Source organism: Corvus hawaiiensis, chromosome 6 (assembly GCF_020740725.1).
Source record: "Corvus hawaiiensis isolate bCorHaw1 chromosome 6, bCorHaw1.pri.cur, whole genome shotgun sequence".
Taxonomy (NCBI): Eukaryota; Metazoa; Chordata; class Aves; order Passeriformes; family Corvidae; genus Corvus; species Corvus hawaiiensis.
Genome location: NC_063218.1, coordinates 40,856,577 through 41,000,755, shown reverse-complemented (window position 1 = coordinate 41,000,755; position 144,179 = coordinate 40,856,577). Strand labels below are relative to the sequence as shown.

Genomic DNA, 144,179 nt, shown 5'->3' with positions numbered 1-144,179 from the left:
GAGCACATGGCACTTCATAAAGCCAGTGCTGAGCAACACAGCAGTGTCCTTCCCACTGTGCTCAGGGGAAATGCACCAGCATCAGCATTTCCCCCGAGCACATTTCCCCAAAGAAAATGCATCCAGACAGAGGTTTAGATATAAACCCCTTGTGTTTCTCAGTTCATGATCCCGTTTCTCATTTGTTGCTTCAGTGTGTGAATGCAGGAATGTCTCCTTTTCTTCCCAGAAATAACTCCAACTTAGAGCCTCAACAAATGCTAAGCAGGGCTCTGTGGCTCTGGCTGAATGATGCACTTCACTTGCTTGACCCAAAAGCAAACTGAGAACTGTGGATTCAACAGTACAGTGTAACACCACAATCACCTAGAGAAACATAGAAAACAGTGGGAATAAATGCTACACAAACAATGTACATAACAATGCACTTTAGGAAATGTTGAGGAATACATTCAGTGCCAGTAGCAGCATTGCTTCCCCTGAAAAATGAGCTTGGCAATTCTACCTGCTGTTAATAAAAGCAGACACTTCTCAACAGAATATACATTTTTAATATTGAATTAGTGACGACAGGGACTCCTTACCTACCTACTCACATATCAGGGAAAGGAGCAATAATGCTGTCCTCCTGCTTCTTCATTCTTAAGTTTTGAATTACACATACTCAATATCAAAATATTATGAGCCTCTTCTCCTACCTCCTCTAAATGTTATAATATCACTAACACAATATAAAATTGGTTATGTGTTTTTGAATCTAACCGATGGCACTGGTACACACAAGTATTATGACTAAACTTGGTGAGAGACCATAAAATAAAGAAAGATAATTTTATTTCAGTCAAAATTAATTTCACTCAGTCACTGTCCTTCTCTCATGGTTTTAACTTATGCATTCTTTTACAGTCATTCTTTCCTATCTATATATTCACAAGCACTGAGCAGCCCAGCCATGATGGACAAGGACAGTGGTTCTCAAGACCTCATAATGTCTTCCAGGACCTTCTTACACTGGAGATTATGGTCTAATGTTTGGATGTGCCTTTTAAACCTTTGGCTTAAGGGCTTTTAACATTAAGATTGATAATGACTGTGAAGCACTCTCTTCATATTATCCTACCTGTCTGATGATTTACTTGCTATCATTTTGTCTCCTTATCTGGGTGTTTTATAGTCCTAATTCTTTATCTTCCTGCCATGTTTTCTTTAGATGAGAATAGTCTAGCAAGAATACCTAAAGATGAGTCAGACATGTTTTCTAAAGGTCATATGAAAGGACCCTTGCAGAGAACAACACCCACCAGCTAATTAGACGTTGCTACAGCTCAGGACTAGCACATGACTCGGAAGAAGTCAGGCCTAAAAGGATCCTCCCACTGCATTTTCTAATTTGGCAGTAATTAGAAATGGCAGTCTTTATGCTGATGCAGTCCCCAAGCACTAGGGCCAGATGCACTGAACACTTGTAGCTCTGAGACCACCTGCCAGGGAAAACGTAGAAGTATCATTTGCTGAACATGGCAAGGGCACCTGCTTGGTAAGATGCTCTTCCTGCATAACAAATTCACAGTACCACATTCCCTAAAGCACTAAATAACATAATGAATGATCTAAAAATCTACTGTTAATTTTTCATGCAGATTGTCAAATTTGTGTGTGATTGTGCAAGTCTGTGAACGTTATGAGTAGGTGTGAAAAAACTAGAGCTGAGCCACAAGAACTGGAATGAACTGGGAATAAATCCATCTTAGCCCTAAGTGACAATATAAATACTTCTCCAGTCCCATATATGGTGAGAAGACACTAGATGCCATTTCCTCTCACAATCCACGCATTCTAGCAGATTTTATGAAGCACAGGAAGAGCCCTGCTGCCTACAATCTGTCAAATTCAACTATTTTGCTTAGGTCTCTTCCTACTTGCACCACAAAGAACTGCACATTTCAAACAAGCTGAGTCATCAAATGCTTTATGACCCAAACACATAAGCAGAAGGGTAGCTAAGAAAAATACAGAGACCAGAAAAAAAAATATACATTTCTGTCAGAATCAGACATTGAACCAGACACAGTGTTGGTGCAGAAGGCAGCACTCAAATAGCAGAAACTGCAAAGCGAAGGTTTCACCTGCAGGAAGTTATTGTCAGTTCTATTACCACATCAAAACCAACAGAAAGCCACACCAGAGATCAGCTGAGAGTGTCCTTTACAAGACAGGAACTATAAAAATACTAAATGCCCAGAAATGACTGATTTTTAGAAAGGTAGTAATGGTTTGATCTGGATCTGCCTTGATCTCATTCTATAGGAAGATAATGTAAGAAGACAAAAGGCTTTCAGACTGAAGAAGGGATCTGTTATATGAAAAAACATAAACAACCCAGCTTTTAAGTTGCAAAAAATTCCAAGTGACCACATCAGACAGAATGAAAATGAAACACTTTTCCAAACAAATCTCTCCTCTTCTTCACCGAGGAGACAGACCCTTGCTTGTAGGAACCACTTTTGAGAGCTCGGTGGCTTTCTGGATTGCACCAAACTTTGCCAGTCTCCTCTGATCCTAAGGAAGTTCATTTGGTTATCTCTGGGTCCTGCTTGTGCTCCTCAGGGTGGTCTCTGCCACTAAGAGCTGCAGCCTCCCAGGCTGCACTGTCCTCCTGCCAGACCTGGAACCTTCCCCCTGAAGCAGCACCCATCCCCTGCTGTCCTTTCCAAAGGCTCTCCTTTTCCAGCCACTTCATGTAGGGATACAGCATGCAACAGAGAACGTGCACACCAAACAAATACCATCTGTCACATTTGGGAATTTAATTTGTGTAGGCATTGACCTGAGACAAGCTCTGTAGGCAAGAACTGAACTACATGCAATCTCTCTGGCAGAGCTGAGAGGAACAGATGTAAATTTCCTTCCTCAAAGCCACTTCCTTCAGATCTAGCAGTAAACACAAGAACACATTTTCTGCAGTCCTTCTATTCTACAGTGGGGTGAACTATTTTTGGCACAAGCAAGTCCCATAGGCTTTGATGGAAGCAGTTGGGGCCAGATCTCCCCATCCCCTCTTACGTAGATGAAGTTATGCCACAATTACACTAAAAATATCAGTGTGTTCCACAATGATCACACGATGGAGACTATGGTATGTTGATCATGTAACAGGCACACATCTACTGGTGCACTGAGAGGCAACCAGTCTTCTCACCCAGCCAAATCTGCACCCATCACCTGGACTGCAGCTGGTAGGATGGCTGTCACATCACCCATCACTTGTGTGATGGGGATGGGAGGAGTAGAGAGAGCAAGGTTTCTCTTGTCTTCTGAGGTGCCCCTGAGGAGACTGGTGAGAAGAAGGCAGATGGATTGTTCTGGTATGAGAAATCTGGTCTGCAGCAGGGAAGCTTCTCACACTGCCCTGCAATGAGAATGAATGTGCTCTAGTTCAGTTTGAATTCTCTGTATCTTATTCAGTTACAACTGCTCCCCATCAAGTGATTAATTCAGTAGAGGTAGCAAAATGAGGGGAAAAAAGCCCAGCTGCACCAAATCACAAGAAATCCTGAAAAGAAAGTAAAAAAATCCTCCAGATTCAGGAGTCAAATTCATAGCCCTGGGCAAAAAACCTACTATGAATTTCCTGTGCCTAAGGAGTGAATGATGCTAACTTTTCTGGAGAGTTTGGATAAGGATGCCAGTTCTTTTTTTGGGAAAGTGTAGCTGGGATACACCTAAATAGTTCTTAAATCAGAAGACCAAACCTTTGGCACACTCTATTCAAGGCTGTGGGCCTACTTGAGTTTAACTGCTTTCAAATTCTAGTTGGCCAAATATTCTAATTCTATTCTATTCTCTGTATTTAAGGCTGCATGAGTTTAAATTTTTCTGTAGACAGAATTCCCCCTTTTGAAAGGGGGCACAAAAGATTTCATAGAGTAGAACTGAATTACAAAGGGATAGCAATTTCTATTATCTAATTTCTGCATGGGACCTGTCTTTTGCAAACAATCTGGGTATTTTCAAGTGAATTAAAGCTTTTTCAACAGCTACGGGCATCAGGATCTTCTCCCACTCTTTAAAAAAAAAAAAGAGTTTGCTGTAGCAAAATAAAAGGGCAGGTGAGAAGAATCGTGGAGGGAAACTCCACAAAGAGGATCACACCAAAATGTAACCCCAGTAGGGAAGCAAGGCCATTCAAAAATGTTGCTGGTAATGGTTCCAGCAAATGATCTGCAAGTCCAGAGAACTGAGGAAATTGCTGACAGTGTTGATTTCATGTTTCAAGAAAAATATATGGAAATATGCCAGTGATGTAGATGCAAAGAGGAACTGCAGCTTGAATCGAGAAGGAATCTTTGTTTCTGCTTCCTCCTAGAGACTCTGCAGAGACAGCTGTCTATGACACTACTTTGTTCCAATTACAAATGCTTTTGGTGACTTGTGTAGGAAAGCACAGGTTATAACTCTCCTCAGATCATTCTATATAGAATACTCAACAAGTCATCACATCTGTAAGTCAAAGATAATGAGGTCCAGACCTCTAACCAGTGGATTTTGAGTTCTCACTTTTGTCATTCTCAGTATTTTAAACTGCCATAAGATGCTCTGAGGAGTCTCATTAACTCTGCAGCAGAGAGGTTTCATCAGTTTTCTCTACTCAAATGTTTCTATTCAAAAGCCTGTTTATCACCTGACAATCACCACACAAATTAAACTGAGACCTGGATAGCTACAGCCTTTCCTGTTACACTAACAACCCTATCAACACCCAGGAGACAGACACGAGCTGCTAGTTTGCAAAAACATTCTGAAAACCAGCTACCGGAGATAAAGCTGCTTCCTCAAGCAAACTTTTTACCATGACAGCCAGATGATGATCCAGAGACAGTCTGCGCCTTGCAGCAGGGCTGAAGATGGCTGATTTTGATAGCCAGGCAAACAGCTCAAGAGTTACCTCTCTCTGGATTGTGTCCAGTTAGGATTAGTCAATAATTAGGAGAGACATAAGAAGACTCTTCCGTCAACAACAGAGCTTGGAAGAGCTAAGTTAATTCAAGAAGGGAACACAGTGCTTCTCTGGGAGGGAAATCAACATTTTTGTAGCATTTTACCGGAAACAACTCTGAAAAGCTGAGAAACAAGCACCGCTGAAACTTTCAAGGCTTTTAGGCTTTTTCTTCTTCCTTTGAAACGGAATATATTGTGATAAGACCAGTCACAGCAGAGGAGGTGTTTTACTAGGGTTCCTCTTCAAAACAGCATAGCTTTATTAACCATTTAAGAGATGAGAAAATTAGTAAGAGATATATCAGTTTTGATCATGATATGCTATGTGTCAATTTTGTAAGTAACTGCAATTTTCTATAACAAACTTTCTGACTGACTAAGCAGCTGTGAATATGGAGCCACAATACTCTACAGCAAACCAAGTGCCTCTTCTTTGAGAAACACATAATTGCCATGTCAGGTGACAAATGTGACACCTATATTGACATTACAGCCAGAAGTGGTACGAATGCCCCTGCAGCTAAGACTGCTTTTCTCTTGTTACCCTTTATATTGGCCAGGAAGCCAAGGAAAGTCTAAGACACTGTACTTCTGGCAATGAAAAATTACAGACTCATTTAGCAATTTCTTAAAACTCCAGTGAATTTTCAGTACAGAAATCAGGCAGGTGGCTTGGCTATCCAGTTCTCATTAATCTGCCCCCTGGCACTCTGAGAGAATTTTGTTTTACTATGCTTTATATGCTTTATTAAAGGCATTCAAGAAATATTGAATGCATAATTTTTCACTGAAGGACATTCATGTTGCAGTCCCTAGACATGGGCTAATTATTTTTTTCCTTGAATACTTTTTAAATAATATCTGGCTCCAATAATGAAAGAGTAATATTTTGTCATCACTCAGACTCATGATGTTGGAACTTCTGGATCTTTAGAGTGTTGAACTTTTGATGGGATACCCTTCCTTCTCGGACCAGGGTAAAAGAGCAGAGGAGGCTGCTGCTCTGCTAAGTTCTTTATTTCATAGTCTCATAGCTGTCTTCAAGGCAGGGTTCAAAGGGGGTTACATGATAAAGCCAAGCAACAGCAGCAGGCAAAAACAGCTTCTTCTATATGCTCTATATGCTCCATATACTCTGTACTCTGTATACTATACACTATACACTCTACACTCTATATTTTTTCCTACAGAAGTGTGGATTATATTTTTTAACTGACCAATAAGATTAACACACAATTTTAGTTTTTCTTTTCTTAACCTATCCTGGTCTAATTCTAATAGTTGTAAATCTTACACAAGTGTTACACAGGTATTACACACATTTGTATATAGTTTCTAGCAGCTCTTGTTGTTTATGTGAACACTCTATCTAAAAAATGTGAGCAGTATAGTTCTATCTATATTTTGTCTAAAGTAAAGAATTCTGTGAAAAGGTAACACTGCTGCAGCAAGAACTGTGTTTAAGGTATCTGCTAAAGCTTTTTAATGTTTAGGGCACTTAGCATCTATTTCTACTGAAAGTTAAAAAATCTGTATTTCTAATTCACTTTGGTGTGACTTCATGTATCTCAGCTTGTCCAAAGGTTTTAATTCAACCCCTGTGCTTTGGCTTCCCTCTGGTCCCGAGTCCAGAGGAGCTTTCACTCCAACATTACAGGACAAATACAACATAAACAACACATAAAATCTCACTTATTAATTTAAAAGAACCAACTCTCCTAAGCTATTATGCCTATGTTCATTCATCTGTCATTTCCAAAGTATTAATGAACAGGAAATGGGGTTGAAATACATACAAAAAGATAGCCCCCTCAATCAAAACTCCAGATAAAATATTCAAGGAAATGTTATTTTTTAAATTTCCACCACTGCTTCTTTATTAAACAGTTACATCACAATCTCAAACAAGTAAAATATGAGAGATAGGGAGAGCACTATGTCCCCAGTACATCCATGTGGGTGTGTTTGCTATTTCTAGCCCAGCTTTGGACTTTCACAAGTCTAATATAACAATCTATTTTTGGGGTTTTTCCATATCATTAATTGGGACCTGTTAGAAGAATTCTAATGGTATTGTTTAGAAATGTTCCACTCCCATGATTTTCCTTATTAGAACCATTGCCCTCTGCAGAATTATCGGTGTGATTCTAATTAGCTTCCAATGCCTTCAATTTAGAGAGAAGGAGAGGAAGGAAGGAGAGGAAGGAGAGGAAGGAGAGGAAGGAGAGGAAGGAGAGGAAGGAAGGAAGGAAGGAAGGAAGGAAGTAAGGAAGGAAGGAAGGAAGGCTGGATTTTATAAATTTAAAGATTAATAAAGCCTCAGCATAAAATGTCACTCTCATTTTCAAAATTAATTATATTTGATGTGGAGAAAGGAGTAATGTGAAGTCAAAGAAAGTGTGCCAATTCAAGTGACTACAGCACAAATGAAATGCCAGTTTAAAAGCCCTGACAAATTTCAATGTTTCAGAAAGGTCATTTATTTTTTTCTGCTAGTGCATGGGCAGTTTGCCTGACTTATGTAGTAGAGAAAAAAGCAGGCTATATTTTACAGTGTGAGAACCATATGATGAAAGGAATAACCATTTGGCACATCTGCCAAGAAGAAACACCAGAAGGAAACATTTTCATGATCTATTTCATATACTCCTTTGCAATTATATTTTTTTAACAGGTGAGCTCTAGGACGGAAGTGTTCTGTCAATTCACTGTAGATTAAAATCAATAAATCAAGTACACCAGAAATTCTCTTCTGCTTGCTTTGTAGATTCTAAGGAACTATATAGATACATCTGAGTCTTTGCTGCCTATCTCTCAAATACGTTTTGTTATTCTTCATAAAAAAAACTGTGAACATATTTTGTGCTTACTCAACAGAAGCATGTCAGTGTAGATCAAGACTGTCAGAAAGTTTATTGTGCAGAACTGTGTAATTTTAACCTCACAACAGCTAAATGAAACACTACATACCCTACCCATTCTGATGGCCCTTCAGGCCTGTGGGCAGAGATACTGTAGAAACCATCACAACTGAACCCCCTTCTGCCTTTCTTCTCCATACGCTTTATGATGAAAACTTTGAAGAATTAGTTTCTAGACAAATTTCTAGATCTTTCTACTTTTTCCCAGTGGGGTGTGGGGGGCAGGAAATCCATGAATTATTATTATTATTTAATATATAATCTGCGAACTGAGTCTGGTAAACATTTGTTTGTCTGACTTCCATTCTTCTAGACAATAAAAAGAAGTTCCATTAGATACTTACTTGCCAGTTCCTATTTTCCCATTACTGGTACTAATCTCTCAATCCTATCCAGTCTTGTAAAGAAGACACTACCGGTTGATAGATCTAAGCAAGCAGCAGCACTTAAAAAAAAAAACAAAACTGGAAGGCTTCCAAAACCTGGAAGGATTTGTTTGTCAAAGAGACATTTGAACTAAGTAACATTCAATCAACCACTCAGGAGAAATTTGTTTTGGAAATAAGAAGAATTTTAAAAATTCTGCAGAAACAACAGTTATTCAGACAGTGCTCACCCTTGTAGCTTCACAAAGTACAAAGAATTTGATACAGATGGATCTCCTTGAAGTTTGCCAGGCATTGTCTTGCTTTCCAGTGTTCAGATTGCATTATCAGACACAGCTTTCTCCCCACCCACATCTCCAATTATGTCCAGCATGTCTGTCTCAGCTCCATCATGTCAGTTTTTCTCCTTGATACAGGGAATATTTACCTTATCTGAACTTTCTTGAGAACCATGGCCAAGTGCTCTTTTATGTACAACCTGACAAGGTGCCCCGAAAACTCCACAGAAAAAGAGCTCTGAAAAATTTACACATTCCCCTGCTTTTAGATGGCTCAAAAATTTTTCATCTACAAATCCTGTAATTAGTTGATTTGACATAAAATTTAACTTTAGGTCTATATGTAACTTATAAATATTAATGTCCTCCAGCTCTCATGTAGGCAGCACTAAAAGCCCCAGAGAATACCTCCTTTCAGTATGACTCTGGTAAGAGTAGCCAGAAGATGTACTTGATTTCTGCCTGGTCAACTGATGTCATGTTGGACATGTATTTATTATGCACCCATGTGAACTACACAGAGGTCTCAAAATTACAGCTTGGGGGGTTGATACAGGCATTGTTTGCAAACAAGGTGAAGATTGAGGCACAAGGGTGTGTGAAGGGTGAAGGCTGCCTTGCCTGCAGAGACCATGAGATGGTGGAGTTCAGGATCCTGAGAGGAGAGATTGGAAAGAAGCAAGATCACAGCCCTGGACTTTTAAAAGGAAGTACACAGAAGGTGAAAACAGGGACACGTAGCCTGGAAGTAATAGAGAGACGCTGGCCCAAGCATGCAGAGACAGTTAGAAAAGCCCAAGTCCACTGGGTGCCGAACCCAGTGAAGTCTTTTACAAGTGTGTAAGTGGCAATAAATGTAGCAAATAAGTTTTGGGTCCAAAACTGTTTGATGTCTTCATTGTTGATCTGGATGATGGGGTAGAGTGCACTCTCAGCAAATTCGCTGATGACACAAACTGGGAGAAGTGGCTGATAAGCCAGAGGATTTTGCTGCTATTCATAGGGATCTCAACAGGGAAATGGCTGACAGGAATCCAATGGAGTCGGACAGAGGAAAGTGTCCAGTCCTGCACTGGAGGAGCAACAGCCCCATGCACCAGTACAGGTTATGCAGCTGGAAAACAGCTTTGCAGGAAAGGATCTGCATTTCCTGGTGGACAGACAGTTAACCATGAGACAGCAATGCCCCCTTGAAACTGAGAATGACAGTATCGAGATCTGCATTAGAGCTGTTTTTCCTACATTTTAAGATATATCTGATACTTGCTTAACAAGATCACAGCCCTGGTAGAACAGTCTATTGCTTACATTTTTAAGAAGAGAGGTAACAGAAAAAAAAATCAGAAAACAGAATAGTCAGAAGAAAAGAAAGGTAAGATGACACTACCTAATCCTTCCTTTGTTTCATATCAAGGTTCTATTTATTTTATTACATTGTGCAATTTCAAACTTTTTAAACTACATGACTCAGAAAGCATTTAAATTATGAACACTGCAAGGGAAAAGCTTTAGTAATAAAAACAGAATATCAGTGACTTTCAAAACAATTAACTTGAAAAGGTCAGAAATATTTTGGCACTACCCCACTATTATAGGTACTTAACAGAGCCTTTGTCTACAATACAGGCTGTTGGAATCAACATTGCTACTTTCTTCAATTCTCTCACTAGAAATTCCTAGTCTACTGCAGAAAAAAATCAGTTTTGTAACAAGAGCAGAGAAGATGCATCAGGTATATGTAGGTAATGACATTTATATTACTGCTGGTCATTCTACACTTCATTAAATTTCCACCTTTACGTGGTCTCAGATGGAAGAGGATCAATTCAGACATGGACAAAACAAACTGGCCTCTATTTTGCAGTTACTACAGATGTTTTACATCCTCCAAAATCTGAAAACAAAGCTGTTGCAGTCTAAATAACATAGATGAAAGTGACATTTGCTCAGAGGACAGCTATTTATTATGTCATGAATGCAAAAATCAGGGGGATTAAAAGACAAAATGTTAATATGATAATGCCCATCTCAAAAATGGCACATTAAAAGGCATCCAAGAAAAACTAAAATCAGAAGACTACCAAACCTTTCTTATCATATCACTCCAATACATGAAGAATTCCCTTCTCAAGCTTAGGATCTGTCCACATAACTGAAAAAAAAATCTGGGACTGTCCTATATCCAGAGAGTGAAAGAAAAACTGTATTTAATCATCATTTTAGCTCCCATCCAGGCATTAGGTACCTAATCTTATGTATTAGCTTTGATTACAAGACTCCTAGCATAGAAGAAGTGAAATATATTTATTTTTATTTTGAGGTATTTATGTGGAAAGGTTTATCTTCATTTCACATCAGAAGCAACCTTGCAAGCATCTTTGACACTTTAAGTGGAATATGCAGCAAAAAAATCCCTATTAATATCCCAAACAAAGCAGTTAAAAAGACATCCAGAAAAACAACTTAAATGAAAACCTGGCTTCACCCAGGATATTCCTGTTGAATTAATGAAGTCAGGCTTTCACCCATTTATACATCAGAAAATACAGTATCTGCATATGACAATGCCCAGGAATATCTTGTTTGTTATACAAGATTACATGAAATCTTGTGGGAATAACATGGGATTTTCATGTATAAATTACAAGTTCTGCAGAATGTAACTAGGCTGCTTTCCTCTGACATTTATGGGTGTCTCTGATAGCCTCAAGTGGAAGATATTGAGAAACACAGAGCAGAATGGTGCTAACACAATGTATATATATATGCTGATTATGTATGTATTGTGCACAATATTGTTATAATATATGCTGATAAAAAAAATTGATTATATTTTAAACCAGTAAGGATGACCAACAGGTAGAATATTAAATGGATTCTATTAAAAAAATTTCTTTCTTCAATTTCTATATATTATTTATTTCTTCCAGAGAAAGTAAATCTGGGCATTGTAACCACATCACTAGTACACTGCTGTTACAATTATACTGACTTGATGCATTTGGAATGTGAAAAAAAACCTGTCTTAAACTGGGTTTAATTTGAAATATACAAATCACTGTTGTATCAGCAGCAGTTTATAAAACTGACATCAAGGATGCTACCTAACAGTTGTTTATTTTTAAACAATCTCACATATTCAATTATTATACTCTCTAAGGCCAGAGCTTATGCCAAGCCTTTCTACATAGAAATATAATCCATACCTTTGATTTAATTTAGAAAGTAAATACAATCTGTTTAAAATTAGCAGGATTGATTTTCAGGGTTTGGGGTTTTTTTTTTGGTTGGTTGGTTGGTTTTGTTTGGGTTTGTTTTTTGACATGAACAATGCAAATAGATTACTTTTCTGAAAAGAACAGACTTAAAAATTTTTATTATGTGACAGTGCTAGCTAGAATCAAGCACAGGCAGAACCTGTGGAACCTTTATAGCACATAAATACATTTTGAGCTGCAAAGCTACTATAGTCCATGTGTTTATTCCTCTTGAGCTTCAAATCACAGATCTGTGCAGCCCTAGTAAAGCATATACTTGTGTTCTGACTCAAATTTATAGATCATTTTCCCAGACACTCTGAAAATGGACCTAGAGAATGATGAACATACCCTATTTTCTTCATCTGAAAGCTATACACACAGCTTTACCCCATGGCACACTAACATCCAAGTAACAGGATTATTCCAGAACTTGTAAGTCAGTTGTAACAAATGACTTGATGTTTCTCAGAGGCAGAGAATCAGCAACAGCTCTGCATTAACATCACTGCATTAATAAATAACAATTAAAACTCCAAAACAATTGCCCCTTGCTATCTTTGAGAATAAAAAAAACCTCTGATATAAATTGTATGACTAAAATCCCACTCAAGGATCTGTGCAAATTCTTAGGTCATTAGTGTACCCTGCATTCTTTGCATCTGCAGCCCCCCTGCTGCCCAGGTCCTTTCCTGTACAGCTCAGAGTTGGTTCAGTTACGCCTGACCAAGATGCAGAGAGCAGAGCAAACCCAGCTGAGCCAAGTGCAGCTGTGTTCAGCATGTGCAAGGCCTAATTGCACATCTCCTTGACTAACCAGACAACTTTCTTGCTTTAAATTACTAACTGCTTCAAGAAGAGGGTTTATTCCATTTACCTACTTGCAAATGTAATCATGTCGTACCTTCTACATGTTTCAGAATAAATGCAGAAAACACAGTCCCCAGAAAAGGAGAAAAATGTGCATCATTGGCATTTCTGCAGCTCGTGATTTTGCTTCTCACCAAAGTGCATTCCAAATGATTACCAAATCAGTGTCAGCACAGTATGCATTTTTTCATAATTTGCTGTTATTTACATTATGCATTATGCATTATTAACAAAACTTAAAATACCCCCATATTTGTCCCCTCAAACATAGTCTATTTTTAGGGCCATATTTCCTCCAAAGTTCACAATAGTGACTGAATTAAGACAATGTGGTGATATATTTTCAGGTCATTGTCATAAATTCTTTATCATTCACATTCTAAGCTACATAACAGAAAGAACTTCCACATCAATTATTCAGCCTTCATAGCATCTGTGTCAAAATTAGAGATAAATGTAAATTTGCCTTAATTAGTGGAGACAGTGTACTACACCAAGCCTCTCCATACATATGTTTGCTCTGCTTAGACTCCATCGGGTGTTTCACCAGTATCTTTCATTACTAGGGTGCCAAATATCATCCAGTAAGTAAATATGGGAACCCTGCATGATTTTTCCCACTGCTTTGCTTGCATTCTCTCTTTCATAAACATGAATATCAACAACAGAATTGAAGATTAGAGTGTCAGACATCATCACACACTGCTCCCTCCCAGTGACACCTACCTTCTGAGAATTCTCCACCCTTAGCAGTCAAGGTCTCAGTCTTCTTTGTTTTGCAGCTGTGGGTTAACAGGAAAAAATAAAATAATCTCTTTTCATGCAAGTATCTCATTGAACACACTTCAAAATAAGAAGCATAAAATTATTACCATATATATAACTGAGTTTACTTCTTAAAAATTTCCAAATACTGCACTTATTATTTACACTGACTAAATTTAAGATCCTGATTTTTTTTAATCTAATTACTCGCAGAAGTTTGTAATAATGGTTTATTATCACATCACAGCAGCAGCATGGACTTGTAGCCTTTATATTCAGTCATTTTGGCAACCTACAAAAATCTCTTTCTGAAATGCAAATGAAGTAAGCAAAGTAGTAATTTGGAACATGTTATAATTCAATGAGAATTTTGAAGTATTTACAAAAGACCTGTCTCCTGCTGCAGGTCTTTGAGCCTGAAGAACTTTAAAGGTTGGTGAAAACAGTAAGGTATTAAATTTTGAGGAAAAAACCTAACATACTACAAAAATCTAACATAATGGAAAATGCTAGGCAATTGAAAGAGATGGTTCATTATCAGTGCTCCTAATAATTATTCCACATTTCTTATTTTGTTTCTTTCATAACTAAATTAGTAGTTCACTGTTCATTTTTACTTTCTGCCTTATGAGGTCTATTCTTGCAGCCAAAAAAATTGGAAGTCCTTTAGAGGTCTTATCAAAATATATACCTTTTTAATTTCTAGCATACAATATAGGTAAAAAGAACTCAGGCTTTTCAATATACTTTAATATATAAGCTTTTGGTCATTATAACTGTCCAATAAAATTATCTATTCTGAAACTGGTATTGATGAAATTTATTTGAGATTTCTTTGAATGAGCTAAAATCTTTTAAAGCATTGATTTATTTTTGTTGCATGTGCATACAGAACCCTAAGCCAAGCTTCTAGATGTTCCTACAAGGGCAAAATAAACTTTTAAGAACCTATATTTGGTGAGCTCTTTGAACAAACATGGATATCAAACAAAGCCTTCCCTTTTCCCTTTAGTAATCTCAGATAATGCCATTACCACCATTTTTTAATATGTTGATCCTTTAGTCATCCATTGAAAATAGCAATTTCTCCGACTCATATTACAGGAAAAAACAAGTATACTGCAAGTTTTTCAAATTAAATTCCCAATGGCAGTTTAAATGACAATTCCTTAAACTGAAATGCATGCTAAAGAGCTCTCTGTTTCTTTTTACATGATCAGTTTAAGTTCTAGCTGAGAGCAGACAGGAAGAAGATAGTTAGTGCTGGAACATTGACTCTGACTCAAACAGCGAGATGAGTGCGTATGTTAATACCATTGAAGACGAAAAATTTGTGAAGTGGAAGGAAAGAAGCAGCTCCACAAGTCTATGTAGACAGTAGCTTTAGATAATGATCCAAGAATTTAGCATTTCTGGCTCAGGGAAGCAAAAAAAAATATGCAATGAGCAATGTCACAACTGCTTTAATCTCTTCCCTCAGATGCATTATGTTCAGTACACAAGGAAATTTAGGGCACTACCCCTGTGGTCAGGAGTATCAGTAAGCATAAAAAACACTGCACACCCCCAGCACGCTCGTCAGCTGCACCTTTCAGCTAAACTCAGAAGCAACCTAATGTGGAAGTATCTACAGTTAATGTGTGATCAAGCTACACAAACTGTAAAATCAATCTGGCTATATACAATTTCCTTGGTTGGCTGATGCCTTTCCAAGACTATGGATACAGACCGTAATTTTTACTACCTGACTACTTTTCAGGACTATATTGGGGACTGTGTTATGCAAGTCTTCATCAGCAACAATTTCTTCTAGGCCTGCTGCCATCAAAAAGAGCTTTAAAAGCAAGGCAGATCTCCTAAATGACCTTTTCTCTGAAACACAAGGGCTTACAGTGAGCTGCTGTGCTTACAGAGCAGGAGAAGCCACCACTAACCTTGTTCTCAACAGGTGTGCTATGATGATTCAGCAACTTTTCCAACCTATTTTTGAAAGACCTTTCAGATTGTTAAGGTCTTGCTTATACCTGCACAGACAGGCCTCAGTGTGTGTCCTTGGTAAAGGAGGATACTCTTTTTGCTTTAAAATATCTGGTAAGTTTCCTCCCCTCCAAGTCTTCTGCAGAATGAACAATCCCAGCTCATTCAGCATGGCAGATTTTTCAGTCCCCTAATCTTCTTCCTGGCCCTTCCCTGGACTCATTCCAAGTCCACATTTTTCCTGTACTGTTGAGCCCACAACTGAATACAAAACTTCAGATGCCCTCACCAGTGCTGAGCAGAGGGGAATAATCACTTTTCCTGACCTGCTGGCAATGCTTTCCTGATGAAGCCTAAGACAAATGTTATCATTTGTGCTGATTCATTCAGTTTATCATCCAGCAGGACCCCCATGTCTTTTTTTGCCAAGCTCTTTTTCAGCCACTTGGTTTCCAGTGCTGCTCTAGTGTGTGGGGTTGTTCCTGCCCGGGTGCAGAACTTGGCACTTCCCTCTGTTGAACTCCATCAGATTTCTGTCAGCCCATTCTCTGGCCTGTCAAGGTCCCTTTGAATATCGGAGTATAAAATTGAGGTGAACTCTGCCCCCATCATCCAAGTCTTCCAAGAATATGCTAAACAGCATTGGTCCTATCGGCTCCAGGGTACACCACCAGTGACTGGACTCCAGCTGGACTTTGTGCTGCTGATGAAAAACCTTTGAGCCAGCAGTACAGCTAATTTTCACTCCACCTCACTCTCCACCTCTCTAGTCATAACTTACTTTGTAAGTTTGACTTGAGAATGCATTTCAGACTCTGTCAAAAGCCTTACTAAGATCACGATAAACAATGTTCACATCTCTCATCCACTGAGCCCCCATCAACCTTGCAGGCTGTAAGGTTGAGCAAGAAATTCCTGTCATATCTGCATGCCAACTCCAAATCACCTTCTGTCTTTAATATGTTTAGAAATTGTTTCCCTGGTTATCAGCTCCATGGATTCCTAGGGACTGAGGCAAGGCTGGCCAGTTTGCAGCTTCCAAGATCCTCTTGTTTGAGAACAAGAATGACATTTGCCTTCTTCTAGCTCTTAGGAGTCTCCCCCAAACACAATGACTGCTCAAAACCAATTAAGAGTGACCTTGCAATGACATCAGCCAATTCCATCAGTGCTTGCTGTCAGGTCTGCTCATGGACTTACGTATTGCCAGTTTGTTTAAATCTTCCCTAAACTAACTCTCCTCCACCAAGGGTAAGTCTTCCTTGCCCCAAACTTTGCCACTGGTCTGAGAGACCAGTGAGAGATACCAGTCTCACTCAACACATTTCTATTTTAAATGCAAGAAGTGTGACTTTGTTGATCCTGTCAAAGATGACTGAAGATACCAGTACTCACAGTAGGTGCCTGAATTAGGCTTGGATGGGGACTTTGTTAATCCTGCTTTATGCCAGATCAGTCTGATTGATGAATACAATTATCAGAAACTGCAACACAGCCTCAGTGAACCTTCTGGAACACATTCACTGCAACACCATTTGAGTGGATCAGACTAAGGGAGGAAAATTGATTAGCACTTTCATTTCTTCTGGACTGAGGTTTTATGATCAGGAATTAAATCCTCGGTGTTTAATAGCGCAGAGAGAATTATCATGCTCAAATTATGTTACCTCAGTGGGCTCCCCACTTATGCTATGGAGAGGAGTATCACTAAAAGAAGAATCTTGTCCTTGTCAGGAATGTAACGTAGCAGTGCTTTGCAGAAGAGCTGTATGACTTAAATAAAATTAAATAAGTAATACAAAACTTGGGAAAAATAAAGAGCGTGTCAGAACTCAGGACCCTTCTGTGGCAAAGGGGAAAACAGGTTTTGCCTAAGGGAAAAAAACCCACCACAAAATTATTCCTTCTATAGGGTTTTCTGTCTTGCAGCAGAAATTGTTTTCATGCTCTAGGAATAATCATATTACTCAAATAGTTAGCATCCAAACAATTAGAAACAGGGATAATGGAGCATGCTGAGAAGATTTATCTTACAAGGATCCACCATCAAGGCGTAACAGGTCATAAATGACAGGTAGGAAACAAAAAGAAAACTTTTTATATATACCACCTTGTCCTTGGAAGAGTAACAGAAGAATGAAGCACAAACATAGCAAAAAAGTCTATTCTATTAAACATAAAACCTTCATTAAATATCCTTGAGTCCTCCCTAAGAATTTATTTTCTACAGAGACAGTTGTCACAAGGAAACAGACTTGAGAAACTTTCCAGTTTTCAAAGAGCACATTGACTTCAGATCTCTTCACAGGACCCAACTCTGCTTGTTAAATTCATCTGCTGTCATTTTTCTTTCAAGGACAAACAAAGCAAACAGTACCTCCTCCATGGCTATCATATGCTAATTAATCTATCATTTCTAGAATATAATAGCTTGTCAGCAGAAATTGTGAACTGACTTCAATAAGGTTCCCCATTCCAGATGATAAGTATCTTTAATTAGTATTTAAGCACTACTAGGTAGCCATTTTTGGATGGTTCAAACTGCTTTTATTAGGCTTGATAGCCATTAGGACTTTAAAAAGTGACATTAAACTTTGTCTTCAAGGCATATTCCCAAAAGAGCAACTAGCAAGTTCCTGCTGGCCATCCTAACAATAATTTTTTTAAAGTGCATCTACAATTAGGACTTCAGTGTTGTGTAGGTGTGTTGAATCTAGAGTTATACTGAATGGAGGTGTAATCAGGCTATGATTCACTTTACTGTGATTCAGTATGATTTCACTTTACTGTGGCTAGCTGCTGTTCCCCTCGCTGGTGTATTAAAACTATCTGAACTATGTTTGACTACAGTCCACTGCAGTACTGGCAAAAGACCACTGAGAAATTGATATACATGATTTTCCTACAGCCTTACATCTTCCAGCAGCTATGGACTAAGGCACTATTAAAGCAAAATTCAATTAATTTATAATTACCCAGCAATAATGATTATGTTTTCTTCTCTGAACATCTGGCATGAAATATTTTCATCCTCACTGAACATTAGTCAAACACCTGCTTCTCTGAGCTGTGATGCTGTGGGGAATCATTCTCCAACAGGGGTTTAATATGTGCTGAAATGGGAATGACTATCTGTGCCTTTAATTAACATGGAAAAATGTAATAATACAAAAATTGGCTAACACCTCTTGGAAGCTGAAACATAAACTAAAGTTCTCTTTCAAACTAAGTAGCTATTTTAAAATAAGGATCAAGACCAATCATAAGGGGGTTTTTTATCTGAAAGAGAGTGCACTATGAATAATCTTCAGGAGGGTTCAGAATTCCTCCTCCTCTTTGTCTTTGACACGTTTCATTTCCTATAAAATCAGGATCCAAGCACTTTAGAGTAGTTTAAGTGCTCATGCTTTGACTCGGCACATGCAATTCAATCTATGTTTCCCATTCTCAATCCTAGTATATAAATTCTACCTTGTTTTTAAAAGAAATTGTCAATTATTTGGATTTAAAATAGACAAAATGTACATGACCACATGTAGAAAAGAGTAATATTTTGTTTAACAAAAAACTTATTAAATGATTACTGCTAATAAATGGTGACACAGTGTGACCTCAAACATGAGGTTCTTAGGTTTCACATATTTTAAGGCTTCTATCACACACCAGTAGGCTGGAAGCTGAGTTAGTCCTGCCACTGGCCTAATCTAAATGATGTCTGGGCAGTTGCAAACAGAGATCACCACCTGGTGACATTTTCATGAGCAATGCTCAGGACCATTAGCATTGTTCAGAATATATATGCTCCAATTAGGCACATTTCCCAGCCATTACAGCCTTATCAGTGTCAACTTCTGGAGACCAACACAGCTCCTGAAAATAGAGAAATAAAGAGAAAACCATAGTATGCATAAATGACAATGCGTTGAATAAATGATAGTGGAAAAGTGGTGAATCAAGCTGAGTATGAGACAGATTGTTATAACCTCAGTAAAGAAATTAGCAGGCTGCAGTAGATGGTTACAACCATACCCACAGGGACAGCTCAGCTCCTGTTCCTTTCTTCCCTTTCTGGAGTGAGACTGCTGAACACTAGATTTTTATTAACCTCTTCATTCATGCCAAAATCCAAGGCCCTTGGATGGTATGTTAAACACACTGCTAGATTTCAACTACAATTTCAGATACCATGTTGTCTAAGTGCAGTCTCCATCAAGAGACTATAATTCTAGCATTATGTATGCACAGGCTATTAATATAGCCATTCAAAAAACAAATGTCTGGGATTTCTTCTCTAACCACAAGAATACATGGAACAGTTCTGGATGTGAGGGTTTTATTGTACAACAAAGCAAACTGCTAGCTGAATTGTGTTTAGTACATATCCCCTAAACTTGGGTAAAGATTAAACTGATTTTGACTTCCAAGCAATTAAATTCTCAAATGGGTAACTGTCTGGGTTTCACTAATTTGCATCCTTTAATTCTGCTGAGCCAGAAGAGGACTTTCGTAACTTCTCTCATATCACCACACTGCAATAATAGCTACTGATAGTGTGTGGCTGGTGCTAAAGGAGACAAGGCTTTGCAGTAGTGCTAGAATCATTGCAATTACCCTGAACTAAACTTTGCATCTAGTTCAAAATCTGGAGACCTGCAGCTCAGGTCTCCTTAGGGCCCCATGACAGCATGATATCTAAGTTAATGAAGAGGGAAAACTTACACTGGTTTCAAGAAAATAATTGAGAAGGCTCCAATTCTGGTAAGATCAAAATATAAAACTATAGGGATCTTGGAACCAAAAGGATTGGGGCTAAATGGTAAAAACCATTCCTTGTTTACACTGCTGTTCGCACATTTGGAGTGGTCACCGTTGTTTGTAAATACCTGGACAATAAAGGAAAAAATCCTAACAATACTGTCTCAAAATACAAAGTCTAAAAATAACACAATGATACATACACACATTCTAGAACATGGATAAATAATCTTAAGTCAGTGATGGCTAAACCAGAAAAATGTCACTATGAATTTGGGAATTATGTACTTGGGGAAAAGCACTGCTAATTCTTCCGTCTCTTAAACAAGGCTGTAAGGGAAAGAACTGACAGAGAACTGATCTAGTTTTCTTGCCCTAAACCTTCAAAAAGAGCTATTCAGTCCAAGAGTGTAGTGGCTGATAGCTAAAACACGCATGACACCACACAACTATTGAGAGAAGAGCAGATGCACAACTATCTCAATATTAAACCCGCAATAATTTAAAAATACATAAGCGTAAAGCATCTAATTTTGTCCTGATGTGCTGCTACAATGTGCATTCCACTGGGGATGGGCAGGCATTCCTGCATCTAGATCCAGAAAATGGAGACCCTTTGATTCCTAAGTACACTTCAGCACGTTGTAAAGGGAACACTACTCTTATTTCTTTTTCATTACGGAGTTCATGAGGTATAAAGAAATACAAAGCAAAGTGGAAAGCTGAGAAAATTGGAATACATTAAGGAACAGCACGTTACAAAGGTAAATCTGTTAGATAGAGGCAATTAACTTTTCTCTTTCTTGACCTGTTTATTCCTATTCAATTGTCACTTTATTCCACACAGTAAATGAATGAGGTAAGAAATCTGTCCTTTTTCAGAACTGATGGAAGAGATGACTAAATAAAAAATATACCCAGAAGAATAATTGTTCAAAATATTTCGGAAAAGGTCTTTAGAGAAGTCTGTGTTATTTTCTTGTATTTGCCAATGAGTAAAGCTGGTGAAAATTTCTGGACATGTTGGGATTACACTGAGTAGTCCTGTCTTTGACCGTTCACAGCACTGCACTCCACTCATATCTAGTTAGAAATTTTCCAGTGCAAATTAGAAGACTTTTCAGGCTCTCCAAAGAGACAAAATTTTAACAGCTTAATTCAAAACCAAGTCAAAATTACAGTCATCATGACACCTGAGCCGTGTATATTTATCAGTATTTTTAGGAGCTTTGGTTAAGATTCAATGAAAACTTTGTAATGATGAAACACAAAGTATTTGCACATTTCTCAGGGCCGTCTGATACCAAAACTTTCAAAAGTCTGTTCTAGCTACTGCAGTCTTAAAAAATACATACATATCACAAAGAGGCAAAGAAAGGCAACACATGCATGAAGAACACTGCAAAGAAAAAAATCTAGAAATTTTAATAGAGCATAAGACAAAGGATACTGCCTTTTAAGGGACAGAAGACTCTATTTGCTGGCACAAACTAAATCCTTGGAATGGTCCAAAACTTGCAAAGAAAACTATGAAGAAAACTACACTCATTATCATCAGAAGCTGCAGTTCAACAAACAACTTTATTTCTAAATTTCTATTCTATTTCTGGTTTTTGTATCTAATTTTTTTTTTTGTAGATATTTTTCCTGGTATTCAGATGAACCTTTTCTTGAATGTAGTATAGATCAGAAATGCATACAAGAGCAATCTTCCTAGATGCTGTTGAAAAAGGTTACAGCATGAAATACTTTGTCATCAGTCAGAAAATCACCATTTTTTCCAGAAAGCTCTCAGATAGTTTGAACTACCCTGTGAACTAAGTTTTTTTTTTATCTATGAAGAGATTGCCAGTATAAAGTGCTTCAGATAACTTTTTGAGAAGTCTCAGTAGCAAGAGAATTGTAAGGAATGCTTCCATCAGCACAGCTGACTGGAATCGAAAACACATCCTCAGGAAAACTTGGATTCCAACAGTCTTTGATAAAAGGCTTTTGGCCTTTCACTGCAGATACATTGCTAAATGGTACTACTGCTGAAAAAAAGGATCACACATCTAAGCAATTTCCAATTGTGATTCCTGGAAAAACATTTTCTGCAATTGCAAGCATGCTAGAGAGAGTTAACCTCAATACGGACATGATAATCTGATGATGCTTGCAGGCATCCATTCCAGAGCACTAATAATCATGCATACAGAGGGAAAAAGGATTTATGGAATTTGGAATATCCTAGTCTGCTTGTGTAGCAGACTGTTACTATATCATCATACACAAACAGAATCTTGACATATGTGAGGAATTCTGAGAAAGCATTACATCAGCAACATAAAATGAAAACATGGGTACAGTGCACTGTTCTGATGCACACTTGGAAAACTAAATGCTCTCCAGACAGAATTTGAAAACTCCAGATCAGAGAGTTTTCACTGAACTCAATATGAGCATTTTTGTCCAATAACTTGTTCTTTTCTTAGTGATTTGTGTGAGACTCAACTACTCTTTGAATCTGTCTCCAATAGTAAAATGTAGTTCACATTCTTCATTACTCAGTCACTGAGTGTGTGCCATGAAAAAGAAGTGACAGATTTCCAACTAAAATATGGAAATATGTTGTTGGTCATATATACTGTTCTTTAATAAAAACATCCCAGTTAGAATGGAGTGATTTCACAAATCATGTGCTAGCCATACTGCTCTGCAGTAAACAGTGATACGCTCTGTACTTCCTATGACTTGAAAATGATTAATTAACATGATATATCAATGTATTGCCTTATGCATTAACAGATGTTCCCACACTTTCCAGATGGATATACTTAAAAGTTCTATCATTCATGCTATATACTTGCTCACAAGTGGTTATCTGAAAACCCCAAGATGAAAAAATACTAAATACTCTAACCAAACATCAAGGTAATTCTGTGTTAAGATTAAAAAAATCTTGAGATTAAATTTCATATAGCTGTTCTGGCAGGCAGCCTGCACCCTAAAGAGTCTGTCCAGTTCCACAGATGCAAATTAATGCTGATTCCTCACAGATAAGCAGCTATTTAGATGAGCTGTGAAACCAACAGGGGAAAACCAAATGCTAATCCTGTGTATTTCTACCCTGGCACTCTCAGTACTCTTTCCTGCAGTTCTACTCTGGGGAATTCAGTGAGATTTCTAGTTTTCATTGTTTGTGCTAGGGCTAAATGAACTACTGTTTTTGGAAAAGCTTTACTCCTCCTAGTAACCTTTTTGTCTATTGTTTCAGGATTAATAAGTCAGAACAAAAATGATTTTTTTTTTTTTTGTTGCTTCTGAGAACCTAACATTTAAAAATGTGATATATAGAAGATAAAATTTGATTAAAAAAACAGATGTGTTAATAATATCTTTGCATTTAGCTTTCTGCTTTCATTTTTTGTACACATGCAGGGGTTTTTTGAGATCTAAAGGCACAGAGTAGAAGACCACTCTACGTATAAGCAGAGACAGGAAGGCAATCTGTTGGAAACAAAGGAAGTTGGCAACAGCAGTAGAGAACTTGCTAGAGAAGTTATTGCATAAATGAAGAGAGTAATGGACACTGTTGTGCCTTGTACTAACAGCATGCTTAGAAAACTTATTTACAACTCCCTTTCAATCAGACAACACTATTGCCTTATTTCTAAATTCTGAAATGAATTCAAGCTGGAGAAAAAGAGACTTAGGCAAAAGAGTGGCAATGTTGAGAGAAAAAATTTTATCACATGGAATTAGCCCTAACTAGGTTCTTGTGGACTCCATACATCTGCTGTCAGGAGGGGTCACCACTCAGACAGTAATAAGAGACAAGTATTTTCAGAGGCTTAAAGCTTACTTTCAGCACCAAATTGCTGGCAACAGCTAACAGTAGTAAGTTACTTGTATCAGGAGAGAAGCTAAAATCTACCTTGTGGATTTGCATGCCAGCAAGGCCAATTACAGCTATTTCAGAAATAAAGTATTAGATTCTTATCAGTAAAGAATGATATTTTTTTTTTTTCAACCACTGTGTGTGGCTTTACCAAAAGGAAACCCTTCAACAGAAACTATGAAGAGGGAATAGTATCAACACTGCACTGAGAAAACCCAGACTGTTTTACTACAGAGGCAGTACAGCAGAGCACCTGTATTACATGATGCATCTTATCAGAAATGAACAGGACATTCTGGAACCAGTGTCCATCCAGCATGAAGTCATGACAAAATAATGTCTGTCTGTCAAATGAATCCTGATGGGGCAGGCCAGGAAGAGAACAGCAAGAATTCCAGTTAATCACAAGACTGGCACACCTTCGTATCAAGCCAACCATTACCTTGGTCACATCCTGATCTTCTCGAGCCTTCTTCAGACATTTCAACAGATTTTATCCCTTCATTAGATACGTAACTGTCTATGATGTGTGCATCTGTATCTTCTGGGTGTAATCCTAAAATGTGCTTTCTTGAGAATGAAAAAGGGCTCTCAACAGTGCACCAAAAGGTGAGGAAAGCCTGTTATTGCAGTGGCTCTCACACTTATTCTCCTACTCAATTTTAAAAGCACAGAAATTGAGGATATACATTCACGCTTACTGCCAAAATTCTCATTGAATAATATATACCAGACCAATCAGCATGGAAATGAACCTGTTTCAATTCACAATGATATAGATTTAGCATACACGTGGTCAGTTATTAACTTCCAAGAGAAGGAATGAGAGCACAAAAGTACACAAGACAATTTCTTAAATCACTGTGCTGTTTCAGAACCAAAGATATAAATATACTACCAATGACAAATGTCATCAGCATGTAGGAAAGACCTAAGATAACTTCCTGAATCTGACTTCTGATACATGGATTCCTTGAGGGTTAAGTACTTTTTTTTATACACACATGATGACAAATAAGCAATATATATAACTAAGCAAAATATTAATGTTACATAAATAAAAGCAAACACTAAAAAATCATATTGAATTTACCATTACAGATTAAATGTTTAAGCCTTTTTATGGCTACAATTATTATTCATATTACTGTACTGTCTAGGGATCCTACTAAATGAAGAATCCCACTGGGACAAGAGTGGTAGAAACACAAAAAAAGGCAACTCCTGGATCATAAATCTTATAGTCTAAACATTGGACAAAAGGACTGAGCAATACAGAAACATACAAACAAGCTAATATGAATCAGTGTAATAAAAAGTAGCCATAGCACATGAGAAATACATGCTGAGCAGGGAGATACATTGCAACTCTAACTTTTTATAGCAACAAAACAATTTTTCTGTTGTTTATGAGCAAAATGAACAGTTAAGGGAACAAATCTATCAATCCTAAATCTATTATGTAAAGATTCTCTAACCCCTGTACAAACTCTACTGACATACAGGTTAAAACATGGTCAAGCCAGCCTAACAAGATTTTTCTATCTTTGCTGAATAACTGAATCTTATTCATAGGCAACCATCATTTTAAGAAAGGCTAACACACCATCTGAGGCAAGAAAGAAACTGTCAGTTTAATTCCACAAGTCTGAACTTATTGTGTATAACAATTTTATTCTCAAGTGAAAACAAAATCTTATAGATGTTACAAACTGACCAGAGATTTAGAATTATAAACTCATCATCACAGGTCATTCTCCAGCAATAAGCTGAAGTACTAAAGAGAACTACTCCCACCAACATAACACAGGCCCAATTCCTTCTCATTCCCAAAGAAGCAAGTAGGATGTCCTGGTTTTTGGTTTCCTTCCATTCTTCCAGTTTGCTACTATTTGGAGAGGTATCAGCAAATGTACTAGGCTTCTTAAAAAGATGGATCTTCTGTAGACAGCCAAATTGGACAGCAATCTCTACATTTAGTGGCTTCTCACAGCTGAGCTGCAATATCCTCATGGCTCTGCTTGGAGTGGACTAATTAACTGAGAACAGTGCAGCTGTATTACACCAAAAAACCCACAAATTTGCCAGAGAGGAACACTAAGTTAAAATAAAGGAATCCAAGGCCGAGGAGTAGCAAATTAAGCTGCATGGTCCTGTAAAAAGACTGCATCCACATTGTGTCTCTTGCAAATTAAGCTGCAGGCATTAGTGTATAATAAGCACTAGCCAAAAATGGATAGGGAATGCTATGAAAATACATCTTTCATCTGGTCAAGATACTTGTCATGGTATGAGCTGTAAACCTTACTATTAAAGGAATTTCTATGCCTTGTAAGCCTCCTAAACACTTATCAGGTGCATCAGATTATAGTTGTTTCCCCTTTGGATCTTTGACTATACTAATGAGGGATGACATAAAAACACATTTTAAAAAAATAAAAACAAAACCACAAATCTGCCAGAAATATAATTTCACATGTTATTATGAAAAACCAAATACAGAATAGTCCCTTGGAATCCTGGTCAAGTAATGACAACTGGGTAAGGAACTCAAAATATGTGAAGCAGAAAGGTTTGAAGAAGGTTCATACAACCACTAGATCAGGATCAGATTCAAGTAGGTGGCAGGGCTAATGGAAGGGCAAAAAAATGCACAGTCTTCAGGAAACATCAACCTAGCTGCTTCTATTAAAATGGTGCAACTTAAGGATATCTTTAAGACAGTTAAGAGGAAATGGGATGGGGTCTGTTACACTTCTTAAAGAAAATGTAGGGCATTTGGGACTTCAACTCACCATCCTCTAGAAAACCCTTCACAAATATACTAAAATGAAAAGAAAACGTTGAGTCTGGATAAAGTGGAAAAATCATGCAAAACTGAAAGTAAAACCAGTACACGTACTGCCAGCAGTTATAGAACATGTACAGTACAGTGCACTGGAGACAGCTCCTTCCCTCAAGAGCACCTCCCGAGGAGTCAGCCCAAGTGTGACCTTAATTCTGAGCAATGGCAAAGACATTTCTGTGCAAACAACTGACAGGCCTTTACATTAATCCAAACTTGTTTGAACTGCAGTGGCAATAGGATTCCGCCGACAAGCTGAGTCAAAGGAAACAAGCATAAAAAATAAAGGGATTCCACTGAACAGCAAACATCACCACCATTGTCTGTGCACAGTACTGAGAGGGCTAAAGACCAGCAAACATCAGTGCACAGGATTCTGTAGTAATGCTGAAAGACCTCTGCCTTACGTACTTCCTCAATAATCTTGTACACAGCGAATGCAACCAGCGATGCAGGCAAACAGAGAAGCAATTCTTTTCTGCAGACTTGAGAATTTTATACTGTCCTCTTATTTGTATCATGCAGTGCCATGTTTCATGCTTTTTAGAAATGAACAGGATACTATGAAGTCAAACACAACCTGTAAGCAGTTCATATTTATAAATAACTTTCTTTGCTTCAGTCTTGCTCCACGTAAGCTTACAGGTACATAGAGAGGACCTCGACCAAAGTCTGGAGACTACAATTACAATTCTAGGGGCACCTAAGGGAATTAGAATTTAAGTGAGCTTTAAATACAATTTTAATTCTATACAATAAGAAAACCACACAATCTTTTGAACCCCTTGACAACCTGCTCCCAGGCCACCAAAATTGGAATGAAACTGTAATATAAAAAAACCCAACAATCAGAATATGACCATGTTTATACATGACTGCGACTGGTATTAGGCAAAAATTAAAAAGGAGGGTTGCAAATTCTATGTATTTCTCACAATAGCAGTATGATTTCACTGGCAGAGGTCCTTAACCCAGTACTGAAATATTTATTTGTGGCTTTACAAGATGATATAGCAACTCAAATTAAAAGCACAATATCATGTGTTACTAGACTCTCTCTCCTTCCCATTTCCCAAATTAAGCTAATTATTTTTATCTGGTTCCTCAGTCACATCAGAAATTACATTGTGAAGAAACTAATGACCTGGAAAAACCAAGTTCAATTCACTGTTATGAAAAGGTTCCAAACGGTAGGTACTACTCGACCGGAATGAAGAAAAATCTCCCTCCCCCTAACTAGAATTTGTCATGAAAATTTTCCACTTATTTTCTATAATGTTCCTACCTCAGAAGAGCCTTATTTTATAATTGCATACCAAAGAAACATAAAACCCATTATGAAGGAAACATTTACATTGTGAATATCTCTCTGTAAAAAAGGTATCATCAGTTCTCCTTTCTGAAAATTGGTAAAGGTGAAAAATCTTCCTGTTTTCCTTAAGGTTTTCTTAAAATTCAGTGATAGAAGGGGTAAACAAAAGACTTATCTGAAGGTAAGCATTTAAAAATATGTCAAAACTTTGAAATAAAACATCATCCTTCATGAACAAATCCATAATACTCAGCAGTTCACATGGGCAGGATGTTGGAAGAGACAGCTTGTAAATCCCACACATTTGACCATGGGCTGAGCTGAAAATCAAGGACAGAACTCAGGTCAGTGGCACATCGATGTCACAGAAGACCAGTTAACTGAACCACTCAGAATAAATTTCTTAGCTTCCAAGCAGCATGTAGAATATGAAGCTTCCAGACACTACATTTACCTGGCAAGTCAGTTTTTCCAGAGAATGCGACAGTGATAATGTAAAACAGCAAAGAACAAAAGAGCGCTGTTCATATTGGGTTTTATGTATGCAACATGCATATGCACACATTCACACCAATGTTTCTTAGAAAGGAAAATTTTAATTAAACAGCAATTGTTTAAGGCAGTATGAAAGCTTGTTGTTTTATGGATGTCAGAGAAGATGGTTTGGTATGAGGCAAAAGTTACAAGACTAGATTGTTGCAGGGCTACAAGGTAAACAGAACAAACACAATGTATGCTTGCTTCCTCGCAAGCTTTCTGGCTAGTACCTTAATGAGTTCACAGCCTTCAAAAGATTCAGCTTTCTCCCAAGTATTTGAGACAAAATTTTTATTTCCTATTATTTCACTTTTCTGTGAGCCACTACCAAAATCTGGGGGTCTCTTTTCCATGTACCCATGGGTCCTTCGCCACTGTACACCGAGAATAAAGTCTCAAATATTTATTTTGTTAATATAAAACAAAATCAGTTTTAATGTACCAATGTCTCAGGATTCCAAGATATAACTAATTGGTAGTCTTAAAGGAAACAAATCTCTAGAAACATGCATCTAGCAAGCAGGGTATTGCTAGATTTCTTCCTCTGAGAAATACTGAATTTTCAGCACTAGAGGATCATATAACCCTGGGGAATAAGATCACAGCATCTGCATTAGTACATTTCTGAATTATTAACAGTAATGCTATAATTCTGTATCATTTCATGATCGTTTTCTCAAAGACGATGACCTAATTATTCATTAGGTACTCAGAATATGTAAGGAGGCATGTGTACCTTGCCAATATTTTGTCAGCTACAGTCTGCTGAAGAATTGCCACACTAAATAGGTACATCTTCTACAACATCAGTGTTTTCAGTTCTCTCATTACCACACCAGAAGATCTGCTCTTGCCTTTGGGCTCATCTCAGATATTCTATCTTCTTTTGTTGTATTTTCAACTGAGTTACCTGATTATGGCAAAATTTTCATGTTAATTTATTTATGAATACTATTTCTGAATCACACTCTCAGAAATGAACTAAAAATGATGGGCTCTGAAGCTCTACGTAAATAGCTTAAAAATTAAAACATTTTCAAAATCTCTAAATATCAATTAAGTTAATGTAGTATTTGTGGAGAAACAATTAAACTAGTTTTTCCCAAAAATAAAATGCATTGACTTAATTATTGAGGAAGAAATGCTCGTGGGTTTAGATCTTTTTTCAAGTCGAAAAGGAAAGTAGTAGTAGTTTTATATGTACAATTGAAAATAAAGTAAAAAGAAAAAAAAAGTTATAATTTAGCCTACATTTGTACCTCTGAAATACCATATTTGCCTGAACTAGTGGAAAATTTACCAGCATCACTTGAACAGGAAACTACTGTCATAAAGCTGCTTCCTTAGCAGCTTCAAGACATAGAAACACCAGTTGATTCTAGATACCTTTTGTTGCAAAAATTACCTTTTTTTAAAGGTGACCTTGTCACCTTTAGCACTTCCTGGACAGTCTTTCTAATTTTCCATTATCCTTCAATCAGTCTTTAAATCTCATTTGGTATCTATGCTCATTTTTACTGATATGTCTATTTAACACTATGATCAATGTATCTTTTTTCCCCAAAGTTTTTCAACTTTGATTTTGTTATTCTTTTTCAAGACACAAAATAATTTTTCAGTTGAGGAACACCTTACTGGAGGGGATCTACAGGATCAGTCCTGTAAGTAATGTCAGCAAGTACTACTTCGTAATTCCTTCACACAACAATCCAGTTCCATCTCACCACCATTTCAATTGGAAGCCTGCTGCTGAACTGCACATTGCCAGAGACTTCCGTCTAGTTTTCAGTCTAAAATGTATTCATGGTCAAGTGCATCCATTCATTATGTTAACAATGTCCTTGGTCTATTCATAAACATAATTAAGTATACTTTTGCTTTGCTAAGGTCAACTAGCCATGCTGTTTTAACCTTTACTCACATGGCATTTTCTCAGTCTCTGAATAGCAAACATTTTCAGCACTGCCAGTGATCCAAACCGGATTCCACTAGAACCAATAAAATACTATTAATATATTCTTTTTATTTGGAAACAATTTCTTGCTATCTTACATATTATATATATATACACAACCATGAAATCTATGAATTTGTTTGTAAAATTATTTTGTAAATTACCTCTTTTCTTAATAGAGAGCTGACTAGCAACAGACTTCAAAACACTAAGAATTAATAACAATCTTATGACATGCATAAAAATTCATCCTTGTATATTTTCTTGAAACCTACTATTTTTGAGTAAGCTGTTAGATTTTTTTTTTTAAAGTAGTCCAGACCGACAAGTTCTATAAACAGGATAACCTGCAGTATTTTACTTAAAAGTAATTACATTCAATGCCAGAATGCTAAGTGGCCATCCATAATACCCTAAAGCCCGAATTATTTTCAGAAGAGAAAGGGTAAGAAAATAGTGTTAGAGGGTAAATGTAAGCAATTTAGCCACTGAAGTAATTCTGCTGTTACCTACTGTCCACAAAGCTGAGCAGCACTGTGCCCTATACAACTGTTGAACTACACAAGTGTCTAAAATTCAATGAAACTCTGGCTACTTTTTTCCTTAGTTTGCGGATTTTGTGTTGTTGGTTTTTTTCAATCAAAGGCAATGTCCAGAAATTACCAGTACTAAAGAATCTGTTCATGGCATTGTTTACAAAAGTTCCTAAGAGACTTTATTGTTGAATGTAACCTTTATTTTATTAATGATGAGAAGTAATCAATGGAATGCTAAAAAAACCCCAAACTTGTAAAGAAATCTAGTCTGAAATCTGATTCTGTTGTTTGAAGCAAGTTCAGTGGTCACGGTAACACCAGATGAAAGTTGACTCTTGCCCATAGTGAAATAGGCATGGCTCTTCTAAAAAGGTCACAAACTTTTCAAATATAGGCACCATGTTTCAAATTTTGCACATACAAAATATGTTCATGTCACTCAAATTACACAATGTGGCAGTGTTATAAGTCTGAACATTATTGTCAATTAATGGCGGAGAAAAGAGCCCGAAGCTCACGTAAGACTAATGACTGGGACAACTCCTGGAAAGAGACAAGAAGTATAAAACAACAGTTTTCCTGTTGTACGTGGGTTTGTGTGTGCATGTGTGAGAGTGCATATAACAAAAATGTTTAAGAGTAAGTTCAGGTAATAGCCCATCCACTTGTTCTCAACTTCTGATCCAGTTTCATTGCAAAGGCTTTGATTTTAACTGCATGATAAAATGCAAATTCAAATCCCATAGAAATCAATAGTTAGTGTGTTGTTGACTGGTTTGAACCAATCAAAATTGAGTCTTTTTTATAATAATTGCTGTATGTCTTCTTTTTAATCTACTTGTCAGCCTCTGGGTATGTAGGATACTTGACTGTCTCAATTTTCTCCTTAACTTTATAGGATGGGTACAGGCCTGTTCTTCCTAATTTCCTATTGATGCCTTTTGAATAACCATCCCAGTGGTTTCCAGCTACTCCAATTATATCTCCAGGTTCCATAGGAATTTCATCAGCAGTTCGTGGATGATGAGCATAAATAGCAATCTGGTTGTGAGCATTCTGTCCCCCAAAGTAGTAGATATCATCCAAAGAATGGAAATACGCTGAAGCATCTGGATGCAACGTCTGCATAATTTCATAGGCAACTCGACAAACCTTAGAAATAAAAACAGAAGTCATTAATACTGTGTGTGACTGAAATATACCACAGAAATCAACAACCAATGTAAAGTAATATTTCCCAAGAAGATCAGGGTCTGGAATGTCCGGGTTAAAAAAAACAACTAACCAACCGACCAACCAACCAACAGCCCCCAAAAAATCAAAAACCAAACCAAAACACCCACCAAAAAAACCACAGAATCCCTGCATCTTTACTAACAAAAAACATGACATTTTGGAGAATCTTAATTAGGCCTCTGGTGATTAGATTTGATAAACAAATAAATAAATAGGTAAATAATTAGTACAGTCTACTCTTCGGTATAAAATGAAAACATCTACATGAACACTAGCTATTCAGCTTTTTAAAATGAATGATCTGTAGCCCATCAGATATAAAAGCAAATTAGTTTTCTTTTTCTAATACTACTACTACTAAAAATTGTATTTTACTTCCCTTTGAATTTACATTTTCAAAATTTATCATGCAGTAACGAGGCCTTGCATTTACTTTTCTAAGGGAAGTTCAAATTTTCACAACCAAACAGTTCCATAAGTCCAAGGCTTTAAAATGCTGTTTATATTAGAACAGTGATAGTATTGTGACTGTTGGCAACTTAGAAGACAAGTAAATGACAAGAGAATTCCATCAAGGCAGTAACTACATTGGTGGGAAGAAAGATGCACTTTTACTTGTCATTGTGTCCCATTTTATGAAGGGAATTTTCACCAGACTGAACACACAGTCCCACGTCAGAATTATGTTGTATTTCTCAGAGTTGCCAGAAGCACAAAAGGCTTATGAAAAAAAGCTCTTTTCAGCAACTGGCTAGAAAGCTCTTCTCTGTCAGGTGTCCGCCTTGGCTACTGTGAGTTTTCTGACTTCTGACTTCCATTACTGTATCTTTCTCCGATTTTGCATAAGTTTGATAAAGGTTGGTTAACAATACAGCAGATTTCTTCAATATGAAGAAGCATTTGAGCTTTTTAATAACTTTCAGTCTATGTTAATATAGCAAAGCTTGATTTTACTTTTATTTTCTCCCTTTGAAGATACAGTGAATAGAACTTTGATCAGTCATACTAGATGTATTTGTACTTTCCTAGCTCCTTTGAGAGAGGCATTGGCTTTAAAAATGTAATAGATTTCCTTTTATCCCTCTGCATCTGAACTTTAAAATAAGTTTTCAGAAGTACCTTTCAGATGATCAGGCTGAAGTTAATTATTTCAAAGTACCTGTTACACTGGTACTATATTACACTGTAATATAGAAACAAATTTGACTACCCATTTATTTGCAGAAGACTATTTATTTTATAGCTTCTGTGACTATTTTGGTTTTGTTCTCTGCATGTGTGTGTACCCCAGGAAGCAGATGCAGAGAATACACACTACAAAAATTTAAAATCTTTTCAGTAGAAATGCTTTTAGCATGTGTGACTTGCATATCTGACACAAAACATTCAACAGCTCCGCTCAGCAATTGTTTTCTTTGTAGCACCAAACCTGGGTAACTAAACTGTAAACTGTTGAGGACAGCAGGCAAAATATGCACATGCAGAAATATAGCTAAAGCCAGCCTCCCATTTTTTATTGCCAGATCCCTTGTTCTGCAGCCTGTATACTTACATGTACAATGAAAAATACAAAGACTAATAAATTCTGGAAAGAAACGAAGTTATGAAGAAAAATACATCAGTCAGAGGGAGCTACAATTTCATCTAAATCAAGACTGAAGAAACCAAAAAAAATCTTTGCTGTAATTTGTAATCTTAATTCTCCTACTATGTTATGATTTGTGTAACTACCATGCAGCTTTTCTATAAAATTAATTAATTAATTAGTCTACTCAATTAATGTGACATTGCTGAAATACAGTGTCAAGGTAGGTTGCTTCCCCTGACTCTCCGTTATGATGGGACTAATTCCTTAAAAACAGTATTTTAATGAAATATCTCTTCTTCAGCTTACACCACTGTTCTTCTGGTTTCAGCACCATAAAACCCAATTACTACAGGGGAATTCCTGATTCTATTCACATGTAGCACCATTTTCTCTTAATATCTCTGTAATGAAGTTTAGACTCTTTTTGGCAAAATGGAAAAAAAGTCAGCATAGAATTGATTAATGAGAAAGCCCAAAACCACATTGGAAATACGTAAGAATACATTTTTAACCTTATTTTCTGTTCATACCTATTGGACAGAAGATGGTCATTAATGGCCTTATTTTGCTTACCTTCAAGGCCAACGTGACTATCAAATGGTTTATTTAATTGATGGAAGGACAGGCATAGCAATGCAAATATTAGAGAATCAAATTTTAAATCCATAAAAAGAAAACTTTATGAATGGTGGGAAAACTTGCAACAGACCTTAGAAAAGCCCAATATATGAAGGTTCTGTAGAGACCCACATTGTTGCATGCCCAGAAAAACTGGTATTGAATTATTTTTGAGGAGATAGAATTATTAAAGCACAAGAAATTGCCTAGAAAAAATTAAGTAAATTACTGGACCAAATTCATAGTCCAGATATTGACAGTAACAATCTAACACTGGATTTCCTATACTTCAGTAGAATTTTCTCCAACTCTGGAAAACCAAATATGTTATCCAATAAGCAAGTCTATTGTCAAATGCATGGTGAAACAGAATGCGAGTTGAGCTCAAAGACACCATGTACCACAAAGGTACCCTCGAAGGGGGTTGTATCAGATGCCCTCCAGAGATCTTGATCAACCTGTATCATCTTAACTACGTTTATAACCAGGGGTTTACTTAAAGCAAACATTTATCACTTTTAACACAGCCATCTGAATACAGCAATAGCAGAAAATGTTACAGATTTTTCATTATGTTTTGACCCAAGACCATATAATTGTTCCTTCAGACCATGAACTGTCTCTACACCAATGCACATGTTGCATTTAAGACATACAGCTGTAGGTTTCACCTCTTTCACTGTGATATGCATTCAGTGGATGTACTTCAGTTAAACTATTATTATTAAAGTGGATGGCTCCTCACAGCTCTTCTTAGTGAAGATTTTTACTTTGGATTTTACTCATGTCTTTGGTCTGAAAAAGCCTATATTAATAATCTTTAAATATGCTATAAAATGTCATTCTCTGAACAGGATGTGGTGAATGGTAAATAAAGTGGTAAATAAAATGGTAAAAAAATATGCACAAGCATGATTGAGGGATAAGAGACTTCTGTACTTTTTGTTGTTTTGCTGTCTTCTTGCTACAGCAATTTTATTAAGAATTATGCCTGTCAAAGACAATATATCACTGCATTGACCATATATTAATATTAATATTATGCTTGTTACTTATTTTTCATTGCAGTGCAGCAGACAATTTACATTTGAGGCTGTGGAAAGCATTTAGTTTTTATGTGAATTTTAACTTTTGATTTTTGTGTCCACTTCCATCTAATAGTAAAATCATGTGTGATTTTACACATGAAGAAAACGATGATTTAGAACTGTTAAATATAATCTACATTGTATCTGCATTGCACTTTACCTGGGATGAAAATGTGCAGACCAGGAAGTCTGCCTGAGACAAGAAGTGAATATCCAGAATGACACCTCTTAGGGAGTTTTCGGTGTATCGGTTATGCAGTCCTGCTGACCAGGATATGGAGTTATCACTGATAAATTCATAATTTGGATACCTGTGAAAATACAATGCACAGTTAATAGCATTGTTCTGTTCATTTTTATTTTTTTAAGAAGCATTACCTCTGCTGCAAGATAAGGTTGTTAATTTGTTTAAGTGAGCCTCTGCTTTACAGGAAATTAATTACAATTTTGCTGAAGCTTCTAGAATGTTACTGCTGCCTCCAAGCATGCCCTCTCTTCATCTAGAAAAAAATTTAAATACAAAGATGCTGTAAGTCTGTCTGATACATAACAAAGTAGAAGAAGTGAAAGAAATATCAGGAAGTATATACCACATTCTGTAAATGATGCCGATTTTAGATGAAATATAGTCAGACCACTTAGTTTTCTCTACTGCTAAATAGGATACAGGATTCTGACTTTACTAGACTACATTTATTACCATACTATTAGATACTGATTAGGACACTGTGCAAAAAAAACCAGTCACCTGTAAAAGAGACATATGAAATAAAGGCATGTAAACTAATGAAAAGAATTTAAAAAGTCTTTCCCAGTTCTTAAGACCATATGGAGAACAAATTTTCCAATTCACTGGTCAAAAGGAAATAAATGTAAAACTCCATGGCAATACACTTTTCCTGACTTACTACAAAAAAAAAAAAAGTACTACTTTAAGTCAAAATATTTTATTTGAAATATAAAACCTTAGTTTATGTTATATTAAAATAAAAGATTTTATCATGTAGCAATAACTTAAAAATAAAAAAAAAATCCTTTAAAAAATACTGGAAAATAATGGTCTTTCTCAAAAAATTTACACTTCTGTATTGGGTAACTGAAATCTGAAAGAAACTGTGGCAAGGAGCATGAATAATTAAATTTTCAGTCAGCCTCCTACCAAAGACAATTATTACAGATGTAACAAAGGTAGTAACTACATTGCTGTTACACAACAATTATATTTCAATCATGAAGTGCAACTCGCATAACTAACCAGCCAACTACAAAATTTCAACTACACAACTTACTATAAAACAAAACTATATATATATATAAAAGCTTTTTTTTCAAATTTATAACTTCATTGCAAATATAAATAATACATTTCACAAGAGAGCAAGGCAGCCAATATAACATTTGTAAGAACATGCCTAATTTATTCCATTTCAATGTTAAAAATATGAAGAAACTGTCTTCGAAAGTGAAATGGACAACTATAGCTGGCTTTTGGGACTACCAAATCAGCAAATTTATCTCAAAAGCAAATCAAAAAACTGTATGCAAAATGCCCACGTTTGATGTGGAATGTATGGGTGTACCTGATCATGAATGTCAGGGAAAGTTCCTACTATATTAAAAAACAAGAAAAACAAAACAAAACCAACAAAAAAAAAGAAAGAGAGGGTGGAAATAATATTAGAGTAACTGATAATACCCCTTCTGAGAAATTACAGAAGCATATGAAGCTATAAATAGTTTTTTTCAGTAGGAACTCTTTCACAATTTTAACTTTCTGATCTTTTCATGTCTAGCATTTTTTTGTCAATATTTAACTAGCTCTCAAAACCCAACAGATGACACCACAATATTTGGGACACATTCTATTCCAATTTCCATTGTGTTAATCATATTCCTATTTTTTTTTAAAAGAAAAAAAAAAGTACAGACCAAAAGGAAATACGTCATCCTCTACTCTAAGAACTAGCTGAGAAACAGAGATAAGCATCAGTCTTATCTCAGTAAACAACTCTGAGTGGAGCAACACAAAGAACATTTAATAGGAGATGGCATTTCTAGGGACAATAAACATGGTAAAGATATTTGCACACCCCTTTGCAAGTTCTTGGTATCAGGAATACCACTAAAATTAATCACTTCCTTCAGACTTCAAAAATCAGAATCCACATGCTGAGCAGATACAAAAGAACTTTTCTTGAAGAATCTGATTTCTTATTAGCAAAAGATCACTCTAATAACTTTAAGGAATGAAGCACAGGGGAAAAAGTGTCATATTGGATGTGGTAAAAAACAAAAGGTCAGAATTATTTACGCATCTTTTAATGCATATATTTAAAATGTTCTCCTTTTTTCCTTTATTCTGGAACCAGTCTCTGAGATGCTTTTAGATCTGGCCTTTCATTCCATTTTATAAAGTTGATCCAAATTCATCTAACCAACGGTTTCAGAGCCCACTCTTCAAAACAGTCATCAAAGCTTGTAATTTATCTACTCACATTTTTCAGCTTTCAAACAAGCACTTTTATGTTGTCTCCCACACACAACGCTACATTCATGCTTGGGAGAAGAGGTCTCTTTTAAAATATGAGTGAAATAGCAGCCATACTTAGTGTGACCAAAGAACCTTCTGGTTCACTACCCTGTCTCCAACACATGCTGAAAGCAGAGCATAAAGAAAAATACAGAAAAAGGCCAGATGCACACTCCTCTCAAACTGTATGTGGCCCACTGACTTCAGGTGAGGTTTAATTCTCCTTCCCACTCCCTACGGTGCTGTAGATTCTATTTGAAGCTATTCTTGCCACAATGACTGCAAAGAAGAAAGAAAATGAAACTACCAAAGCTCTATAGTTAGCTCTTGCTTCCTTCCATTCCGTTTTCCATCTGTATTTATACTATGAATAATGTAATACTTTAACTGTAAGTTTTTGGGGAATTTTTTTTTTTTTTAAGTAGAACACGGACACAAACCCATTACTAGGATTCCTGAATGTGTAGAAAATGAATCATACATAGTAAGTTGTCATATTTTTATTGACAGAATCACTGAAACACAATGTTGTGTAGGATGCCTCCTAGCTTTACTCACATAGTCTCTTTTCTGAAACAGGAAAGGCCCAGGAATCATTTAAGTTGGAGAAGACCTTTAAGACCATTGAGTCCAACTATAAACCCAGCACTGCCAAGTTCACCACTAAACCACGTCCTGGAAGTGCAACATGTACGTGACTTTTAAATACCTTCAGGGACAGTGGTATTACACTTCCTTGGGCAGCCTGTTCCAAGATAAAACCAAATAATGGAAACTGGCACAACTCTGTTTCCTTTGTATTGGATTACATATATGTAGTGTATCTCTTCCACATATCTAAAAATAATACCCAGTTCTTCTAAAGCTATCTGATAGATTCTTAAAACCTATGTACAGGTGCTCTAAAAAAAATTGGAAAAGATATGAGCTGTTCATCAGATTCTAGTACTCTGAAGCACTGCTGAATTCTATGTATCAGGCATACTATGTGGGGAGGGTTGGCCAAACTACAGATAGGATAAAGGGAGAAGAGACATTAACCTGCTACTGAGGAAGTAAATAAACAGTAAAAAAAAAAGGAGAAAAAAGAAAATAAAGATGACTTTACAGGTAGACATTCTGGAAGGAAGAGTAATATTTGCTGAATTTTTGTGCTCATGTACAAGAGAAAGACACCTAAATAGGTTCATATACAAACCAGAAACACATTAAATATGATATCTTAAAAATGTATGTATATGTCATCTGTATTATTTTGAATACCCTAAAGAGAGAAGATACTTCAAGTAGTATTATAGACTAGAAATAGATATACCAGATATTCAAAAATTTGCATGTGAAAACGATTAAATCAGCCAAAGAGAAAGCAATTTACACCATCCCTAACACATCACTTATCTAAGATAAATACCAGAAGCTGTCACATGCTTTAATCGTCTGATCATTGCAGTTGCTGAACTCTCAACCATGCTACTCTCTACTAAAGTTGTTCTACATAATCCTAATTCTGAAAATATGTCACTTCTTTCCTTCTTCTGGAAATAGAACACAAACACTCTACAAACTGGTGGTAGTGACTGCACTATCTTTACTACTGTACTTGCAGTTGGTAGACATCTGACTGCAAGGGAAGTTTCTGAAACTTAAGTCAGAACATTTCTGTTTTCATGACTATGAATAGTTTAAAATACTTCTCTTGCTAGAAACAACATGCCTATTCATGTGAATGTTGGCTAGATTTTCTTTACTTAAATGCCAACGCTGTTTGACAGCCAGTCACTCTCATGTAGAGATACAGTATCTAGGACTTACTAATATTACTGCACCAAATAATGAATGCAACATAAGCTACTGCAATGTGACAGCTGTTTCTATCAAAGCTCGGTAGTTCAATGTGACTAGAACATTTCTGTCAGAAGTGTAAACCAATCTATAGTTGATTTCACAAGAAGAGGAAGAAAAGCTTCTTTACTGCCAAAACATGACCTTAACCTGCCTTCAGATGCTATTAAGTGCCCAAACATCAAATTGCATCCTGCCTTCTCTGAAATCACAGGAAGTTTCAAACGCCTTCTACTCAAGGCATCTGAAGCTGCAAGCAACAGTAGGGTGCAAGCAACGAAGGAAATTATGTTTCAGTGTAAGCTGTGACCTGAAAACTCAGCCGTAACACATAAAAAGTTCTTCACTACTTACAGATTCTATGCCTTTTATGAAGAAAACATAAAATTAATGCTGTACTACTGAGCTGTATCTTACCATATTAAAGTAAAATTGTGATTTGGTATGGACTTGAGCTGTAATTCTTAATAAAATTCAGTATTGTTGTACTGAACAAGTTACAATTCTACATTAGTTTTTGTTGCTATTGAAAAATTGGGATGATATGTTTACAGGGAGAGCATCTCATTATTCACAAAGAATGGTAAGGCTTGAAAGTTAAACAAAAATAAAAATGCATAACTAATATTGTTACATCAATATTGAATTCTGTTAAGTTACAAACAGTTATTAAAGTTATTTAGGACAATATAATGAATTAAGTATTATAATCTCAACTTTGTATTACCTGTCTTTTCATTGTTTAGATTTGCATTTTAAATGCTATCATTGTTTCTGCTATTGTTCTTGCCTCTACACATACAAAAAAGGAAGGATTAGGTTGCCATCATCTGGAGTTTGTTTGTTCATTCAGTTTTTACAAAACACCATAATTTTAAACAGCAGCCTTTTATAGATAGGAAAGAAAAACAGAAACAGCACAGTTGAAATAGACAGGTTTTCAATGCTGTAGAAAATTCTTCTACTACAAAATAACATTTTCTGCTTACCTTGCATGTCCAAAGAAAATCTGTTATGTAGTATGTTACCTTTTATATTTTTCCAAGAATGTCATAAAGAATAGAAGAGTTCAAAAATTTGCCACTACTTTGATCAACTTTAAAATCAAGTTGCCTTGATTTTAAAAAAGTATTAATTAATTAATTAGAAGTATTAATTTACAAGGAAATACAGGCCACATAGGAGTAAATGAACATTTACTATGTATCCGTATCTAGAGAGCTAGAAGAGGGCACAGAGCAAAGAAAGGGACAAAGACACTGTAAGAAGTTGAGAATCTCACATATATTAAAGGACAAAATTATTCAACATGTAGGGCGAAAGTCTTCTATGTTATCACCATAGAAGTCCTTCTGAAAGAGGGAAGAGCTTCATCATCAGCTTTTCACTTATAAAAATTCCTCCGTCAACTGTTCACAGATTGGTGTTTTTTGGACAGGTGATGCTTTTTAATATATTACCAGTTTTTACAATATTCCTAAGTAGTTTATTTTTAATATGCATGTTCAATAAGAATTTGTGTATTTATTATATTATTTATACATATATTATTTATATTTACCTTCCTTCTACATCATTAGTTTGTTTTTAAATAATCACAGGTATCTTGCTCAACTCTTCTAGATTTTTAACATTAAGCTTTGAAAAGCATACTTGGGAGAAAAAAAATCCCAAAAACACGTATCTGAGAGAGAAATTGAAATCACTGGAAAATGAAATGCAATCTTAACTGAATAAAGGATAAAAAAACCACCTACACTAAAACTTGTGTGCGCAATAGTCAGAAATTGTAAAGGTAACTGGAAGGAACTGTAATATAAACATTATTCATCTTACTTGGACTTTGCCTCTTGCAACAATGAAGGGTCATCTGTAGCCAAATACACTCTTTTTTTATCAACATGCATCCTGCGAGCAAGAAGTTCAAACCGCTCTTCCACGTGTACCATGTACTCTTCGATGGGGTGAAATGCTGCCTCTGTCCCTACTTTGTCTGTCCTTCGGACGTGAACACTGGAAAAAGGTAGAAACTAGGAATTACATTTATTTATAAATACTACACATACTTTAGCAAAGGAAATTTTAAATTGAATCCCTACGTAAAAAAAGGAAGGATTAAAACTCATCCATGTCCATCAAGACACACTGACAACATGAAGTTAGATGTCAGTCTGTTCTCAAAAGCAATATAATAATCTCACAAGGAAGGCAAAGGGTAACTGAAAGAAAGGAATGAAGGACATTGAATTATAGCATGTAAGGTGGCATTCCTTTTGTGCACAAGGCTAAGTTATCTACTGTAGACAGATAATGCTTGATCAATACAGGTCAAAAGGAAAATAGGAATATTTGCATCACATAATGCATAGTTTGAATTAAGGTAGTTACAAAGGCATTTTTTTGACCTCCTTGAAATGTAACAAGTCTTCAGATACAGCGTTGGTGAAGTGCCCTACTGACTTAAGGTCAAAAGCCAACTAACACTTGGACAAACCTATTGTGTGCTTTCACTTTTCAACTTTCTTGAAAAGAAAGTTGAGGATTGAATGAAAATTCTGGTAAAGGAAGCAGACTCTAGCACAGCAGCAGCAACATTTTCCACACTACATGATGGCAAAACCTTTCTCCCACAAGCTGCTTTTTCTTAGTCATAGGTGCTTTTCTTCCTTCTCCATGTATCTCCCCACACAGACCTTTCCAATTCATCTTTACCTTTGAGAAACAACAATTGAGAAAACACCAGCAGGGAAGGGAAAGGCACATGCCATGTTCATATGCAGCCAGTGATAAAATTAGTTGTGAGTTGTGGCAAGTAAAATGTAGGCTTAGCCTTTTTTCCCTCAAATGTAAAAGCTATTGGCATTTGGAAAGAAGACCCAGACAGTTAAGTGCCTGGAATACAAGCTATAAGGCAATTACATTAATGAAATCCTGTATTACCAGATGTGGAAGGACATGTTAAAAAACCTTCTATTGAGCTTCCTTTTATATATCTGTCCAACTACAGGTGGACAAGTGTGCTGAAGAAGTACTTGTAATCAACTTGTATTATGCACAGTTAAAAAATAAGAGCTTCCTCTAGGAATCACCCTCTCCCCACAAAATACTTTGAGACTCTGATTATCATCATGAAACATTTCTTCCTGAACAGGAATCACTACATACACATATTAAAGCACAGACAGTTAAAAAGAAAACGAAATACCCACCCGATCACTGGATGTTTGAAGCCAAGTTTCCTTGTGGCTTCTTCTATTTCTTTTTCTAGCCAAGGCTGTGGACGAATCAAGTATTTCACAAACTGTGAGACCCACCACACTGCAGGATCCCCATGTACACGAATTAGTCTATCAGCCAAGTCTTCAGGGACAGCCAAGGGCAAATAAGGTGGTCGTGGGTGTAAGCTGTCAACAATGGGAAGTTCCACCACCTGAACATCCTTATCATTAGCCTCACCTGTTTTAAAATACATACTAAGATGAGTCAAGTCGTTTACTTAATTAATAAGCTTTACCATTGGCAAATAATACCCCAAACATATCAACTAATCTGTATCTTCAATTTCAAAAAGACTACCTAACCCTTGCTCTGCTTTTTCAAAATAGCATTAACAAATCTAATAAAAACCACAGTTCTAGACTAGATTAATATAGGAACTATATCTAACAATGCACTCAAAGTAGAACAAAATTGAAGGTTCTTGAATTCTTAGCAGCTGGTACTTAATTAACTATTAAATGTGTTCCTGTTCATATATTCATACCTTCTTATAGACAACTATACCATTACTGTGTGCTAAAGCTTATCTGGACAGACTGGTTATCTATATTGTCTAAAATTCAGTTACTTGTTCAAAAATTAAACAAAGAAATATTTTAAGGCATAAGAAATCATTAAGAAAATAACTACAGCTCTGCTGCTCTTCTGAACACATTTTATTGCAGTAAATTTCAGCATTTCAGACATCATTATAACCACTGAATTAGCTACTCTGTTGTTAGAAGCGGAGAAAGACAATTCCTGTCTTCAAGAACTTAAACTATGAAGTAGAAAATTAAATAGATCAGGGAAAACACAAGCACTATATAAGCACGTGATGTACCTATGGATAAGAATTTGTTATGTTTTAAATATTAACTACAGTAGAATATACAGATGGTTTAGATGGGACTTTAATTCAAGGCCTAATAGCCACTAAACATCTTTTAAGAGTTTTTACAAACTACACAAACACAACAGTCTACATAATTGACAATTCAAAGCTATGTTCATATACTGAAACAAATTATAATACATGACAACACAAAACAAAGCATTACATTTTCAAAGCATTGAACATTTCAGCTGATATTTCTAGTGTGCTCATTTCCTCCAAAATAATGTTTTCACTGTCTGCACTATTTACCAGCAAAGATGGTTAGTTCTCCCTTTAGTGCTCACGAGCCAGGAAAGAAAACTGCTTTAAATATAAGCAAATAAAACTCATAACTTTTGATGCCCAAGTAAATCTTAATGCTACAAAAATCAGTTCAGGGAAGGAATAATGAGTTTAAGAGTTTAAGAATGGTTAAAGATCCCAAAGGTTACAGCACTTTTGCAAGACTAGTCAAAATTCTGCAGTAACTCTCTGAGATATGGTTATTTAAATAAGGAATGTTTGTTATCCTTGGGTGTATTTTCAATTCATTTTTACCAGATTTGGAAATCTGTCTTCCAAGGGGTATCTATATGTCAATATTTCATCACTGCACTGTATACCGTCACGGTAAAGGGATTCTTTAGAAGAATTTCCCATACGGCAGGTATGGATGATTCTTTTTAATTCAAGAAGCCAGTTCATATTTTACCACCTATTATATCACACTCATAAGAAAAGATTTAATCAAAGTTCATCAATTCAGTAAAAACATTGAGCATTTAAATCTTCCTATAATATGATGGATAATACTTTGTTAGTATGACTTCAGAAAGCTGCAATAAAAAAAAGCAGCATGAAGCCAGGGAAGTGCTAAATCTGGTGCAGATATATCAGGCAAAAGTTTAGACAAGAAACGTTTAGCTTGGGAATAGTATGAAAGAATGCTTGAGGTTCCATCCTTTTCACCTTCTCCCCCTCAACTGAGAATGGGAGAAGAAACAGGGTGGCAAAAGAAACAACAGCAATCTTAGCCAAGACAAGAAAGAAAATACTTCAATCTTAAACTAGAGAAGAGAATTTGCTGCAAACCTTTTGAGGGGAAAAAGCAGGTGATGCAAAAGTGCATATAGAAGGTGGATTTTTATTAAGTACAGTATCACTGACAAGCTTTTAAAATTTGTTGTATTACTGAATAAATATGTTGGTCTGTAAAGACAGTCATTTGGAAAATCTTGTTATTGATAAAGCTGATTGAGCAATCCAACCTACTAATTGACATTCCTACCCTATAAAGCACTCAATACATTGTTCCATCCTATTTAAAGGATAAGAGTGTGCTTCTAAAAGTTTCCACAGACTGGGTTAAGGTTTTGAAGAAAATGAGATTGGCCAGAAATAACTAGGAAAACTCTCAGCATATATAGCAAACTATATTCAAGTATACCAAAATTACCGAATATCAAAGAAGATTGTGAAAAAAGAATTTCAGATTTCAGCTTTCAGCTCTATGTGATACACTGTTTGAATAGCAATGAATTTGCAAGACTTGCTGAGAATCAAAATCAGAAACAAAAGAAATGTATTTCATTAAGGAAAAACAAAGAATTTGATTGTTCAAAATTACCTACTAGGTCGAGTGTAGTCTTTAAAAAAAAATTACAAATCAAGTCATAAATAGGGTCACGGCTATTTCAATAATGTTTAGTTTGTTAATTGCTTACATACAATTATCATCTGCATAATCAAACACACAGGTATGTGTACAATTCCAAAAAACTTTATGGCAACTCTCTAGATTTTATTACCTATATTATTGTCCTGAACAATAATCAATGAAAAGCTCCCTATTGGTCTTCACTCATTTTTAAAAGTATGAGATAGCAGATGCAGTAAAAGGAAAACTTACAGCAACTGTTGGCTTTAGTCCTGGACAAAACCAGTGCAGAGAAACTCTTCAGTAACCCTGAAGGGGTAAACAACTCTCTGCAACAGCCTTATAGGCAAGAGAAAGCATTCTTACCCTACTGATAACTGTTTTTTCACAGTGTTTGTGACAAAGATTCCTAACAGGCAGTGAGCTTGCCCAATTTTCAACATGCATAGTTTAAAAAACTGTTATCCTTTTTTGGACAGCAGGTTATTGTTTTATTTTAAAATAAAATAAATCAGAAATATGCTGCAATCAAAATCAATGATACAGGAGATAACCAAAACTCAGTCAGATCAACAGACAAGCAGATACATTAGAAAACAGTAAGTCTCATTGCTGATTCATATGAATTTTCAACTGAAGATAATGAAACCGAGTTAAAAATACAGAATTAACTTTTAATCTACACTTCAGTTTTCTCTAATTTGTAATATATTTGAGTTTTTCTTCACAGATGTATTTTGTTAAATAATAAATAGGCCATAAAAGGTAATAATCCATACTAATGTTTATGTATTTTTCTCATGTTGGTAGTTTAAATCACAGCATCATCATGTCAATTAGGTCCAATTCCCTACTCAGTGGTGGCACAATTTTGACATTTGATCACAGAATTATTTAGGTTGGAAGATACCTCTAGAGTTGTTATACATAACTTACATGTCAGCAATACTTCAAGTCACTTCTTCTGATGTGATTTATTTTACTTTTACAGTTGCCAAAATTTGTCACTATAATTCTATTTATAGCTTAACTTTCATATGATTCCAGGTGCTATTTTTCACTTTGGAATAAACTAAATAATTGTCTTCCAGAGTTCTGCAACTTAGTCCAGTTTTGGATTTTACCTCACTGAGTAACTAAAGATTGAGTGTTTTTGCAAAAGTCATAAAGTACTGCAATATTGAAAACACACATTCTTATCATAACAACGTGCTCTGGAGGAAGGTCCTGGACTGAAACTGATTTTTATTCAGATGACCCATGCCATTTGCATCTAGTTCTTGTTTATTACCAGTTTTTGGATATGTTCATCACTAATACATCAGCAACACAGTTTCAATTTCCAGGAGACCCACTGATTACTTTTTAAATACTGAAATTAGCTCTGTGTGTTATAAAAAGCGTAACTTTGCTTCACTGCAGTAGCCCAATGTGCCTTAATGACCTTACAGCCCTCTTGTGACCTGGCATAATCTTACTGTCTGCCTACTTTTCAATTTACCCTAATTTAAAGCCCCTTTAAAAACTTTTGCTATTTGTATCTTTCTTATCAACTTCTTTTTTTGGAAGCCTAAAGATGTTGGTTTGACTCAAAAAGACCTTTGGAATTTTGTCATTTTAGCTAAGCTTACTTCCTGCCATCTGAACATTGGCTCATGCCTGCACTCGGATGGCCATTTTCATTGGGTGTTCATTAACTTCTTACCTGAAAGGAGGCTGACATTTACCATGCAATCACTACTACTAGTTAATGTTAACTGAAAACCTGTTTGCTATTCATTCTCCTATTATTTCAAAATTCACCAGCTAATTTCAAAGTATTTTTTCAAGAAGCCCTTAAAAGGTATGCCAAAGAACACCATGCTAAGGACATTCCTGTCTTATAACTGAGAATTTCAATTTCATTCCGGTTTGTCTTGCTAGAAACACTGAATAAACTGATGCAAAAATGGAACAGCTTCCCTGCTTTTCTGTTTCTGTAATATACTTAATTAAGCTGATATCAACTCCCATAGACCAACCACAGATTTACTTAACCAAGCTCTACAGCCTGAAAGGCTGACTGCCAATATGGAACCTTACCCAGGTGAAAAACTCTCATTTCAACTGCACAAGATATGTCAGAGTGATGGGAAAGCTGTTTGATTAGCACCGGATATGGTGAGAGGACTGTGCTGAATTCTCTCAAGGCTCCTCATTGTCCTGCTGGTTCCTGTTACATATTGCAAAGGACAGCAGGTTCAGGGTTCATCAGTGACACCTCAGTGCTTTTCTTTGCAAATCAGACACAGTAAAAAAATGAAAACTACGCAAAGTTACAGCATGTTATGCTCTTTATCAATTGTCAACTAGTTCAGAAGAAAGTAAAAGTATGCTTTTATCTGTTTTGTGATGCAGACTACACCTCCTACAACTATCTTCTGGGCATTTGCATACTTAAACAAAGTTACCTTGTAAGAGATTTATGCCATAGTTGAATTATAAAATGGAATTGCCATCAGAAAAAAATTGTATTTTTCTTTTTAAACAGTCGATGTAAAACACAATTCATATATCTAAATGTTGGGTTTTTTCCCTAAGCTTTTCCTTTGTACAATTTTAATACAGAATTTCTGAACTTGGTTTCTGATTTTCTCACTAGTGTTCCACTTATTAATTTTTTAATCATCCTTTATGTAACCAAGCCTTTAAAGGCAGACAGGTGTTGAATAAATTTGGTGCAATTCTGTTTTAAAGAAATTGAAAACACAGTCCTTTTTTTTCCAGGTTTCACATGCCATATGGATAGTGTTGTCCCATTTGTCATCCCAAGGGGCTGAATCTCGATACCTTCAGGAGTAAATACACCAAAATGTTTTCAAACATGCCAACAGTGCCTTTCATTACTCTTCTCAATCCAGCACTTCCAAGGCTTTTTTCCTGCATTCTTTCCTTTCCTCTTCTGCACAACTCTTGCAACTACCCTCACTTGCTCTCATGTCTCTTACCTCTCTGGGTACTGTTTGCATGTTGAAAAGTGGCATCTGTGATCAGTCATTGCCTCTCACTTCCTCACAGGCCTGAATGTTGACTTCAGTGGCTCTGTACACACACAGAGTCTATCTACTTTAAGGACCTTTGAGAGGCCTTAACAAGACCTATTTATTTTAGTCACATTTGGCCAAAATTCATCCAATATTCAGAACTTAAACTAAGTTAGGCTTAAAAAGAACAAGAGCAGATAGAAAGGTAAAGCACAACGACAAAACTTTTGCTCTCACAAGAAACTTGTCTAAAATAAATCTGTGAAGATATTATTTTATCATCTCCCTCCTAAAAAGTAAAACTTTAATGGTAGTCTTCTTTCTCCTCCTGCAAAAACTCTAACTTCCAGAGCTACTGAACTACCAACATGTCTTTGTAAGACAAGTGACAATCTTGCAATTGTATTTATTTTCCCATGTTATTCCAGTTCTGTGATAATCCTCCCCATCATCTAAACCATAGTGTAAAGATGAACACTTACTGTCCTAAAAAGTGATGAGATTCCAGTGAATGTTTTCCCTTTTGACCTGATGGAGGCCTGAACTGAGTGTAACAATTTCTGCATTTGCAATAGCTCTGTCTCTAACAAAACTAAAGCAGTAGCACCTACTGGTGCCTTTAGAGCCTCCATTCCCTTTACAGCAGCTCAGGTGAGCTGCATTATAAAGACCTGTATTTCTGTTTCACTCTACCAAAAACTTCTCATCACTTCCTAGAAGCTTTTTGTGGCAATTGTCACATCACTTGGAAAGAACATTATAAAGTAAAGATTTTTCCCTTCCTCAATTGTTTGGATAGCCAGTGTGTCAGCTGGAGAGTTTACAGATGAACAGACTGTGCAAATCAACTTCATAGAATAGTCAGGAGAGCATCAAACTACGTAGAAATCAAGAAGTGTACTAGCAATTTATTTTTCCTTTTATCTTGATATATTCAAACTGCTTTTGAACAATGCCCCATTTCATCTAAACAGCCAATATGAAAAGTGTACGTGTTAAAAAGGAGCTCCAATTCCCTAGCTGCCAGAAAATATCTCAAAATGTATTTGCAAAGGCAAATATACTTTCATAAATGCAAAGGGTTTTGCCACGTTATCCTGGTCTAGTTATTCATGTAAACAGTAAACAGAATTGATGTTTTAAAAGTAATATGTAAGGATAGTTGAAATAACTCAGGAAAACATAAAAAAGATCATTACATCTATATTGATAAAAAAGCAAATTTGGATTTGATTTCCAACAATTCCACTAAAGCTTATTCTCTATTACAGTCTAATGTTAATTACTATATACTTATAAAAATAGTTCCAAATACTTGCTTTGAATATATGGTTATCTTTTCTGTAATAGAAGATAGCTTATTTTTATAATAATCCTTCAACAGCTTCAGGGACTTATCTCTTGCATGCATATGCTGACTGGACATACCCTCAAGCCTGCAACAGGCATGTAAAAGCATGTTAAAAAGAAGACAACATGCAGACAGTATTTCATATCTCATGACCTAAAAGCTTCCAACAGGTCATGACAATGGAGCTTAATATTTGCAGCTGGCTGTCCAGGCATCTAGTGGAGAAGTGCTCCCAGTTTAGACAAGACATTTACTGTCTTTTCAAGGTAGTGGTTTATAACTCCCAATCTTGTATTGTTCTAATTTGAACACTTGGAAGACTCATCTTTCAATGAATTAGTAAAAGTACCTCCATATGCAAGTCCAGATGGAACACAGCTCTCAAGGTATGTGTAGACAAAAGGACATTTTAGTTAGCCATAAATAAAACAGGAGAGAATAAACCTTCTATGTTGTTTGAAATTCATAGCAGTAAGGCACGTCACCTTAACAGTGCATCTGAAAGAAAAAAGGATGCGTTCTACTTCATATGGTCTACTAACATGAAAGGAGAAAATCAAGAGTGTAAGCCTGTAATAATGGAAAAGGAAATTTTTCTGATCTTCAGTAATAGGGGAAAATGTAATGGAGGTATTAAGAAAAAAACAAGATAAATCACACAGAAATATAGATGTTTTCTCCGTAACTATTACAGTAATAAATTATTATTAATTTGCACAGTATTGGAAACTTGAAACCACTACTTTAGCTAAGGGTACTTGCAAAAAAAGCCCCTCAGTTTTGCTGAGGTTTGTCACAGGATTTATGTAATACCAGATAAAGGAAAACACTTTCTAAAGATTTCTCTACAAAACATTAGCACAATGGCATTCATGGACATGCAATGCCAAAAATATGGTATTATAGTAAATATTTTTTCTTTGAATATAAAATATTTATTGTTTCATATGAAATGCTAAATTAAATTAAATGTTAAATTAAAATTAATGTGTGTCTTCAAATGTGGGTAGGAGATCAGTGCAATAAAAAGGCAGCTTTTCAAATTTCTTATCTGTTCACAACACCAGAAATAAATCAGTGGGCTGAAGGCCTAAAGATTGAGAAACAAAAATACAAACTGCAAGAAATTATTTCTGCCTTAAAAGTCTTAGTATAACTTCCAGTTATTTCACAAGATGGAAAAACTGTATTCAGAGCCATTTGCCTACAAGCAGCTTTTCACTATGGCATTCTAAATCTAGACAAGAAACATATCCTGAGAATTAGATGACATTTTAAGGTTCTTTTTTAATTCATTACTCAAATGCAAGAACACAAACACCCTTGGTGAAGTTACACTGAAACGAACCAAACGCCCAGCCTTGTGCTAACTGTAAAGAATTAAGAGTGCCTGCATTAAGAGAAAGAATGGCTGCTGTAACAATTGATACATTCCCAAGAATCAGAGCCATAACCCATAGTGCTGGCAGTGCTCCGGGATGTCTCCACCTGGATATTGTGGTAGTCCTTTTCAAGACGTAGGAAGGGTTTGGATGACTTGAATTCAACTCCACAGCTGCCAGTTCAGATTACTCTTGCTTAAAGATCACTTAAAAATAGGTAACTATTTTTTCTAGCTATTACTTAACCAGAACATTTTAATGACCTAGTGTAATACATTAGAAAGTTATTCAAAACTTGAATGCAGGTTATAATTCCCCAAAACCCTAAGAAAGCTTCAGTTTGGATTGAAATTTATGCAGCCAAACAAAGAACTCAGATTAACATTTGAAACTTTGCGGTTTGTTTGAGACCTAACATACTTAGTTTACCTCATGTCATCTCTTCATGTTCAAAAAAACCCTGATTTTTCTCATTTGGGTACAAAACACACTAGTATTTTTCCCTACAGCACATGCTGCAGTATAACCTTTCAAGTAAAGAATGGCTACCTTAAATCAAATAAACTCTTAATATTAAGCCAATCTGTAGCTTTTTTTTGCTTATTAAACAATTCTTAAAAGGGTAACAGTTAAACTTAACTTTTTTTCAGTTTTTAATAGAAACTTGGTTTACCAATCTGTCATTTATCATCCATGACTTAATGCTCATAAGGAAAGTTTGTAATTAACCACTAACCTACTAGTACTAGTTTGCTACTACATTGTGGGGGGGCAGCATCAATCTGTTAGGAAAAAGGGAAAGTCATGCTTCAAAGTGTAGTATTTTGTATGAACAGCATAAGATCTGTGATCAAATATGTGATTGATTATTCCTACCACTGCACAGAACAAAGCCAAGAATCCTTTTCCCCACCTCCACGCACTCCTTGGATTTCTAAGTCTTCGGCTTCAGCTTTCCCTGATCAAGAAACGTAGGGAAAGAAGCCCCTGCTATTTGGAAAGTAACTATTTCAGTGGGCACACTTAGGTTACCTTCCTTCAATTCAACACAGTTAAACAATTCTCATGGAACAAAGTGTGTGCTAATCTGCCTATAGTCCTGCCCATGCAAGGAACTATTATCAAGCAGTCAATTGCATTTTATACAGACATCAAATCTTAACCTAAATTAGCAATGACTTAAGGAGAACTCAATGTATACAATCCCCATGTTTTCGCTTCCTGAACATTTTTTGATAGATAATGTAAATATAAACATTGACCTTTAAAGAAATACAGACATTCTAACTTCTGCTACCAGACAATGGCTGTATTTAAATGCAAGTATTTTCCATTTATCTCCCATCCTGTTAAAAAATGCCACTGACATGGCAAACAACTTCCAAGAGCACCATTCTTTTATCAAGAATAGATTTGATGTAATTCCTCATATAATTAAATGAGAACCAGTGGTACATTTAGCCTATGTAAATGGCTTCATTAGGATCAACTTGGCTTGACTGATTATAGCGTGAAAGAACACAGAGATGTACTTTATGAAGACCCCCTTAAAATACAAATTAATTTAATTTAGTATTGCAGGTTTGGGACTGCACAAGTTAACTCTGTGACACAAGCTGTAAGACAATATTGAAAGTATCACTACAAAACAAACGAAAAAAATCCCATACCCACTCAAGGAGCAAAGGCAAACATTCTTCTGTGTTAAAAAAAACCCCAAAAGAAATAAGGCTAGTTACAAGAAAAGACTGCATCTCCTGTTATTCCAATTTCAGATAATGCAATTTTTTTGCTTTTCTGCTTTGGGACCAGTTGCCAAAATAGGGGTCAACAGCAGTAGTGAGTTGCTGTTAAAAAGCAGACCTCATTTCCAGTCAGAATTGTCCAGCCACATCTTTGTCTAAAAGTAGAAATACTTCCCATATAGAAATACCTATAAAATGTGGCAGGACCAGCTTTTAAAACTTGCTTTATTTTAGAATTGAATTATGGTTTTGAATCTCCTACTGTAAAGCAGATTTTTATGTCCTTGAACCAGTGTAGGCCCTTCATATTTATCAATATCCATTTTGAAGGCCTGATAACAGAAGCAGACAGTGTCCTGCAGCCTGTCTTTGCTCTGCAAGGTGGAAATAACTTCTTGCTATTATTCAATAACCCTCCACTTAGACATGAATAAGGAACACTTTGCTCTCTTAAGCTACTGCGCTGCTCTGAAAACTCAGACCTACCTCATTAGAATTCCAAGGTCCTTTTAAGAGTTACCACTTCCTAAATATATTTATGTGTTTACACAGACAAATGTCTTTTACATAGAGTATCTGACAAGGCACCTTGAGGACAAAAACTCTACACAGTATCAAGAGCTTGATTTCAAGATTAACACAATTGAAAAAAATGGAAAATACAGAGGTTGCTGCTGCACTCTGTTCTCTCAAATCACCGTTCTCCAGCTTGCTTCACAGAAATGGAACTTGTTTGAATTAAAATGTAAATAATGAAAGTCACTGTATAAAAACAAAATTAAGAATTAGAAGTAGAAATTAATCCATTTTTTCTGCAAGATTTTATAAATAAGTTTGAGACATGGGAGCAAAACATAATTCATGCAATTGTACACAAGTTAAAGGGTTTTTTTAGCCCAAACCTAAATATTCAGCTGATTTACATAAAAAAAACTATTGTCAAGGAATATCTAGTTCATGGAGTGAAACTTTTTAATTTATTGCAATTAATTCTGTGAAAGTTTTCATGGTTTGATTTTGCAATTTTTATTTAGTCCTTTTGATTACTGTTGCCAGATAGGCTTTAATAAATTAAACATTCATTTTGTGTACCCACAGTATCCTCGTTCTTGAATTATACATATAAACATATTAGTTAATTCATATTTTAAGATTGTAGTTCAATTAATACTTAGAAGCTGGCACTACCAACAAATGAAGAGCTCTGCCATTTTCTCCCCTCTGGGTATCCCTTCCTCAAAGCATTAATTCATCAAACCATAGTTAGAGGCAGCAAAATCAATATTCAAGGATAATTGTAGGAAACATCGTTTCAGGTTTCCTTTTTCAAGTTATCTTTCATCTTCCTGGTTTTTAGGCCTTATGGGAAGGAGCACATACTGTTATTTAAAGCATGTAGATGCCTTCTTTACCACCACATCCCTTCATTCTCCAGCATGAAATGCACATAAGACTTCTTATAGTACATTAATCTGTCCTCCCCATTAATCTGTTTTCTTTCCTATTTATTCTATGATTTTTTTTGTCTTGTTATTTTATAGTCCTCTTTCAATTTATTATTGGGGAATGCCACCATAACATCATAAATCAGCAAGTAAAAAATTATAAGAAGAGAGACTCCATGTTAGCATGCAGCAATGATAACAGAACATTATGACCTGGCTAACTAATTAATTTAAAGAAAATTCATCAAAAATTTCATGATAAGTAAGTCTTCACAAGTTCTCTCTATTTTGGCTCTTATTGCTAGGAAATCATCCATGCTTCTTATAAAAATTCCTACCTAAATTGTTCAAAAACAGTTTGACCATAGATATCAAAGGAAATACTGAACTACAAGAAAGATGCAATTACAGGCAAGATATAATTTTAGAACTAAAAAGAGCATCTCTTAAGATTTTTTCTCTGGAATGACAGTATGAGTGAAAAAAAGGACAAAGAAACCTTATGCCACAGTGTAAAATAACTGCTGTATTTACACAAATCTCCAATAGAATTCTCAATTATTTTAATACGTTTAAGCCAGAAAAGCTGAACTTGATTACAGAACTACCATGTCAAACACAAAGAACACGTGCAAAACATGACGTGGGCTGAGATGCCCCCTAGTTCTTCACAGACGGTAACACGTCTTACTAATCTTCTGCTATCAGACAAATATCAGCTTGTCCATTAAAATTCACTCTAGTTCTCAAATTCAAAAAAACCCCTTAGCTTTTATACCTAGTTAGGAGAGGATTGGACAAAGAAAATTCCAAAACTGTATGTATTCTCAGCTTATATAAGCCTCTTAATTTTTTGTAGAAGGTTCTACTATCTAAATTGTTTCACTGAAGATAAAGTTCAGAAAATTCAAAATTTTGTGCTGCTAATAAAACTAAAAGGTGTCAAGCAGAGGCAATTTAATTAAAAAGAAGAAAGATATATGTACAAATTTAAACAATTTTGTCATGAAGTACGCTTTACTAACTTACCATCTATGCAGGTCTGCAAATTACATGAAAGCATGTCTTAAATGATATACTTTTCTGACTTGTTGGCCTATTTCTATAATTTACATTGAACACTTGCTATAATTATTCACTTGTATGAATATTTTTGAAACATAATTTTAAAAAATAATGAAAAATCCCTACAGTACATAGGAGAAATGTTTTATTTATGAAAAATGAAAATTGATAAATGTCAATGCGTTTTAATACATTTATTTTGAAAATCTAGGAAATCCCATGCAGATTTCAGAATTTGTAGAGAAAAAAAAAATTAAAGGTGTGGTTTTGCAAACAAACTGCTCTAACCAGAGTTAAGTATTTCAGACTTAATTGTCCTTGTAAAAACAGGGAATAGATAAATAGATACACAAGTAAATAAAAATCTATATACATTTAGGGAGGCATAAAAAGCACACAGAAATCTTCAGTAAGATACAGTGTCTTTAAAATTTACCAGCAATTAAGCATCCAGTGAAGATTCCTACTGAAGCCACACTGAGGCTGGTAAAGAGATCGCCTGTCAGTATCATGCATCCTCACGGGCCAAGCCATTGCACAGGATCAGAATTTAACACAGTTTACAGCATGTGTGGCTGGCCGACAGGCTAACTACAGAGATTGTCTTTCATAGCTCAATGTCTGCTAGCTCTAGAATATCAAAACTCAAATTAGTGGCATTCATTATTTAAAACATAATTGATGGCATCAGGGTATTTCGTGCTCAGCCTTCAAACTGTTCATCCTGATCTAGAAACTAATAGAAAAGAGAGGGAAAAAAAAAAAAAGGAAAAAAAAAAAAAAAAGAACCCAAACTGTAGGGAGCCAAAATGAAGCATTATTTGTACTTTCACCAGCAAGAGCCTGTATTGCAGGAAATCATCATCTATTTAAGCAGGTTTTCATGGAAGTATATATTCTTTTGAAGCCATGTGTGCATGAGTACTCCAGAACACTGTTTTCCAGATTACTGTCCTAAAAAGTTGCTCACAAAACTGTCTGCATCTAAATTCTGGAGTCACGTAGAGGAGCCTGGTGAGAACCATGTCCAGATGGTCGTTTCACTTACTAACTTTGCCAAACATGAATAAAACTTCATCTGGAGTTCTCAATATCCATTTTCCATTTATAGTTGTTTTTATAAAACATCCAAACATTTCTAAGAAACATTTTTTGCAAAAAAAATCTCATTCACAAACCCCACTAGAATTCTCAAAGCTAAGTTTTGTAGCATCTTGAAGCTTTGAAGAACAGATGCTATTTCAATGTGCAAATGCTGTTTCAATGTGTAAACACACAAGCTTACATGCAATCTGTAAACTGGATTTTGTAACCCTGATTAAGTTAATTTCAGACCTGCAAAACTTTTTAGTAGTTACTTTAAGATTCCATATGCACTGGATACGCAGTGTCCTAGTGAAAAGACTGAAGATGTTGATATGTTTTGACTATCAATCACACGGAGGAAGATGTCATTTAAAACAAATGCCGTTTACTTTGACAAAAACAAACCTATCTGATCCTCCAAACCTCAGTGTCCATCTACTTACTCTAGGCAAATTGTTCAGCATGATATAAGAATGGACCACCTTGCTGATGTACAAATAAAATTCGTATTTAACATTGCCATTGTTTTTACAACATGAATTTTGTATCTGTTAAGCTTGCATGAGGAATTGTATCAACTAGTTCTTTATTTTACTGGGGTGGGAATGACTATTGGATACCATTTCTTTTATATTTCTATTGCTTAATATTGGAAACATCCCTGCTTTTTAAAAAAGTTTATTAACAACAGCCTCTATTTAATACTCTCTCCCCATGAAAATTAGATTAATATCTGGCAGAGAACACAGAAGCAGCCTGCTGAAAAATTATAATTTAAATCTCAAATACAAAACTTTCGTATTAAAAAACTCTGCCAATGCAGAGCTATCTTATCAAGGAATTTTATTTTCAATACAATGGGCAAATAAGATATAAAAGATGCTTGCATACACAACTGTAGTCATAGTTACCATGCTCCACACAACATGAAAGAGACAACAAAATAATCCTACATGAACGAAGCTGCAGAAAAGCAAGGAGAAATGATGTGAGTGCTTCGGCCTTACCTGACCAGTGGCCAGTGGTGGAGCCTGCTCTGTCAGTGCAGGTCTCGCTGACGGGCCGGAACACGGTCTCCCAGCCGCCGGTCGCGTAGCGCCAGTTCTGCGACTCCAGGATGAGCGTGCGCTGGGTGCCGTACGCGATCATGAAGCAATAGACCACATGGTGCAGCTGGCAGCCATAGCCACAACCTTTGTTGATATTACACACAAGTTTCTTAGCTTTGCTGCAATCCTTCGGGTTCTGTAAGGATGGATGAAAAAGTGAAGCTGAAGAGAAGATACACCAAAGGCGTACGTTTCTCTGAAAAACTGGCAAATGTCATAAATCACAGAAGCCATCCTGCTATAATACATCTCCTATTAAAATGGATGAGTAAGCTTCAGCTCCATGAAAATTTTATGTGAATTCTTCACTGTGAACATGAACAGTTATTGAACAACTTCACTATCCTAATGTAAAATAGAATACATTCAAGACTTTAAATTACTTTCTCATTTGTAAATCTGTCAGAATAAGCCAACATTTGGACTCCAAGTTCACATTTCATCAGCATTTCATCAACATGATTCTCAGTGTTGGAATGCTTTTTCCTTTGGCATTTTTTCAAGTTTGTTAGTTCTGTTTCAATAAGCACACATGTCATCCAATAAAAGAAAATCTCCACCTGTCTACATGGTACAGAATAAAACAAATGTTTATTAAGGGACTGCCTCCCAGGCTAGCTGACCACACAGTAAATACAGAATGTAAAACACATACCTGAGCAGGCTGATAAAGGACAGAATTTTAATCTGCATACACTCTCCATAAAATAATGTATTTCACTTCCACAAACCAAGAAACCACAAGACAGGAGGCAAATGCCCACATTATATGAATGCTATGTTTAAAAGTACAAACTAATAAATATTCTCAGGTATGTGGACAACACAACAACACAATCAAGAGAAGTTTTTCTTTACATAAAATATAGTAATTTTTTGTACACATTCATACTTGCATGGCTGTAGACATACTTCTAAATTCCAGAAAGGTCTTCCATAAAATCTCTATGATGAAAGTTTCAGATAAGTTGTGAAAATACTGATATTTGAGCATCAATATAAATTCTGTTTCTTTCACATCTAAACAACCTTAAATAAAATTTTCTGTAAATTTGCCACAATCAAATGAAATCTTTTAAAAAACAGTGATCCCTGTCTGGAGAATTGAGATCCCTCCTTCAAGTGATTTTAAAGATAATCTGAATATTCTGAGTCCTAAAATACTTTAACAGAAAATTAATTTGTGCATTCAGTTGTGTACAGGAGGGGATGACAATTCAGATTGTGGGGCAGGGGGGAAAATAACAAAACATCCAAAACAAAAACAAACCCAAAACTCTACAACATGTGCTACAACTACAGCATTTTTTTTTTCCTTTTAAATACACCTGATTTAAAGCCGAACTAGGTATGAAAATAATAAATTAAATAAAATTTCCATTCCCAAATTTTGTTCCTCAGACCAGTACTTTTGTCATCACAAATCTAAAGGATAACTTGAGACTAAACCTAACAAGTATCTTTGAAACTACAACAAATGTATTTCCCACAGTCTTTCAGAAGAGAAAGAGGGCCTTTCTAGTATTCTGTACAAGTCCACACAGAAAGAACTCCATGAAAAAATACCTCCTCATATCATTATTTTCAGCAGCATTATATTTTTATTATTACAACTGTCATTAGTATTATCATATTTTGCTTGGTTTCAGTTATTAAGCTGCTCTTATCTCAACCCACAATGGGGTTTCTTTGTGGGTTTTTTTTGTTTGTTTAGAGGTTTTTTCCCATTGATTCTCCTCCCTGTTGCACCAGGGAAGAAGAGGAATGAGTGTTTGGGGGGGTACTCAGTTGCCAGCCTGGGTAAAGCCACAACACTATTTTCATTGAAAGGGATAATCTCTGTGAATTTTTAGGAAATGCCCATAGACAATATAATGCTTTCTACATTTGCCATTACCTCCAAATGCCTGTGTCCTCTAAAATGAAAGCACTTAATCGATGGCATATTTGAAGTATTGTCAAGGTGCGCCTTTCTAACTTTCTTTCATGCAAATGCAAGCTTCATACAACAGCTTATGAACAATATTATGGAAATCAAGTAGTAATCACATAATGAAATATAATTTGATAGTGTGACTGCTTACCCATGTTAATATTATGCACTTACTTGGGTTTTAACATTATTTGAAGACTTAACTAAAAACTATATATATCTTAGTATTAGTTTGTGACTTAAAAAGTAAGCTAGTTAACTAATTTCTTTATGATTGTGGTTTTTTTCAAATTGCTATATTCAAGTAGCAAAAAGACAAAACAGTACTTGAGCTTCAATTATATACTGAGAATTTAAAAAGAAAAAGGGAAGTAGAGATACATGGATATATTGCAGTTTCAACGGATGTTTCTGGAAAAAGGTGGACATATTAACCATTGATAAGGAAGAAAAGTTACATTTCAAGCATCAGAATAGCTTGGGTGTTCATAACCAAAACTGCCAACCAAAGGAACCAGTAGAAGTATTGAGCTGATAAAAAAACCAGTCAATTTCAAAATCAATGAAGACTGACAGAAGAGTTTTCCTCCTGGCACAAAGACACAGAAAAGGACTGTAAATCCCTGATTCGAATGAGCAGTACACTCTGTTCTCAACTCTAACGACACTGCTCATCACACACTCCTATCTCCAATTTAATGATCTACATAATCAAGAGAGGGATATAAGGGACATCCAGGAATCTCAAGCCCTGCAACGTAACAGCCATACAACTGCATTAAAAACAAATACCAAAAAAAACAAAATCCCAAACAAACAAAAAACCGACAGCTGACCAACCACACAAAACATACTTCAATATGAAGATTAGATTATCAAGCCATGACAAAGTTTACACCTTTTATCTTTCTCAGAATTACTTCTATGAACAATGCAACTGAAAACAGTAACAAATTTTCAGAATAGTAAAATGGTTATAATTATACATTTCTATGGAAGAGAATGCCTTCTAATATAAAAGAGAACTTTTGCAACTGGCAAGACAGATTTAATGGTCTTTCATCACAAAGAACATGGGTATACATTGTTGTTCTCACAAAATTCAGGGTTTCCACTGTATTCTTCTTCCAGGGCTCTTGGTTGGCCTATTCACAGAAAGTAGACTCAGATGGGAATGATCTCCCAAGGGCTGCTTCAAAGCCTCTCCATCTTCCAGTGCTTCCAAGTGTGTAGCCAAACATCAAAACACATGACAAACTGGCAAAAGTAAACTCTGCTCCTTAAAATGCATTTTACTATAGGAGAAATGACTGTGTTGTTTCTGAATTTAAAACAGTTCAGAGAAATGTACTTAATCCAATGAATCACAACAGATTAGAGTGGAGTGGGAAAGCAGTCTGCCACAGTTTACTAAGTAACCTCATAAACACAGTATGATGCTTATTAACAAAGTTGTTCTTTTTTTATATTTTCAATAAGTATTTTGTTCTTTGATGCTACACAGTCTGCTGGAGAAGACAGTCCCACCCAAAATCTTTGGAAAATTCCATTTTTTTAGAGAATGATGTCAAGGAAGGGTGTTTCCCATCCTAATTATCGCAAATGTAATTCACACCATCTTCTACTCCCCTTCTTTTATGATGTCATTTGTAATCATTCCTTTTCATATCAGCTCCCCTCAAGACTCTGGAAGGAGAAAAACTCCAAAGGCAAAAAAAAAAAAAAAAAACCAACCCAACCAACCAAACCACCTTAAGTTTCTTCCAGCTGCTGAAAGAAAATGTTCTTTCTTCCCTAGTCAGAAATAGTAGGTATTCAATTTGAGAGACAGAGATCTCAAACCTTCCTCTAATGTTAACTCCTCTGGTTTGCACCTACCCTGCTACAACACACAAGCTTCAGCTTGAGTAAAACATCCCAGCATGCAGATGGACTAAACACATGGTGCTCCTCAATCCACGATGCAGAAATCCTAGAGAAAACTTCACACAGACATCAGCAGTGATCACACTTTCTTAAGTGGTTATTATACTAAAAATATATCATATATTTGATTTGATTGAGTAAAGCATACAAGTTTAAACTTTTCAAGACTCACAGTTGTGAGGGGTGCACCCTTTGCATGTATGCCAAGTGCCCAGAGCCTTTTTTACTGTTGTTGTCATTTTAGCATGAGCACTTTCATTAAAAATATGTATCAGTAATTTTAATGTGAGGGAGAAGATTTAATATAGAAAATTCTAAGTGACACATTAAATCACCAAAATTACTGCCAAACCCAAAAAGCTCAGAAAAAAGTCTTGTGACCAACTTTCTTTTCTTTGCCTACATAAAAAGCCCCAACTAAATAGTATGAATATAACTAGTATAATTGATGTATTTTTGAGCAATTAGTAACCTTTCTCACCTAATTATATTTTTAACCTTCAAAGCTGAACAAAAAGTTTTGGATTTTTTTTAAATCAGAGGCAAAAATACTCTGCTATTGCGAGACTGCATGCTGAATGAATCACAAACTTCCTAAAATAAACAGAACAAAAATAAGCACAAAAGAGAAGGGACAGAAAACTGCTGCCTTCATAATCATTTACTCACTTGATGACAGTACTACAGGTGCTCTTATCTGACTTCTCTTGCACATTCTCTTCAACTGTTTGATAAAAATCATCTCTGAAAAAAACGCCTTTTCCTTAAATATAAGCTCTTAGCTTTTTAAATGTTGCTCTAACTACAGGGAACTAGTTATATGTAGCCTCATTAAATCAAATTTATGGTAATGTCATCCAAATGAAGTAGCAGTCATCACTATTCACAATCATTCAGCTAAATGACTTGCCAGAGAGATGTCCCAAAATAATGCAGCTTCCCTGTTCAACATGCACCAGAAAAATGCTATACAGTACTTTCATACTTAACTGAAAAAAAAAATTACAAGTATTTCCCATATAATTCTTTTTGGCATTGACTTGAGGGGCAAGGGTTGTTGAATTTTTTATTTTATCTTATTTTTTAATACAGTTTTATTATTAATAGAGGTGTATATATATATCTCTGTGATTTTGAACCATTTGACTGCTTTACAGTGGTGCATATTTGTTAAAGCAAATAACTTTGTGCTCTTTTTGAGGACTTGCACAGTTATATTACTAAATAAGACAACAAATGGATCATGAAAGAGGAGGGAAAGGTAGAGAAAGGCTGTATTTATCAGCATGAAAAGCACTTACAGCACACTACTGTCAAACAGTGACATCCAAATGAAAAAATAAGGAACAGTTCTCAGAAAGGAGTTGAAGAAATACAATAAAGTGATGACTCCTGCACAATTCAGAGAGATATTTTTTTTCTCAGAAGGGTGTCTTTTTTTATTTAACAAGCAACAAATACATAGCTTGGTCATAGAAGAGAAGGTTCCAACAGCTGAACTGTGAAATAATGAAAATCTGAGAAACAAATTCAGCTATTTACACAAGAGAAAAGGATCACACATTAGGAGTGACCATTCAAAACAGCTGCATACATACCACAGAAAGTAAACCAAGTACAAATAAAACAGACTACATTAAATGTCTTTTTGATCACTGCACAAATAGCTGCATGCATTCAGTCATGAAAAAAAGCCCCAACACCTTCAGATCAAGTTTTATTTAAATTTTATACACACACACAAGCACATATATTAAAAAGGCCTTATACACTCAAAAATATGAGCATCTAGAGAAGTCTCAAACATCTTTTGAAACAATCTAGGACTAGACAATACACTCTACAAGCCCTTCAATTTTGCTTATTTAGAAATGGGCTGCTAGTTCAGAAGTTTGATACAACTACTTTTATATTTTTATTTTTAAAACAATGCAAATATATTTATGCATTTTGATATTCTAAAGAATAAAAAAAAAAGTCAACCAGACAATTATCTTTTACAATAAAACAAAAAATTCAAACAGGGAAGTACAGCCCAGTAAAAACCACAAATCCAAAAAAAAAAAAAAACAAAACCAAAACCAAAGAAAGAAATAAACCAAAATAACCAACGACAAAAATCCAAACCCCAAAGACTTCCTTAAAATATTACCTTCCATTTACATATATAATACTGTTTGAAACAAAGGTAATAATTTCCTTTCTACATCAGTCATTCATATACCAACATTCACTTTAAACTGTCATGTAATTATTCTATTGCAAGGTTTTAGCTAAGTGCTCTGTATATAAGAAGAGAAAAATGTTTACTTTGCATCAAAAGCTCTATCCTCTTACCTGTAAATAAGTTATTCTCCTCTGTACCAAATCTGTTAGGTCTTTGGCCTCTTTTTCTCGCCAATCTCCAGCTCCATCTGTTTGACTGAGGTAGTACAAGTCGGTCATTATTGACCTATAAACAACAGTGGGAAACAACAATCTTAAAAACTGGGAAACAACATTACTAAATTAGAGGATTGAATGAAATCAAAGACACATTAAAGAGATATTTCAATTGTAGCCTCAAAACCAGTTTCTTCATGCTACCTCATACTGCACAAGCCAAACAGCAGCCAAGACTGTGTTCTTCATCTAACAAATGATGAAGATTGGTTCCAGACCAATTAGCAATTAAAAACTAAAAATTCTAAACAGACTCATGGCCATGCAAGTCTATACTACAAAACATGAATTTTGAGGAGCTATCAAATACTAAATTGAGATTATCTAATACACTAGAGATTCTCTTCTTAGAGCTGTAACATTTCATTGGCCAAATAAGACGATAAAGAACTCATCATCATGAAAAGAAAAATGTTATGTGACACTTACTTGTTAAAATTTGCGGATTAGTCAAAATTACTAATTTGATTTTGTCCAAACAGTACCACCCTGGAAAAGACATTTTTTAAATCTCTGTGGCTTTTGGGAAGAAATACAAAACTAGAGAAAAACTGTTCAAAGGGCTTATAAAAATGGTTATTCTAAAAGTAAAAGGTGGCCCAATTCAGAACAAGGCATTTCAAAGTTGGTTTCATAGCTTGAGAATATTTCATATTGCTAAACATTTCTCCATAACAGTACTAAAGTTCTAAGTTTGAACCATTTTTCTTAATACTTTCATCTGAACTTCAGATGTTGCAGTTTATTGCCTGAAATTCTTGATAAACCACAAGTTTGATCTAGAAAGAGAAGCAACAGAATAAAGGCGGAGAAATTTGGGAGGTGACCAAAAAACAGTGTGAGGGTTGAGAAAAATACATTTCCTAACAATATTTGAAGTGGTCTTGTCAAGCTGTTGGCAGCACTTGTTTGCACTGGAAGCACAAGCCTAGTTAGCCAAGGCTACCCCTTGTACCTAAGTGAGAGGAGCAGGCTGCATATCCCTACTAGGTAACTATTTCCAATGACACAGTATTTAAGCAGTAAACATTCAGTTAAATCAAATTAGGGCAGACCTATCTTTATCAGCAGATTTACCAGACAAGCTTCTCTTGCTAATTTAATAACTGGATTTATGGATCTGTAGTTTTTATTCTCATACACTCATTCTAGTCTTCATTCCCATGCTTTTGTACAGGGCAGCAGAGACACTAACTATAATACCTAGTATTGTTGTATTAAATATTTTACCCAAATTATTCAGCAGCAGTAATCCTCACCTTCTGTCAATCAACTGGAAGAACCTTATCTACATTCTAATCTCAAACTATATAAACTGGATTTTCTTTTACAAGGTAATTGAGCTTGAAACACCCTATTCCGGCTTTGCATAAAAATTAATTTAAAGCATCACCGGGTAACTAGTTTTAAATCAGTAACTCTCAAAGACACATAATACTCCAAGTAACATGCACACACAGTTTAAAGAGAATTAGAACAGAATTAATGATGGAGTAGTTCTAATACAATGGAATATATACAGATAACTGAACAGATAAAGAGCCTGTTCCTTTTAAGACAGTTTTCTACTTTATAGAGAGCATTTAGGCTAGCAGGCATACTAAAAAAAAAAACCACCAACATGTATTTTCTTGGGAGTTTAAATATATTTTTCTTCCCAATCAGGATGTAACCATGTTGGGTGTTTAAAGAAAAAATACGAAGTTAAGGTTTAAACAGCAAAAAAGAAAAAAAATTCTCTATCATTAAAAGCAGCTGTGCAACCACCCAGCCACATTTTAAACCATTTTCAAATGCTCTTTCACTAGCCTTAAAAAAGTCTGTTCTGTACTTGTGATGTAAGTATTCAGTGTAAACTCTCTATACTTTACAGAAATATATTTCCATTAAATATAGACAAAAATAACTGAAAATAAGAAGTTTACCAATTAAAAAAAAAAAAATAAAAAATTTTTTCTGTCAGCTCTTAAGCAATTTTTCCTATTTCTACAGAAAAAAAGTGTTGCCTAAATTTTATTTTTTTATATTCTTGGCCATGGTGACCATGACAAAGAAAAGGCAGTAGCTTAGATTTAATAATCAGCCTTATGGATGAAATATAATTACTTTGATAATTTTTGAGGTAAGAGAAATGGTGAGATTGTCCTTACACAGCCTCAATGACTCACCACTTTAGGTAAAGGCAGCTTTGCTCAGTAGAAGCCATAAAGAGCATCAAATGATTTGCAGGAAATGTAATGAATTCATGAAAGAGTTTTCAGACAGTATCCATGATCTTCTTTAAAAAAAAGATCATAAAACTCTGAAGTATACCAGGAAGTGAAAAATTCACAGGTGTTACCACACAGAAATTACTATAAGGTAGTGCTATTTTAAGACACAGTCACAGACAACTTCTTTCTTTGATTGTTATGGCTCAGAAATGTGCATTTTTTAGCTTTACATCTGCTAGGGTTTTTCGAGTGTGACAAATCACTGGGATGGCTTATTAATACAGATTTAGAAGAGACACAAATACCTAAGACCAGGGTCATTTGCCATGCAGAGAGTTAAAAGCACATGGAGCAGTGATCCATGAGCCCAAGACAGCTAAGTGCAGACAAAGGATGAGTCTGCACAGCACTATTAGAGGCTATTGAAGGTAGTAAAATGGCAGGAAACTTCCAACAGTGGCACTGCAGATGTCTACTAAGTCAGACTTGGTCTTTCACTGGGTTACTAACCAACAATATCAACTTGCTGCTGTTGTTGCTTCATATCATAAAATAAATCATGGAGCTGCACTTAAAAGCGTTTTGCTCCTGGAAAGCAGAATGGAGGAAAAAATCTGGCTATGTATTTCACCTGTATTTGATTGCCAAAATAAAGAGGGAAGGGTGGTCATCTTTAACTACTGGTCTAGACATTTATTCCAATCATATGACAAAATCACATTTAAACCTCCTAAGAATATTACATCCACAAATAAAAACTCAAAGAAAAATTTTTACTTCAAAGGAAAGAGTGTGAAAATCTGTCCAAAAACTGCATCAAATATTGACCAGTTACCACAAAATCCCTGATGACAGCTATTCCCCGGGAGAAGGAATGAAACTAACTCAGTAACAGCCACCTTGCAAACAACTTTTGTCAACACAGGGAACAACCATGACAACTAGAGGATTAATCTGCTCTTTTTTAATAACTCAATATCAAATAATCTTTCCAGTGTTTAGATGAATTTACTCTCAACAGCCCTCTTCCCTATAGCAACTACAAGAATACAATTATGTAATTCTCAAGAAACTCTGTGCTGGGCAACGTTGTTTCTCAAACAGAATCAGTAGAGAAATACTTCACAAAAACAGATGCAAGACCAGCACTTGTGTAGAGAAAATCCACACAGCTCCTAGGGCATAGCCAACAAACAGTGATGAAGACATCTAACAAAAAGCACTATCATATTAGGAGTAAACAATTTGCTTAATATCAAGATTAACAAAGAACTCTAATACTACTGGTCCAGAACCACAGGAAGAAAGTTTATAATCTGTTAGAATGCAAATCTTAATCTATGACACAGTAGGCTTTCCTCATAAACAAAACAAAATAAATATTAGCCTCTTTCCTTACATAGCTATCTCATCATTCGATCACTACCCACCTCTTTATTTGCTTTCCCACCTAAGGACGGCACGAAAAACTCCTTTAACTACTTATAATTAACATTAATCTTTCTAATCCAAACACTAGATTATAAAATACATTAAAATTTCTGAGATATCTTTATGTCTATCTATTTGTGTATATATATAAAAATAAGTAATACCAGCTACTCTTGCAGTGTTCCATTTAAAGAAAATAAAACTTTTTAAGACAGCACTGTCAACAAAAGGGCATTTGGCAACATGTTTAATCCCTTTAAAAAAATTCAGCAAGTGCATGTGCACTTAAAAAACCCAAACCAAACCAACAAACAAAACAGGCAATAAGAAAAAAACAAACAACAACAAAAAAAACAAGCCAAACAAACTGAGTCAAACAAAGCAACCACCAAAAACCTGTGCTTCTCAGAGTGAATGAGAACATCTGATTTGCTCATTTCGAATATGCTATGTTCCTTTCAGAAGTGACCAGATGGACAGCAGAGGGAAGATGAGACCAGTCCATTCCTGGGGAGCTACTCTGCATTGTAAGGGAAAAGAACACCCCAGAGACAGCAGTGCATCCCATGCTAAAGGATGGGTACACAAGGAACTGGGAATTTTCCTAGAGTTCACACAATACTGAAAGATCAAAGTGAAATAATGAGATAGCTTGACCTCAAAGGTGCAGGAAAAAGCTTCCTCAAGACTAGAGGCAACCAAGAAGTGCATTCGGCAACACAAGATAATTGTATTGCTTGAAGGCAACATTGCAAATGCACCAGGAACACACACTGAATATTGTAGAAACATTTTCGTATCGTTTTTTTCTTATGCAATTCCTTTGAACTTCTACACTGTAAATAGATTGCCTAGATTTCAGTTTAATAAAACCTAGTTGCTGGCTATTTGACTTTAGTTTAAATGACTTAAGTCTTTTTTGAGGACCTCACCAGACAAGGAAGGTCTACACAGATCTATTACTAAGACTAAACAGACTTCAGATTACTCTGGATTTAATAACCACTGTGACAACTGAAAGAATACTTGTAGTCAATACAAAAATTATCAGAGGAAAAAAAAAGAGCAGTTGTGATTGCTTGCATCATGTACAAACTTCTTTCAGTACCACAGTGGAAGTCATCTCATAACTTCCAGAGATCTATAGGGCAAAGTTTTCTAATCCAATGCAAAGGAGTCATGCATCTCTAGAATGGGTTTCACCTCACCCTGAAGTATTGAGAGATGTGAACATAAGGGTATCAGAAATGCAGAAACTTGCAAATAGGACTTAATGAGTTAATAATCATTGGTGTAGGAAGAAGAGGACTAAGGAAAAGGACTCGTCCTGGGAGACAGCAACATAAAAACCTTCTGGCATCAAACACACACAACATTATTCAAGGTTTCACTGTGGTGACTGCCTCATCCTGGCTTCATAAACAGAGGAATCATATGCACACGAGTGATTCTGTTACCATGACAGATGTGAGAAAGTCTGGTATTAGACTACTTGCCCCAGTTTTTAGCAGATAGTTTAAAAGGTATATAAGAATCCATGAACTAAAGTTCACAAAGCCCGAACAGAAATAATTTCCATGGAGAATAAATATTTCTGAGTGGAGATAACTATCAAAACAAACTGTCCAGGGAAGTGGCAGCTTCTCTGTCAGTTCACTGTTCAACTGAAGATCTCAAGTCTTTTGGAAAATTCTGCTTCAGCCAAGCACTACTTTTATTTCAGTCAAATATATAAAACTGCACTTGGCAGAGAACTAATTGGACGAAATTTAATCACGTCTTTTATATAAATAATAATTCTCAATAATTGACTAGTCCCTTCTCACTTTCAACTCAATCTATGACAAAATGGATTTTGGAACTGTGGAATATTAAATTACAAAATTTAATGGACCGTACTATTTGCCCACATTAATAATCAAATTCATATTGCCTTTATGTTTTAAATAGTGTTTACATTATTTCTAAGGAATTGAAAATTCTTCTGATTTTTTCCCTTTACTACAGCATTATTTTCAAAGGCTCTTGCTTTATTACTGATGTTCACACATGGAGATCACAGCTTTTTTCGGGACATTGATACGTGTTTAAGGCAGTATATTTAGTTAATTCAACTACTTTTGTATAACTGTTTACTGATGAGACACAAACTGTTATTGCAATCCTGTTGGGAACAGAGTTAAAAATATAATATGCTTAAAGACAGACTTCACTGAATTTTTAACATCTCCTGGATTAATTTTTTTCAGCATGAACAAAACTCATACAGAATATTTTGACATGATAAAAAAGGTACCCCAACAATAAGGAGGCCTGATGATTGACAACAACTAAAAATATAATTGCCACACATCTTTGAACAACATAATGACAGTTAAATTAAAGGTCAGAATCAACTAATGCAAGTACCTTTCCTGATGACCTAAATCAGACAGAAATTCATCAATGCGTGTTTGCAGTTCACTTCCTTCTAGATTTTTCAACTTCTTCAGTTCACTCTGGAGGAAAAACCAAAGTTCCTTAGCCCCATTCTCAATCCTCCTCCTCAGTATTTCATGGTCTTTTCCAAGGCCTCCTACTAAAAAAAAAAAAAAAAAAGCATAAAAGCATCAGTATCAGTACTTTTAGTTGAATTACTTGTTAAGAAGCCAATACATTTGTGATAAGAAATACCAAAACACCAAAACTTGTTTTAGAAGTAAAAGAAAACTTATCTACCAACCATCTCCTGCCCGCTTCTTATAGTTTTCTATCTGTTCTTTGGCCTTTAGGAGTTGCTCCTCTAAAGCATGTACCTTTCCTGCAGCTGGTCCCTGATCAATGGGACCATCTGGTATCCTAGGACATAGAAAATAAAGAAATTGCATGATTTATAAATATAATTATTTGATAAATTATTTGCATCAACAATTCAGCTCTCCTTTCATTTTTATTCCATACTGTTTTACTGATAAACCTTCATAGTATTTCCTTAAAACCAGAAGAAATTAAACACATTGACATAAACAAGATTTTGAAAGCACAATTCCATAGGAGAAAAACAGTGCATAACACAGCTGCAATGCAGGATTCAGCCTGATCCTATACTGTGCTGCTTTCAAGACTTCCACTCACCAACATGAACAATGCAAGGCTGTGCTTGTGAAAACAGTATCTGGGGCAGTTTAATTGTCAACCTGATTGGCACACAAACAAAGCCTATTCAACATACCTTCAAGAGATTCTATTTCTGACTCTTCTTACATTCACACACGAGGTACATTCTTCTCTTGAACCCTGGCCATATATTCTTAGAGAACCAGGGCTCCAGCTCTTGAACTCTAGTTAAGGCTTCCTACACATTCACCCAGGATGACTTCAATGTATTGCATGGACTCAGAACAAGATCCAACCACCTTAAATGTACCATTGTCATGATCTCTTATTCTAAACTGTACATCACCTAAAACAACACCAGCAACTGTAACATCAATTTGTAAAATTTCTGATATGTGAGCACAGGAGAAGTATGGAAATACATATCCTGAAATCTATGAGCCGTAAGTCAGCCCTGAGGGCATTACTGAGGTTTGTTCACCATCTCAACTTGAATCCACGTATTAATAAACCAAAATTATTGAAGTTTAGAAACTAGATGCTAACTACTATTTGCCTCACAAATTTAAAGCAGGTAAAATAAAAACTCTTTTAATTTCAAGAGAAATTACACTTATTAAAAATTATTCCACATTTTATAAGCTTTTGTAAGATCAGACTCTAAAGAGAAAAAGAGCAAGCAGATGTGCAATGAGAAGTCTTGAGAACTGCAAAGAATACAGAATTCTTGCAGAACATAAAGTTGATTCTTCCTTCATAAAGGAATAAGAACATAAAAAGAAACAGATATTCTCTCCACACACAAACAGAGTTTCACAGCACCATACACAGGAAGAGTCCTTGACAGGTGCCTCTAGCATAGGGAAAACAATGGTTTGAGGGAGCACCTTCCCTGTAAAAAAGAAATGACAGCATTCTAAATATCCTACTGAGATTTTATTAACTTTAATGTCTCTCAGGTCTGGATAGCTAAATGCCAATAAAATTTCAGGGACTGATGAGAAGTTCATTTTCCCTGGAACAGTTGAAGAGAACAAACACCTAATGTAAGCATCAGAAAGGTATATCACACGAAGCATAGCATTTAAGCACCTTTTTTCAGAAGGAGATAAGAGAGGTGGAAGAAGCAGCTACGTAGCCTGAGAGAAATTCAGTAAAAAATTCTGCAGTCTTAAAGCTTCCTATTGAAAGGATCCCTATCCTAGGGATAATTACTGAAAAAATATTTGTGTTCTAAAACTACCACAAAAAGGAATTACCATTAACTGCTCGTACAGCTGCTTTTTCATGCACTGATGGAACAAGCATGTCAAAACTGGGTAAAATATCCTAATCTTAATCACGTGCACTCCCTAAATATACTCTCCATGTCAACAATCCATTTGTAAATTTGTTTCTACAAAAAATGTACAGTATTGTATCACAATGAGGTACAGTATTGTATTGCCATGTACAAGACAATACAAACAAGCCTTTAAAAAGTATATTGAAAGACATTTACGTTCTTACACGAATTTAAAACCACCAGATGGAAATGTGTTTGTGATCTGCTGACTTGGTACCACAGTTGGAGTTGTGAAGGAACAACTAACCACAAAATTGCCAGAAAAAAATGTTAGGGTTTATCTTGTACAAGTCACACACCCTAAAGGTAGAATCTGTGAAGAACAATAGGGTAAAAGGACACAAAATCATTACCATAAGAAGTCCTGAGACAGTGTACAAATCATCTTAGCATAAGGAAAGTCTGTTAAAGTAGCAATTAGAGGATCCTACAGAAGGATAGTTGTGGATGATATGAAAGAAGCACAGTAATGTTGCTCATTTGATATAATTAAGATCTTGAAAACTGCATGCCATTTAACATTCATCTTGTTTGGCACATTGCAATAAAAATTTTTATTGTACTTAGACTGTTAGATAAAAGAGCTGGGATGGGGGGACATTCTCTAAGCTAGTTGTTTGGACTTTCAAAAATTATATCATTTTAGGATGAAACTAAGATAGCTTATTCTTTTTTCAGTTTTGTCTCCACATCTGTTACCTCATCAGACTCAGAATTGCTGTCTTCCTCACTTTCATCCAGTCTCAAAATTAAGGAAAAGATTCTTCTCTGCACAGCTTGGCTGTTATTACCCTCTCCAAGTACTTCAACTGACTTGGAGATACGACAATATTTGAGGGAAAAGCGTTTGAATTAAAATCCTTGTCTAGTCTCATGGCATCCTGCACGCAGATAATTTCTAGTGCAGAATATCCTAGTAATTATGCGTACTTATGAATAAGAATTCCTCTTGAAAAACAGGAATTCTTACCAAAATAATTCTTACCAAAGTAAGTCCTGACAACTATTTTACTCCTTAAAATATGAGAGGTGAGTTTAAAGTAAGTTCATCTAAACTAAGATGATTCTAAGCAGTAATAAAAAAACCACATCAGTAAGCATCTAGGACACAGTGTCCTTCACTTATTACTATGGTAAAACTGTAAATTAAGTTATGAACACAAAATAAACACAATTATAATTCTCTTAAGCAGTCAGTCAAGCTAATAAACCAAGTAGTAGGTTTATTTCAATTCTCAGTAGTTACAAGGTGTGATGTTTCCATGCTGCTTCCTACCATTTGATAGCAAATAGAAATTATCTTTTCCATAATCAACTCATCAAATAAAGATACTACTGTATAACTTTAAACATCAAAAAAATTATGTTGTAGAGATAACCTGTTTCTACTTTGTCCCTTGTTAATCCAGCTAAAAAAAAAAAAAAATAATTCTATGTACATAATCCATATGACTTAGGCCAATTTCTCATCACCTTCAGGTGACAGAGGGGCAATGAAAAAGCAATGATATCTAGTCTGGATCTCTGAAGGCAAGAAGAACACCTTAAAAATTAATCATAGTGACATTCAATTTAGCTAGAAGAACTGCCATACTGTGTAAAATAATTGTAAAAATAATTTTAAAAACCCATAAATTACAAAAACCATTCTAACCTTTTCCTATTCCCAAGATATTTAAAAGGTTACACTAATTTATCAGCAAAAGGAAAAATATAAGATTTCACAAGTTCACACTCAAATATTTTCTCATTCTTTCATTTATATCTAAGTTCTTTGTATGGAGCTAGAAGGTTTATAACTAACTAAAGTCAAATTATGATTGTCTTTTCTTCTTTCACTTTTTTCTCTTCCCCAAGAAGAAAATCATGTTCAATTATTAATGACCACTAGCACACACAAACAAAAAGAATACAGGCTGTCACTTCATCCTTCTTAGACAAAACCTTCTCAGTAAATAAAACTGAAATAAAAGAGTCAATGTTATCTGCAAATAAAGACCAAACATCCCTTATCAATTTAGATCAGCACAGCCCTGATCAGTGCTGATTATATCCACTGCACATGTGTCCCTTCCCTTAACTCAGAATTGCACAAAAAGTAGTAAAAAGAGCAGAGGTGCCCACCATTTAGTTCAATTATCTTCATCCTTCACACACTAGCCTGCGCAATACTGTCAGCTTCAAACTTGAGATATTTGAAATACATGTAATAGAAAACTGTACTTTAATATTTAAATTCTTATCAACCTGAAAGTATTCTTCTATCCAAGCCCCTTTAATGCTTTCTACAGGTTTAATGGGCCCAAAAACTGCCCAGAGTAATTGACAGAAGTACTTTAATAGAGTTGCTTATGATTAATTGATCTCGAGTTTGGATTCTCCACCAGCCTCAGCACCAGCTACATTAAAGCAACTCTAGTACTCTTTCAAATTCAAAATCTGATCTCTTCTTTCTGAAGCTACACTCAGAACTGTGAGAAAAATATCCTAAAATATAAAAATTTGGCTCCCACCCAGTAATACACAAAGAAGCACAAAAATACTATGAAGCATTCATGTATTGCCAAAATAAAGCAACCCTAGGACAAGGATGAAGGCATACACAGCTTCCATCCAAGAAAATGGGACATTACAAAAGTTGTAATTGTAATCCTCCTAAAAGCCTTATATCATCTATATGCAACAGGGACAGTCTTCAGCAGTCATATCATAATACTAAGAGTAAGTAAAAATTTTAGGTAAAACTACTTCCTAAAACTACTGTTTAGGAAACAACATTATGTAATACTTTGGTTTGATTATTACTCCCTATCAGGTTTCCCTTAAATAACTACAAAAATTGCAGTAAAGATTTCCATTTTTGCTGTCACACCTACTACTTAAGTGTCCTTGAAAGGGTTCTTCCAGTTTGACTGGATACAGAATAGTAAAACAACAACCTGTAAAAAACTCAGTTTTATTACTATTTTGCACTATTGAAATCTAGACTGCTTCTAAAATCAACCCAGATTTGCTCCTACAATATTGTTTATGATCACATACAGACTATGGTACCTCTCCAAATCTCACTACACCACAATATTCATGCACATAATTTCTAAAACTCAGACAATACAAAACACCTTTAAGCCCATTTATCTTCTGCATCACTAATATACATCTTTGCCTCTTTATAGCCCACAAGGAAGGTTTTTACAAAGCACCATATTGGCAAAAGAAAAACTACAGTAACTTCTCACCTAAGGCTTTTTAAATACACCATAAAACCTATGCAGTACCTGATGTAATTTCAAGTAATCAGAAGTGCACCACAAAAGTGTACTCAGTTCCTAAAGGAATATTTTTTTTATTCCAGGCCATTTTCAAAAAGAGTGACTGTTCCAACTTGCACAGGTATATACAACTTAGAAAATAAGTATCTAAAAATATGCTCACCAAAAATCCTTACAAAAATATGAAATATTCTTAACCAATATGGGTAATGAATTAAAAATATTTTTAAAAATCATAAAATCATAAAAACATAAAATATTTTGTGAAATCAAACATACAAATGGTTGCAGTGGGTGGGAAATAAACCAGAATAATCCAAACAAGTACCTATCAATGCCCTAAAACCTTAATTCTGCTCCTTACATATCTTGTGTGAGAAGAAGCAAGCGGAAGAAAATTACAAAATCAGGTATTATTTAAGTACCACAGAGAAAAAAAGGGTCAAGCAAGACTTTATAAAGCCTTTTCACAGATAGGATCTTTTTCAAGTTTTGAATGGTTAGTTTTGCATGCACATAAGGTATGCTTCATAAGGCACATTTTTGGTTTTCTTTTTTGTTGTCTTTGGGGATGAGGAGCTGCTACATAAATTGGCAGCAAAGGAGGATTCAGATCACAGGGTGGAAAGATCACTTCTTGTCTTTCTATGTTAGCATTCATAGAGAGATGGATGGAAACAAGCACACCAGCTCCTGTTTTCAACCATCCCAGAAAACTGACACTTTTATTAGGTGATAAGGAAGTGAGAGAAGTCATAGGAACCCATGATAATGGGAAAGTCCAGGCAATTGAAATGTACTGAAATGCATTTTACCATTTTAACTAACAATGTAATGAAATATGAAATACCAATTTTCTCTAACTTCAAAATGGAAATGAAAAAACAACTTATACTTTTATTAAACTACAAATTCTTATAACCATACCCACCTTCTGCCCCTTCCTGCCTGCCCTAACTAGCTATTATTAATGTCACAGCTACTCATTATGATAATGTTCTACCATTCACAAAACTTCATTGCTCACTAAGACAAATTCTGTTAACTTGGAGCTTTTTAGCATCCAAAACTTTTATCTAATAGTGCCAAAATACTGTAACTAGCATAGTTAGCTAGTATAGTTAATCAGATGTTTGTTTATTGTTACAATTTTACAGGTAGGCACTCTCATCTTGTATAAAATCCTCCACAAGTAACCTTAAATTCCTAATTGGAATATGCCTAATTTCAGGCATTAGCTTAACCCTGTTGCATACCATAATATATTCTATGTTTTAACCCAAAAAATGAGCTTTTTTGTTCTCTAGATATAAAATCTTAGTGAAAAACGGCAGCAAAACCAAGTTTTTACCTCATGCCCTTTATGAGCTATACTGATGCAGGGACTGTTGTTTTATCCACTCAGATTTAACTGCCACTGTCAGTAACTAGAGTTTTCAGTACAAAATAAAAATTCTAGCAATTAAATCATATTCAAATAATAGTTCCAGTCCTTCTGTCTTTGATCAGTAAAGCCTAAAATAAATTACGTCTTTAAGATGTAAACTGGAGCAAAAGTGATCTTTTCTGTCTAATTGGATTTCTGAAGTTAAGAGGTGTTTTGTTTCTATAATGTATGCTCACAGCAGCAGTGATCTCTTCCAGTACACAGATACTAAACCCATGGACTGCTGGTTAATGCCTCATTTTAAACAGACATACTGCTATAAAAATGTAACTGGGACAATTTTAAAGCTAACATCTATTTTCAACACAACTTGTTCTATCTGGCAAACAAAGAAATGAGACACTGAAATTCTGTACCACATTATGATTTAATACTTTAATAACACAGGTTGACCAGGATACGTCTAAAACCTATTTGTGATGTTTCTGTGTAAACAGTATCATGGATTTGGCACAGTAAAAATAATGAAAAGCCCTACATTTTCATGCATCATTTCCCTCAAAGTTAGTAGTTCACCAACCTCAGAGCACTTCCAGCATAAACTATGACTGGTTATCTTCCAGTCTCAAACTGGCTCATGCCTGGAGAGCACTGACTACTGAACCTGGACACATGTGGCTGTTCAACTGGTATTTAAAGTCATTTATGCTTCCTCATGCTAGAATTTCAGATTTTCCTGTGGTTATACAGAACTGCTCTGAGGAAAAGTCTCAGAAATACTGTTAAACACCATCTTTACAAAAAAGAAGCTGAACAGAGTCCAGTCAACACCGTTTTGCATCACTTAATCTAATTTCAGCATCTTGAAGCCATTAACTGAAGCATAGAAAAGGAATGTTGAAATATTCTAACATGGTTAGAGTAGATATAAACTAATGTTTTTATTTTTATAAATCATGAGAAATTATCAACAGTATAAGCTATTATTTAAAACTTGCCCACCAAAAAGGTAATATTTATCTGAATATAGATAAGGTTAGTGAAATATAGAAAGATATTTAGAAAAATCATCACTGCCTAAAATATAGTTTAGCCTCTACTTAGCACCTCCTGTCTCTACTGCCTCCTTCTTGAGAGGAAAACAGTACCCTGCCATTGGTAAAACAATTTATTCTCTTCTAGTCACTGTGTAATTTGAGTGGGTTATATTTCAATGGCTGTGCAATACAACACATTACCATTTATTCAAGTCAGACAAACATGGGGGACTGAAAGCATGGAGGGTGGTAATCTTTACATTCAAGGCCAGATATTACCACCTCTGAGGCAAGAATCCCCAAGGCTAACTATTACTGTCTAATATTCAAGAAAGGTATAAATACTGCATTTAGTCAAATACAGAGCGTTGCTTTAGTTTCTTCATATCAGCATACAGTATATTACACCATTTTGTCAACAACATATATTAAAATCTTATCAAATACTGTTGTTATCATATATTAATAAACTGAGCTTAGGGAACTATAGCCCACTCAGCCATTCATGGCCATATTACTCAAGGTGAAGATTATCAATGCTCACTGTAGAGTACTTGGGTCAGCGGCATTTCTCCACCTCTGGGGAGCAGTACATAAATGCTGAGGTGCTTCTTCAGGGCTGACATATAGTTCAAAACTAAGACATATTTCTAAGCTAAGAAGCCTCATCAGCATGCAGCCACATCTACAGTGCATTCCAGAAACCAGGAACAGAGTGCAGTGAAAAAATATTGCAGTGAGGCAGGGAAGTCTACCCAGCCTAGCAAATCCAACAGCCTGGATAAGAATGAAAGAGAGAATGCATGAGAAAAAACATCAGAGCAGGCTAAAGAGGAAAGGTAATTCATTTCACTGCTACAGAGTTGAGGCACGATTTCATTAAATGAAGGTGGGAAACAAACTGACTTGAGCTAACAAGAACAGGACCAGAAACCTAAAACACCCTAGTAAAGAAAATGTATTTGTGCAATTCTGTAATTTTCCCTATGAAATATGAAGTAAAACAGCAGGGTAGAAGATCCAAAATCTGCTCCTAAAGGGTATTAAAAGGCAAGCCCAAAATCAGTTTCTCCTTGCCAAGCAAGAACCAACCAAGAGACAGGATGAACTTTCAGTGCCCCTTGCTCTCCATGTACTACACAGGTGATCCTGGCCATACCACTGCTACACATGTGGTGCTCATGAGTACAGAGCTGGGAAAGAGACAGCCAATTCAGTAAAAAATTCAGATACACGAATTCAGCTCATTTAGACATTTTTAAAATAAACACCACCCTCCCATTCTGTAAAATCTTATACTGAGCTTTACTCTTCTCCACCTTCCTATAACATATGACGCCTCTGCACTTGTCCCCATGATCCATCCCAGCTTTTTAGGCTGCATGTGGTGCTGTCCACATACTTGGGTCCAACCTGGCACTGACACATCCTGCCTAAGCAGCTTTCCCTTTCAGGTTTTTATGACAGCAGGTACCTTGAATCTATGTGAAAAGCTGTCTGTCTGAAAAGGTGGAAGAAAACACTTCAAAATGTAATCATACCCATCTACAATCTAATGACTGTAAAAAAGTAGATGATCCTACTGTTTTACAAGTATTTCTACAAGTGTAGCAGCAAGGCAAGGAAGAAAACTTGGATAAAAGAATTTGTATAATGCAGCAATCTATTGCAGATCATCTTCAGCAAGTCAGCATTTATCTTCAACAAGCTGTACAAATGTTTTCAGCAATTTTAAAACGAGCTCTTCCAATTACTGCATGCAGAAGTATAAAGAACTAGATGTTCTCATTTGTATGAATGTCATAATAATTGCACTTGTTTGAAGTTGGCATTGAGGGGTGAATCACCTACAGAACTCTGTTATTGTGACAGTAACATTTCCACACCATTAAATGACTCTTAAATAATGATTACATTAGACCAGGACTAAATGTACATTTATTTAAAGGTTTTGCAATATATTTTCAGCTACTTACGGCACAAATTAAAACACTTATCTATACTTAAATGTTAAATATAATTTGCAAAAACTCCCACAAACAACCCTTACAATTTCATTTCTGGTATTTCATATTTCAAAAATTTCCTGAACAGTTTTAATTACTTCCAGGTCCTACCTGAGAGATTCTGCCATGCGCCTTAAGTCTTCATTTTGCTGCTTTAACCGTTCAAGTTTAGCAAGGATCTTGGATAATTCACGACTGGAATGATCTGGGTGCTCGCTGTCTCGTACCAGGTGTCCACCAATATAAAAGAGTAAAGTTCCCCAAGCAAAGAGGATGAGCATAATCCAACGCCAGGAACCAGTCCATGGCCGCATTTTCAGAAGTTCAATTCACTCCAGAACTGCTCCGCTCACAAAATAGCAAACATTTTAAGTTCTTAGCTTTTACAAAGGTGGATAATGCCAGTTCCTCTGCTTCAACACATTGTACCAGAGAAAAATTATTCTCAGTGTTTATCTTACTGCAAGTCCTTAAAGAAGATTCTTACAAGGCTGTACATAGAAAGCATTAGTATTGCATCATTCTTCATTTATATTCTGTGGGAAAAAATAAAAATAAATCTGAAATTACAATTCTGATATGTACAAATACAGTGGATTTCAATTAAGCTAAACGCATTGTCATTAACATTCAAGAATGACAATAGACAATGTTACTACTTTCTGTCACAGAGACAAAGAAAAAAGCTTTTAACTTTCCACAGAACAGTGTGCTGAATTCATGAATGAATGACAAAGAATATGCAATTAATCCTAAATTTGAAATGGCCAGAAGAAATGCTGCTTTTTACACGAGAAATATTTACCAATTCGTGTCATTTCAGACATTAAAATAGTTCAAAAGTCACTCTGTAGTAAACTTGACATTCTCCTTTACTATCAACAAAGAGCTTTTATTTAATTACAAATACATCTTAATTTCTTTCACTTTTACTCCCTTTCTTCTCCGTTTTTGTCATGACTGCCACTCTTTAACAAATGAGTTATAGCCATTGTAACAGTATACTCTGCAATTTGCAAGTATTTGAAAATCAGGTATGACTTTAGAAACCTAGCTTTTAGAAACACTTCTCTGCTGTCTCAAAACTATCAAACCCATTTTGACAAGTTATTATTAAAGTTATAAAAAACTGCAAAAAAGTGCTCCGAAGGTAACACCTTCTCTCACAAAAAAACCCACCATGCCATTTTAAAAAATGCAAAATCACCTCAACTCATTTTCTACTTGGCAAAATATCATTCAATGAGGATAAAGTCTCCTCATTCTATCTAGATCAGATTTTAACTGACAGCATGTCCGGAGCCTTCTTTAAGTACTTCTCCCCTCTCTTCCTATTTCTCAGCAATGTAACATTTTTACCTTTTTAAAGAGCATATATATGCCATTCTTATTCAGTTTCCAAAATAACCTATTTCTTTGGATTCTCAAATCTTTAAATCCACTGTACTTCCTCTGAGATACCATCCACATCTACCTTCTCCCAAATTATTCTTTTCTGTTTTATCCTTCTTTCATCTTAATTTCTTTTTAATTTCATTTAGTTATTTTATTCTATTCCAATTCATTTCAAGCCTAGAGCAAAATCTTCCCAAATTGCAGTAACTTCCAAACTCACCCAGTTATGGAAATATGCCTGGAGCACACACCTCCAGATACAATAATTCTAACATTGAATATGCTTACTGTTTTCAACAGCACTGAAAATGCTGAAAATTTTCTCTGGTTATCTTGAGAAGAGGGGTAGTTTGTGTATGTTTAAAAGAGGCCCAAAAAAATCCACTTTTGACTAGTAAGACACAATTGGGACACAATTGTTTATAGAATACTTCGCAAGCAAAATACTGACTTTTTTTTTCCAATCTGTTTTTCATAAAACATGAGCTTAAGCAGACTCACAAATCAGGTATCTTCTTTACCAGAGGCAGCGTTGGTCTGTCTCAAACAACAGTGTTAGTAGATCAGACAATCAAAAATCCACAAAATTCATATAACGAGTCATCAGGAACAGATGGTATTCTTCCAACAGTTCTAAAGAAGTTAAAGAATGCAATAGTTTAATTATTAACAGAGGTGTTCAACCTCTTACTTATAACCACTCTGTAGCAAAGGAAAGGAAAATTAAAACAGTAAACTGAATTATTTGTAAGGGCTACAGCAGGGAATCCTGCAATTACAGGCCAGGAAAAAAAAAATATTCATGTCAGCCAAACTGGCAGAAATAATTAGATTAAATAAATCTGCAAACATAAGGATGAAAGTAATCAAAGTAAAAAAGTACTAACATCGCTTTTAGAAAGACAAATAGTGGCTATAAATTTATTAAAGTTCTTTTGAAGATGTAAACAAACAGGCAAGACAGAACCAGTTCTAATCGTTATGTAATTGATTTAGTCAGTGTGGATTTTCAAATGGCATTCAACAAGGTCCCCAAAATGTTCCGAAAAACCTAAGCTGCATGGAAGAAGAAAGATCATCATGTGAGTCCCCACCCCACTAGACAAAAGGAAACACACAGTAAGACTAGGCAATCAGCTAAAGTGGAAAGAGTGATCAGGGACCTCTCTGCACCCACTGGCAGACTTCATACAGCTTGACATATAAGTGTTTGGAAAACAAGGTGAAACATGAGGTGAAAAAGTCTCATAGCAATAAACTGGAGGTAATCAAGATGCTTAATGAGGAAAAAATCAAAAATGGGAAAAAAATCAGTTTATCAGTGGGTAGAGTTGTGTACAGATGACCTTTGAGGCCCATTAGGAATGGGATTTAGCTGTGATCAGTAATTCTATGAAATATCAGTTTAGCATTTGGCTAAATGCAACCAAGTCCTCACAGGTTTTGTGTGATTTCTCTCAATCTCTGAAGATGCCATTGTTCTTTTCGTAAGTTAGGTCACAGTAGAGTTAAATATAAAATAAAGATGCCAAACTAGCTGAATAAATAGGGAGAACATTCTGAAAAAACATTAAAAAGCCTGTATCTCAAATGTGGTGTATCTAATTATATGTGAGTGCTAGCAACACTCAACTACCAACTTCGTACTGTAATGTGGCTTACACATTAATTCTTTTATTTCATACTGTTCTGGCAATAGAAAATGTCAACATATTTGACATTTTGTCAAAGTATTTGACATTCCAGGGATGGGGCATCCAGAGATACTGGATGCCCCATCCCTGGAAGAGTTCAAAGCCAGGCTGAATGGAACTTTGAGCAACCTGATCTAGTGAGTGGCACCCTTGCTCATAGCAGGGGAGTTGGAACTCCACAAGGAACAGACAGAATATTTACCTAAAAATAAGGATCACCTTCAAGCCTTGGTTGGGAAATCAAATTGTGCATACTACACATGTAAGCCACAACTGATTGTAAGAATGTGAAAATGTTTTGTTGCCAAATTAACAGGAAAAATTTGGTTAAAAAACAGCATTGCTTCAATGCAATGGAATGCACTGAATGACTAAATGAAAATGACTACATGAAACACTAAAGAGACTTGATTAAAATGGCAAGTGAAAAAAGAGACTGAAGAGTAGCACCAATATCTTGATGAGAAATAATGTGCATCCATGTCAAAGTTATTTTGCTATAGCAAAAATGACTAATCAAAAATAAATACATACTACCTTTCCTCATCTTGCTCCCAATGAAGCCTTCCCGTTATTTTAAAGCTTTAAAAGGTACTTAAGAATTAGAAAATTGAATAGCCCAATACTATATAATTTTAAATGGAAGGACATTTTCCATGACTTAAATAAGGTCCCTTTTAATGTACTATTTCGAACATGCTTTCCATAGCAAATTCAGTGTTGCAGTGTGTATTTTCTCCATGTGTATTTTTGCTTCCTACAGAATTATGGCCCCAGAATAGCATTATGATTTTTCTTGGCAATGTATAGTTCCAAGTTATTTTAGATTAAATTCAAAGCAAACTAAGCAAGTCTACTTTTGGCTGAACCACCTACTGGCCTAGATTCACTCAAAAAAAGTGTACCTTATGTAAGCTGAAAAGAAGAAAATTACTCACAAAGTAAAATACATTACTATAGTTAACATATACAGCAGTATATTTAAGGCATGTATATCCCCTACAATTGCACAATGTATGAAACATGAAATCCATTCCACTCTAAGAGCTATCACAATGACTTATCACTAAATGTGAAACACACGTGAAAAGCACGTTACACCGTACATATAACTTAGATTGAACCCTCACAACATTATTAGTTTCCCTTACAAGTAAACTTATTGAAGTTAGTATTTTTAAGATTTCACTGACAAAAATTATCTTCTTAGGAAAGCATTCTACTCTAAGTAATGTTAGCCTGTTGTGCTCTCATAAAAATGAAAATTAAAACCAACTTTCTGATCCCAGTTCTTATTTAACAATAACGTGATGGCACAGCCTCTGACAAAGGATTAGAGCCTAAGGAAATAATCCTTTTAGGATATTAAAATAAAACTAAGGATCAAAGGACAAAAGTAACAAGTAAATGCCTCTGTAGCGTTTGATAAAAATAAGCAAACCTTACAAACATTATTCACGGTGTAGGCAATGCATTCTTTATGAGGACTTACACAGTAATTGAATCAGAATTCTGCATGTAACACAAGGCGTTGCTGGCGTCTCGTACGAACCAAATACCTGCTTTTCTCTCTTGGACCTGCCTACTGTGATGTATCCCAAAACAGGATTTCTCTTTTCATGGCCACATTACTCTGGCAGTCAGCAACCATTTTACAAGGACATAATACATTCAAATCTTTCTGCATCTATCTCTCTTCAGATTTATAAGCTCCTGTCTTATATACAGAAATTCTTCTTTTTCATCCTTTTAACTTTGTACTATTACGCTTTATCCCATTCTATCACTCCGGTGTCCTGAGTAAAAAATTCTTGTACATTTTTCTGACCCCATCAGAACACTCTTCTATTTTGTGACCTAAATTTCATTATAAACTATTATATTTTCATGACATTGTCACTACTGAAAACATCCAAGATGAGTAACAGATGTAATCCACTGCACTAATAGGGCCTCTCCTCCAGGCTAATACTCTTCCTTGCAGCACAAGTCCCTGTCACTTCATCCCTTCAGCTACTTCCTTTTCCAACAAATGATTCTACTTTTCATCCACATTTTCTCTCACTCAATATAGAACTTTCTATGTGCCAAGAAATGCTGAAAGGAATTCATACACATTCTCTCCCAAACTATGTTTCATTGGGAAATTTACCTCATTGAAACAGTTACCAAGTAAACCCAGAATAGTACAGATCAAAAAATTGTTGATGACAAATCTATGTTGCATTTATCTATTTTCCTATTTTTATCTACCTCTACTTTGTTAACTCTCATTTCTTTGAAATTTGTCCCCATGCTTTGCACTATTGTGATCAAGCCATGACTGGTAATTATTTCTAGTTCTAGCATTCATATTTATCAATCCCAAGAGACTTTTTCCCATTTAGATGCAAACATTTTTCAAATAGTGACTGGAAACAATTTGGAAAGCATTTCATTCATCTATAACTTTTTAATTACCTTTATTAACATACAAATTATATCTATTGTTTTCTTCAACCAGAGAACAGAAATCCATTCACAGAGCATGTATTAATGTTTGTGTTCTAAAAGTATCCAAAATGAAGTTCATTCCATTTCTTAGTCAAGCTCACTGTTTTAGTTACATTTTTTCTACCCATAAAAACTATCCACTCCCTCTTTTTTCTGGAACAAGGACATAAAATTCGTAGTATTCCATACATACTTAATTATTGTAGAAATTTACTTCTTTTTTCTTCTTAACTTCTATTCACATGTATCAGGGGCCATAAGTAGACATAATCATTAGACCTGTTCACTATTTAATCATACATCCACAACTCCCTCTTTACTACTGTTTCTTTCTGCAAAAGTCTAATTTTATACTTGTACAGACTGCTCTGAGCAATTTGCGTGATATTCTCTTCATACACTCCCTTATAATTTTACATTAATAAATACAGTCTACTCATCTGATACAATCTGCAGATTATTCTCAAACTAAACATTTTCTTAACAGAAATCACCACCCTTTTCAATTTCATTCCAAGTGGAAACTAACTAAATGCTGAAGCCTTCAAACACTCTAATTTTGGATCTTTATCACAGAAAACTCCCTGGCAGGAAGAGATGGTACTGAGGGACTTCGTTTACTGTGCGAAAGCTACAGGCCCCCTCATTTCATTTGGTTAGAAAACAGAATCTTAACCAACCAGAACAAGCTTTGGACAAAGATACAAGGTGATTTGCACTTCCTGAAATTTTGCTAAAGAGGTTTTGTCACCAAGTGTGGAAGCTTGATGATTTTTCAGGCTTAGTGAGATTACGAAGATGGTAAATTGCTAGGAGTTGAGGAATTAAAACCTCGAGTCTAAAAGCAAGATTATCAACTTGAGAAGTCATCTTAAGATTCATTTAGAAGCTTCAGCAGAATACATACGATAATAAAGACAAAACATTCAAAGTAGGGGAATGTAGGGGAAGATTCTGGTATCATTTTGAAGCTTATAGTGTGTATTTGATGTAAAATGCTCACCTGAGCAACATAGAGACTATTTTCAATTTAACCGTGTAACATTTTACACCTGAAAACACCTTTGCTAAAATTTTGAATGAAAACACCCTCAGAATGGAAGGCAGAGGAATGAACAGACAAATATTCAGAATGACCAATTAGCAATCTTGTGCCAAATGTGTTCTTCTTTTAGGAAGTCAATATTTAATGATGCATACAAAAAAATTCAACAAGGTGAGCACACATAGAATACAAACTGAGAGCTGATCAACAGCTCAAGAGCTGCTGCATTTGCAACACAAGCAGCAGCAATAAATTCCCCAAAATGACTGATGATCAGTGAAGACACAAATCACCAAACCAAGGTGGCTACTGCTTTTCTAAAGCTCTTAAGGCGGTGTGTGGCAGAAAAACTGAAGCTGAGAGAATAGTAAGTGCAATTTCCCTCACAAGCCTAAGTTCAATCAGAATCATGTAGGAAAGTAATTAAGGAATGTATGCAATTATTTCCTACAAGCCTCCTCCTCCATCAGTGAGCCGTAACTACCACAAATACCTGAGTTGTTATCAAGAATAATCAACTCTGTAGCACTGAACAAGGTCTTAGGACTTTCAACCCAAAGAATTTCTAATATTACTTTCTATTTTACTATATTCCTTTACATTATCTCCTTGATGTTCGAAATGGTACAAATTACCCAGGTAATTTCTAGATTTTTATCCTCTGCGAGTCCAAATATCCTCCATTAAGAAAAAAAAAACCAAAACAAAAATGAAGCCAAAACAAACAAACAAAAAAACCCCATAAAACCAAAACCCCCATACTTAGGAAGTTTCACATCAATCAATCAGATGTTAATGGAAATGATTCCTCAAAAAAAAAAAAATAGAGTGGTTATAACAAATATAAATGTTTGATTCAAAATTTTTGATAAAGTACAAAGGAGAAAAGATTGATTCAGAATATCTAGGAAAAAAAACTGCAAGACAATTGCTAGTTATTTGTTTTCATGATCAAATAAATAGCTCGTTATTAATAGTTCCCATGACAGCTTATTTTATACAACATGCTGCATTCAGTTAAATTCCTTGCATTTAGTACATCACATGGTCATACTGGTGAAAGTATGTAAAAAGTGTCAGTGAAGTCTCCATCCCTGGAGGCTCGGCAAAGACCCGAGCAACGCACTCCAATCAACCCAGCTGTGATCAGTGGTGTTGGACTAGAAGATCCCCAAAGAAACTTTCCAAATCCAGCTATGATGTGATTTCATGAAATAACTTTTACAGCTTTTGGTGTTTAAAACAAATTATTCTAAAATGCGTGACATGTAAACGTACAATGTATTTTATCTGACACATAAATAGCAGTACATTTTAAAAAAATCTTAACTTCATAACACATACGAAGAACAGCTTACCCTCTCTCTGACAGCAGGACGTAAACACAACTGCATCATGGAGGTTGGAGGTTAAAATGTAATCCCACTATTCCAGCAGTCAGTGAAATTAGTAACTGTTTGAAAGAAAACAAGAAAGTCCCTTTAATTTCACATTCTGTAAGAACAACTTCCTTTTGATTTACTCTTTATCGTAACAGTGAGAAAGAACCTTACATTTTAAAATACCTCATTTTCTATTTGTAACTTAGCTAATCATGGATTATCCACAAAGATCAATCATTCAATCAAAATATTTTTAACTACCATCTTTCATTATATCTAGATGAGATACAATGGGATCTAGCAACCAAAGAATTAAATTAAAGAATATTTTAGGCTCAGTATTGATTTAATGAGTAAATTTTACAAGTCAGTCTCACAAGGCCTCAATTTCCCTTGTTAATATTTGCCAACTTCAAAATTATGTTTGAAGTTGATTCATTAATATTTACTGATACCATCAAATTTGCAGCTGAAAGATGTTATACATGTTGAATGCAAGATATAAATCTGCATAATCAATTAAAGCAGTTCAGCCATTTAGCAGTTTTGTCAAATAATTGTTTCCCCATGTCTAAGCATCAGTCCCTGTTCAAAATACCAGGCAAAATTTTGAAATGGAAAAAAAGAAATAAAATCAAAGATAGAATATTTAACCTTAATTTTAATAAAATTAATAGAAGAGTATTCATGTATATTCTTTCACATCTTTTATCATGTATATCTTTTTATCATTTATAAAAATCATGACTATGTTAAGGAAACCTTGGAAAGAATTTTCTTTCAATCAAAATATTAAAAGTCACTAGAATAATCACTGGAAAAATCACAGATCTGGAGCTTTGGAGAAAACAAAATAAAAGTAAGTTGAACAGCTCTTCAGAAGTATTCCATAGCAAAAGAATACAACTCCAAAATTTCAAGGAAATTCCTGGTGTCTTCCGAAGAAACATAAGCTCTCTTCATAACTTCTTAACCTAAAAATATAGTTTATCTCTCACAACAAATTTCTTCAGATGCTGGTGACATCAGAACTGGAAGCAGCAGTCCAGGCGGGATCTCACAGGAGCAGAGGGGGAGAATCACCTCCTTTGCCCGGCTGCTGTTGGCGCAGCCCAGGACTGGCCCAGCCCAGGACTGGGCTATGAGCACGCACTGCCAGCTCATGGTGAGTGTTTCATCAAATGAGTCCTCCATCTTTTTGACAGACAGTATTAGGGGGGCAGAAGGCATTCTACTTGCTTCTCCACTATCATTCTCATGCTTTTCTAAGATGATCAGGCCAGGCAGGGCATCCCAGAGAAAGAGAGACAATGTGCATGCACTCATTGGAGATACCCTGACTACGCTCAGGTCCAGGAGACTAAAGAAACTATGCAGTATGACAGTGAAGAAATTCCATTACAGGAGCTTGCTACCCAGTAAAGAAATTGCAGCAGGGAGCAGGGAGCAGACTGGTCTTAGACACTACAGGAAAAACTTCCAGCAGATCAGAGGGCACTGCACAGTTCAAGGCTTAAAGTCACTGAATTAACTGCAACCAAATAGAAGCAACAGCACACTCACAATGACAATGTGGGCAGAGAAAACCTTGTAAAATTTTTTCCTTTTTCTTCTTTCTTCTCTATACACTGAGTTTGCAATACTTAAAGTGTTAATTATCCTAACTGTTATTCTAATAAAACTTGGCACTTCTTCAATTAAAAAACATTTGGTTTCCTTTGAGGAGCTAATTACACGGAGAACGCCTATGGTGAACCACATAAAAATCACGGCCAGCTCAGGGTCCTCGGCCCCTGTAGTTACTAAATATATTTCTACTGGAAGAAAAAAACCCCGAAACACACACACACCCACAACAATGGAGTTAAGTACTAGCACTAATCCTACTTCAACTACATAGCTTCTGGTCAGAGATAAAAAACAAACAATCCAAACACCAATTTTGGTACTTTTAGTATCAGAGACCAAACATTCTCGAAATTATGCTATACGAACACCTACAGGTTCAGTTATCACAACAGCAGTGGTTCAGAGAAGTCCACACCCACAGCACTTGGGGGCTTTTAAGCTAAAGATATACAGAGAACACTGACCTTGAAAGAGCTTAACAGGAGTTAAGAATCTAATCAGAAGTAGTAACTTTTCTAAACTAGATAAAAGAATCAAGAGTGCATCAACAGTAACAAATACAGTCTGAAAATAATAAGCACTCCTTTTTAGATACAGTAATAAATGAGTGCTCATAATTCTTGTAACATATTACATTTGAAAGCTTCCAAAAAGATACAGTAATTTCTCTTTTTTTATTTACAATCGATGTAATTTTGAACAAAAGAGGGAACTGTGCCTTGAAAGAAAAAGAGCAGCTTACTTGTCAAATATATACAAGATTCTCTGTCAAACAGACAAAAACTTATTGGTGATTCTTCTTTTAGAAAGGTAAGAGAGTCAATTGCAGAAACAATGCACTCCTCCAAGGAAATTATATATATGAATGGATAAAGCAGTCTTCACTTTTACAGTCCTTTTTAACTACTAAGATAATACATTAACCAGAAACACAGTGAAGTGAGACGTTACCTTTGTCTGATATTAACTAATGAAATGTCTTTGTAAGACAAAAATTACCTTAGAAAATGAACAGGACAATCACATGATAGTAAAGGTTTATTTTTTCTTGTTTACTTACTGTATTGACTCCATACAACCCTATTCTAGTATAAACACAGTCAATGAATAATAAAAATTCAACTCTAAAAAACCTCAACTCTAACATCAAGCATGATCTTCCTCCACCGTAGTATGTTAATAATCTACTGATAGTCCTTGCAGAAACCTCATTCCAAAAAAAAAAAAATAAAAACAGGAAGAGGGAGAATCTTTGGAAGCAATGAAGTAAAAGAACAGACTATGAAAGTTAGAAGGACATAACTCATGTGTTAAAAAAAGAATTTGTGACATTGAAATTGTTTCTTACACACGCAAATAAACACATAATAAAATCTGAGGATTAGGAGTTCCACCTGGATAAATTTGGCTCATGAGGTAGGAGAAAGTCATTCCTAAACATGTAAGTGCAAAACAAATAAAGGAATCAGCCACTGAAACAGATGATTTCATTAAGCAACAGATTCTCAGTTGCTCATTCCCTTTTAATTGAAGCACCTAAAATGCTTTCAAAAATACCCAGCCATTGAATCAAGAAGCTGAACAGAATTGGGCTTTCTGCCCTGCATAAGTCACATGAAAGTTAGCAAACAGAAATGGCACATCCTTTTCTTAACAGAACTTAATAGAATGTTTGCCTTCTGTTTCAGTGCTCATCTGGGACCAAAGTACAGCTGCCACTTCCTGGGAGAAAGTGCAGCTCCCTATCGGTAGAATAATCTGGATACCTTGGGAAAGGAGCAGAGAGGGAGAAAAAAAACCAATGGACAACCTTAAGGTAATATTTGACTTTTCCATTTTTGTTTCTGCTGAAGCACTCCACTAAATTTTCTTTTCCACTTGCTTCCCCATGTCATTCCTTAATGGTTGCAAACATCAGAAGTAAGATCAGAGGTAAGATCTTTCCTCTTTTGGCTGGCATCAAAGCAACATGCAAAAATCTAATAACCAGGAAACTTAACATCAGTCTGTTCACAACTCAGCTGGATGTTTATAAATCAAGATGAAAAACAGGCAGATGAGAGAGCTGCTGAGTTTGTAATAGTTATGCAAAAATGCATGACACTTGGCAGCCATAAGGAAACTAAAGTGATATTCGCAACCAGGAGGTTTTGCAAAATCAAAGCATAGTGAAGGCTATACGGTAAAAAAAGAGTCACAAAACTGAGCTAAAAGCCTTTCTTCTTACACATGGCAGACTTGGAGACAGAAATGTCAGAATATAGTTTTGAGTGGGCCACATCAGGGAAAAGAATGTCGAATGGGATCATTATCTAAATAATCAGACTTGCTTTGTATCACCATTTTCTAGTTTAAATTGAACCATGTTTGATGCAGTACTTTTATTAGAGCAAGACAAATTTTACTGGGGATTGCAAATAGTAATATTGCCATGTGATAAAGAAGTATCTGCTTTAACTTTAATTCCACTATGCCACAATAGGCAGACCTTACCCTGTGAAAATTTCCCTTGGCATTCCAATTTTCTTTTTTTTTTTGGGATAGAGAATTTTATACACTAAAAAGCACCAAAAAAGGCACCTAATGAGCTAATTCAAGTATGGGAAGCAATTTATTTGCATTAGCATATAGGTTCACGCTGTCTAATTTACACTGGTTTACAGCTTCAGTAGAGCTCCATGCCACCAAAAGTTGATTGCTTCCTGCATGTGATCTTCACCATCACCATGGCTCAAGTGTACCACTGATCTAAGATCTATTCATTTATTTAAAACTGAAGGAACTGAAAAACTGAAAGCACTTTGTACAATGGTAAGGCTATGAATAAAACAGAGCTGTGAAGTTGCAAGTCCAAACCTCACATAATGCTGCCAATGCCTTTTCCTCTCTAAAATTGGTGTGACACATTATTAAGGCAAAATGACAGGTGAGTTTAAAACTTACTGAGTTTAAAACACCTTTGAAAGTGTTAGCTTCCTGCTTAGCTCTTTTTATGTCAAGTATTAAGTTTACACTGCTAATCAGAATTCCCATTTTTATTTATAACACTAATACATAAATTTGCTGTCAAGCCATCATGAGTGTTAGAAACTATCAGCCTTAATGAGTGAGCTATTTTCTTTTATATGTAAGACGGGATTTTTCATCTGTGTGCCTGGATATATGTAACTTTTTCTATAGAAATTAAAGCAAGCTTGATGCTTTTTACAAAATAGTATTTTATTTCATAGGCTAAACATTCTAAAAATAACATTTTAAATTCATTTTCCATATAAAATAATTATTTAAGCAATATTAATATTAGTACAGTAACAAAAGACTTAAAAGCTAAATTTGCATATATTCTCAAAGGTAATTCTAGTGAAATCCCATTCAAGCATTTCAGACTGATAATAAGTAAAACCAAGTCAGATTTTAAATCATCTTTCAAATCAATTTGGAAGTCAAGCACTTGTAGGAAAAACCTACAATCGTGTTATTCTTACTGTTTCCTAGGCAAACCTACATAGCCACATAGAAAGCCATTCACTTCATAGAATAATTGTGTATAAACTCATTATTTGTGAGAAAAACAGTATTTTCCTTTGTGGTGAACACATTATAATAAGGGTGTGACTATCGTGGCCAGCAGCTCCTATGTTTAGCTGTTCCCCAGTAGTATCTCACAATTCTTTGCAAGTTAAGACTTTTTCCACCTACTCTTTTAAAACAAGTATTACATTCTTGCTCCTAATTTCAGTGTAGGCTTTTTCTTGCCCTTCAACTTCCTTTATTTCTGAATAGCTCAGGTTAATTTTAGCAACCATATTTAAGAAAAAAAAATCAAGAATGCCCATTATTCCCCATACTGGAATTTAAAAGAGCTCTCCATGGTTCTGAGCTATCTCCTGCTATAGTCACACACTCTGTGTGTGACTGTTTTTTACCCAAGAGTCTGGCCAAGGCCCAAACACAGGTAGTAACTCTTTGGTTATAAATCTTTGTATTCTTTCTAAAGCAAGCAACCCTGCTTTAGCAAACTGAGTCTCAGGGCAGAATCTCCTAGTAATTTAAAGGAGAGTCTGGATTGCATTTAGAGCTCAGTTCCACAAGGAAGGGATCTACAGGATCTGAAGGATCTACATCTCTAACCATAAAGTTATTCACAAAATCAAAAAGCAGCAATGAAACAACAAAATCAGTCTGCTACCCAACTTGAAAAATTGCAAATTACGATTATAACAAATGGCAGCAGAAGATTGGAGGGCAGGGGCTACCCCATCATGATGTATTGTACACGATTACCTACATTGAGGTAGGTAAGTGAGGAAGTTAAGAAGTAAAACGCTGTTTTTTGAAGTTGGTTTTGCTAAAACCAAAATATCCTAGAGAGACAAGTAGACTCGTACAATCATGTAAGTTTTTAGTTTGGAAAAGACCTCTAAGATCATGTAGTCCAACCATTAACCCAGCATTGCCAAGTCTACCACCAAACCATGTCTCAAAGTGCTGCATCTACACATAGTACACCAAACAAATTTCTTAATACTTTTAATACACTCTGAGGCTCCCACGTCAAGGGAGCCTCAAGAAAATTTCGAGAAAGAAATGGTCCCGTAAGTAGATGATACCAACATCATTCTTATGTGGAGACTAACAGGGATTCTAAAGGATAGGAGGCAGGTTATACAGCAAGGTATTAAATATCATCTGTAAAAGATAATAAGCTGTTCAAGCCTAGTGAATGCTCTGTGGTGAAATGACTGCTGAGTATAAAGACAGAATTTTATAAGAAAACTAGATGGTCTTTCAGAAAATGCTGGGAAGCTGGTGACTTCAAGTCCACTATCACTTCCAGTAACACCACCAGAAGTTGCAGAAAAGAAGTCTTTGGAGTACAGTTTCAGCTGTTTTATAAAATATTAATGATCAAGTTTTTGCTCCCTATGACACACATAAACCAAGCAGAGAGGTGATGATGAAGCTTAATTGGAAGATACTAAATTGGCAGCCTACAGAAGTTTTGAGAATCCAGTTCTTACATGCATAAAAACTGTATCAAATATTTTGAAAAGCACAATGGAACTGGAAGATTTGACATAGATTCCACAACGGCAAATGATGCCACAGTTGATTATTACAGCACATTAAATACAAGACCACAGCAGGAAAGTTAAATAAAATAAATGCATTAGCAATTACTAGAAGGAACTTAAATTGATCCCTACATTGAAATCTTTATTCACAAAGAAGACGACAGAAGAATTCTTGCAGCTAAGAAACTACAATACACATCAGAAATAGTTGGCACATCAGTTAACACCAGATACTGGGAAATAAAGAACATTGTGAGGGAAGTCATGCCTCAGAAGGTGATTAAGTTTTATAAACTAAATTAGCATGGAATTAGGGAGACCTGGTTGATGTAGAATATTAGGATTTTCAGAAGGTGCTACTAGATTGTGAAATTCACTGTAATTAAAATGTTCGAGTTTAAAAAATTTGGTATGTTAAAGAAAGCAGACTTAGATATTCTTTCTACAAAAATCCATCCACGGATACTATACTGCATCTGTCTTAGAACAACCCAAGTCCTGGAAGCTCAGAAAGTAAGCTAGAAGGGTCATGGCTGCTTGCTTCCACTTCTACAGATAACTGCTACTGACATTTGAGTAAGACAGGGAGCCTTTTCAGATAAAAGCTCAGATCACATTAATTTTAAAACTGACTCTTTCTGACTGGATCTTATGTAGGCATGGTCATTGCCAAAAATCTATTCAGTAAGTGAAGAAAAAAAGTGAAGAAAATTGCAACAAAATACAGTAAATAAACACTGCCACAGTGCTCTATCAGCCCATTCTGATAGAGCTTTGATACAGTTCTTAACAGTCTTCAAGACACCTAATATAATGAACTTGAACTTCTGAAGCACCAGAGTTAGGGAGAATATATTTACTGCAAGAATCTCAAAAGCAATTATTTGGGAGCTGGTTGGAATGATATAATGCATGTATATGCATTTGGAAGTAGGTAGCAAGAGTTGAATTCTGCAGATACACAACAAACCGATACTGCTGGAGAATTTAGGGACAACTTTTTCAGAACTAAGCCTTACCATGTCAATGTTAATACAGATTAAATACATAATAGAGAAAATAAATTTTAAGACCGCTTTCTCTCACACTGTTCTTTTTATGAAAAGCAGCAGTAAACCATAAAAAGAAAGAAGTCACAATGTGCGACCAGTCGTGTGAAAATGAAGACGAGATATCACACAACACAAGCATTTCTACAAAAGAAATGTAATGAAAGACATTTGGATGGTAAACTAAAGCACGAAACATAACTTTTACCTGTAGTTTATAAAACAATCAGTATTGGAGCTTAGAGGAAACAAACCTATTACATTCTGACTGTACCTTTGATCTAATCAGAGAGCTTTCTATGCATCATAACAAATTGATTAGAAATCCCAATAGTAAGTTTTGTAAATGTAGTAATTCCTATGTTCTTCTATGACCTAACAGAGCATTATTAGGACAAGCACAGTTAAAGGCTCCAAAAAGCAGTCTATTAGGAAAACAAGATCAAAGAAATTTTGTAATTGTATGTGATTTTTATATCCTAATGAAATCTGTGCATGTGAACACTTTGAGTTCATGTTTTAATTTAGGAATCACAACATTTCATCTGTATATGTACTACTAAAAACACAGGCAGACTGCACTTTTCAAAATACTGTAATAAACAAAAGCACTCACAGGGCGTCACGTGCTGCTGCTGGTATAATTAAGTCCTCCTGTATTCAACAGACTTACTGTTCCTGCTTTGCACCCCTAACTTAGATCCTGATCCTGCAACCAGCATTCACAGAAGCATCCATACATACCCAAAGTGTCAGCTGCAACCAATACAGGAGAATTCTCAGAAACAAAACAGAACCCCATACTACCTATGTGATTTCACACATTTTCATTGTCCAAAAGTGGTCTGAATTATTTCTAATCTTTTCAGAACAATATCCAATCATCAATTTGGAGGAAAACTATTCATTTTTCCTTTTTTAATTTACATGCATTTCTGTAAGTGATGTCAAATAAATTAACTATTTACTAAGTACACTTATTGGAGGGGAAAAAACCCACTGCATTCTCAGCACAATAGTGCCTGACCTATTTTCTAATCACACTATATAGAGGAACAGAATGAGATTGCCAAAACATCAAAACCCAGAGGCTTCATTTAAAATATACGTAAACATAAAGCATTACATTCCAAGTCAGACAGAGGGAAAAAACAGTAGATTTAGATAATACTAAAACTTGTTTTCAAAGTTCAGGGAACACTATATGTTTTAAATTATAAAAATTCTTTATGTTTGCTATTCAAATATCCCAGATGTGTAGTATATGGAGAAACACGAACCGAAAATTAGACAAATAACACTGATGAAGTGGTAACTGATTTTTTCCCTGTACTTCATCCATCACTACACAATAGTACCAACACAACAAGCTCTGGAATTCTTTCTTTAGAAAGGATTCCTCATGCTCAATTGAACTTTTCAGATACACCAGTTCTCCAGCAGCTTTTGCCTACTGCATATACATATGCTTTCATAGAGACTGGATCAAACAGCCACCAAAATTCTGACTGCATTTTACAATCTGTAAAGAATTGTAAATTTTAAACCTGTATTTTAAACCTGTATTTTACAATCTTCTTTTTCTCAACCTCTATAACTCGCAAACATCATCTTGTTTGCAAAGACATGAGAATCAAAATATCTTTACAGTATCTTAGACGCAATTCTAATTCTGTCTCCTCTGCTCACAGTTAATTCAAGTTTGATCTAAACCTAAATAATCTTGGACCATATAAATTCGCTGTTTTCAGATTTTTCATAAAGACACCAACTTGAAATGTAATACTAATATGAACACTTTTGTAGACTGGATCCAGTTTTTGAGAAGCTGAGCAATAATAGTATCAGCTGAGGTTGAAAATGTTATGATAATTGGTTCCTCTGAAAAACAGGTTTATGGTCTGTTCAGCCACCTTTTCAGGTGTTAATTCCCCATAAATGACTTCAAGACTATTAGTAGCTGCCACTACATTTATTTGGAGTAAAATCTTAGCCTTTTCCTTTATGTAGTTGAACAGCCTGTAAGGCAGAAAGACCATTCACATTGAATTTCTTTCAGAAGATGTGCAAAAATTTTGCAATAATATTTCTCCTTTTTAGATTCAGAACAAAACAAAGTGATAAATTCCTTCATTAAACTATAACACCGAGGTTAAACAAGAATACTGGGCTTTTCACCTTCACCTTAGAGCTGCACCACTAACTACTTCTGTCATTGCTATCTTACCTGTCACTACCAAAGTGTTTGCTCAACACAAGTGAACGTTAAGTCTTTTGCTAGTGGCAAGATATTCTACTTCACAATATAATCATCACTTTTCCAAAGCATAGTGGTGATGGACATCAGTTTCCTTCTATCAGGCGGTTAAAACTGATGTAAGCTTTCTTAAATAAATGAATAAATGAAACTAATTAAAAAAATAAAAGCTACCTGAACATGACAGCGAGATGAGTTTTGCTATCTACTTACTAAACACATTTCAAATCAATATTAAAGATAGCAATATTGAGGGAAAGACAGCAAAGAGTAACCAGATACTTATTAAAAAGTTCATGCAATAACATGACACTGTACGAGCCCAGGATGTGTTTATTAGCTAATTCAAGCTAATTTTCAGAAACTTATTTTCAAATACCAGATATGTAGTAAAATATTTTTGTTTTCTTTTGAAAAAAAATGGAGTGATGGGCATATAATTTATGATTGTAAGCATTAACTTATTATTTCACAGAAATAGATATCATTACAGAAAGGTTCCCTAATGACATATAGCAAGACCCACTACTTCCTACTTTTATACAGCATCACTTATAAATAATCTAATTATTTTTTCATTGATTTAATAAGATTTCCCTATGAAAAACTCTCTATGCAACAATTGATTGAAGAGAAATTTCATACACTGTGTTTATCTCACTGTGATTTACACAGCTGGTTCCAGAGAAAAATAAAAAATTTAGATCCAAAGTTGAGCTTAGACACCTTTATTCATTCCAGTCTTACACAAGAAGTCACACTTCTTAAAAACAGGCATGCAATGGAATATTTATTTTAAATATACTAGTATACCTTGTTTTTTTACAGCAATGATGGTAGATGAAAGTCTAAGACAGCATTAGCTGATCAAAAATTCAACACTGGTATTTTTAACAAAACCACACTACCCTGATTTGCTTTAAACAGATCCACTACTACACATACTGTACTAACACATATCATATAGTCATATCTTCATGGAATGCTACATACACAAGTTCATTTAGTACCATTCAGAATTTTTTTATTCATTACCTGACCAGAGGAAGACCTCTTCCCAAATCTCAATATGTACTCATTTCTAACTTCCTTCGCTATCTATCTATATTAGAGAAGCTCACAAAAAAAAAAAAAAAACATTATGCCAAGATTATTTGGTTGTAATAATGCTGAAGTTTCCTATATAGGTTCTACCCAGAAAAGCTCAAGAGATTCCATTTTCCAGACAATTTATTCTTATGATAAAGTACACATGACCCAGCACAGGCCCTTGACCAGGACAAGATGAAACCTTGCATTGCACTGTTCCCATTATGAAAAATAACCATATATTCTGGTTTTTTCGATTCCCTTATGGGGTTACAAATTCACAAAGAAGCTGTTTTTCTTTTCTTCCCAAAATCTCATTTTTCTAAAAGGAATTGTTGAAAAGCCTAGCCAAGACCAGGCAATTTAATTATAGTTTATTCATCAGGTCACCTCTGCACTGGTTCTTCTTCAACATACCACCTTGAGCACATATCCAATAACTCTTTTCATGGTTGTGTTTAACAGGAGTTAAACTTACAGATCTTTTACCTCAAAGGCCATCTTTGGAATTCCTGTAAAATAAGGTTCTACCAAATACAGCACCTTCTAGTTTTCTGGTATTGAGACCAATATAAGCAACAGTTACACAAGGAAGTCAGTTCTACATATACAATTAACAGGATCTGATCCTTGTACAGAAGTATAGTCAACTAAGACGAAGGTATAACCTTTGAAAGAGTCTCATTTACAGGGAGCAGTGTGGGCTATCATTTCACAGTGCTATTGAGAAAGGTTGCTCCATGTACATGCAATACAGACTTTTGGAATAGTTTGGCGTAAGGTTCTTCTTTTTTTCTTATTTTCTTTTTTATTTTTTTTACTGTTAGTTTGGTTGTTTGTTGGTTTGGGACATTTTAATGTTTTAAGTGTTGAGCTTACTCTTCTCTCCTGCCCCATTCTCTCATATTTTCTCTGCTTGACCAAAAAAATTATAGCCCAAACACACTGAATGTTAGGGTATAAATAAAAAGGCATGAAACTAGATAATCATTACAATCACACACCACCAAAACATTCTTTGCATAAGTTCTGATCTTTCTAGAAATGAGGATCGTTATTTTAAAATGTTTGAGGAGACTTATCAACAAGAAAATGGGGGAATGGGAATCAATTCTGACAATAAGTAAAGAAAAACATTAGGTTCCCACAAATACTTTTTAACCAGTTCATACAAATCATCCCAAAATAATTCTGGTATTTGGTATTTTAAAAAACCCACAGAATTTTATTAATTTTCTGGTTGTTAGGTTGTTAGCTTGTTAAAAAATAATTTGTCTTCCCTGTTTTTTATAGGTATTTCTATATTCCATTCCTTAATCTTGTCTAATTAAATGACAGGTGGAGAAAAGATAAAAACATGCTTACACGGCAAAAAAATCTAGAACCCTCTCCAGAGTTTGACTGCACCAACTGAGCCAGAGGAACAGAGGGAGAAGAATGGTATAAGTCTTCCTGCCTCGAAGAACAGTGAACACTCTGAAAAAAAGAACTGAGAAATTTAGCAGCTGAAGAAAGATAATCAATTCAGAAACACAACAATCTTACTAGATGAAACAAACACTTGATTACTCATTATAACAGGGCTAGGAATTAGACCAAAAAAAAGTTACATCCTTCAGCAGAGTACCAGAATAAATTACATTTCAGAAAAAGTACTGTAGGTGTGAACAAAACAGAAAACAGGAAAAAAACATTTCTTCATACTATGACTGCTAAAAAGAGCAGTGATCAAAAATTTTAAAAACCTTTTCTGTGTGCATATGGATACATAACATGCTCCTAACATCTCTAAAGAAATAGCACCGATTAAAATACTGCTGAAATACAAGATACCAACAGAAGTAGTTGGCAATGACTTAGTGAGCAACTACGTGGAAAAAGCACATACATGCATGGAAGTACTGAATTGCTTCAAAGTTCTGATTATTTTCTGTATCAAGCTATCAATTAATTTTTCTGATTCTTCTTTACAGAAAGAGATGTGAGTCTCACTGCACTCAGTCTATGGAGAAAATCCATAGACTTTTAGGAGACCACACAAAACCTACTCATTATATTTGGCATGCACTAGGAAAAGATCCCATTCTCTCTGCCATCAACTCCATCTCTAGATAACATGTTTACAACAGTTACAGTTACTAAATTACAAAAAAGTTGATGCAAAGGAATAAATGAAAAGCAGGAAATCCTTTGATATAAGACAAACGGAAAAACCCTCAAGTTCTGCCAAATTTAAGGGATTTGCAGAGTTCAAGACTGAAAGATCAGTGCTCCAAACAGGCATATGGAAGAAAAAAAGCAGAATGAGAGGGGGAAGGCTTATGTTATTAAGCTACTCTCTGAAGCCTTTAGAATGCATGAACTACATTCTACTAATTTTTGGAACAGAGCTCAAGTTTTCCTTTTTCTTGACCTTGCTTCAAGCTATGCTCCCTGCTCTAGTGAGGCATCAAAACATTAACCCACTCTGATATATGCTGCTGTAAAATTGTCCCAAACTCAGAGATTATTTTTCACTGGTCACATCCTAACAACACTCTCTGGAATACTGCTATTGGACTAAAGCTGCTAGTTTAAAAATCTAGGGATAGGTGAAACACTTCTGATTTAGTGACTTTTGACTTCAAGTATATGCTGCAGAACAGTAATAGTTTTCAGAAATATACCATTTCAAATATACTACAAAGGACTGATGTAGAATGAATGTTCAATTTTCAGCTTTTGCAAAATAACTGCCAAAAATATCCACATTAATTTTTCCCATCCAATGGAGCTTAGTAATTCAGATTCACCATACAGATCATTTTACATCAGAACACATTTTAAGAAATACATATTAGTTAACAGCAACAATTATTAATTGGAAAACGGAGATTCCGGGTATATGTAAATTAGTTTTCTGGAATATCTGGAGCACTAGGATACAACATTATAAAAGAATAAGAAAATATGTAGATCAGCAAACTGAAAAAAACTAGATGAATTGTTTGAATGGAACCAGTGGGAGAAAATTAGTTCAAGTATTCTATGAATTATTAATATGAATGTTCATTTAAAATAGAAATGGTTTAGTAACACAAAAATACAAAGATCATAAAATATTTTTAGCAAAATAATTTAAGAACCTATTCTAATAGTATTGCTACACTAGAAGAAGTTTTATTCCATTTATTCTTTATTCCAGAAAGCATTAGTTGTCATACTGCTGCTAACAGTGGCCCATCACAGCACACATGTACTTGTTTTTGTAAATATTCTGGCTCCTGTCCACAAGATCTTGTACCCAACAAAAAGGTGAGCAATACAGCTGACATTCCAGAGCCTTCTTTATCACTATGATTAATGAACTGTTTTACAATGCTCTGTGGGATGCTAATCACAGCATTCAGGAAATTATGAAGACTCAAGAGTCCATTTCCCACAACTTCATTAGTGGGAAGCATTCATTTTAGTGTCCCCTTTATAAAATACATGTGGCTCATCACACCAGTTTTCACTCAGCCACTCTCCAGAAGATACATGCATTCTTCTCAGAGGAGTATTATGAACACGTAACAATAGCACACATAATTTTTCCATATTTGTTTGACTTCAGCAACTACCAAAACACATCAAAATGAAGACAAGATAATCAAGAAGAAAGGATGCATGACACAGATGGTGCACAAAAACCATCAACTGCTGCAAGCATTCACTGACCACCTGCACAGCGCTGAGTGGCGCTTTCGGGTCTGTGAGAAAAGCAACCAGTTGTAAGTTCCTTCACTCTTATAGTACAATCAGCAATCTCCTTGCACCCTTCAGACTATGTTCATGCCAAACACAACTGCACACGACACTGACACCACAATCAAAGTCATTTGACAATGGTGCAAAATGGAAAGATTGCCCTCCAGAAGTTTGCAATTCCAGACTACTGTCCAGGGAAATATAAAGTAAATAGCTATTATCACACATTTAGAGCCATTAAAAACATTACATTTGCCCAGCACTGCAACTGTAACATGCAGGAAAAAGAACATTTCAAGACAATGGAATTTCTACGCTGTGGTGAATCAAGAGAAGAGAGACATACAATAGTTCTGCCTTCCTAAGCCAACCTTAAGCATAGAAGCACCAAAACAATACCATGAATATTAATATGGTTGGGAAGGAAAGTGCAAAAAGCAGTCTTTTAAAAATAGAACTTTGTGAAAACATTAGCATATTTCACAGAAAGGCACATGTTCAGTGGCAGGATTGCAAAACCAACATTCATTCAGAAGGATTCTACCCTTAGCTCAACCATCTAAAAAGGAGAAAGGAATAATACAATTACTGCATAAGAAGACGCAACGTGATGCCTGAATATGCATTTGGCTGGCAGAAAAGGAGCCGGTAATGCCTTGAGAGAAGGATGGATTCCACTTAAATTCCTGTTACTGCTACACATTGTATTTTACATAGTATTTGTGACAAAAATGTTACCAGTAATATGCTGACTTGGCTAAGGGCATATTAATACCCTGCCGGTGGAGGGGAATATGGCATCGGGAACTGGACTGGGATTCCTCCGAAGCAGTCTGTAATACATTTGTTTCCTGACCCATAACATGAGGTCTCATTCTATCTACAAGGCCATTCTTTCCATCTAATGTGAATACTCTACTATACTGTCTTGTTGCACTCTGATACATCATGACTACCATCTTTGCTTTGTGATCCAATGATCACAAACCTTCTCATATTTCTTGCATCAGAACCACACATGTTCCCCAAGACAATGCACATCTTTTACTAAAACCATCCATGAGATTCAAACACATTATATGAGAGAATGAGAGAGAACAAATGTTTCCCAGATAAACTGCTCAACTGCTTAGTTACCAAACACGTCTGTTTTCAGCACTCACCAATGTCTTTTCATATAGGATTGAAGTACGAATCTTCAAGACTTCTCAAGTAACACTTCAACAGAACAAGCTTCTTAAATCTCTGAACTGAGGTACACTTTCCCAGAACCTGAATTTTTACAGCTCTCTTCTAGATCTCTTAAGACTACTTCTGACTAGTCTTAGGAATCCCAAACTAGCCATAATATACTCACCACAGCCCATTAATATTGCATACAGCAGTTAGTACCACCTCCTCTACATGCCTTCTACTGGTTGTGTTATTCAAAACCTTTGTCTCTAACCTGCAAGTGCAATCTACAGTACTGGTCTCTAGACCTGGGACCACACATTTGGCTCTATCCAAATACTTTCAAGTTTAACTTGCCAAGCAATTCAACAGTTAGTGATCTCTTTCTATCAAACTTAGACATTTATTAGGAGCAATGTATTCTTCCCAAGAGCTAAAGTCAATGACCAAGAACCTCCTGCCATGTAGCAATGAGGGCACCTTCCTTATGGTTTGAAAGTTCACTCCTTACTGACAGGTTTTTGGATTCATTAACCAATTTTAATACAGTTAATATGAGTTACGACAAATATGCTTAGGCAAAATCAATCTGATTAAAAGACAGTATCATTATGATCAGTTCCAAGTGAATCACCCTATAATTAACCTCTGTCTTGATTAGGTTTTTCTTTCCACATACTGGCAAGCGTCTAATTTTTCTAATTCCCTTTAGACTTGGCTTATTTCAACATTTAAGAACAACAGAAGTAACAAAGAAACCCCACCAAGAATAAGTGCAAAAACAATTAAAGGAAGATTTTCCTATGCTAACAGGATCTGCCAGTTTCAGAAGTGTTTATTGGCCACTATTTAACACAATCCAAACAATAAAGAAGTACTGAGTTATCAGTGTAGTATAATTACATCATTTAACAAAGAGCAAAGCCAAAACAACCACACAGTATTTCTGTACTGTAGATGTTGCCTCGACATTTATCCATTCTTCTCTCCATGACAACTACAATTTCTTTCAATCAGCAGCAAAAAGCATGCAAGACTATCACCCCATCTACCATTTCATCTAAAAATAATATTAAATTAAAATCCATAATTCACAGATACATTTATCATGCCTATACTCTTTCTCTGTATTTCATACTAAAAACAAAATGAAAAAAACACCTGTGATGTACATCTTTACCTATTTAACTGAAGGAACTTGTGAAGCAGGAAACTTCTTGCCCGGCTATTTCCTCTGATCTTGTCCCCTTAAACAATTTGTCAATGCAAAAGTTTAGTTTAGTGTAACCGTCTAATCCTAGACATTTTAAAAGGTATAGACTACCAGGGGTACTTGAAATTTGACTTTTCGGGCACTGTAAAAGTAATACTGATTTAGAGCCAAATAATATCCACCAGGTTATCATGTCTAGTTTTTTTCAAATTTTCAGTCAATGTTTTAGATTTGGACTATTTAAGTCTAAACTTAGATGCATTCGAGATAAAAAGTTATTTCATCCATTGGAAGAAGTATTTAAGTGAAGAAAATTTTGAAATAAAAACCACTGCAATATGCAAAAAGAGATCCTATGCTGCTTCTCAGCATCTTTTGCAAAAAGCTGCTTTCCCTATGCTTCATTCACAAAAGAGATAGACAATTAAGGGGGAAAAAAACAAAACCAACCAAAAAAACCCAAAACATAAAAAAACCCACCAACCAAACCAAGCCACCAAGCATCTAGAAACTAGACATTATATCATAACATGTAATAAGGTTATCACAAGGTTATTAAATCACTCCTCTCATCTAAGAGGAGATCACACGTACTCATATGTGTCAGACTACATTTTATGAACTTCCAAAGACAAACACATGCTCTTCCCAGTTCGTTGCAGCGCTTCACAAGCCTCAATGCATTAATCTCTGCAGGTAAAAAATGTATGCTCCTTAATCAGCCTCTTCTTATTCCTACGTCTCCTCACAGGTCGTGGATTGGCTGTTATATGTCAATACTATTTTCTTCTGGACTCTCCAATTCAGCAAGATAATTTTGATTTGTTTGCATGTATTAAGTGCATGGTTCCAAACCGGACACAGTGACCTAGTTGACTCCACTTCTAGGTTGTGCAGAGAGATTTACATCAGTTTTACAGCGTTGAATGACAGCACTTTCATTCACTCATCCTGGTGTGATGTTACATTTTCAGAACTGCTTTTTGTGCGTGATACTCTTGATTTAAGGTCAGCTCTTAACCCTCAATCTCTTTCTTCAGAACTCTCAGCCATTCCTTATCCTGTACTTGCCTGTTTTCTGTTCCTTTAATTTAAAAGCAGTATTTTAAGTTTGCCCTTAATGGCTTGAATCCCATTTTCCCCTGATCATTCTAATTTCTTGCTTCATGTTAAATTCTCCTCCCATCTTCCAACCTCTCTGCAGTGTCTCAGCCTGGTTTCATTTTTCACTGCAGTAAACGTGTGTCAATGGAGCCACTAGCATCCTCTTTTCTTGAAAAGAAAGACATAAAAGACTGTTGTTTGTGCTGCTGCATCAGAACTGACTTATCTAGAACACACTTTTAATAAAGAATATAGTTCAGAGAGACAGAGGAGCAAGAAGCAATCTTTCAAAGAAGAATCCAAGCTAAATGCCTACCAAGATAGAAGAGCAGACTGAAACTGAATGTTAGGACAAGAAACAGACTTTGCTGATCCTCAGGCAAGGGGGAAAGTAGCAAGTAAGATCATAGATACTCCAGAATCACAAAGGGACAGTCCTGATAAAATGGAAGGGCTAAATCAGCAATATAACCTTCTGAAAAGGTATTTTCCATCAGGATTCATACGCTGATCTATTTAGATATGCAGAAACAGAGAATATCTATCCGAGATTTCAGGTGCCCTTACAATAAATAAAACTCAAGATATACAGGCCTTTTCCAGAGATTAGTTTATCTTGAAAAGCTTATCATGGATTAATCTAACTTACAGAATATCCAAGAAAGGATAAGGAAGTGTTTTAGAATGCAATAAAAAATGTCTATTTGATCTTTCTTTCTTAACAAACTACAGAACAGCAGTTCAAAAATGGAATGGATTAGACTAAGTGTGAAATATGATTTGGGAAAAAGAACCATGGAAACATTTTTATATGTGAAAAAAAATCAGGAAAAAATATTAAATACGTATATGGATGAAATACAGTTTTCCCAAGCCAGACTATGATAGCAGAAAATAATTCCAAATGCAGCTTGTTACAAAATCTGACTGGAAGCAGGAATCCAACACAATCCATGGATTGCATAATCAAGTAATATGGGAAAGGTATCACCTTCACTCTAGTGCTCCATTACTTGTCTCAATCCACCAGCACTACCTGGATTTTACCTAGACCCTAAGATCAAATCAGCTTTCTTCCACTGCTCAATCTCCCTCAGTAGCTGAGCAATGCATATACCAAACCACTGGCTTAACTACAGCTCCAAGCACTGCAGTTTATAGACCTGTACAAATCCTTTTAATTACCCTCCCACACAAACTAAACAGAAAAGGCAACCACTGTGCCTTGTTCTTACTAAAGGAAGGAAAGCAACTCTGCTAAAGACAGTGACACCATCACCACAGCTTCCGGACAAATCAAGTTAGTGCGAACACGGAACAACAGAAGTGTAAAAGTAAGTAATTACACATGCATGCCTGCATGCAGGCTCTCACAAAGAAACAAATTTTAATTTACAAAACTGCAAATCAAGATACAAACTGTTGTATTACATAACATCATGTACAAGGGACCAGCCAATTCTGACTAGAAGTGAGGTTTTGAGAAGTCATGGAAATTCTTCTACCTTTCATTCATTTTCAGAGCCTGGAGCACACAGATACTACACATGGGGCTGGAGAGTTGGAGGGTGGGGTGTGGGGAAGACTATTACAGATTTCCTAGTCACCGGCTAAGATTTTTTCCCTCTGAATCATTGTTTCTATTCCGTACCAATAAACTATTCCTACCAACTGCAATGGCTAGGAGGAATCTGGCAAGATTAGCTAATTCTAGTCTAAAGCTTCCACAGAAGCCTGCTCTTTTCCAAAGTCAAATCATGTATTCCCAGCCTAACAACTTCAAGAGAGCATTACTGCAAACTGCTGGCCAAATCCACTGACTGGCAGCTGTCTAAAGGGATGGATTACACTCCCACACTATTTGCTCCTGCCTGCAGAGTCTCTCTGCTTCCTCTGTACAGAAGAAGTTGGACGCTTCTTTGAACAGTTGTCTGAGCTGATCCAACCCAAAAGCCAAGAAAAAAACTAGCCACCTTTTCTCTGGATTTGTGAGACAAATCAGTTAACTCATTTCAGTAGGACTGAAAGTGGGAAGAAAGCTGGGTTCAGGAAATGGAAACAAGTCCTCTCACCAGCAGGAAGCACTTACAACAGCTAACCCAGTTTCAAGACAACTACTTGGACACCGGACGCTTGGAAAGCTATAACCATATTCTTTGTTCTGTCCTGGCCAGAAGGTCCCTAGAACATTATTTGAAATCCCACTTTTCTTTTTTTTTTTTTTAAATAAACCATTCATTAAACTCTTACAATAACACAGTACTTCTAGAGTTATAAGTGCACAAATAAATCAAAATAATTGAGAGCACTTTAGATGTCACCAGCTTGAAAACCAGTAGTGAAGTTGGGTGAACTGTAAAAGCATCTAATCTGCAACAAATTTGCTTGAACTCTTAATCTAATTTGTTCAATTGTGAAAGCTTAAGAAATTTTCATAACTTTCTTATCATAATTAAGAATAGCGATCATAACAGTCTTTTCTACAGTTGCATCAAAAAAAGAATAATGTCATAATGTGCTTGGTTTCCAAGTTCACACCCAAATTCATGCTTCAGTGAAGTTCACTTCATTCTTTAAGCAGCTTCTCAAAATGAAGTGTTACCTTTCTGCTAAGTTTTATTTAAATAAAAAAAAAGTGTCCTCAAACATGACTACTATGGTACTTGCCCAGACCTTCAAAAGCATAAGAATCTGAAGTGTTCACTAGCACTGGATCTGGCATACCCCAGAGCACACAATACTTTCCACCCACAACAGCTTAATTTGCTTATAACTCTTGAAAAACTTCATGGAGCAGGGCCTGTGGCCAGCCTCTGCAAAAGTACAGCTTATCTCTGAGAAACACATGTAATACCTGCAGATGGAAAGGGTCCAGAAATACTGCCAAAGACATACAGGATTTTGTTCGTAAGACGGAGGATACATAATTAACCTACCAAAGAATTTCTCTTTTAGAGGTGAGAGGCAAAGAGTAATGGGAGAGAAGTAGGTGTAAGGAGAAACGAAAGGTGAAATGGGTGTCTGATTGACCCAATTTTGTCAGTGGTCTGACACAAAAGTGAGGCACTTGACCTCTCTTTTGCAAAGTTTCCTTTTTTCAGCTGACAAAGACTTATCCATAGAAGAGCAGTTTTCAGTTGTGAAGGTAACATCACAAAGAACGAGAAGTACTTACTTACAAGCAATAATTATTGTTCAAATTAATACTTTTGGGGATTCTTCTTCCTCACTTTCATTTTGAAGCATAGGTAATTCTCTGAAAGTAGAAGAGGAAAATATCATCAGTTTTTATCACAGAATCATTTAGGTTAGAAAAAACCTTTAAGATCATCAAGTCAGCCATAAACCTACCACTGCCAAGTCCACCACTAAACCATGTCCTTAAGTGCCACATCTACATATCTTTTAAATTCACCCGGGAAATGGAGGCTCAACACCTTCCCTGGGCAGCCTGTTAAGAGCGCTTGACAACTCTTTCAGTGAAGAAACAACTGTTTTAAACAAAACCTTCGTTTGGGGTTATCAAGGCATGGAGTTACTACGTAATTTCCTAACAGTTGTCTCACTGATGCAGAATGGCAGCACACCACTGAACTAAACGTTGATTCCCGGCCACTTAAGAGAAAAGCATTCAAATATGCACTATCAGACTCTGAAACAGCAATAAACTGGTTGTTGAAAAAGCTTATTTGTGAACCTCACTTCAAGGAAAGGAATGAAAGCAGGAAAAAAAAAAAAAAACAGGAAACCAATTAAAGCAACAATAGTGCCAGGAATAGGAACGAAGGGAAAAAAATGATAAATGCTTCAGATAACTGACTTTTACTGCAATGAGAATTCTGCCAAATTAGTCTTATTTTTGAATGAAAATTAAGTGATTTTCTATTTCAAAGAGAAGCTAAAGCAGCTGTACTTTCAATGAACAAGGTGAACTGGCAACTCTAAACCTCTCAAAAGCAGCAACAGTGATAAAAAAAAAATCTGAATTCTGTGTTTTCCTATTCATAAAATAAATTATTTAAAGTAATCAGCACCTACAAAGTCAGAGCCCATGAACTTCCAAAAATGGAATGCCTGAGGGAAACAGGGAGATAGCCTATTTTCACTTCTATTTGAGATTGATGGGTATACTTTGGCTAAGGTGGCACTCAATGAAAAGGTTATAGCTTTTGCTGTGATAAAAGTATCTCAGAAATTCAAACCAAAAAATACAACACGGTTACTCCGTGTATAAAAAGTAAAAGCAGAAAAAATAAACTCATTCTTTTATTGTAGCTCTCATCAAATCAGTTACACTGCCTGCTTCACAAAAATGGAGAGGTGAAACCTTCAGCTGAAGGTGACTCAAGAAGCCCAGCAGAACAAAATACAGAGCCCACATGTTCCAAGAGGAAGCCCTACATGGAATCCATTAGAGTATGGTCTAGAATGATGGTTACTCTTAATTTTGTATGAAGCATTATGATGTTTCTTCTTAAAAGTTCGTATTCCCAAACTCATTAACAAGTGGAAGGTAGCACATTAGGTGAGCCATACGTATGGAAAAAAAAAATTTAGACAGACTGGCTCATGGTAAATATGAAGTGGAAACATTTACACGTCATATAATGAAAAGAACTATCACTAAATTTACAAGCTGATTTATTTGTAAGCAACAGAATTGCAAGCAGTACCAAAAAGCCTTCCAGTCCTACCAGGCTGGGCAAATCACCATGCCCTAGAGAAAACTACTACTAAGAGCACAGAAATAAAGCTCTCAGGGTTTTTTCCCACAGTTCCATAAAAAGAACAGACAGTCACTTTACATAAATTATGATTATCTTAAAACAGTCAGCCTACTCTGAAACATTCAAAACTACCAAAAAGTTTCATTTTTACAGCCTAGTATTGCTAATAAATCCCTGAAATTTGAATACTATTTATAATGTAAAAACTGAAAGTATTTAAAAAAATCTTTGCATTTGTGTTTTCAATCACCTCAAGACTATTCACAAATATCACTAATTAGACAGTGCTTCCTTCCAGATAAATTTGCGCTCTTACAGAGATCTTTTTGGAAATATAGGTCATGAAGTGACCGTACAGATAGGAAATTTTAGTTATATGTTTAATTCTGACTTTTAATTGCTGGGTGTACATAGACTAGTCACCACCTTTTTTCTTTTTTTTTAAATTATCTATTTATATATAAAAAAAAATTCTTATAAAGGATTCAATAACATCTGCAGTGTCCAATCCAGTCTCCTGCATTACAAGACCCCAACCAAAACCGAGTCCAAAACGTTTCATCAATATTTTTCATGTAATTTAAGTTGAACTTTAAAAAGACATGAAATCTGAAAGCACCACACTTTAAGTGCCTGCAACTACAGAAGTGTTAGATGAAAATACCTAGATCACCTTAGGAATACAGAGGGTTGCAGCAAGCAGGAAGAAAAAACGGAAACACTTCTCCCATCCCTTCTGCAGTTGACTAGGGCAAACTGATTTAACTTTGAACACAGACATTAGACCTATATGCCAGGCCAGGACTACTGTCCCAATACCACAGGACAAATCACACATATCACTCAAAATCCCACCTTTAGAGAATGGCAAATTGTCTCTGCTTCAGAAGATGATAAACTATGCACCAAGAAGACAAAAAATAAAAACAATAAATATTCCCTTTGGATATGCTCAGGATACCAGTGGCAGCTCCAAGGAACAGAATTTGTAAAGCTGAAAACTTTATGACAAATAACAATCAAATATCTTCTTGTCTGCTCTACCCTCTTTCTCAGAGATTTCTATTATTCTAATATCAAGAAATCTCAAATGTTCATTTTTAATTTCTGAGTCCAGGATCAACCTTATCATCTTAAACCGTATTCTTACATAAATATATAAAACATCATCTTGAACCATTGAGTTTCTTTCTCTCCGTTACTGAGTAGACCTCATCCTCTGATTTTCAAAAAAGATTTGTTCTTAAGTTTATGCCTCAGATTTATTTATTTTCAGATGTTTCTCTCCCATATATGCCCTCACACCCAATAAAGACTATTGTTATTTCTTCCTAGGTCTTACTCGCCAAATTCTTTCTTTCCCGTTTAAGAAGGCAAGTCCAGCTTAACCACACTACCAGTTCTTTCTTACCCAAATGACTTGCTCTTTTCTGAGTGTGACTGTGATCAGAGCTAATGCCAATCTAAATGTAAATCGATGAATGCTTTATTGGCTGGTCCTAACAATCTGTTTTTAAAAGCTAGAAACGAGCTGGTGTGGTTTGGAATCATGTTACTCCCATGAAGTCACATCATCTGAGAAGGAAGCAGATCAGGAGTTGGGTCATACAACAGCAATCTACCTCTGATCACCAGTCTGATTACATCAGGAGTTCTCATCAGCGCTCAAGGATGTGAATTTGCAATCTTTTTTTTTTTTTTTATTATTTAGTAAACATCTTCTATTACTCCAAAGACATAAATCTACTACTAAGTGTGATAGTCCTACCTTCTCTAGTACAAGCAAGTTCTGAAGCATACAGACCAGCTTTTTAGTAAAGTCGCCCGCATATTCCACTGCTGGCTCTACAGTTTCAAGAGCTGGCAGAGAAGTGACTGAACCTGTGCCAGGGAGAACACTGCATGAAAAAAATCCATTTTAAACAACAAAACCACTTGCAACAAACAACAGAATCAGTCAATTGGTAAAGAAAAAAACAAAAAATTATTCCTTCTGTAAGCCCAAGTGAGGCTCAGAACATGATTTTTCCAGTTTTAAGAGATAATGTATGTTTCTGATGGAGAAGTAGGTATATAACTGAAAAACTGAACTTCATTTCTCTTATACCCATCAATCCATCTGTCTGGTAGCACTGTTACTTGCTGGCACTAAGCAAATTTCCTTAAACAAATATGGAAAGAAAAAACATCCCACGGAGACAGAAGGAAGGCTAATCTTTTTACTGTATATATTTAAAAAAATCATATAGGGTCTTTTATACACATTATATAATGGTGTGGGGTTCAGTTTTGTTCCATTTTTTTCTTCAGATTCCTTACTGCTAAGAGCTAAAAAAGCTGGCATATGCAAGGTACAAAGTCAAATCATCAAACTTCTACTGCACAGAAAAGAAGCTCCCGGGAATTATCTGTTTTGCAGAGAAGTGCACAGGATGCCTTCCGCAGTTCAATTTTGTAGAGGAGGTTCCCTTTCAAACAAGCTTTGATTATCACTGGTCTGAGAAGGACATATAGTTGGTCAATAAAATTCCATTTTCAGTCAAGCCAGATCTGGGACCATTATTCCTCAATATTCATCAAAATAAGCATAAAAGACAAAGATCTTCCTGCACTTGTTTTTCTTTGTCACATATAGTACTTGGCCACTTTGACCTTGTTCTAAGAGTACACCATTTTTAACAGCACAAATAACAATTAGGAACAAAATTCAGTATCAATAAGCGAGTATCCTTTACAGAAGAAAATGTAAAATAGTTGCTTAAGGTACAAAGTCCCTTCATAATACTGAAATTTTCACACATAATGGTTTCTCAAGGCACAAACTCAGAACACTCTACAAAACTGATGCAGTATACAGAACAGTACACAATCCACTGCCTTCTTTCATGGACATATTAAAGGGCTAAATGAAGAATTAAGTTATAAAATAACATCCTGAATATAAACACAGTTTTAACCTATCCACTTGCCAGGAGGTAGGTGACTCAGAAGGTAATAAATCTACGTGACACTGCATAGTTCTCAAGTTCTTTCCTGCTTCTCTCCTTCAAGACACACTGTCCCAACCACTTGACTCATTTTTCCCTTTTATTTACATGGCCCTAGGTGACACATCCCCTTATTCCTGGAAGACACATCACTGCTGTTCAGTGTCTGCAGCCCTACATTTTTCACTGTACGAAGTTTCATGTATGCTAGAGTGACAGTGCTAATACAGTGTACTGTTACATGTGTAGCAAATTTGGGGAAAATTTGGAAAAACACTTCAAGCACTGGACCTCTTTTAGTTCTCTCAAACCCAGGAAAACATATGCTTCTTTTCCCCAGAGTTCCACTTTTTCTCAGCCATGTGAAGTGCCATCTGTGCTTCCCAGCCTGGCAGGCTAAAACTCTGCTGTCATTCAAATCATCAGTGAGCAAATTAAAGCAAAGACTGTCCTCTTTAATAAAATAACAAGACTTACAAATGGCAACCTAGATCACAGCTCCAAAGGAATGAGTGGCAAGTGTGGGCAGCTAAAGGGTCACAGGGAGGAGAAGGTGGCAAACAGTGGAATATCTTCTGAGCTTCCTTGTAAACTTCTGCTTTACTTCTCAGTAAACTAGCACAAGAACTATGAGAATAAAAACAAGGGTAGCTGGGAATCTCAGAAAGTAAACAAATATATAACTCAACTGCCACAACACATTTAGTGAGATACTCCATCCTGTTAGAAGGCCTACTTGGCTCAGGGAGGACAGATATATAGGGTGGAGCAGGAAATCTTGTCTTGAATATCTTAAGATTAGTATATCTGTTCTGAAATACAGAATGCAACAGAAGCCAAACACTCCACATAACGTTAGAATGGGGAAGTTACAGTGAGTAGGAAAATGCAGACCTCCTATAAATTACCAAACCAGAAAATTTAAGTGGATGAGGGAGTTGAAGGAACTGTTGAGATTATTTTTTGTTGTTGTTGGGTATGGTTTGGTTTTTTTCCCCAGACAGCTGGCAGGATCATTCAAAGCATAAGATTTAATATTAATGATTCACGGAGTAGGCCTCTTAGGAAGCAATAAAACTGAGTTAACCTCTAGTTGGAAACTGGCTTGACTGTTGCCTTTACAAAAGTTACACCTATGTATTAACGACTAAAACGTTCCCAGACACTGAAATGCAAATCATCATGTCAGAACAAGTCCTGAAATACTTTTGATAAAGGCCAACTGCACTCTCCCAATCTCTGGGAACAATCTGAGGGTTATCACATGGATGGGAAAACTTCCAACAGTACGGCACACACAGATACCTGTTTTAAGGCTGAAAGATTAACAGAAAGGACAAATCTCAATCTGTGCCAGCTGTCCTCACTAACAATGGTCAACTTTATTAGTGATGATGTAGTCAAAAGGGATTTGAAATCAAACCAGCTTAAGGAAACTAAAATTAAGTGCAGATTAAGTCTGGAAAAGTACATAAAAAAAAAAAAAAAAAAAAAAGAAGAGGAGGAGAAAGTATTAACCATCTTTAGAAATTTAACCAAAAGAATGAGAAAATTTAAAGGAAAGATAAGCACACAGAAAGAACACTCTTTGTAGACACAGGCTAATGAATGAAAAGACTGGAATAAAAGCTGACAGGAAAGCCCAATTAAGAATGTTGTTAAGTGATAATACAGTCAACATACAGAAGAAATAACAATCTACAAGCAGAAATGCTGGTAAAACCCATTCATTTAAAATCAGGTCAAAAGACAAAATAAAAAAAACCCCAAACCTGGGTTTGAATTTGAGGAAGGAAATTGTTCATGCAGTACAGCCTCATGATTATTTGTTACCAGTTGCAGTAATTAGCTCAAAGGAAAAAGTCTACTCTACCAAAAGACAAGACTATGAACAATGTTTGACAGTCCCAGAAAAAAAAAAAATCAGCAAGCTTCATAGAAGAATAAAGACAGTACCATACATGTCACTGAAAAACAACTGTGATGTTGAAAACACCACACAAAGGAACATGGCTGTAATCCAATAAAAAAAAAAAACCTTACTTGTTTCTAGTTCATATTTATATAAAAAAGCTAGACAGCCTTGCTATTAATTTTGTGGGATCATTTTAAACTGTGGTATTTAATTCATCCTATCAAAGTTCTGACATAAAGCAGGTAAATTTTTTAAAAATTAAGAAATATACAGCTTACTATCCACTGCAAATACCAGCTACCCCTACAAATACCATTACTCAAGTCATTTACAGTCAGAGAAATTTACATGGAAAGAGATGTGAACACACACAAGAAATACCAACACCGACAGAATTATTAAAAATCTTCTACGTATTAATTGAAACAATTCATTTCGTAAATGAAAGAAACCACATTTTCTGTTGTGCCTTAGATGCCTCACCCCTTTCTTCATTTTTTTCTTCCTTCTGAAAAAGATAAGTTCTTCAAACCTACCCACAGTGAGCACATGGCTCGATTTTGCTAGAGAAATTATAGTAGGAATTCATACATAATTTCATCTTTTCTTTCAAGCTTTTCAAACAAGAACCAAATAAAAATCATAGCACTTTATTCCAAAGTCTGTCATTGATCAGCTTGAGTGACTCTGCTTTCATTAACTGACTGGTCAAGTAGCAGTGCATTAACAAGATTGTGGTCAACCTCACTGCTGTGACTCAGAACCATACCAGCAGCTGTGCAGATTTCAAAGATAGTATCAATTCTGTACTGCTGCCATTGCTCCCCTGTGGGAAGGTGAAGAACAGATGCAAGCAGCATACAACAACCAGGAAGCTGAGAAAAAACGGAACACACTGCTTCCCTTGAGGAGAGAGCGGTTCAGCTTCACGTTTATCAGACATGGTAAATGTTCATGTTTATCAGACAGGTTAATCAAAGGTGGATCTTCAAACAAATCTTCAAACAAAGTCAAGAAGACTATCAAATTTAAGATCCTGGCAATTAAAATCAAAGAAGTGGTCAAGGATTTTTAATAACAAAATCTGAAACCTTCCTGCAATGTCTGATAGGTGCCTGATAATGAAGGAAGCATAAAATTTATATTAAATATAATTCCATCAACATAAATATTATACAGAAAACCCATGCAACTTATATCATGCAACAGAAAACACCTTTAAATATATTCCTTGACACTACACACCAAGTTTTATAGACCCTAAATGTTAGAGTAAAAAACATGTACTACTACTAGAGTACATTTCATTTCACAGAGGTTTCAGGTCTTTTAAGTTGCTGGTATTTGAAAAATTGTTAACATCTTTTCCTTGAGCAGGCTTCACCACAAACCAACTAAAATAGCGTGATATTAAGAGACTATTCCTTCAAATGTACATTTCAATGTTCCTTCTGAAGTGGTTGTTATTTTCCTATCTCCTACTTTCACTATCCATTAGCCAATCTTGTATTATTTTCTTACTCCTCTCCTGCTTAATTCATGAAGAAAATTTTTAGAAAATTATACATGTCCTTCCTACTTAGGGATAAAAAGCAAATATAATTTTAAAAGTTACAGGTTGATTTTTAACCATTTTGAATATCATCTTTTTCTCTCAGTTTATAATGTATGAAGGAGAGCAGACAGACATTGCAATGAATTTACTATGGGTTAAAGGCTCCACAAAAAAAGTGTTTCATTCATTCCCAAAGCAAGTATATATTGGTAGTAAGTCAGGTTTCCCTACACTACCCAATGACTGTGGTACAAGCTACCCTACGTGATCAGAATAATCTAGCATAATTATATAGTTTTGAATATATATGTCTGCATGCATATAATATGGATATGTTTAATCTATACTATTCATATAACCCAGTTTTCAAAGAGCAAAGAATTTTACAAATTGTATCAAGCATCACTTCTGTTTTCTTTTATAACAGCAGCTTCATCTAACCATAGATCACCCTTTCCCATCAGTCAAGAGATGCTGACAGACACCAAGCAAAGAAAACAAGGCAGTACTCAAACACCAAGAGATACAGAATCATGAATAAGGGGTTTCTGCTAAATCCTGATCCCAGTAAGAGGACAGTAGGAAAAGAAAAGCTAATATGTGGAAGAACTCTGGGAAGCATGAAAGAAAAGACATTGAGGCAATGTTAAAAAAAAAAACAAAACACGTCATTTTAAGCCTGATATACAAGCAAAATTTGTAGCAGCTTTTACTCTACTCTTAGTTTTACAGAGATACAGTTTGACATCAGTGCTGTCCATCATTGAACTCATTAGAGAGCCTACTGGATAAAGAAGGACAAACGTGTCACTACACTTCATACATTTCCATCAGGAAATAGAAAGTCTAAAGCTGAAAAATGCAAGATAAAAGATAGATGAGAGAGAAAATGTTTTGTTGAAGCTCAAAATGCGCCCAGAAGAACTAATGAGTCTGCCTTCCAAATACCTTTTCTCTACACACGAAACATTATGTCACCAATTACACACATGTAATTAGTGCAATTAAGGGAAGACAGACACCTGTAATAGTACAAGTGCCATTAGAAATTAGTTCAAATGACAGTACTCCATTTTGGTTTACTACTGATTATTCTTAAATACTGTCACATTGTATTTTTTTATGTTAGCACATACTAACTGCACACCTGGGACTATCCACCGTGAAAATAACAGTAAATCTTCACACAGCATATCCAAACACAGCTAAAAAATTCTCAGATGGGAATCCACAGTTCACAGCACTTTTTATCTACAATCACATTTGACCTAACATAATAATAAAAAAAAAAAGCCATAATCTAAGGGCCCCAAACTCTAGGTACACTTCAACACCAGGAGATGACAGTTAATAAACACAGTATTAATAAAATATTTTCAAGCAACAACCAAGAAAAGAACTGTCCAAAGGAGCATTCCAAATGCTTCCATTTCACAGTACTAATGATTTCAAAAAGAACAGTTAAAACTATGACCTTTTTCAATAAGATATGCTTAAACCAGATAAATAATTTTACTGTGGTTGCTTGTGCCAGGGAAGGTAAGAAGTTAAATACTACACAACTATAGAAGACTTCAAGAGAAAAGCCAGTAACAAAAATCTGAAGATTCCCTGTTTGCTTATGACTTCAAGGAGCTCTTGAGTAACAGAATGGCACAGAGAACATTAAGTACACAAGCAGATCTTTACTGTCCTAGAAGTCAGACCACAGTAAACCCCTTTAAGAAACAAAAAAATGGCTAAATATGTTTGACTTGCAGTTGCCAGTAAGTTCTACCCACTACTTACAAACTCCTCAGCAGGAAACAATTTTCATGAACACCCAGGATGCATCTTTGCTGTCTAACACAGTATGACCATATTGTAGCATTTCACATCAGAATCACGAGGAAATATATTTAAATGAAAATTTAAGGACTGTGAAAAAGTCTTTCTGTATTCATATTAGTTATATAAACATGAAGAAAGTCAAAAGGCCTGACTCAGAGTGAAAGTTGTTCAGAATCTGCATGCTCCTTCAAGATAGCACTCTGAAATAAACAAGATAAAATTCTGCTTACTATTTTTCCCACTTATTTTCAAATATAACCATGTAATTGATACCCTAGTTAAATTTCTGATGGGACACAAAAGTATTACCTCCATTTACTAGCTCAGATTTTTGAAAACATAAAAAATCAGTCATATGAATCTATAAAATTAAAAGGCCAAGATGAATCATTTAATTTTCTAAACAATCTATAGCAAAACACCTCTCCTATGAGGAAAGGCTGACAGAATTGGGTTTGTTCAGCCTGAAAAAGAGAAGGCTTCAGGGTAACCTAACTGCTGCCTTCCAGTACCTGAAGGGAGCCTGCAAGAAAGATGGAGAGGGACTCTTGACAGAAGTGTGTAGCGGCAGGACAACAGGGAATGGCTTCAAACTGAGAGTAGATCTAGATCAGATAATAGGAAGAAATTATTTCCTGTGAGAGTGGTGAGGCGTTGGAACAGGTCACCCAGAGATGTTGTGGATGCCCCATCCCTGGAAGTGTTTAAGGCCAGGCTGGAGGGAGCTCTGAGAAACCTGGTCTAGTGGAAGGTGTCCCTGCCCAGGGCAGGGGTGTTGGAACTGAATGATCTTTAAGGTCTCTTCCTATACAAACCATTCTATGACTCCATGACATTCAGGGTATCATACCAATGCCTTAATCAGCACGGCATGACTTGAAAATACCTGAAAATCTGTACTATATTGTACCACAGTCAGTTTTATGCTCATCTTCCAAATCTCGCCTCTAAGAAAAGGGCTCTCCACTGGAGAAAGCAGGATGTTATGTAAGCAAGAGTAATCCTGGAATCAGACAGGCCGAAGTACTACAAAAGGGATCCCCAAAGTTAACAAATATAAAAAGACCAATCAAAGATCAGATGGCTCAGGGGGAATACATGTCACATCAACAAAAACTGCAGATAAAAAGGACTTAATCTTTCCCTAATGACAACTGATATCCACTTGACATAAAAAGTTGGATAAAAGGATATTTTAACCATATGTGAAACCTGTTAACTGTGAACAAACCAACACTGGGGACATGCTTGCAGTTAACCAATCTATTTAGCAGGCATACAAATGGAACAGTTCCCCTTCTATTCTTGTGAAGAATGAGTAAGCCCACCCCAAAGACCCACAGCACTCAGATACAGCTGGAATAGTAAATGTACTCCATCACTCTAATCTACATAAGAACATGTGCCACAAAAGGCACAGTCTTGGGAGTCTTAACTGAAAATACATTTGGTCACAAAGTTGTGACTGCCTCTGCAAAGCAGGGACAGCAGGATCTTATCTGCTGCAGGACTTCAGGAAACAGTGGATTTGGATGTAAGCAAAAATCATTGCTCTGTAAAACAGTATTTCAAATTCATTCCTTGGAAAGCCTAGCATCAAAACATCTCTGGTGAAGAGATACCAGCATATCCTGTTACATCTCAACACATGGTTTTATGACCCTATGTCAGATTTCAGTACTTGGGGTATTTCCTATTCTTGTCCCAATAGCTTGAAGCAACTAGACATGTTCAGTGTGCCTAAGGATAAACTGTGAGTGATTTTGTACACACATACAGAAGGGTCTTAAGAGCAAGCAACTGAATACAGACTGTGTTCTCTCAGCTCTTCTGTAGACACAGAATCTGCAAAATTATTAACATTACCTATGCATGACACTGCAGTATGTTGTACAGGAAAATCAAACAAGCATTTTAAATTTTGCTGATCTCTCTGTATCTCATATGTATGCCTGGCTCCTTGAGAGACCAACATTTCTTTGCTCTACTTATACTGAATCCCTCATCTGTAAGAGCACGATCCATTGTAATTAAGTGAAGAAGGATAAAAGGGCTTTCTCACGTGCATTACAAGGATCCTGCTGCCTCTGAAAAAAAAATGACATCAGAAAAAAACATCAAAACCCACTAGGGAACATCCCCTGTTCCCTAGGAAGTACCCAAAGCATATATCTGCAAAATGCGAAAATATTGTTGTAGGATATAAGCTGCCATATAACCAAAACTGCCATCCATCTTTCCACCCTGGCAGAGCAAACTTCAGAGTATTGATACCTAGTCCAGCACCACCTCATTGAAGTTAAAAGACAAAAACCACTGCAAAGAGAATGTCTGAAATCCCGACTGATGGGTAGGCATCTGCAACGAAGATAACTCAAGGAGAACATCTTTCAGTGCCACTGAATGCCTCCAGTGAGCCACATGAGGAAAAAGGTGTAATTCATGCTGTCCTAGCTGCTATAACTTAAGAACACCCCAAGCAATAGACAGATCAAAAAGTCGGATGCTGTACTGTTAAAATACAAATCCCAAGATAACTGTGAAACAGATTTAGTTACTGAACAGAAATGTGAAGACATGCATCAAGAAGATTGTAAACTGTGAACAAGTCATTCTAAACCCCAGACTACAGAAAAAGGAAGGGCAAAGACTATCTAAGCATACTAAGACATGGCACAATACCACAAAGGTGTCTCAGTGAAACCGTCAGAAGTAAGGAAAGCAATTAATTTATGTTTGGGTTTTAGCTTTTCTCTTGTATATTCAAATCTTGCCCTAAATAAATGCTTGCCTAGGCAGCTGGGGGAAACTACAGACGTAAGGTGCCCTGCCACGAATGGTTCTATACAACTTGGGGTGGGAGAAAAACAAAAGGGGGGTGAGGAGAGAGAGTACCATCCACATTAGATGATTGTATCCTTGAGAGGGAATAGTTTTTGCTGTTGCAGTGTGAGCACTGATTGTCAGACAAAAGAAGCTGTTTAGCAAACACCCTAAAGGAGACAAGATGTCAGCTAAGTACAGCATATCAAAAACCTGTATACATACGTCAGGTATACTACTTACTTTATCATAAATAGAGGCACAGAGCGAAAGACAAAGTTTCAGGCAATCTGAAAGCTCACATTCTGACACTTGGTCAACAGAAATTTCCTTAGAGGCAAACCATTTAAAGAAGAAATTTTTGTAATTGAATACCTTAATTTTTAAAAATATTTTTACAAATATGTGTTATGAACTCTTCAATAAACAGCATATTGGATAAATACTTACTTTAATATTTACTACATACTTGCACAAAAACACCTTCAAAAGAATAAACTTCAGAAAGTTTAACAAATATATTGGTACCCATACAAATCAGACTTACCTTGAAAAGTTACTGTGTCACTGTGCAAAAAAATTATGGTGAAGTACAACATAAGTAATATAATAAACTAAAGATGAATATTGGGAGGTTATTGGAAGGGAATTCCTACTGCTCTTTTATAAAACCTTTTGTAAGAGCAATACTTTGAAGAAAGAGTTTAACTCACAGCAAGTCAAAATTGATGTCCATAAGATATTCACAGCAATGTTCCACAAGCTTCTAAAGAGTCTGTAGCGTGCAGAATTAATAATGTCATGGTGATATTTATTGCTATTAACTGTCTCACAAAAGAAATTCCCTAACATTACAGAAAATTATTCATCTTGCTACTATAAGATTATGAAGCAAACATATAATGAAAGCACACTCCTAAAAAGCATTTACATTCAGAATATTGCTACCACAAAGCAATTGTAGCAGCACAAACTTCATCAAGTTCTAGAATGGCCAACAGCTGAAGTATTTATTTTTACTCTGTTATATATTATATATACATATTTTGAAAAGAAATTATGTGCATTATGCTTTATTAATATCCAATATTTGATGGAACTAAATACAGTGGTTGATTCACTGGAAACTATGCTTTGCAACAGAAATCACCATTTGTTTTAGGGAGGATACCTAAAGAGTACAGGGTAGCAAATACAAATGAAGAGGCAAAAACCTCAGAAAAAGATCATTCCTCATGTAACAGCTCATACTTAAAGAACAAAAATGAAAAATAATTTTTAAATATACATATACATCCAGTCTGTTATTTCACAGTAGTTCTCTGCTACAGGCAACTCTTCTGATTTGAAGACCTCTAGCCAAGTCTTCCAAAACAGTTCCTGGGCTCCTCACATCTTACAACTACTTCTCTTCCTTTATTTATTCCTCACCCTGAAAATGCGGCAGGGGAGGGAGAAAAGAGCAGGAAGAAACAATAATGATGTGAGGGAAGTAGTATATAATATTGGGGGGGGGAGGGGAAATCAGAATTGATTGCAACTGATTTAACAGATTGTCAGAAAATCACCACCTTGAAATGATGCATTATGAGCTACATAATACGAATTTACATACTTATCATGACAAATGACCAAGAGAGATCACCAATTTTGAAGGCTGACACATACTTCCTTGTAGAAGAATCATTTTTCACTTTAAGTTGCCAAAGGCTTTTCAAGATGACCCACTCTGTGCCAGGTGTCCATGTCAAAGTTACTTCAATATTTACATGGTATGCAAAACATATTTTTCCTCTTTCCAAGGAAAGCCACATAGAAATACACTTTCATGTCATTACAAAAGGTTATTTTTCTTCAAAAAGTTTAATCATTTGAATGCTTTAAGCTCCACATGCATCTTTCTAAGAGACAGCAAAATGCTTACCCTGACATACAAATGATGCTTTTGTCAAGCTCACTGTAATGCTACTGTTACTGATTTTGTTTTGATATGTTGCAGCAGAGCCACCTACATATCCTGCCTGTACTTATTCCATTCTTGTATAAGGCTTCTGGGAACTTAAGATCCACGGTTGTAGACTCACAGGATAACAGAGCTTGGAAGGGACCTCCACATGTCCCTCAGTCCAGTCTCCTGCTCATGGTCAGGTATCAGATAAGAATGGGTTGCTCAGCTTTACCTGTTTGTGTCCTGGAAACCTCTAAGACAGAAGCTACACAGCTTCTCAGGGCAACCCCTTACACAGCTTGACTATCCCCATGGAAAGAATTTTTCCTTACATCCAGTCTGAACCTTCTTTGTTTCAATTTATGAACACTGCCTCATGTCTTCTCCCCACACATCTCAGTGCAGAGCCTGAGTCCTTCTCAGTGACGTCCTCAAAAAAACCAGCATGTTGTTGTTTGATCCCACTGAAATCACGTGTTTCTCAGGCTAAACAAACCAATCTCTCTCAGCCTCTCCTCACAGGATGAGTGTTCCAGCTCCCTGATCATCTTGGGAGTCCTCCACCAACTTCACTTCCATTTATCAATGTCTTTCCTGTAGAGTCCCAAAACTGGGCACAGCACTCTAGATGCGGTCTAATGAGCAGCAAGTAGAGAGGAACAACCACTTCCCTCTCTCTGCTGGCTATGTTCCTTCTCATAAAGTTCAGGAGGTTGTTGCCTTTGTTTTCTTTAGGCTGAGAGTCGGGGTTGTGGAGAGCAAGAGGGAAAGGGACAGGAAAAGGAGAGAAGGCTTCTGTGAAACCTTAGAGCACCTTCCAGTACCTAAAGGGGGTCTACATGACAGCTGAAGAGGGACTTCTGACAAGGGCATGTAGTGATAGGGCAAGGGAGAATGGCCTTCACTGGAAGAGGGAAGGTTTAGATAAGATACCAGAAAGAAATTTTTTATTGCAAGAGTAGTGGAACTCTGGAGCAGGCTGCCCAGAGAGGTTGCGGATGCCACATCCCTGGAAGTGCTCAAGGCCAGGCTGGATGGGGCTTTGAGCAACCTGCTCTAGTGGAAGGTGTCCCTGCCCATGGCGGGGGGGTTGGACCTGGACGATCTTTTATGTCTCTTCGTATAGGCTCTGAGATAGATAATTTTTTTTCTTTTCCTTAGCAGCCCTCAGTGCTGTGCTTTACCTTGGTAGCTGGAAACCATTCTGTGATTCTGCAGGGGCATGCTGCTGCTGATCCATGGTTAGAGTGCTGTCTACCAGGACCCCATGTTTCTCCAGCAGAGCTGCTTTCCAGCCTGTCAGTCCCCAGCCTGTATCACCGCAAGGTGCTCCTCCTACAGGTGTAGGACTTTGCAGTTTTCTTGAATAAAGCTCCAGATGGGCCTTGTGTTCACAGTGACAAAGTCCCTCTGAATGGCAGCCCATCATCAAGCACAGCAACTATTCCCCCCAGTTTGGTGTAATCTCCACGCACAACAGCATACTTTATCACCTACTCAGGACAAATCCCTGCAGTACCCCTCTTGTTCATCAACCTCTCTATATGACACATTAAGCACTTCTTGTTAAGTCCATCCATCCAACCAGTCTTTTTTATATCATCTAGCTCTCCAGCAATCTGTAATGTCCAAATCTGGATACAAGAATATTGTTGGCGACAGAGCTGAAAATCTTGCTAAAGTCCAGGAAGATTAAATCCACTGTTCTTCCCTCATCCAAAGTCAGTCATTTTACCATAGAAGGCAATCTGCCTTTTTACCTTTAATAAATCCATGCTGATTGCTCCCATTCACTTCCTTCCTCTTGTGTCCAGAAATATGCTCCAAGAACACCCACACCCTTATTTTCCCCAGGGACGAAAAGGAAGCTACCCAGTTTGTAGCTCTTTGGGCTGTATTTTGGCCTTTTTATGCATTTGTTCAGCCATTGGGAGGCTCTTCTGGTATCTAAGATGCTTCAGAGATGATGGGGAAGGACCTCACTGTGACTCTGGCACGCCCTATCAGCATTCACAGGCAGGGTGCATTTGGCCACACGCATAGGTAGGGTTTGAGCTCTCTCAATAATCCCCAGCTGAATCCTCAGCCACTGCTGGTAGTTGCTCTCCTCAAACCCTTGTTACTAAGCACAGAGGCCTGGGAGACCTTGCTGGCAATGACTCACCAAGGAACAGAGGGATCAGGATACTCCAGCCTTATCTGCATCCACCCTCACTATGACACATCACTACCCAAAAGAAGCTCATATTTTACTTGTCCTGCTTTTCACTACTCAAGTACTAGAAGAAACTCTTCTTGCTGGCCTTGATCTCCCTCGTAAGTGTCATCTCTAGGTGAGCATTGGCTCTCTTGATGTCATCCCTACATACTAGGACAATTTTTCTAAATTTCTCCTTCGTAGCCTGTCCCAGCTGGCCCTGCTTGCATATCCCATTTTTGCACTACAGCTCAGACATGAGTTCCCCATGAAGTCAAGCTCACCTCTTGATAGGCCTGCCTGTTTTCCTGACTATCAGGATGGAGCACTGCCATCTAAATTTATTCTCAGTGATATCCCTGCTGGATCCAACAAGTATGAAAATATAAGCTATCCACATAAACAAAAGGGTGGAAAAGAGAGGAAGCAATAAAATTTGACTAAAGAAAGAACTGCAATGTGGGAAAAAGCTGATACAGTTGACAAGAGCGAACACAATCTTGAGTTTGGGATAGAGACCAAGTCTGAGATAGGTAGGAAGACAGGCAGGAAAGGAAAAAACAAATTCAGATGAGGGAAGCCAGGAAGAATGAAGCACAAAACTGAAGGTGGAAAACTACAGAAGACAACAGGAGCCAGTGGAAATTCACAACACGGAGAGGACAGACCCTCTTTATGACAGAGAACTGGATGTGAAACTGAGGATAGTGGACAGAAACCTGAGACCAGCGGAGAGGACTGTGAAAAGCTAGAAAGGATTCAAACAGTGAAAGAAACTATAAACAATTTATTAGAACCTCTATGCACAGCAGTTCTGGATGTCAGATAAGAAGCCCTTTAGCAAGAAACAAACTGTTTACTTGGGGAAAATAGGATTGTGATAAAAATTTCAGAATAGGACAAAGATTGGGACAGGGAGATATTACACAAGGAATAAGCAGAAAAATCAGCATCCAACAGAACATGCTCAGTGCCAGAGCCTGGAATAGAACCCAAGATTCCAGAGTTTCACCTCTATTTTCAAACACTTAAAAATCTCAGAAAACCATACACAGACAACATCATTTGGACCACAGCCGAATCACAAATTACTAGTATCACATTCCCAGCTAGCTCAAATGGCACAAGTCTCATGGCAAAATAGACAAATTTCAGCATTTTTAAAGACTTGTATACTATATGCATATTAGTCATATATGCAATCCCACAGGACAGGGGATTTCCTCCTGTCCATCAGGCTTGCTGACTTTTTTTTAATCTAGAATGCTGAACATTCTGGTTATGCACAAAGAATTTCACAGAGTTTTAAACAGTTGACTATCAAAACCCTAACATCGATTCAAAAAAAATACAGTCACATGACAAAAATTAAACGTTATTTGATCTTGTTCTCTGTGCCCTTGTGCCCAAGGTACTCTTGCTGTGTTACTGAACAAAATGCTAGGAAAAAAAAAAATAACAATGTTATATTACACAAGGACCTTGCCATATGCACTGCAAATGTTGGCAAGTGTGTTGTTAATGAGAGAGGTATTGCAGGAAAAGGGACAGAATTAATATTGTCCTGGAAAATTTTCTTTTCTTCTTCTTTCTTGCACACAAATAATTTTTAAAAGAAAAAAAATATATTAAAAAACCCCACAAACTTTTAATGAGCAATCCACTTTTCATCAAAACTATGGACTCAGTACTTTGGGGTTAGCACTGCAACAGATCTAAGTATTTATACTTGCAGACTACATCAACACACACCATACTACAAATCAAGCAGTGAGGTCTTTTCTAGATAGGCATTCATGGATTGCTGTTGAGGGGTTTATTGAAAACAACGAAGAAAAGCCAGATTACTGTTAGTAAATTAGAACTTTATGGGAAAACATCTTAGAACACATAAATCATTAAAACATTGATAGATTATTTTGAAAAATCATATCATAAAGGTCCTAAATTGGATATTCAACACAAAGGAATACATAATAGATCTCAGGAGACTTATGTGAAAATATTACTAGTGAAACATGCAGGCACTAGAGACTGAAGGTAATGAAACAGCAAAAGAGGAAATTAAGAAGGTACAGTATGAACAGCACATAAACAAATAGTAAGGCCACACATTATTTGACACCAAGAAAAAGGATTCAATATCACACACTGAACACCATCTATGCCATTCTATGCTATATACTGAAAGCAACATTGTAGGGGAAAACATAACATTTAGCCCTACATTTACAGGTCACATTACAGTTCTTACAAGAATCTCTAATTCTAGCTTTTCATGACTTATAAGAGCTTGACCTTGCAACTTCAAAGTTCTTTGGATACAGTTTTTGTTGCGCAATATCAAAACACATACTCTATTTCCCTAAAAAACTCACACATCACTTCACCTGCAGATTATTTTCATCCTACAAGAAATGCATATTAATGCAATCATACATAGCATGCATCATCTACAATTGTATTCCTTATCATATTAGAAGCATATTCTATGACCAAACAACAAGCTTTTGAACGAGTCCAGAAAATTAAGTCACTTTTGCTTTGACGCTAGCTCCCCCTCCAGACCAGCCTAAGATTATAGTAATGACTTTTTACTTTAATTCTGACTCTGCAACAAGATATAAATACTCAAGTCCAAACCTTCTTCATCTTTACCCACTTAAATGTCAATGAACAGACTGATCTGATAAAATATAAATAAAATTATCATATATTATTTTTAACTGCATACATTCCAAGCCTGGGAAAATCATTTGGTTTAGAAAAGATCTGACAGATAAAGCACCTATTCCATACTGCCACACAAAGACAGAAATGGACCAAAAAAAAAAAAATTTTTACACTATGAATGGTGTGCAATATTTGTAATACATAAGCATTCAATTATACAAACAAGTCTCTATTTGCAGTCTCAATAAAGTGATCATAAACCACAGATGTCAAACCAAAGGGAAGCCCCTGTGTAGTTTAGTACAACCTTTACTGATTCACTTAGGGTGAAGTAGCTCCATTTCTACTCCAGCAAGTATAGCTCACTTTTTTTTTTCTCGTATTAGCTAGAACTAGTATCTTTGCAGTTGTTCAGCTCATGAAACTGCCAAAATTTTAAACAAATGAAGACAAAGGACTAAAAGGGAAAGAAAGCTACAACTTCCAACTGACCACCTGTATTTCCCAGTTGTCAAATGTCCTGGCAACTACATCACTAAAAGAGTGAATTTGCCTAATTCAACACTCCAAGTTGATTCCTGCCTTTCCCTCATTGTTGAGCTTCTCACTCAGAAAATATGAGTAACTAATTATACTTCCAACTTTGAAAAAGGTTGTCTTATTACGTGTAGTTGGGAAAATATGCAAACTTTGCAATATGCTAGTGTGCCTGCTTAAGGTACATATACCTACGAAACCCTAACAAGCATCAATAAAAATCTCGCAGTAAGCATAGCTGCAATAACCAGAGAAACAGACTCTACTGGAACTACATCAAAGCAGAGTCACCAACTCCTCATAACTAATTTTCTTTAATAATGAAAGGAATTATAGCAGAGTTATTTGTAAAAGCAGAAGCAATGTTGGCCACTTATTTGCTTTTGCACTTCAGACTTTTCTGAAGTTTTTGACGACTTGTAGTGGAAAACTAGTAGGAAAAATAAATAAGATTAATACTATAAAATCAAGAAACCTTTTCATGCTCACTCTTTCTGAAGTATTTACTCCACTGACTTTCAGGCCTAGACATTAAGATCCTGTACTTTGGGATAGAAGGAGTATGTGTGTATATATGTACACGTGTATACTGAAACATACAGCTTTCAGCTATATTGTTTCAGTATACAAACACACACAGACACAGAGAACTGCCAAGTGCTAATACAAAATCGCAGATAAGTACAAGGACATTCTGAACAGAGGGTTGTTTCCCACATCCATGTACACACAGCATGTGCATCACACTGTACCATGCGTGCGTTGAGGGCGCAAGGACAGCAGGTACTGCCCCGAGGAAGTGACAGTCTTTGAACAAACAATTTTACAGCTGATGTCTTTGCCCATAGGCTTCTGGTACAACCTGCACCACTGCACTGTAGTTCCTGCCTCTTGTACCCTCCACCAAGAGTTTCTGAAAGCAGAGGATCACAGCCTGGTCTTTGCATCAAGAACACAGTGCGCGCACTACCTGCACACACGTGTGAAAGACCTGAGCATACATCAAACACTAACTCGTCTAGAGGTAAATCGCCACAGCCTTACCAGTAACAGGATCCACGACCAAAGCACTTAATTGTGCCGAAATACAGGAAAGGTCTCCGTGGGAAAAGCCCCAGGCAACAACCGATGGCTCTGTACCCGTGTCAGACAAGCACTTCCTCGAGCTACCAGGCGGCCCTAGAGCGTGAGGTCCGTCCGCAAAGCCCACGTTTCCCATGTATTTCACCCTGCCAAAACCAGGCGTCCCCTCGGGCGTCCGCACTTCCCGGGACAAGGAAAGTTGGAGGCCGCTCCCCGCGCCCTGCGGCCGCGGCGCACGGGACCGCGGCAGCCGCGCTCCGCGCTGCGGGAACCCCGCTGCCCACGCCGCGCCCGGGGCAACGCTGCCGCCCCAGGCTCGCACGCATCTCCCTCCCGGGCCCGGCCCGGCCCCGCCGCCGACGGTGATGCCCCGGCCGGCCGCCCGCCGAGCCCGGCCTCCCCTTCCTCCGCCGCGCTCTCCGGCCGCCCCAGGCCCCACCAGCGACCCTCAGGTGAGGGAGCCCACGGGGACCCCGGCACACGGCGGGGACCGGCCCCCTCCCCGCCATCACCACCCTGGCGGCGGCGGCAGCGGTTGCTGAGCAGCGCCCGAGTCGCAAAAGCGGCGCCGCCAGGCCCGGGGGAGAGATGGGGAGCGATGGCCGGAGCAGCCCCGTCTCGCCTCGGTACCCGCTTCCCCGCCGCCGCGGCTGCCGCTCAGCCCCCGCATCCCCTTACCCGAGTGCCGGCGCCGCCGGCGGAGCCCGCGCTGCCGCTGCCGCGGGTGCCGGGCGGGGGGGCGGCGGGGCGGGCGGCGGAGCGGCGGGAGGAGACGGAAGCAGGAACCCGCCGCCGGCGGAGCGGAGCCGGCGGGGACGGGGCTCGGGCAGGGCGCGCGCCGAGGGCGGGGAGCGGCGCGCGGGCAGCTGTGACAGCGGCGCACGGCCCGGGCAGCGCGCGCCCCCGCGAGCGCGGTAGGAAGAGCCGCGCCGCGGGCGCGCGCCTGCCGGGAAAAGCAGCCTATGGGAGCGCGAGCCGGGCCTCGGTGCCGCGGGAGCGCCCCCGTCACGGAGCGCCGGAGCGCGCATGCGCGCCCCGGACCTGCCGCCGCCGCTCCCCCCCGGCCCCGCCGCCTCCTCCCGCGCGCCCTCGCCCCGGGAGCGGCCGGGCGGGACGGGCTCGGCATCGTCCCCCCATCGCTGCGCGGGGCTTTCCCCGCCGGGCGCGGGACCGCGGGGCGGCGGCGAGAGCCCGCGGGTGGCGCGGGAGCGGCCGCGTTTTCCCCGGCGATGGGCGTGAGCGCGGAGCAGCAGCGCCCGGCTGGGCGCCGCCGCGGCGGTCCTGCCTCCCGCGAGGGAGCTCGGCGGGGACGGGGCGCGGGGGCGGCGTTGCAGGGCACCGCTGAACAGCCCTTTGGCCGTCCGGGGAGGCGTCCCGCCCCCGGGTGGCTTTGTCCCCAGCAGCGATGCCGTGCCGCGGGCAGGGCCGCCCGCAGCCCCCGGCAGCGCTGCTGTCCGCAACAGGCTGGTCCCGCCCGCAGCCCCAGCGCATCCTGCCCGGGAACAGGCTTAGGGGTTTTAATGCAAAGATCCCTGCAAAAGACAGAAATCTCACGGAATTTTGTATTATGAGAGAAAAAGGAGTACTCTGTGTGCTGGGTGACAGCAGGACTTGGGAGAGGCCCACTCTTGTCCAAGCACCCTTGACTGTTCTGCCTTTGTGGCTTAACCAGAACCCTTCCCAAAAGTGCCCATAAACAGGTGAACTCGGATGGATGTAGAATTTCAGGGCGTTTGACGTAACTATAGTTTCCTAAACATTCATGTGGGAAAGCTGCATACATTTTAAAAGTTCGTAATGTGCACTGGGTATGTTTCAGTGTGCTTGGGAGATGAAATGGCAGAGATGGGAAGATAGCATGTGAAGTAGGAATTTTAGTGGGAGTATGTTCCAGGATTCTGTGGTTTCTGTAAAAGCCAGAGCTGGTAATGATGGATATTTTATAACTATCACATCCTTCTTGCACTCCCTCCCAGACTCAGAAGAGCTGTCGTGCATATTGGTGTTCAGTCGTGTGTTCCTTCACACTTGTCTTCTCTGGTTTATTTCACAAGCCCTCTTGTTGGTTTTTGTTTTGTTTTGTTTTGTTTTCCCCAGAACTAGTAAACATTCAAAAATGTGCTTGTAAAGTGTGAGACATTATGCCAGTGTCTGTTAGTTTTCCTATTTTGACTTCATACGTTCTGGATCAACTGCGGGCTAACATGGAGCTTAGGGCACAACCACCACAAGCATTGTCTGGGGCACAGAAAGAAGAGTTACAATATTCTGTGCCCATAGCAACCTTTCAGAGTGATCTGGAAATGCAAAAATAATTAATATAGCTTTTTTCCCCAAGGTTTTGATTCCTAACTGACAATAATAGAGATTAGTTAAGAAATTGAGATCATAAGCAGATTGCTGATGGTTGTCAAGTGCTGAGTGCAGTTGCTAGCTCCTGTGACTATGACAGTTGTAATACCTACTAACAATTATATTGCCTACAAATTTAGTCAAGGATTTATATTCCAAAACCCAGTTCCATAAATCAAAAACATTTTTAAAGTCTAGGTATATGCAAAAGGGCCAAAAGTCTGTGTAGTGCAGGGAAGGGAAGGAAGGCCCCATCCCTGGAAGTATTCAATGTCAGATTGAAAGGCTCTTTGAGCAACCTGATCTGGTTGAAGATGTCCCTGCTTATTGCAGGGGGGTTGGACTAGATGACCTTTAAAGGCCCCTTTCCAACACAAATCATTCTGTGATTCAAAGTTGCATTAAGATGATCCAGAAACCAAGGCATGGCTTTCCAAATGATACATTTAACTGTATGCTGCCTTTACTTGGAGGAGGTCACCTAAAGAAGGATTCTGAAAGAAAGTAAAACTGTTCAGGAGACTTCTGAAAAGTGGAGATCTTCTGATGGGTCTTTCCTGTCTAGTAGGAAAATACTATTTTATAGACATAAATCTGATTACTAACCCACAAAATATTTGGGTACTTTCAATGTGAACAGTTCTTAGATGTTTACAAACTGCACAAAAATCAGGCCAAAATAAATGGGCTATTTCATTGATACACTCGTGATGATTTCAGTTGTACTTACTATGGTGTGAAATTAAGTTCATTTCAAGTGATTGTTTAATGCAATGAGGAAACTACTGCTGGCTTACTTGCTTTCAAGCCCATGATAATCTGTGCTACAGGCATATTATCTTAAATCAAAGAAAATGACACAGTACTATACCCAGTATCCACTGGAGATACCAGTGGGTAAAATGTGATCAATCTGCACATAACTTGTACAGTTTGGAGCTATTTTTATTTATATTGTGTTTCTAACCGTGTAATAGCAGCTACCGCTATCAGCCTCATTTTTATTTTGAGGAATTGGTGACCTAAGCTGTGCTAAGCCATGACATAATGGGAGAAAGAAAATTAAATTACTAGGGAGAGAGATGAAAAGCTAGTGAGAGGAGTGCTGTTATAGAGCGCTAACTTTTTACAAATACTAAATGCAACAGGTACATACAATTTGAAGTACATTTCCCAAATCATACTAAAAGGCCAGCAGCTAATTTTTTTTGCACCACAAAAAGCTCAGTTTTAGGTGTAGAATGCCACTTGTGACCCCAACAACTTCTTCCTGTGAGCAAGGGGCAGAGCCTTAGTTTATTGGTGCTCTGAAACCCTTGGGAAGGGAAATTTACACTAGAATATGGGACACTTTTTCACTACTATGGTTAGGAAATTAATTTTCTTAAACAATTTTAAGGTGGAGGATTCTAGTTCTTGTTGTGCAGCGTACATTTTCAAGTGCTCAGTCTCACAACCTAGTGAATCACTTTTACCTGATACAGACCCAAAATCTGCTGGAGTCAGCTAATTCTTTCCACTTGGCAAGAAGGTGGTAGCACTTTTACATAGCAGGTGGAATCTCAGCAGGGCAACTCTAGTTTCACTTTGATGAGACATCCTGCCACCTGTCTCAGAAGTTCCTCAGAGTAGCAACTTGAGTTACAATGGAATGTAAAGGTATTTTGGCTTTTTCCCCCAAATACCTGAACACATACTGAAGTCCACATTTAAACCTTCCTAGAAACAAAATTTTACTTTGGTGAACTTTTTCTTTCTCTGTGCAATGTTAACAAGTTGTCTCTTATTCTTCACTATCTCTGAACCCCAGAGACATAAAGCAGTCTTAATGGATAACAACAGCTCCTCAAAAAAATACCTTAAATCCTTATCCCTTTATATGAAAGGTACCCTCATCCCATCGTATGATGGCCTCAAAAACTTTAGAAACAAATTCCACTTTTAGCTATCTTATTAGTAAAAGTAAACTTGAAAGGAAGAATCACCAGAGCTGGAAGGGATGTTAAAAAGTACTTCTCAAGTTAATTTGGGGTGGGGTTTTAAGTGTCTGTTTGGGGCTTTGGTTGCCTTAGGTTTTGTGGACACTTTTTATTTATTTCAGTGTTACTGTACCTTGGAAATACTTCACTTATAAAGACATCCAGTTCTCCAGGTGACACCAGAGCTAAACCACACACTTACCTGAATCCTCCTATATGCAGCTTGGTGCTGCAAACTGGCTTTACTTCATACCAACTATTCTATATTACCTGTTGCAGACCACTGTAAAATGGTAGAAGTCAAGGACCACTAAAACTAAGATCAGAACAGGAGAGTGTTACAGGTATTTTTCTCTTTGCTTACTATAAAGAAGAATACAGTTTCTAGCATAATTTATCCAAGCTTTGTTTTGTCATATGAAGTAGGAAGAAGACATGGGTAGGAACAGCTCAAGAACCAGTATATTTAAGAAACAAATGTAGAAATTACATTTGAAAAAAATGGAACTGGAGTGGAAGGGTGTTACACCTTTGTCCCTCTTAAATAACGACTGTATATACAGGGGAGGAGGATGAGTTGGGAAAAAAACACAAAAATCTAAATCGGTTAATTTTTCCTCCATGTAGAAGTCAACATTCTATGAGTACCCAGACACTGCACCAGTCAGGAAACTGCAGAAATGCAGCCGTAACATTAGAATACAGAAAACATGTCACAAGGGTTAAAGGAAATTCAAGACACAATAGCAATGAGATAACAGAAACTGCCAATGTTACATAAAACTTTTTTTTAAAAAACAATATCTAAGACTATTACCAATCATTTAATATAAAACCAAATTTCCTAAATTCAAAAGAACACTTTAAAGGATCCATCGAGTGTTTTCTTTCTAGCCCTCTGAATTTTTCCTGCTTTTTCCATTGGTTTGAAATCAGATCTTGTACTTATTAGGTCTTCAGGTAGAAAAGAATTTCAAATACTTGAACCATGCCCCATCCCCCCCAAGTTAGTAATGTTGCAAGAGAAGTTTTAAAACATTTTAACTAAGACTTATATCCGTGTCCATTAAAGGGTATCAAGAAAACCTGAATTTATTTCTCCTTTTCCAGGAAATACCAGCAGTACAGCCAGTCATTGTAAGTGCACTACAAAACAATGGTTCCTCCTCTGTGAAAAAAAAACCAAAACCAAATCAAACAAAACAAAAAATCTGAATTACTGAGGTATAGTCCTGTTAAAAGATGTGAGACAGTGCTTCACCATAACACACAGAAGTACTTGCAGCTGCAGAGCAACTCAACAAACTTTTCTGTCCCATTAACCAAACCACTTTCAGTTTCCAGCTTGAAGCAGGTGAAACCATAACAACTATTGCACAAGGACTGTTTTATCTGTATCCAAAGCATTTAAATAAAGTGTTTATATGAATCAGGGCAAACTTACTCTTTCTTGACACTTCCACATTTACAATTCTTCTCTTTGAATTCTGGTGGGACTTGATGTGGCATGTCAGTTTGTTGCTGTCTATTTACTGGTTTTATTGCAGGCAAAGGCTTAAAGGTCAAAAGGAACAAAGGACAAACACAATTAAAATGTGCTAGGTGGGTCGTGTAATCAAAAAATCATATTGTGGATGCTCATTAAACCTCAGAGATGCCTATGGTTATGTGGAAAATACGGCTGCACTGTGATATCTCTTCTGGGGGAATGAAGCAGGGACAACTTCACTAACAGCAGCAGTCTGTGTGTCTCAGCAGAACAGAGATGATACATGCATTACATTGGAAAAACAGTCATGTAAATACAAAGGCAAAAGGATCTTCTCCATGTGTACATTCTTATTTTAAATTGAGCCACAAGTAGTACAGATGTGCAAACACGATCATTTGTCCCTGCAGATGAGTAAGTAAAATACAGATTATTCAAAACTATTTGATTTGGATTATCCAAAACTATTCACAGTAAAAGCTACTTCAGGATTTAAATCCAACAATGTAACTTGCATTACAAGCTGGATGAGCTGCAATGTAGACACTGACGCCTGAAGCTGGCCCAGCACTTCCCACTTTAGGATCTCATTTCAGTTGCTGACAGCAGAAATACTTGTTTTCTTAAACTGTCAGCTACTTGGGCCAGCCTTTTTAAAGCTCTGTCCCTTTTGTCTCAAGTGCCTTAAGTTTTGGAGTGAGAGTTCTAAATTTGTCAGGATTCTGCTGGTAAAAAAATGTGCCTTCTGTAAGGAGCAAGGGGAGGACATTACTTTAAAAATCATATTTTTCACACCCTCAGAACTGCCATATAAACAAATTGAGTTTTGCAACTAGATTTTCTAATCAAATTTTCTGAATATGTTAATGGATATGGCCTGATCTTTTAGTGGGACCTAATCTGAAACTGAATTTCTGGTCTAGTTGTATATGGAGACAAAAAGAAAGAAGTCCTCTCTCTCATGTTTCACATCATCTCCATGCATTTCTTATTCCTGGAGGAGCTGGGATATCCTTGCAGACAGACAAATTCATCACTTTTTCTACTGCAAAATACTAGAAGAAGAAACATTTCTAGAGCTGAGTAGTAATTACTAACTTCTAAATATGTTAATGTGGTATTGCTAAGATGTTAATTGCTACAATATTTCAAGGTTTCCTTGCTCAGATTTATTTTATAAGAACTGAATGCAAGGCACTCAAAAGAGTGCTGGTGTCTACACTATTTTCATGGTACATTACAGCTGTATTAATTCTCTCTTCTGGACTTTTTTCCCTCTATGGAGGAAATGCACTTGTTCATCACCAGCACATTTTTATGTGAATATTTCCTATCTTTACTCAGCTCCTATTTCTGCCACAAGAGGGAAGGAGAAAGTGCCAATTTTTTTGAATGCTTGACGGTGCAAAAGTGTTTCTTCAGAATAGTTTTTGATTTGTATACATCCAGAGGGGAATAAATAAAGTTACTAGGTTGCCAGTGTTTTTGTACAACAGGTACAAAACTCTTGCTTTAAGATCTTGGCCCTTGAATTTGGGTTCTTGCTAACTTGCAGTAATTTATTCCAGATTGATGATTTATCTTTGCATTGGACTGGACATTAAAATTCCTACTTGCTAATTTGCTTCCTCTCTCAGATCAAGTTCCCAATCCCAACAGATTGTGTAAATAAATTTATCATTTCTTGTAAGATTTTTGATATTGCGATTTAACAATAGCATTATCAGGTAATTTCTAGGTATTCATGGAGAACAAGAACTTATCTGAGAGCCTCATCTGTGTGCTCACAGGGTGTGGTAATTCCATTAGCTTTCCAAACAATGGATTTCCTGTGAAGGTAAACTTACACTCAAGAACAGCCAGGTCTGGTTTACAGCCTGAAATAGAAATGCGGAACATTTTATCTGTGGCTTATAGAGAAAATACTATCAGCTTTTCAAATAATAACCCCAGCTGTCTTGTTTCTCAGCATGGCCTTTGCAAGAGGTTTATGCACACACTTTCAAAGAATGAGCAGCCAATAAAAGATGTGCTGGAGAAGGGCAGTCTGCAGCACTGGCCTGGCATGTCACATGAAACTGTGCTGAGTTGTGGACATAAATACTTCTGTAAACTAAAACCAGGCAAGACAAACACATCTTATTCAATTAAGCTTTCATTAGACTCAATTATTTTGTTTTGCTTTTGACTAATTTATGTGAATTTATTATTACATCAGTAGCTGCAATTGAAATAGTTCTTAAATGTCCCAAGGGCATTTCATTGTTATTGCATCTATCAGTATTTGGCGCCAATGGAAAAACAGCTAATAAGCAAGCAAAATCAATTTATCGGTGCAATTTACTTATCAGCCCATTCTCACGTCACATGTCCCACATGTAACTTGAAGGACCAGTTTTTCCTTCCATTAGCAAGTACATTAAGAAAAACGATCTACCTCCTAGCAAGTGCCAGATAAACCAGATACTGTACCCCTCCTGGAAATTTAAAAGTTATGTGCAGGGCCTTCACTTGAATTGCATTCCCATTTCTAGCAGCATCGGCACAAAGCAAAGATTGTGGCTAACAATTAAGTATAAAGCATGGCTTCATATCTTATGAAATAAAATAAACTCCCCACAGTCACAGAGAAGAAATAAAGCCTTCGCTTCCACCAGCTCTTCTACAACTGAAGCAAAATATCTACTTGCAGCACTAGAAGTGAGTCTTGCTACAGTGATAGTTGTACTCAAGACTTAATTTCTAACTTATTAAACTGCATTATCCCTGGAGAAAAAACAAAAAAAACAAAAACAAAAACAAGCAAAACAAACTCCAGATGGTTAAAAACATACCAGGCTCTTTGCTGGGAATGAAAGGCTGTAGGGAATGAAGGGCTGTTGTGAGCAAGCTACTCTGGTATGCCCGTCTGTGTTGTTTCTCCACCAAATGCCAAGGTTGTTTAAGGTTTTGCTTCTAACATCCAGCATTCCCACTTGGTGGCAGCTCCCTTAGTGTCCCACTGTAACCAGAAAGCTGTCAGCAAGTGGAGAGAAACAAAGCTTTTGTCAGTAATGTTCAGAGGCACTGCACTGTTGCTAGGCTTCAGAACTGGCTATCTCATTTATTCTTTTTCCCTGGATTCTTTTGATAAGCAATTTACTTCTAACCTTAAAGAAGGAAAACGATCCATTATAGTTAGAAAAGACAAATAATTAAGATTTCTCTAGTAATTTTGAAAAATGTTATATTGCATGATATGAAGAATTGAAACAGTTTTCATTGCTAACCTTTGACCTTTCTTGAATTAACATTCAAGTGATTATTTCAGAGCACCTCTAACAATCAGCCAGGAGGGGTTCAACACCAGTAATATAGAGGTACACTTTTTATAAAGTCTGGTAGTTCTTAGATAAAGTATTTAAGCATTGCTTAAGGCAGCCTTCTCTCCTCAGTTGTGCCAGATTAAGCTGACCTGTTGCAATGCCTTTTAGCAACATAAAAAGCAGCAGGGCAAGGCCCAGGTTAGGACCTGGTTGCTACTGAAGGCAGTTACTGACCTGGCCAGTGCTGATGCAGGGCTAAAAGATCCACTTTTGCTTTCTAAGCAAGTATGTGTTTGGCTACTGTAGTAGTCCTTATTTGCACTAATCATAAGCTCTCTACTGTATGCAAGCTTTTTCCAATTCTGAGGTAAAACTTGGATTTGAAGATGGTGCATGTGTGAGATTAAAATTCATTTTATCAAAAATGGTAACACAAAACTTTAATTTGCGCAAGGAATCAAGAGAGAAGTGGTTTACTAATTTGAGAGTTATGCCCAAAAGTCTGCAGTACGTAATAAAGATTCCTACCTTATAAGAACTCAAAGTGGATGAGCCTCTTTTTGTGCTCTTCCCTTTCCATGAATGCTGCAGATGGTAGATAGACTGAGCTAGAAATGCATATAACATCTATCTAGTCTTATCTTAGCAAAGGTAAACCAGAATTCTTTCTTAATTCCGCCTAACTGAATTTACATTTACAGGGTGGGCAAAGAGCTACGGATAAATTGCAGCATTTACTCCACCCTCTGTGATGGCTAGGGCAGCAAAGCAATCTTACAAAGCCAACATGGTCTACATTTATATTGTGTTCAAATAAGACTTGCTATTTGTTTGAACTCAAAGAGTTGCCTCCAGGGAAGAGTTGAAGAAAGCTTAGCTCCTCTGTCACTGGAGACATCAATGATGAAAAGTTTACATAATCTTTTACAAACATATTTTAATACAAATTATTACTTCTTTTTGATGTTTCTATTTCCTCTTGATCCTACAGCCAAGTTCATATTTGATAACAGAAATAGGAGTGCCATGAGAGAGAACTGGTAAGAACTGACATATGTAGATACAGCTGAAACACTGAGGAGCCAAAAACACGTTAATGGCAGCACAGATCTTGGAGCAGCAAGATTTATATAGCAGGATTTAATCATTCCAGGGTTCCTCTATAGCGATTCCATAAAGGATGGTCACAAGCCAGGAAGCCTTCAGACCTGTAGTAATTATTATAAGCTTATTTTTTATTATTTTCTCTTTCACACTTCAAAAACACAAAACTTTACATAGCTAAAATAATGCAATTAGATAATTAAACTGTGTTGTTATGAAGTACCTATATATGTGTTTCCAGTTACTGCAAATGTATCATTCAGTCAAAACCCAAAAAAGGATTTGGATGAATAAGCAACTTAGGAGTATTTTCTAAAGGCAGAGTCCTAGAGGGTGGCCAGCAGTAACTCATGGAAAGAAATGTGTGTGCCCATCTGACTGACATTATATTATACATGTCCAGGGTGAGCAAAGCAGCTTCTGTTCCCACCTAAACAAATGATGCAGGTCATGTCTCATCTGCCAGTGACTTCTCTGAGTTCTGTGTGGCAGTCAGCCATACCTCACTCTCATCATCAATACAGCCATAAAAATATATGCAAAACCTTTGACCATTTCACCTCTTAAAAGAGTAGAGCTGTTCTTGTTGGCAAGTTTCTAAATATTCTGAATCAGAACATGCACATGTAAAAGAAGATTTTAAATCTCTACTGTAATAGTTTGAAATGTTTCAAAATATCCACTGGCATGAACAAAATAGCTGCTATTGCCAGAAATTATTATTGGTCGCTAGTGGAGAGAAACTTTCATGCTATTCTGTTACTCTGAATGTGGGTAGTCTCCTTTCAACAAGAAAGAGAAATATGTGAAGTGGCTGAAAGATAAACATGTGAAGTGGCTTTTGCTAGTTTTTATGGATAATCATGCAATTCATGCAATCTGCTTTTCAGTAAGACCAACTGCTTCTTTGGGCTGAGGTACCTATGAGCTTCACCAGCACTGTAAAACTGATCTGGATTTCCTGTCTTGAATCTTTTTTTTCAATCCACTCTTCTCCAACTTATTCTGTCCAGATTTTAAATTTGGTTTTTTGTCTACTTTTGAAATTTTGTGCCAAGTAAGTGGTAAAACTCAACTCCATCACACTGATGGGTGGGTTGGAATGGCGTGCTGGAATATATAGCTGTAGTGTAGCTGTGGCAGGGCAGCTGCACAAAACCTGTCACATTTTGTATGCATAACCTGGCAAGATAAACCCAGTGTTAGATATACCTTGCAAAGGCAGACAAATACGGTTACAGTAGATGAACTGGAATGAGGATGTTTCTCCTATCAGCTCTGCTGTTGATTTGTTGTGTGAACTTTGATCACTTTATTCATCATTACCTTTCCTGCTCTCATCTGCAGAATGGTGAGATAACAACTGTCTCAAAGGCAGTGAGCCAACGTGCAGAAGAGCTCTGAGATCATCAGATAGAAGGTGGCTCTCACAGGACAGCAATGGGATGTATCAATACTGATGCTACAGTTTCTTTTTAAATAATATCGAAGGCTAGATTTTCATCAGAATTATTGCAGTTTTATTTTGCTGTTGGCATGACAAAGATGTTCTTTTATTGGTATCTTGGGGAGGTTAATTGCATTGGAGTGTTTTGTTTTAAAGTTCAAACCTTCAGTGAATGCAGGTGAGCTGCTCTTTTATCATAAGATTTCATCACACACCCTGTTCCTGGGGGCTGTTTCTGGCTGTTAACAGTCCTATTGGTTCAAATTTTATTGCAGTAGGTTTTATATTCTCTGGTATTGCCACCTCTCTTCAACTCTTGAACTCTTACAGACACCCACCCTATGCAGGCTCTGAATGTAGGTTTTATTGAATGGGTGAAATATTTACTGAGCTGTAATAAGCCCCATACAGTGCTCAGTAAATGACACTTGTACATTGTTTTGGAAAGTGCTCTGAGATCCTGCAGGGTGAGCAGTTGAAAATACTCCCTGCTACACAGATGGTGTTGCATAATGGACCTCAGGTACTACAGAGTCAGTTTAGAAGTCAAAAGAAAATATAAGGCCACACTTCCCAAAATGCTGCTGTGTGCACACCAAGGGAACACTCTGTGGCTACCAGCTTTCTAAAGGAAAATGTCAGAAATGTGGACACAGAACAATATAAGTATAATGCCAGTGTTCATTTAAGTATGAATAGTGTCAAGCTCCATGCAGCTTTTTTCACCTGGCACACTGTGTGCATTTTTAAATAAGGTTTCACAAATTAGACGACCATGTAGCACAGAAGGCAGTTCATTGCAGGAGGCTAACCAGCTTAATTCCAGCTAATGGTATGCTTTTGGCAGTAATTTCATAAGGAACTGGTCCTTTTCCTTGACATCAAGAGGAAGATATGGCCCAGAATCCACACTGAAGGGTGTGAGTGACAAGTAGTTTAGAAAAGGTTTACATCCTGTGCCATAATTTAGGGAAACTGGTAGAAAATATTATTATTTGATAAATCAGCTGATTGTATAAGTAACTAAGAGACAGCAGCATAGGCCCTGATGTCCCAAGATGGCACTATGAAATAGCGCAGAAGTAGTGAAATTATTCTGGAAGTGTTGGAAATTATAGAATCTCTTAATAATTTTAGTTAATGGTTTTAATTAACTTTTAAATTAATTATTTAAATTAATTATAACCAATATGAATTTTAATTGTAAATAGTGTGTCATTCTTAAATTACTCTTAGCCAGCATTTAGCAAAGTTGTCATAAGCAGCTAATGTGGGAATACAGCTTGGGAAAATTACTGAAACTTTAAGTTTTGCTAAGCTAACCTTGATAGGCTTCAATGAACAAGGCCTGGGAGAGAATGATGTATTGTTGAAACTGGATACAAGAAGCACAGAATTTATGGACTACAAGGACATTTTTCAGAAACCAGAAGATAGAGAAGAAGTTAACAAGGATTCAGCATATATGTGTTGAAAAGTCCCTACCTGGGAAAAAGGTACTAAAAAGACTGAAAAATGTAAGCTAATTAGCATGAGAAGTGAGAAATCAAAAACCAATAAAGGACAGAATACTAATTAATGAAAGAAAATGATGTAATTTAGAACCAATGAACATTAATTTCTTTGTTTGCTAAAAATGTAT

The 144,179-nt window shown here is 36.5% G+C and overlaps 1 protein-coding gene across 5 annotated transcripts; it reads right to left on the bottom strand.

Moving 5' to 3' along the window:
* Positions 1-25,697: 25,697 nt before the first annotated feature.
* FUT8 (fucosyltransferase 8) lies at positions 25,698-131,574 on the bottom strand. 5 transcript variants are annotated; one of them, XM_048306133.1, is made up of 13 exons: positions 131,540-131,574; positions 109,766-109,842; positions 88,245-88,339; positions 82,156-82,287; positions 80,371-80,795; positions 70,839-70,954; positions 70,526-70,694; positions 64,368-64,482; positions 58,070-58,307; positions 43,383-43,629; positions 42,010-42,186; positions 35,962-36,112; positions 25,698-32,423 (listed from the first exon to the last, which is right to left on the bottom strand). In XM_048306133.1, the coding sequence occupies exons 5-13, from the start codon at positions 80,571-80,573 to the stop codon at positions 32,106-32,108; spliced, it is 1,734 nt and encodes a 577-aa protein (XP_048162090.1). In that variant the 5' UTR covers positions 80,574-80,795; positions 82,156-82,287; positions 88,245-88,339; positions 109,766-109,842; positions 131,540-131,574; the 3' UTR covers positions 25,698-32,105. The 5 variants fall into 5 exon arrangements, with proteins under 5 accessions (XP_048162090.1, XP_048162094.1, XP_048162091.1 ...); XM_048306137.1 differs by lacking the exon at positions 131,540-131,574 and adding an exon at positions 113,082-114,098 and having other exon boundaries at positions 70,526-70,691; XM_048306134.1 differs by lacking the exon at positions 131,540-131,574 and adding an exon at positions 113,082-114,077 and having other exon boundaries at positions 109,762-109,842.
* Positions 131,575-144,179: the final 12,605 nt, after the last annotated feature.

Excerpts from the sequence above, each read along its gene's own strand:
- FUT8 (XM_048306133.1), bottom strand. The coding sequence starts at position 80,573 with ATGCGGCCATGGACTGGTTCCTGGCGTTGGATTATGCTCATCCTCTTT. Across the intron at positions 58,308-64,367 it reads GGAGAATAACTTATTTACAG|AACCCGAAGGATTGCAGCAA; the intron begins GTAAGAGGATAG and ends CCATCCTTACAG. Across the intron at positions 43,630-58,069 it reads CACCACTGGCCACTGGTCAG|GTGAGGCTAATGATAAGGAT; the intron begins GTAAGGCCGAAG and ends ATTTTAAAACAG.